The sequence below is a fragment of the Tauraco erythrolophus genome, chromosome 15, assembly GCF_009769465.1.
Source record: "Tauraco erythrolophus isolate bTauEry1 chromosome 15, bTauEry1.pri, whole genome shotgun sequence".
Classification (NCBI taxonomy): Eukaryota; Metazoa; Chordata; class Aves; order Musophagiformes; family Musophagidae; genus Tauraco; species Tauraco erythrolophus.
Genome location: NC_141479.1, coordinates 15,727,430 through 15,871,608, shown reverse-complemented (window position 1 = coordinate 15,871,608; position 144,179 = coordinate 15,727,430). Strand labels below are relative to the sequence as shown.

The following is a 144,179-nucleotide window of genomic DNA, read 5'->3' as shown; positions in this document are numbered from 1 at the left end:
AATAGTTTTGTCCATGGTCCATTCCTCTAAAAATGTTCCTGCAATCATCTTTCATCTACCCTCTTGTTTCAGCCCAGTGTCCCTCTCATCTGTCGCACTCATCACAGGCTATGGGTCCCGACGGCTCTTTCCAGACTGTTACCCCTCTATTTCTGAAGGTCCACCAGTGATGCGACAGCGGTGCCCATCTTGTGTATACCTTCACACACTCCTTTTTTAGGTATTTGTTAAACTTTGAACACCTTTTTGCTGTCCCTTGGGCTTCTTCTTCCCCATTACAAAACTTCCAATGGCAGGTTGGAAGCAGAGAAATTCATAATCTCCTAATAATATGGAGTCTACCTTATTACCTCACTGATACTGCTGTAGAGTGACCAGTGCAGACAGCGTCTTCTGTAGTAGGTGGTTCTATACCTCCTATGCTAAACTACTGTCTGGTTCATATGTTGTCACTCTATGAAGGTCAGGAGCTAGAAGGATGTTAAGGCCTGCTGTGGTTATGCCTTGCAACCTCCCAGTAAACCCTGTGAGTTAAGCTAGCAAGTATTTCAGCACACTTGATCAAAAAGAAATGCAATTCTTGAACTTTCTCTCTTCTGCCTGACCATCCTTGTTCATGATTTGGGCTAGAAGTACTGGTTGATGGCAAACTGTTTGGACCATACAGCCATGTTTTCTTTCTCCAGCTCAGGTAGAACAGTCTGAAACCACCTGAATTCAGTGGCACGGAAGCCGTAGCAAACTTGTGGCTTGCACGGGAGTCTAATGGCTGCTTACAGAAACGGAGGGTGCCTCCAAGATCTGTACAGTTTCAGATCAGAACTGCTTATTAGTAAGTAAGTACTGGGTTACCAGGCAAAAAAAGGTGATTCACTTGCATGGTGGGGAGAACTACAGCTCTTCTGTAATGAATTCATTATTAACACAGTGAGAGACAGAACCAAGCAGTTTCAAATTCACAAATCATCTGTCTTTTTACTAATATCTGTGTTTTTTGGCACCCCAAGAGCAGGCCCCGTTCCCCTGGAGAGAGTCTCTCATAATGCTCAATAATGCATCTGTTATTATGAGAAGGATGTTGAGAGTTTTGAACACAGCAGCTCAGCTGAAGCAGCTGTTGCTTCAGAAACAGCAAAAGCAGAAAAAAAGGACATTTAAAATTTTTAAATATATGTTCCCATGTGGTCTATTTCTCAGCCCAAAAAGGGGCCTTTGCACTGCAGCTGCCACCTGTTTACAATGGGGGAAGCTTTATAAAGGGTTTTCCTGGAGCTGCACTTGGCTGCCTGTTTCAGGCCACAGCCAAAGCCAACTGTTAAAAACCATTGTAAAGAGTGAGTTCAGCTATTCCTCCCTGCTTCGATTTCTCATGACCCTGATCTTCCACAGGGGCTGGCAGTTGGAGTGAGTGACATGGTAAATCGTGGCCAATGAAAAGCCTAGCAATCTCCAGAAACAAACATAATTACCTGGCTGATGATAGGTATTTGATTCAAAGTGCTGCAGGAAACAGCAATTACGATTTCACAGAAAAATGAAGTGTTGGTAACCGCAGCAGAGGTCTGTATATCAGCCCAGTAATGATCCTCTCCCTGCAATGGCAACTGTTGTCGGCATCCATCAGGTTCTCACACAGTGAGAGGATCCACCTGACTGAATGTGATAGCAACACTGAGGCTAATGAAGAACTTGCTGCAAAGGATGTCAGGAGACAATCCTATGGATAAGCTGTGTATGTATTTCAAAGACTGTACTTTATTGTAAGCAGCCCGTCATACACTACGGCAAATACCGCTGCTTTTTCCGAGTGCCAGACGTGCTCGAGCTTAGATTCTGCCTCCCCCTTCAACGCACTTTCTCACATGAAGTAACACTCCGTAGTGAACACAGCCAACTCAGCTGTCACTTTAGGAGCGGTGAAAATCGGTTCTATAGGAAGTCTTGTTTTTAAAGCTGTTTCATATAAGAGTTTATATCTAACTTCTTTAAGTATGGAGTGGAAAAACTGAACCATAATTTATGCAGTAGTTCCCTTTCTCTGTGTTTTGAGAGTGTAAATCAAAGGTGAGATTTATACAAATAAAAAGCAGCAAGCACCCGTTAACACAGAGAGTGTTGGAATTCTGGATTTGCCACACTGATGTGCAGAGACCAATGGGAGTCATATATATTTTAATGCATTTCTGGTCATTTCTAGAATTCAAGAACAAGTATCCTGTCCCTATTGCATATTATTCTGTTTATCTTCCTTGACTTCTCCAATTAACACACATGGCCATGCTTGAAGTTATGGCTTTTACAGACCCATGTGGCTTTATACTGACACAAATTGCAACTCAAAAAAAAAGTAAAGGAAAGGAAAATTTATAGTTCAACCCAATTCTGTATGCCAAAATCTAAAAATGGTTTAAGGCAGCTTCTTAAATAGTCATACTTCAAACAGCATGCTCAAGTACTTAGGCCAGAAATGTTAGGCTTTTCTGTGCTTCCCCAAACTCTGTGGAAATAAATTAGTGTAGTTTTTTTTTTTAATATCAAACAACTATTGCAGGAAATGCTGGACAATTTTCATCCAGTCTCAGAGCTGCCAATTCTCACGATATTGTGATTTTTAAAAATAATTCCAGCTCCTGGACCATGAATTAAAATAGATTCCTAGTTCTACTTTATTTTTTAAAGGTAACTTCCTTGTCCTTCTAACTGTGGAAAGAAAAATGTAAATGTGAACACCTAAGGCTAAAAAAGTTGAAAGCAAATTTCATAGGACTATTCTAAAACTATGATGCTTAAATATAAATCCATCATTTTGGGGACCTAACTCATGATGCTACAGCTGTGTCAATACTGCTGTTTAATTTCAGAGGATCAATATTGCTAAATAGAATACTGTAATATTCATGTTATATACAGAGGTAGTGCCCAAACTGAAGTGTTTTTATTGCAGATCCTAGTGACATATAGGAGAAGAAAATTGAGCCCATAATAGCTCTTTATGAATAACATTTAATTTCTTGTGATTGCCCTCAAAATAATATTTTTCAAAATCCTCTAAAAGGGTCAGATAATTACTGTTCCAGAAGATATTACAAGGGAAAAAAAATCTATGATGGTTTAAGATCTAGTGCCCACTGGAAGAATGTGGGTTAGATTTCTGGTCAAACATCCTGTCAGTACAGACAAGTTGTCTAGTGTTAAAGTACATGGTATTTTTGTATCTGAAATGAGATACAGTCGCATAATAATTTTAGCAGTAGAAATCATATAGAGATCTAGTGTAGATTATTTTACTACCATCACTAGTTTAGATTAGGTAAGACAATTCTGAGCATTATTTGCTGCAGAAGAAATGTATTAGCTGTGAAAGAAATGTATATTTGGAATTTTTCAGGAGTCAGTAGAGTTGCACAGGCTGCATTCCAGGCAGATCGGTAATATGTAGTTTCCAGAACAAATTGATGTCTGAAGGATGATGTAGATAGCTGACGCCAGGTGTATCATTTGGTTTTATCCATGCTTAGGTGTGTCATAACCACACTGACGTTGCAGAAAAGTGTTTGAGGAGCTTATTTTAATGCTCTGGAGAAAAATAATCCAAGATTTGGGACCAGTTCTTGAGCACTGGTGGTAGGATTGCTCTTTGTGTGTTCTGTCTCTAGCACAGAGTGAAGCGGTGTCTTAGTCTGCACAGCCCCTTGCTCCTACTGCAGACTGTCTGCCTGCTCATCTGTGGACACCGGGGAAGCCAGCTGGGGCGGTGCGAGCTGTCTGAAAGATAATCTCATTTTTTCCTGAACAAAATGCTAGGGGCCAGGTGGAAGTGTACACTTGTCTGTGACTGACTTGTGAAACAGCTGGAATTGCTACACTATTTTCTTTTTACTGACGTACTATGTATTAACTATCTCATTTTGTCAGGAAGTAGGCTGTACTTGTGATACTACAGAGACATGAAGAAATATTAAGCATGAAGTATAAATCTGTGCATAGGAGAATTAGATTATTCTGCAAAAATGAAATACTGATTGATAGTGCCTGATGGCAATGTTTGTACACGAATTTCTGAACTTACACAGTCGTTGACATGGAGGAGATACTGGAGATAAGTAAGATCCCATAATTCCTGGGGAAGTATTCCGATTTTCAGCTATTTATGCTTCTTTATTAGTCTCAACTCTTTCATGATAATCCACTGGTTTTTTCCTCCTAATCTCTTCCAATATTTATCTATGTTAATACCATGTATTTATGTATTTGAAACATGGATTCTAGGGTGTTATGTAGCTCTGGCTCTCCACTTACTGTGCTTCTTATGATATTTATTTTTACATGTGTATATGTATGTATATATACATATATATATAAATATTTAAGAATACATAAAAATGTAAGTGTTTATATATATATGTACAAATATGTATGTATGCATTTAATTTCTGTGTGGATATTCAAAAGTGCACAGATATGTACCTAGGTAGTTTTTGCCTTTTGTGTACACATCTTTCCTTAAAAAGGGCATATGTCAAGAGTTATGTTTGTGTACACACAAACACTAAGAATTGTGCAAAATGAGGTAGCATCATTTTAAAAATAAACTGTAGAAAAGTCGGGCTGGTGTCCTAAATGTTTTTATGTAACACATATATACATTAGTGCAAAAAATTATTTCTCCATTACTGTAGAGATTTATGCACAGGCTTAAGGCAATAAACTGTGGATAATCTCATTATGATCAGTGGATTTCTACCAGGATTTAGTTAAATATGAACCTAAGTCTTTCTAGAATTAGGAATATATAGTATTTAAATTATAAAGAACAGACATTTATTTTGATGGATGCACATCATACTGAGAACATTTGATCACACTGTAGCAAACTTTGATCCTTTTTCTAGGTGGCATTTAAATCAATTGGAAAATGGCCTTAGAGGTGAAACCCTGATGTAACTCTAATGTATTGTATAATTGTTCATTTTAGTTAAAACTGAGGGTTGGAAGGGTTGTTTTGTTTTGCTTTTTGCCTTAAGGATTGTCTAGGTCTTAATCAGACTTGCTGCTTTATTTCCATATCAAAGTTAAGTAGTAAATATTTTATTAACAGATGTCTGCACCAAAAACTTCCATTTGGATACCAGCCCTCAATACAAAGTCTGATTACAGAATAAGAACAGCTCCTGTACTGCAATTATAATCTTCATTGTTCTCAGACAGGAACCCACCGTGCCTCACTTACGAATGTTCTTACATATTTCCTCCAAGGAATAATTGCAAAACAATCAGAGCACATCTAGATGGAGCTCAGAGTTGAAAACTTATAAATCACTCTTGTCAACATTTTCCATCAGTGCTTGATTTATGATATGACCTAGTGCTATAATGACACAGGGATCCTAATTTGTAATCATACATATAGTAGAAGTGAGACTCAACGTATGGAGAAGCAAAAAAGCACTTTCAGATGAGTTGATTAAATGTGCTGAGGAGATTATGCCATAGACAAGCCTTCAATAGTGCAGAATGGGGTTTTACAAGCCAACATGTGGAAAAGCTGTTTGTGTTCAAGTAAAAACTGAAGATGAGGTAAAAATTCAATTACAAATTAGTAATAGTTTTGAGTTTATAGTGGTCATTTTGGTAAGGAGTACAGGATCAAGCAGAACCGTGATACTCTGGGATAGTATATTTTACTCATTTTACAGCATTACTACACCATTGCACGTACTATACACTGGAGCACAGCGGTGTTTCGAATAAACACCTTCTAGAATAATTCCTTTTTGGAAGTGTTTTTCCTCTCTGAAAACAAACATATAGAGTGAAGCAACATCACCTGAAAAGAAGCAAAACCATGAAGTCACCTAGATAGAGACTACGATGGCCAGTTAAGTAGTTTATTTCTTGCTCCTGAATAGAATCTGATTTCATTCTCTGTGAATGGAGATTGATTCAATATAATTATCCTCTCTAGAGCTTTAAACAAACCAGTTTTAAGTGTTTTAAGTGATGTGGCTTTTATCACTTCCTTTGGACAATATTTTCATTGTCTAATAGATCTCACTCTGAATTTTTTTCTGATATCCTGCCTAAATTACTTAACCACATATCATTATCTCTTATTCTACTTAGTTACAATTCCTTATAACAAGCCCTGTCAATTACTGTTGCCGGGAGCTGCTGCTTCAAATGTTTCAGTAGAGATCATATAGCTAAAATCTTTCATCAAAGAAGTCATTCTCATAGGTATTAAAGCATTTGGCATTACATATATATATATTTCACATATCATCTCAGTTTCTAGCCTATAAAATCATCCTTAATTCAATTATAAGGACCCTATCATTTATAGTTAATGCAAAATTGAGGATTGATCTAATGGTAAGGAAGACATGCTCCTCTCGTAGCACTGTGGATTGGGATGCCCAGTGGGAAAACCACCTGCTGGATATTAAAACATTTGTCACCAAGTGCCATGACTGGTCTACAAGCACTGTTCATCTCCTGCAGCTTTGGGCAGAAACAGGTCTCTTTCTGTTCTGGCAGTCATTAAACTCATGATTGCTCTGTCTGATGGTCATGAAATGTTAGAAAAGCAATCCTGCTTTCTTGATGAAAAGGGTAAATGAGCCAGGAAGCCTGACTGATGGAGAAGGGAGGGAGCTAGGCAGCTGCAGGGTTGAATCCAGGCAGTTTCCAAGCAGAAGGCAGATGGTTCTTGAGTGTATTGGCCAGGTTAAGACTTGGGAATATCAGATACGAGTGCAAAGAAGAAAAGGCTGATGACAGCTCATTGAAGAAGGTTACTCTAGCTGTTACACTGGAGTAATCATGTTCAGGTTTGCTGGTTAACTTATGGCTGTTGGCTCTCATTAGCTAGACCACAGTCTGAATCCCTTCAACTTAAACAACCATATAGTCTGCAATTTTGTCAAGTTCAGTTTACAGTAAATGTTAGAATTTCCTCACTCTCTTGAATTTTTACCTAGTGCATCTCACCATCCTGTAAGGGAGTTGACCTAATATTTTGCTTCTGTTCTCAGCACGGAAGATATTGTGTAGCCCCGATGTGGGTGCCAGTCTGAAAGTTGTGCAAGACAGAGTAAGCAGGTGTGGCTCACTTGCGTTAGACCTTCAAGTTTACTTATCTGTGAATCCTTATTGCCACGTGGCTTACAGCGTTATTCCATTGTTCCTATTGAAGTGTTTGCTTTGCTGAAATGCTACAAAGGAAAGCCATGTGTTCGCATGTACAGATGCAGTGAATGCAGTAAATGTTGGGCAATGTAGCAGGACTTTTTTAGTGCTATAAGCTTGGCAGAACTAATGACTGTAGCATACGGGCAGATCCTCAAGTTAGATCTGCTCCCAGCTAAACTAATCTTCTTTATCTCATGCTTCAGCAGTTGTGGGTTGACTGTGAGAGATGCATTTAGAAGCTTGTCCCATAATCATATGGGATGGTAAAAGAATTCCTGACATACTTTCCTTCCCATGGGATGGCAACATCTGCAGTAGAAAATGTTTTCAAGTGGGTTTCAGTCTTACTTTCTACAAATTCTTCTTTTAAGGCTTCCTGAAAAGAAAAAGATAAAAAAATGTCCAAAATGCAAAATGATTTTTATTTCTGTCCTCTCTCAAACTAGTAGGATATTTGCAAAGGAGAGATGTACATTATCTGAGATAAACACCAGTTTTAAGACAAAGTCTTGCCAGGTGTTGTCCTGCCAAGTGCTGCAGTGATGAAAAGTGGACACAGCAGCACCATGAGTGTGATCTGTGAAAAGAATCTAATTTGATACATTCTCTATAGGTACGAAATATGCTGAACTAAATCGCTCAGCTGCACATTTATAAGCAGAGTTGCATTTATTCTTTTCTTTCATTCTGCTCTGACAACTGCTGCCATGCCTTACTATTGAATGCTTCCGTATGAATACTTTACTGTTAAACTAAATCAGTTGCACATCCTGTTCAAGAGATCACCTCGAGGGCATGTGGCTAAAATGGTTATAATTCTCACTGTAAGAAACATCTGATTTTCCAAGGGTCCAACAGTTACATAGTGTCGTAGGACAGGAGACATATGGCTGATGAGATTATGTGAGGAAATACACCTTAGTGCAATGTTGAAGGAGCCAAGACAGTGAGGCAGCCCATTTATTTCTGGGCAGTTTCATCAACTCATCAATAAGAATGAGTTCAGGTCCATCCTTCTTCAATCCATTAAACATAATAGATATAAGAATGTAAATAGCCCCAAATAACACAAAATAATAGTATTTTGAAGATATGTGCTAGCTGGTGGGAAAATAAGAGAGCACACTAATAGTTTAAGAAGTATTTTTTGCTGCTACTACATACAGAACTTTTCACATCCCAGCATTACACTCCCATTGATAAAATGAGCTTTCTCTTTTTATAGTCCGTACCACTGCTGCAAGTCATATGATTTCTTGTCTTGTGTCCCTTGAAACTCAAGTTCCTTCAGTTTTAAAGCTTCACATCTATTTCCAAGTCTTACATTATCTGAACTAAACCACTGAATTAGTGTTTGTCTTGGAAAAAGCTTTTGTAATAGTGTGAATGAAGAGTCTTCAATCAGTGTTAAAAGAAAAACAGAGAGTGTAGCAGATTGTATTTCTACTTTCCGTAGCAGTCAAAACTGTGAAGTTCAAAAGTCAGAGGACAGAGTGAGCTCCATGTATCATCCATTATCTTGGGTTTGGCTCATGGTGACTTTAACAGCTGGGGTTGGCAGAGGCATGAGCATGGGGACTGCATACCTTACACTACCAGCGCTTTGTTATGTCTTTTCACTGGGAGGTGCTAGTATAATAGTATTATTTTAACCATAGCAGCTACACATGGAAGGTTGGCTGGTGCTGGAGTACTGTGAAGTGTAAAAATGGGTCAAAGTACTTTTTTTCCATTATATATTCCCAGGGCATTACATATTCCCAGGGTGGAGGCGAGAAGGAGAGCATAAACAAATGAACGCTTGTGCTCAGCAATGTAGAGTTAGCGTAGTCTCAGGGAAGACAATGAGAGGCAGAGCAGGAGTCTGACCACACGCTGTGCTGCTGTCCTAACTGACAGTCAAGTCTACTGGGGCAGGGAATACACAAAGCCTCTTTCTTAAGTTGTCCGAGATCTTTTTCATTGTAATACACCCCAACAAGCTGTCCGAACCTTGTGCCATTATCCAACAGAACAGACTAGCTCTATATTAGCTCTTCAAACCAGATAACCAGAGTAAGCACTTCAGAGTAGAAAAAAGACTGCTAAAAGAAACGTCGAATGATACAGTCCTCATGCAAAACATGCTGACTTTGTGGGCCAAGATTAAGATCCTCTGACAATAAATACAACAAACAACAGAATTGTAAATAACTGACCGAAAGGACAAAGCTGACTACAAATAAATCACAACAATAAAAGGGAGACTACTATAATTCTTCCTCCTGGCTTTTTTTCCACCTACTCTGCCACATGGAAGGAGAATTAATGTGCGCACACCCTCCGCGTTGCTCCAGCATTGCACTGCCATACACAAAGCAGCTGAAATGCAGATCGTATATATTTTGCTTCTGCTGGCAGCTCCTAACACCTCATCAAAGGCTAATAAGGTATCTTGGATGCTTCATCTGGTTTGTTATCTTCCTGATGGCATTATCATTCCAGTGAGAAAGGCACTGAATTCAGCCACCTCAGAGATCACCCATCGCTTACAGCCATGCAAGCAGGGAAGGCACATCCAGAATTATGGTCCCCCTGCAAGTTCTTCCTCCTCTTGCTGTCACCACAGACATGTACACCTTTAGAGACTATATGTACCATTTTCTTATTGAAAGAACTAATTTAAAATTGACAGGGCAGCTATTTTTCTTTCCCAGTCCTTGCAGTAAGGGTGGCCTTAGTACACTGGGAAGGGAAGTGCTCACCCTGTTATTTTACGTGCTGTGCACAGTCTGTGTTAAGTAGGCTTCAGCTGACAGCATGAAAACACTTGGATTTACACATCACTAATGCTCCACTACAGTATATGGGCCTCTTCCTCAAGTAGCTTCTGCAGAACAGTGCCCTGAAGAGCATAATATGACCACTCACAGACTAAAGCTGCCCACTGGAGATTTGCCATGCCAAGATTCAGGCTGTTCTTTTTCAGCACTGGCATCCAGCCTAACTGCCCAGCAGGCTTTAAAATAAGGTGGAAATTGGTACCAGTCTTTCTAAGATGCCATACCCATGCGATTATTTATTAAAAGATTTATATCTTGTTAATGATCTCAGAACCACCCACAGGTTGTTTTGCTTTAGAATCTGTACTTGTAAATTGATGATTAGGAAGTAACACGAGATTTATTCCAGTGAAGCACTATTTTCTCTTTAATTAATACAGGAATTTCAGGGAAAGACACTCTTATCTCTGTCTCCTTAAGGGGAGAGTGAATCTTCATCTCAACATCGGTAAACTTTAAAAAACAAGCACCGTTTGGTCAGTATATATTAATTTTATAAGTGTAGGTAGTCCAGATAGTTTGTTACTGGGATTCTTTGCTCCTTGTCTTCAAAGGTTGCAGTGAGCTTCACAGATTTGGATAAAATAGAGCTCAAGGGCAAAAAAAAGTGTCTGAGCGAAAAAAAAAGGTTTGAGAGGGTGAGAGTGTCTAGCGGCTCAGCTAGGTGTCATGCTGTCTTTACGTGGTACACTCACTGTGGTTAATTGTGTCTCGAGGTTGATTAGAGAAGAACAGGAGGAGATCACTGTTCTGTGGATCTTGCTGCAAGATAGCAACATGACCGACAGGCAGCCTTCACAGCCTAAAACAGCGAGGAGGAGTATGGCAAGTAGGCAAATTCAGGTCGAAGAAGTCAACAATGCAAGCAAAGTCCTAGATCAATGGAGATCTGGTGAACTAAAGGGAACTCCTGTGCATTTTGCATGGTAGGTGTTTATGAGAAATTAATCTCCTTGGGTGCTGCAGTGAATTTGATTACTGAAGCTGTAGTAGGCTCTGCCACAGGTGTGTGACACAGCATGCTCCATGGCCATGTTTTTCCAAACTCTTCGGGTTAGAAACCTGGCAGGATCACACAGGGACTCCCTTTGCAGCCCTTGGCAAGGTAATAGACGTGTGCCAGATTCTCCCAGATAGAAATCTAGTGAGACTGTGCCTACCTTCAGGTGCTTGGTTTATATAGAATAAAATAAGCTTTTAGCCCTGAAAAGAAGCTGGTGAATAACTGGCAACTCAAAGAGATCGCTGAGGAGACGTCATGGCTACAGTAAAAGGGGCAGAGGATTCAAGTATTAAGACAAATCAGTGCTTGTGTAGTGAAATATATGTCTGGTAAACTGTATGTTTGGCAAACACTTCTATGTAGTTTGTAAAAGTAAGTGAGGTGGTTTTGAAGGTGGTGATGTTATGTTCCTCGTTTTCTGGGGATCCAATTCGAGACATCTAAGCTAATGTTTCTGGTGTGCAGATGTGGCAAGCTCTCTATTGCATTGACATCTGTTCCAAGTGGAAATGTGCTATACATAGTAATTGCTTTAAAAATTCAAGCCTTATGCTGCTTAAACCAGGCAACCAAAACAAGATAGCACATTTGGCAGTTATGGAAGACTCGTGAGTCTGAGGAAGTGCAGCAGGGAGTGCAGGAGGTATGCAGTGAAGGAAGGGAACAAAATAAACTACTCAATAGTGGCAGTGAGCACTGCCTGTTCCTGTCCAAGGCATATGGCTCTATAACGAGAGTCTGTACCATAGTACATATATGCACGCATGCCAAATAAAGACTGCCTGGCAATTGCAGAGGAAACCTTTATTCTGGTACCACCTGATTGTTGAATCCTTACTTCACAAACTTAATGTCCTTTTGTATATAGGTTTTGGGAGACTTGACACCGTTAATTTGCATTGCAGAACTCCTTGAAAGTAGGAGCTTGTTACATTAGGCACTGTGCAAACCTGTAAAAAAGGATGGTCCAGGCCAAAGAATCTGTAATTTAAATATAACAAAGTACTTGATGGGTGAATATAGAAAGCATATGTGAGGCGCTGAAAGAAAAATGTCTCTCAGATATATTATAGTGATCTCTCCTGTCCCATATCAAAGCTAAAATACAGCAATTAATTAATAGTGGTAGAAAATGGTCATACATTGTTCAGCCTCAGTTTTGTACTGACACTGAACAGGTTAAAGATCCTTTAATCATCACGAGACAGCATCCCTTTCTACAGTCATACTTTCTTTAATAAAAACTATTTGTATCATATTTAAAAACAAATCACCTCCTACTAGTTCATTGGAAGCAGACAGTAATGTACCATGGGGTGCCTACTACAGGAGGGCTCTGAGCCTGGAGCCACCCAAAAATTCAATAGAACTGTCCTACGAATAGCTTTGAAACCAAAGATTCTTGAGGCCTTCTTAAGTTTCCCTATGAAATCCTTTTGTGCTTTTCCTGACCAACCAAAACAACGAAGTACAAGTCCGTGCAAGTCAAAGAGCTGCAGGAAAACCTGGTGCAAGTCAAAAAACAAAAATTCCAATGTTGGTGGGCTCCAGAGCTGGACTGTTGTGAACTCTGTGAAAATCTAACAAAGCAACCCCCTAATGTTCACATAGGACATGTAAACAGAGAGCCACGTCTGCAGCAATCGGACTGGGCTTCTTCCGTGGGGCTGTTACTGCTTTAGCCAGACCACATGCACGACAAAGTAAAACATATCTTTGTCTTTCATCGGCCTTACTTCTTTCAGAATTAAGTGCAACATGAAGCTTAGATTTGAGGAGGTGATGGACAGAACTACATGCAGGCTGCTTTCTCGTGTATAGTTACCTTTTTTAGCAACAGAAGAAGTAAAAAATTAATAAAGATTGTTATTATTCCTTTTCCCCTAATCCTTCTCACCCCAGCTTTTTGTCTCTTCAGCAAAAGGTCAGTCTTTTGAAGCATGATTTAAACTGTGCACCCATAAAAAGAGAAAAGCAAAACCACACAGATGCTGGATGTTAAAAATACGCTCACCTGTAAACCATGCACTCCTCTTGTGTCAAATACGTACTCCCTTGCTGAGGTCTGGTTATCTTGCACTATTTTGTGAGATATCTTTGCATGAAAAGAGCTGATATAAATGACACCTCAGAGGAGCAAATGAAGGAACTAAGATCCTGATCATGTTCCTCTACAAGACAACTAGTGAGATGGAGCCTCAACGAAGATCCTTAAAAAGAGAGCCAAACTTAAAGATTATGGCTTGGGAGGTGTCAGGCTGAATATCTCTAAATTCCCATGGTTCTGCTAGAGGAGATCCACATGCTTTGCTGCTGCTTCTCTGATGGCACAGAGTAACGGAGACCTCATGCAATGTTCTCCTGCTAATCTCAAAACTCCACTTCTAAGCAGCCCCCTAGTCTGGCACCAGCCTGAAAAAGAAGCCCTATTAGGCCATAGTAGCATCTCGTGATGACCCATGAAAGCTCAAGCCTGCAGTAGACTTGCCACAAAGCACAAATTAAACAATTTGTACACTGTGAACATCAAGTAATAACAAAACTGAGTGCATGTAAAATGCAGGAATTCCACTCCTCACAGAAGGGAGCATTGCTTGAGGCTTGGTAGTGCCAAACCCCTGGATGTGGATATGGTGACTAATGGATTCAATGCTCAGCAGTTCACCTCTGGAACAGCTTGGAAATGGAGGTACGATAAGGAAGGGTGTTACAATGCTTGCTTTCACCATCTTCCTCTGTGGGAACATTCCCTTATCCTGAGAGCCCTGAGTGATCTGCAAGATAAAACAGCTGGCGTATGTGTGGAAAAGTAACACACTGCTACTGAAGCTTCTGCAAACACTGGAGATGTGGGAAAAACCTCCCCCTGCACCTCTGTCTGGTGTAGGCAGAAGATCAGTAAAGACAAAGTTGTTGCTTGCAGGCGAGCTGTGTTGCAGTGAACCAATCTGTATGCTTTGTACTAAGATGCATTAGGTTTACTGGCAGTGTGTAATATTCTTAGTGTGGCAGTAAAACACTTCAGTTTTCCAACTTTTCATCCACTGAGGCTTTTAAAAATCCTGTGAATTTATCTCTAGTCATTTGCAAGGACATTTTAATGGAGAAAGAGACATCATTATAGATTTCTTTACCTCAAACAACAGGGAAGCAGGGTACCCACTGGCAAAAACAAAGCCAGAAACAAGAGAAAAATTCTCTAGGGGACCAGGAAAATACAGTTCTGCCTAGAGATAGTATTTTTTATTTAAAGCTTTCATTGTCTAATTTTCCGACTGAGGCTTCTGCTGTGTGAGAATGGGCTGTGTATTGTGTATGTTTTGTTTTTTGTGGTTGTTTTCTCAGGGATGTTTGGTGTCCTAAAGGAATATACAAACTACAGATGGTGCCCAAAGCAAAGAAATGTGGAATGTAGCTTGGAGTGCGACACAAATGGAGTGCCTGAAAGCCTCCATGTCTGCTCGTGTGGGCCAGGGGAGCAATGCAGAATAGAAAGACTCTGCTCCTATTACGTTATATCAAACTGTTTGCTGAAAGACTGTTCGTTTCCCTTTTCTTTCTCTCCATTGCCCAAAAAATTGAAACATTTAAAAGCTCAGTTTGAATAGCAGAATGTGTAGTACATTCTTGTCTGGCCTGATGGAACTATGTCTGTGCTGTGGGGGATTGTTGAGGTAATTCTTTATTGACCCTGAGTAATTCTGGGAGCTTATTGTATAAAATTCCAATGAACTGTATTGTTTCAAAACTATGTTTAATTTAATATCTATTTTAATTAACTTATATATTCCCTATGCTGGAGAATGATAACGTGGAAAGACACCTCTCAGATTATAGCCAATGGATTTCATGGGTTACTTTCCAGTGACTTAAGCTATTTTAAAATTATTATTTTGGATTTAGATTTAAGAGTCTTTATGTACAATTAAAGCTCATTTTTAAGCAGTAAAAGCGATTTTTTTTTTTAAAGGCGGTTTCTCATATTGTTAAAGAAAATTAAGAGTTACTGTATCATCTTTGGGATTTATTCATTTTTTACTTTTGCTTTCATTTGTCAAAAAAATGTATTGTCTAAATGAAGACATCATAATTCTAGTAAATAAAGGGGAACTAGTTCCTGCCATTTGCAGTCTCATACTGAGGCATCTACCAGCTCTTCTGTGCTAAGTTCATTTACATTGTGGCTGCAACAAAACAAGCAAACAAACAACTGATTGGAACATAAATGTTTTATCTTGCAAAAAACGTTGAGATTGTGTAGAAGAGAAACACTTTGGATCAAGATGGAAACATAGGCTGTTAATTATTTTGAAGAAACTAAATTCTGAAAAATACGTTGAGTTTTCTCCAAAAGTTTAAATAAAATACAATCTTTCTAAAGTGAAGCATATCCAAATGGATAATTCAGGCACTCTCAAACTCAATTGTTTCTATTTCATTAAAGAATTTTTTGGAATGGACAAAATAGTCACCTAGGTATCGTCACGAACCCTCTTTCAGAACCCTTAATTGTAAAATCCTTTAGCCTATACCATTACACAAGATGCCAACTTATTTTTTCTTCATCAGCTGCAAGGGCAGTGGGACCTGGCTAAAAAAGGTCAAAAAGGACATGTGATGTGATCCAAGCACAAATATTTTTTAAAATTCAGCTTTAGAAAATGTCGAAGCTGTATAATACTGCTTGTATATGATTTAACACCTATGAGATAGCAATGCAAACAAAGAGCAACTGAGTGATTTAAGTGCAGTCAGAACATGAGGTTGCTGATGTAGCAAACACAGTCACATATCTTGAAGATGTACAACTTCTGGAATACAAGTAATCACATTTGCTAGATAATTTAATTCAGATGTTTTGTGGTTACTGGAAAACAAACAAAGACCACAAACCGAGAGAGAGGCCTAAATATCCTCTAATGATTTATTAGGAAAACTTTCAGCCTACGTAAGTGGTCTGATAAAATTGAATTAATAACTAAGATATGGAACACCGTAAAACAGACATTTTTGCCTTACAGTTCAGTGTAACCGTATCCTACAGCAACATTCTGAAAACTCAAGCAGATGTTCTTTAAATAAATTGTTTCATGAAACATGCTGCTCTTTTCTTTTGAGAGGAAATGTCCCTTTGGTTAGGCTGTAATGGAGATATTTACTGACTTCAATGGATGGCAGAAAGGAAACTATAACCATATTGATTAAAGCAGACATTTTGAGCTCAAAAGCAATAATAATAATAGTAATAGATCTGAAGACCTTAGTGAGATGAAAATTTATTCTTTGGTACAGCTCCGTAGCTGTAACTGCAAGAACAGTAAAATGTTTGTTCTTTCTTAGGGCCGATGTGGAGCACTGATCCCAAACCACAGTCCCATGCCATGACACCCAACTGCAAGGTGAGTCGGAGAAACATCAGGGCGCGTATTCCGAGTGTTCCATTGCCAACACAGTGAGGGTTCTCTGATAGAGAGTTCAATAGGCTCGTCTTGGTACCATGGAGGGAAAGTGGGAAACTTGATTCTCTGGATGTTATCAGGGTTCCATGCTCCAGTGAGGGAATATGTGTGATCCTAATCTAACCAGTGCATGAGTGAATGGAGAAGACCCCTACTGGTTTTGGTGGCTGCTGGCAATTTGCTAAGGGATCAACGGTGTTCAAACTGAGTAAAAGCAGCAGAAGACTATAGCCTGGGTGAAGGGAATGGTGTAATATTGGCAGCAGTTCACGTAGTCAGAGAGCTTTTCTTTCCATGCTGGTTAAGGACAAATCTATTTCAGTATGCTTGTAGGTTGCAACAAAATATCCATTCCTTGCTTCCAGTGTTTTTTGAAAATCCTTTGTGGACAGGTTTCAAGCTGTGTCAGCCAACTGGGTAGGAAGTCAATTTTCAAAAGTCTTTTTTTACTAAAAAGTGAAAGTTTCAAAATCTTATATGCAAAACCTAAAGCTGCAATGTAGCCTGGGCAAAGCTCTTATTGTTTAATTGCAATTTTGATTTAAGAAATAATCAGTTCTCCAGATCCTTAAAGATTGTAGCGTGCTGAGATGAATGACTAATTATTTAAGCAATCAAATCTCTCTCAACTGATTTGTTTGCTATCCTAATGTTCAACTCTCTTGAGGAAGACTCTTCTGTGACATGTCCTTTGGGAATGGACTGTCTTCTAAGTCCTGCAGAATGCACATGGCAGTATTGTGATCATACAGGGGAACAGATGGTAATGTTAGTATTAGGAAAGGATCCTCCAGTAGGCTGGAAATATGGGGAATACTCAATTTAGTCGTCGAAAGATGACATTCACAATTATTAGCAGGCCATAAATATGAATAATTCGGTGTCAGATTCTCTGTAAAACAGGGGTGATATTTATCACGAAGAAAACTCATTGTGTTAATGTATATAAGAAAGCCACAGATATGAGCTATGTTATCAGCAATGTATTTTCCCTGTACAATCACAATAACTTAATTAGTACTCCAAACAAACATATTTCATGTTTTTTGAAATATGGCTGCTGTTTATAATAGCTGCTGTTTATAACAGCTATCTGCACATGCCCGCACATACACCTCTACATCCTCTTCATCTATTCGTCCTTTAAAGTGACTGTCAGTTCTTGCTGAAAATTTCTTTTAACATTGAGACTGTGTTTTATCTGTAAGTGTGCAAATTTCCATTTGATTTTGGTTATTAAAAAAGAAGGTAGATGGCTTAGAGCTCTGACCTGTTTTATATAGAGACTGAAATAAAAAAAAAAGCAATAGAAAAACATTTTGCACTGTTCTCTGATTGAAACAGAGAGCCTACAGTTACAGAGCAGCAGCCACAGCATGTTGAAATTATTTTCTCTGATGTTTGGCAGTACCAGTTTTCAAAGTAGGTGAAGTCCACTCTGGTGCAGAAGGCAACAAACTCCCGTTTCTCTGCATCAACTAGTTCTGTGTGGAAAGCACCAGTTTAACAGCCCTACAAGAGGGTCAGCACATTATTTTGCCATGGCAGAGAAAGGGTATTCATGGCACCAGCAATCAGCAATGTGGCTGGATGGGAGAGAACACACGTAGGGTGTGTGAACACACAGATGAACTGGCCTTAAAATATTGTGTGTGGGGCACAAAGAGGCTGTGGTTAAAATTCCCAGTGTGTTGGTTCCCATAATGTCTGTGAGTGGGAACATGTGGCTGTAGTGTTCCAGAAGTTTTCTCTGCACATTGTTTTTATTATTCTGATGTACAATCTCCAGTTTGCTTGTGCTTTTGTGATTTCCCTCTATATCTCTGGTTGGAGCGAATAAGCTAAAACCTTTTGCCATTTGGCGAAATAACAGTGATTTATGTTCTCTTCGTTATTTATTGACATTTATTTCTGCCTTAGGGATACTTTCTGTTTGGTAATTGATTGATTTAGTTTTCAGCTCTAGGAAACCTGTTCAGTGATGACTGAGCCACACGTCTGTGATGTAGGAGCATAAACATGGCATGAATATAAAACCAGAGAATTTCACTGGAAACAACTGTATTTGTAGGCATAAAATGATTAAGTAAATTGCCATCAGGCACTAAGGCTGCCTTTGGCAAGCTGCTGGAAATATGGCAAGAAACAAGCATCTATCAAACTCTGAATTCTTATCATGAAGGAACTTCATGAAAGTGTTGGTATTTGCTTTTTACTTGAGAGATGAATAGAAATTACTTGCTTGAGTTCATCAGGAATGCATGTTGTAAATGATGTAACAAACACCTGCATCTGTGCTCATTTTTGTAGTCATATATATTTCAGTGGAGGTATTCATAAATGGGGCCTTTTCTGGTGGAAAAAAATTTCACAGAGCTTTTTATTTTTTTAAAGTTGATGCAGAAATTCAAGGGAAGAGAATTTCAAAGACATCCCCAATTCTTGTACGTAATATGATTGATAAATGGTAAATTTGTATTTGATCTTTTGAAAACAACTTATGAGAAAAAGTTCAGAAAGCTCGAAAGCCCCTAAAATTCTTTCCCCTAGAAACAATTCAGACTGTTTGAGGGAGTTGTTTGTTTAATCATCAGCATCAGACATCTCTTTTATGTGTTTGGCAAATTGTTACTTTTTTTTTTTTCATTTTGATTTGATTAATTAGACCACAATGAAGACATTGGAATATAATGGACTGGTTACTTCTTCCTTTGTTTGAAAAATAAACATTTGGTTTGAGATCACATTTTTCCACTTGAGTGCATGAGAATATACTTTCATGGGACTTGATTTTTGAAGATTTATTTGCAAAATGTCACACATGTTTCTGTTTAGCTTGCTTTATTTGCAGTTATGATTTCTTTTATATTAATCTGTATTATTTGAACCATGTTCATATTCATTGGAATATACTATTTAGCAACTTTCAACTGCTGAGCCCTCTGATACTAGGACGATGAGAAATCTGTCAAATTCATGAGGAAAAAATAAAGAAAAAAATACCAATTTTTTTCAGCAATTTTGAATCTTCCATCTCATGGCACACAATTTTTACAATCATTAAAGAGTTCTGTGGCATAACCATGTGAAATTATGAAAATATATGCGGTGAGAGTATTACGGAGTGATGACAGCTGATTCCTAATTTTGTCATTTGTTATATTTCTTGTCTTTATGAACAGCTTGAGATAAGCTGATTTTTGTGGTTGGTATATTCATAGTTAACATGTTGCTATATTTCTTGAGACACGTGTACTCTGCAAAATATTTTAACCAGTGGAAGCGCCTGTCTGAACTAAATAAAATAAGGATAATTTAGGACATACTGAACCCATACAAAAATCCCCCTTCCCCCTCTTCTGCATCTGCATAAGGAATGAGCCATGAGTCAAACCAGGAAAACAAGTTTGACTGCTCCGTTTGCAGACCCACTGAATACAATGGAGAAAGATGGAGTGAAATAAGGAAAAGATTCAGCTACAAACAAAAGTTTAGATTGTTTACCTCTTTTGTCTGGTCTGTGAGTCAGGCTAATTTAACATTGTAATTTAAAGAGCCAGAAAGGAAAAAAAAGAAAAGCCTCACCAGCGTGCTTTGACATGACATTTACACTCCACATTAAAGTAACAACTTTAGTATTTGTTGGTAATCAAAATAAGGGGTAGTTCTCCAAAGCCTCATTTCAAAATGTTCCCTGCTTGCTAGATTATACCTTATTATTGAATAATAACCTGTGATCAAATACTGAAATGACAGTTGAGAATGGGCCTGAAAGTTCCCCATCATTAGCATGTTCTTCTATTTTAATTTTTTGTGTGTGTGTTTTTTACGGTATGTAGCAAGTATTTCCACATTAACATTTAAATATTTCACTTTCTATCTGTAGTTTGACCTTATTCTTATATCTTTCAGCCTTTCATGACATTACAGTTGTCTGGTAAATCCACAGTTCTCTGTTTCCTTTGAAGTAGTGAATTATTATACAGTATGAACTAGATTATCCATAAATTATCTTCCATGAAAAACAAATTGTGAGATTCTTGAGAGCCTGGGCACACACTCTAGATCAAGCTGCAAGGTCTGGTTTAGTACTTGCTCTAAGATTATGGAAGTGAATTTTCCTTGGCTGGTTTTAAGAAGTATCTCCAGACACAGGCACCTCAAGTCAGCATATGAGCAACAATCTTCACAACAAGCAGCATTTAATTTGTTTTCTCTGAAGAGTGATTTCATCATCTGAAAGCAAAAATTGTCCCTGCTCTAAGAATAGTCAGTCAGTACTAAAAGGAAGTTCCAAAGTCCAAAATTTTGCTTTTTAGCTCCAAGACTTGATGCCTTAGTGATGGTAGTAAGGAGGAGATAATGTCCCAGGTTCCTTGAAATCGTATGGTCATTTAGGGATATTACCTTTCATCTAAAAAGAGATGTTTCCATCTTGTAGTTGTAAAAGAAAGGCTAAAGTCTATGAAAAACCAAAGCAAATAACCTGTGCACAACTGACTTCTGTTGCATAAACCCTTATGCAAACATGAGTACATAATGATTTAACGACTTGTACATTCCTCATGATTTTTAATACAGCTCTCATACGGCTGATTTGATGTGAAATGCTGGAGTTTGGACTGGAGTGGTGCCTTGGCCTTCTCTGCATTCTGGTAACATGGATATCTGGATTGCGAGACGTGGTCTGAATCTGTTAATAAGTAGCCCCAGGATTACATACAAGTGAAGCATCCTTGCATCTATACTCAAGACTACAAAATCAAAACAGTGTGAAAATTAATGTTTCCTATATCATCTCAAAACCAAACATTCTAAAATAAAGGAACAAACAAACAAAAAAAGTTGGATATTTTACCAGCCAGAAGTCTAAATGAAGAAGAGTGTTGTCTGAAGATTTATGAACCCTGTAATTCTGCATGTGGCTCCTGTTACTTGTTTCCTCATAGGACATCACCAAACTCTGTTATATCACAGGGCTTGCAATGAAAACAGCTTTGAAGCAAACAGCAACATCTCCACTGCACTCTTCAGTCTCCTGTTTGGGGAAAATACACTGTCCGCTTTGTGCGTGATCGTTCAGCTTTCCTTAACGGATACCTCCAGTGGACTGATCTTTTGTTCTTGTACTGGGCAAGTGTTTAGAAGCTTATGGTCCATGGTTCCTAATAACTTTTTCCACTCCACAGAGATTCGGATGGTGCCCTTAGGAAATGTGTGATTCAGTCATTCCAATTCTCTTTTAATTATTAATTTCTACTCTTCGTTTATATTTCATTGAACTGCAGAAAATCTCCAGTCATCACAGTGCCACTTCCATCTCTTAACAGCCTGAAATATTTATTAAACTCATTAAGCTCCAGTCTCAGTAGCTAATTACAACAAACGTATGTTTATGGAAACAAATCTAGCCATGAAGATTAAATTTAAATGAGTGCTAAAAACTACTTGCCTTCGGAGATTTTTGTTTTTCCTCTTTTTAATTTGTCATGCTGATTTGTAAAGCTTCCTAGTTATTCTGGTTGCATTAGCACTGTTGATAATAACAGACACTGTTTGTCTTGGAGAAGTGCCAGTATTCTAAGTACATATCTAATTTGTCCAGACAGTTTTAAAGTCTCTTGAATTTAAATTATAAGTTTAACCTGAAGAGATGGAACAGCTAATTACAGATTAAATTTGGAATGAGAATTTTTTAAACAAAATGAACTAGCAGAAGTCTTTGAAGTTAAGGGCACTGAACAAATTCTACCCCTTTCGTATAACGAATGTCACCAACCCATGTATTCGAGCAGGGCTCTCAGAGGATGGAGTGTGTGGATCAGATGCTATTTAAAAGTTTCAACAGACCTTGTGTAGCTTATTTTGAGGCCACTGCTAATGCTAAACCTATGTGTGTATATTTACTGGGATAGAAAACCACTTCACCATTGCTGGAGGCTCTTCTGGAACGCTGTCCAAGTCAGGCTGCCTCTGAAAGCATCCTCTAGAGGACCATCTTCCTCTCCAGGAACTATAGATAGGCTGCTGGGATGAGCTCTTTAGGCTGTGATAGGTGGCATTCTAGAGCAGTCTTCAATCTTGCACTGTCTTCCACAACAAAATCCTCAGTAATGTTTCAGCAAAATCTTCCATTGAAGACAGAAAAGTGTTTAGACTGCCGTAGTGAAAGTGTTAGCTACTTGAATACTAACTCTTACTTGCTAAGGGTAATTGCTTTCAATTCTACCTATCAGCCTTTCTGGAAGCTGTTCCCAAAAGTATCGATGTACCTGCACAGTGACTCTCCAAGAACCATTGGAATAATTCTGTGTATGTAGGCTGTACAAAACTTTCTCTCCTCTCTCCTTCAACAGAAAAGGAGCAAGCTCTTTCCCTCAAGAAATTCTGGCTGTAGGATTTACTGGGTATTACAGTTTGTTTATGGGTACAGACAATAAGAGACATCCAGATTGAATTAAAAAGCCTCTTGGATTGCTTTATATTCCCTAGAGAAAATTTGCTACTGGAGCACATTGCTCCAGTTCTGTTGATTTGTTACACTCTGAGCTGGCCTGAAATTCTGCCTAGCAATAAGCTTCCACAAAACATGACTTCAGTCGAGCTATACCGGTTCACACCAGCAGAGACTTTGGGGAGAATCTGGCCCCCTGTTCACAGCCAGGAGCCTGTGAAGTCTCACTGATGCTTTTTAATAAACTGATACCCTGTTTTACTACAAATACGTTGCTATGAAGTGGTGTGAAATTCAGAGCACTGTGTGAGAGTTGTCATTATGTAGATTAACAGAACATGAGTCAGGAAGATTCTCTTCTGAATGAGAAAGGTAGTGTAGGAATTTTATTGTCATTTACAGACTTTCATTTCAGTTTCAGTAGAGTGAAGGATCTGGAGCATGTACAAAACTGAGCCTATCGTGACTGGGCAATGATGGAACTATAATGCTACACTTCAGTGATATATCGCTGAATATTACAGAATTTCCACGTTTCAGAGTTATATAGCAGCATGAAAAATCCAAAAGCTTAGCTATAAAAGATAGCAGCAGGTCTAAGAAAACAAGGCATAAAGAAATAACAGTTATATGCTGAAACAGAAGTTTTAAATAACATCGTTCAGCTTGAGAGTCAAAAGGTGGAAGCCAGAGATTCTTAAAAAGACAAAAGGCCTTCCACATAATCATCCTCGCAATGCAAATATTCATTGATTTTTTTTACTATAGATGTTTACTTCTTGATTTATATGTCCATGACTCTGTTTTCTACTTTTTGTATGAATTGAGTTCAGCAAATGCCCTGGAAGATGCTACGGAAGAGAATGGAAGCTGAAGGTGAGTGTGCAGGCTCATTACTGGCATCTGCTGGGTGGAATTTCAGGATTACTGGCCAAGGGAATTTGCCTTGACTTGCTTCTTGGCTGCAGTGAAGGCAGGATATAAAATGTTATGGTGTGTAGAACAGAAGAATTCCTTTATGTACATACTAGATTTAGCATATCCTTCGGATGTGTGTAGCAAGTTCCACCATTTCCACACTGACTGCTTTTCAGGCTAGAGCATGCAGAGGGGCTGTTTGCAAAAGTCACCAGATAAGTGCTTCTGAGTTTGTGATTGCCTGAATCCTGCCCTTTGAATTTAGAAAAATTGCTTAGCATCATTTTCAGAGTGTTTTAAAAATATTTGTGGGTATGCTTTGAGTTAGGTTATTTAGACAGATAAGCTTGGAGTTGAACATGGGGTGTCCCTCTGGCATTGTATGCTGTAATGGGACAGATTATAGGAAAAAGTAGCCTTTTTTTTTTTTTTTTTCAATCCCAAGAAATAGGAGTCAGATAAGATATCGTAGCTCGATAGCCATCAGTGTGCATTGCCAAATAAAATCAGATTTTATCTGAAAGTGTTTCTGTGCCAGTCAATAACTATGTGCAGATCTTGGGTCATGGTACAATGGCATTAGACAGGGCTCAGAGAAGTAGGCATACAGACAGCGTAGCTTTTTGGCATGCGGTCGTTCAGCTACACTAGAGTAGCATGTTGCACTAACCATTCCAAATCCAGTTATTTCCTCTAGTATACTAAAATATTAATGGTACATTGCTGAGAGTAGAATTACTTCATCATTGGACTGCCCAGTTTTATAGTCCAAGGCGGGGAATGCGTGGGTGCACAGTAAGTGTACATCCTGGAGTTCCATGCTTTTTGGTCACTCTGAATATGAAGGACTGTCTTTCCCCATCTGAGGACTGCAGAGACTGTTCAAACTACAAATACATTGAAGTGCGTTTCCAAAAGTGCTTAAAATCCTTAAAATCTATAGTTAAGGTCAAGATTTTTAGTGTATATGAATCAAACACATCTATTAGCCTGGAAAGAAGATGGTTTATTGGATTTTTAATATTTCAAGGAGTATCTCTCCCTCACAAACACCAGCACTTCTGTCCCTCTTTAGACAACAGTAGACAATGACATACTTTTCTAATCTCTTTCCTGTGAGCACTCAGGGCAATAATATTAAGTTCTCCATTTCAAGTATCTATGGATTCAGTTCCCTTTTTTTTTTCAGACCTGATACAAACGTTATCTTCAGATGTTTTTATAATAATACCATTATGCATATCAAATGAAATTTCTGCTTACACAGTTTACCTAGAACTGCATCTGACTTTTTCTAGGTATGTCCTCTTTTTCTACCCAGATATTTTCTCCAGGAAAATTGAGGTGATGTGATGCCTGTTCAGGACTCTGATGAGCTGATCAAGGCCATTTGCAGACATATCTATTGCATATGGTCAGATCTATTCTACAGTAGATGAACAATGGATCCCATGCATTTGGGATACATGGGATCTAATGTGTATGCACTGAATAGGTGATCCATGTGAGCACAGTAAATCGAATTCACTCTGAACTTACTGTATGTGTATAAATCAAGGACGCATCCCAGACACATTAGTCTGACTGCATTTCATTTTGTCTGGGAAAACCTGGACAGAAATATGGTAGTCCTAAGCTTCCCACATTCCACACTCCATAGACACACATAATAGGTTCATGTCTTGGACCCTTAGTCTCTCTTGGGCTTTCCATTATTGTTGATACAACACATAAATCTCAGGTTGTGTTTTCCTGACTTTGCAGTTATTTGCAATTTTCCTATAGGCCCAACAGTCTTTAAATCCTTCTGAATCACTTATTAGATTTTTAGGTGGGAAATAACAGACTGCCCTTGATTTAGCTCTGAGGATGATTCAGTAGAAATCTCTTCTTCTCTAGGTAATGCCCTGGTATCTGACAAACCACTCCAAGTGGTTTTTGCAGACAGGGACACTATTCTCTTTGTTTAATATTCTCTGTTGTTTTCTTAGCCAAGTTGCTTTGGTATTTATTAATTGAGAGTTGTAGGTCAGTCAGTTAATCTAACACTTGATCAGCAATTTCAAATCAACATTTGAGAGGGAACATGCCCTAAGGCAGTTGTTATATATTCTGGTCAGGTAATTCCTTTCTGGGCTGTTTAAACAGCAACATGTTTTCTGTAACAGTGGGGTTACCCAACTTAGGAAAGGAGTTTGCAGAAGTCTGCCTTTCTGTTTCTTTAAAAGTTTAGCTCAGTAGACTGCTTAGTGTGATAAGCATAATCGAGTGTTAAGATGGGCAGATAGCAGCGTAATTAAGAATATGCAGCACTGCAATAGAAAGTCCAGGCATCTGGTAAGGATTAGATTTGCTGGTTTTATGAAATCATGAAGATACAAACCATTTTGACAGATCTGATAGGGAGTAGAAAGATGAATACATTACTATTTAAGCTGCCCTTGTAGCACTGAGAAATCCTGTAGTGTTTTCTGCTTAAAATATTTCAACATCAAAAGCTAAACATTTGGCTCTTGGGGAAAAGTTCTCATATTTACATGTATCACCTATTGCTAAATTCTCTCTTAAGTATTTTAAGTATTTTATTTTTCTGTGGAGAAAATATCTACTATACTGCTCACATTTAGATTTCAGGAGATTTCTTTTCTTCATTCAAAGTTTTCTGTATGACTAAGTCTGACTTAGTATTCCAAAAAAGTCCAACAGTCAAGAAGCTCCATAGCAGAATTGCTTCTGGGCAGCTCATAAGGAAGAATTTAAAATAATCTTACTGAAATACGAAAGACTGAGCTATAATAAGAGCACTCTGGTAATTCAGGGGCTAGCATATACAAGCCACATTTGTAGTTAATAAACAACGAAGCTTTAATCACTGCAAGTAGATTGCTCTCTTTACACCTATAAAAAAGTGCTTTCAAAGTTAAGCAACATAGGCATTTAGTGAGAACTCTGACTTCACAAAAGTTACACCTTGTCATGTTTATCAACAAGGTAGAGCCATAACATAAGCCTCCATTCTCCCTTTCCTTCCTCCTCCCAAGAACAACAACCTTCACACTACCAAAGCATTCAGCTCTATTTAGTGAATTGTTAGAGCAGGTTTCTCCTGGACCTAATAAGGCAAGTGTCTGCAGCTCCAGAATAAAGTGGGAAACTGAAGAAAGCTTTGAATTTCAAACATCTTTCAGTGAGGAATTAGTTTTAAAAGACATACAACAATAAGCCATGAAATAAGTCCAGACACCATAATTCAGGGATAGAGTATGCTATGAAACTGGCAGCCATCCAGGCCAGAGCCAGGTGCCTGTTTTGGATTAGGTTCAAGTGGCCTTAGGCCACCTACAGAGCTTTCAGGTAGAATCTGGAAGCCGCTCACCTCAATATGCCCTACCTTACTTCTATTTCAGGTACTCGGGAAGGATTCCCAGATGGCTGGCTCTCGTCCAAAACAATATGCATTCAGATCACGTTGTCTCCATACTGTGATGAGGCAGGTTTCAGAAAAAATGTATCTGAAAAACAGAGACTTAATAAACTGCCCATTTTCCTCAGTTTGCAATGAGAAAATTCTACTCATAAGAACAGCATTTATGTCTTGCTGCTCTTGACATCCTTAGTATGTAACTGCAAATGAGCAAGACAAGAGTGTATATATATAATTAAAGGGACAGAAAAGGTAGACCCTGAAAAAAAAATTATCTTGCATCTCAGACTATTATGGGTCATAAAAAATAAAAGTACTTTGTCAATCTAATTCATATTTTAGCTGTCACTTTTTTTGTTCACTTTTAATTCCATTTTATTCTGGCTCATGAAAGTAGGCCAAGGTAACTCAAGTTGTAGACTTTAGTGTGTAGACTTCTGACTGCAGATAATTTTTGCTTGACTGTGGCTAAATCCTAGACATGCAATGCCTTGCGTAGTCCTCTGAAAGATCTGTGAATATCCCAGTACACATCATGCAGTGTGCGACTCCAGTTTCATACTGTGAGGGCAGCAGGCAGTGCTCACTGGCCTGGCAGAGCTGGAGTCAGCGCATTTCTTCTTCCTAGATGCAACTCTGTAAAATTATCCTGTGAGCATGGGTAAAAAATAATCAGGTTACTCTCACATAGACTAATCAGTTTCAGTTTCTGGTTATGAAGCTCTAGCACAATGTTGCAGTGTCTGCATTGCCAAGAAGGTTTAAATCTCATTTAAAGTCAAGCTAAAAAACCCTGCTCTCATTAAAAGTAAAATGATTGAAAAGACCATGAAATCACTTTTATTAATGTTACACTGTTAAAGAGTTCATCCGTGGAGCAAAACAACAGCACTTTCACAGTATTTGGTATTTCTCAAAGGAGAGGAAAGGAAGAATTTTGATTATAAGGCACGTCCCAGCAAACATGAACATACCTGGCATTAGACTCATGCATAAGGGTTTGCTGAGTAAAGCTTCAACCTGCATGACTCTGGTTTTCATGAATATTCTATTCTACGTTTCTCTTATTGTAATGTGCCTAAAAATCACTTCTTTAACTCTCCCAGCTACCTTTACATTCTTGCTCCACTAGAGCGCTTGTCTTAATATGCAAGTTCACAATTACCACCATAAATGTCCAACTCTACCCTATTGAATTCAGCTGAAGGGGGGCTGTTAATTTTGATGTTACAGGCGTACAGCCTAAAATGATTTCATTCCTCTTTCTTCTCAACATCCAGCTTTATTGAAGATAGACAAAATTCAAACACTTTCAGCTCAGTACACACACAGAGTAAGATATTATTAAATGTTGTCACAGCAACTGGTGCAACACTGAGTTTGTAAAACAACTGTTTGACTCCTCAACATGCTGAAATCACTTGGGAAATGAACACCACAGTCAGGGAATAGTTTTGTTTGCAAATTAGGAATGCAAAGGCGGCTGTGGTTATTTAAAAACTGTAAGCTGAGCTCTTGGGATAGAGACCAATTTTGTGTTCTGCATGTGTTCAGCACCTAGCTCAAGGGGTCCTGTACAACTACTGCTACCATATTCTTCATCTGTTATCGTCATCTTTTGGCAAGAAAAATAGTGATAAAAATATCCTTTTTTTCAGAAAATAAAAGGTACGTCATGAAGGCCTTGTTTTCCTGGTGAAAAAGTATAAAGCAAGTTAAATATTCAGAGTTAATACCCCTATACAAAGCTGTGAAGTGATTGCTCACTGCCATTGTGGTGCAAAATAGCCTACAAGGAATGAGAATCTTGTCCTCGGAAAAGACAGCTTTCCAGCCTCTAACACAAGCCCCACTCTTGTTATGGTACAGGAGTTTGAAGTGTTTCAGTACAGAGCAAATAGAATATCTATGCAGATTTATCAGACAACGCCTTCTTTGTATAGCATTGCATGGTGCTGTAAGCCCTTTCTTATGGAAGCAAATATGGAACAGCTCCATAATTCTGTGGGAGACATTCTCCTGTTTGATTGCCAAGCTGTAGTTAAAATTCACACTGAGAGATCGATTTTGATTAGGAAAGAGATGAAGGTGGTGGGTCTGGGCAGACAACTACAAAGGGAAGATGAACACACACTGAACCAGAAGTAAAAGCATCTATTTTTCATAGGAAGTGGGTTGATACTTAATTGAAAATGGTAAAATAAAGTATTTGTGGGTACACTGCAACTGTTACACAGAAGGGACTGAAAAGGCTCCTGAACTTCTTTGCAATCTATGTTCCCAGCAAGAAGGCTAAAGTAACAAAGGCTCCTTGATGTGAAAAGGGGGGAAGTTTTTAATAGAGGAATCCCAGGAGCCAGCCAAAGAAGCATTATCTTGTATTAAAAAAATCTGCAAATAATGAAATTCAGAAAAGAGAGAAGCCAATTTTCTTCTTTGCTTGGCCTATGAAATTGATAGCAAATAAAAGAAGAAACACATGTAAAAAGGACTGGAGACTAAATCTTCCCAGCAACATTCTTCTCGGGGTAAGTTGTTCAAAAGAGTACAGGGGTTCATGTTCAGTAATGCTGAGTAGGCTCCATTCCTCTTGATCTCAACTGAAGCTGTGAATTCTTGGTACTTTGGAAAATTAAGTCCTCAGAGTGTACTTGAAATTTGCATCCCTGACCTCAGACTCCCACCTGAAAGTAACTGAATACAAGCAGGAAAATTGTCATCAGAGATCTTATCTTACAAAGCAAGGCAAACTGATGCTTGCGCTAGTGAGAACAAGTCACATCAGCAGAAGTTACCTTTCCAGTCTAGAAATAAAACAAAAAAGCAAGATAATGTGTCAGGCTTGGATGAGATGAAGCAGCACTGCTAGGAGGAGGGGAGAAAAGAACAAACTTTTAGCCTCTATTGGATGAAACAAGTATGTTCTGTTTACAGAGATGAAAAGAAGAATCAGTAAGAAATGAATGAGATGCCATTTCATCCCAATGCCATTTATTTTGGGGGTGGAGTAACCTCATACATTCCTATCATGGAAGACAGAGGTTGAAGCTTCCATATGGATTTTCATTCTTGGCCTGGTTTATCCTTTTCTGGGGTGCAGATGCTGGCTGACTGTAACAGAGACTGGGCTTTCCTTCCTGCACGTGATGCCAAAGTATGTCTGAAACCAATACTAGTGTCTTAGAAGTAATTTGCAGGGGTTTTAAATATGTCTTTGTGACTCCGTAGGCTACACAGCCTTCCGGGTATATTGCAAATCAGTATTTATAAAAAGCATTTTCAAAGTAGATCTTTGAACCTGCTGGACTGCACGGTTTCTCCTGTGCCATTTTTGATCCATTGTATAAATACAAATTTTGGCATGTGCACAACCGTATAAACTGCATAATTGTTTTTATTAGAGTTCTGTGAGTTTGGAGGTACCTGTGCTTTAATTACACTTGGCAAGTTTCCAGGAAAACTTTTCTAAAATGTAGTGCTTGCAAAGCCTTAGTCGGGCCACCCACAATGACAGCTTTTATTTTTCTTCTATTGGTGATGGACATTTTCATTTAATTTTGGTCTGGGTGTGGGGCAGAGCCCCCATGTACTGAGCTGCAGCTTCCCCCTGTTCACTTTTCAGCCACAGAGTGTGTCGGGACACTGCGGCAGCAACTTGTGACATTTGGCTCCAAGCCAAGTGGATGCTATTGGCAGAGATTTTAGGTTATCTTCCTTGCTTCCTCGGTCTCCCCTCCGCCTTTGAAAAACTGCTGGTGACACTAGAAATGCAAGTCAGTTAATCTCTTCCAAAATCTGAGCGTTAGCCTACAGCACTGACTGCAAGAGAAACGCAGAACGTTGCTCTGTGAGGTTTCTGTGTGTCAGCCGTAAGCACCCCGCACCGAGGTGGTTTTAGTTCCGCTCCCGAGCCCAAATCTCTTGTGTAGCAGGATAGAGCAAGTACAATGGTAACAAGTCAGCAGGATAGCTGGAACTTCATACTCCATGCCAGAAAGTAGGATGTCCAGCTAGCACAAATAAATGTGTAGAACTAATCAAATTAGGATGGACATGCTGTGCAATACAGAGAAATGCATGTAAGCAGAAAATTGTGTTTAATATTTGTAATCAAAAGCATTTATTTGGGACTGTAACGGCCCAGTGCTACATGCAAATTGGGTGAAGAAAAAATGTAAACATTGTTTCTTTGATTTTGTTGGGAGTTAGGGTACAGCAAGAACACTGAATGAAGCGCCCTTTTTCAGTGGCTGTGATTAAAAAGCTATGTGAAATGAATTTAGGGGCTTATTGACAGAAAATATTACTGTAAATGGTGGTGAAAACCTATTCTACAGAGATTACTCTTTATTGCATGAAGTTTGCCAGAATTTATACGATGCAAACTGAACTGTGGGTTTAGAGACCATTTGAGGAAATAACTTCAGTCCTAACACCACGTTTTGAGGCTTCTGCAGAAAGCAGAATTTAATACATAAACTGGTGAGACAGTGGAATTTTATTCTGTGAACTTTCGGGCCCTTAAGGAACAGGAATTAATGTAGGAACCACACTAAGTCAACCAGTAGATGTTTTTGTTACTTACACATTTTCCATGTCAGCTGAAATATCGTTACCCATAAACAGAATAACCAGTGACGTGGTATGGCCCATGCCATGTGTCACTGAAGAATGCAATTAGCCATCATGCAAAAGCAACTTTATTACAGTGGCTCATATTATAAGCTGAACACTGGTTCGAAATGCAGAAATATGCTTTTGGGAACACGCTGGTCTAGCTTTTCCGTTCCTGAGCATACTGTAGTCAGCTTCAGATTTCACGGAAGTAAACAAAGAAGTCCTCATTGTTTCTTTTTATGAAAGCAGCCTTTTAAAATTTGGGGAGGGGGGAAAGGGTAGGGTGTAGGAGTGGATCTGCTATTAGCAGGCTTTACAGTACTGTCTAGTACTTTATAAACCTACTCTGTGGAAGTAAGAGCAAGTGCTAATGCCATTCCAGCTGGAGGGGAAGCTGACTAGTGTCCCCAGACCATCAGTCCATTAGGATGTGTCATGTTCCAGCTGTGCCCCCATATCATACGTGAGGTGCTCTCTATGGAAGGGAGGCAGGCCATGAGCTCTCTTTGTTTACAACCTGATTTCTGCACAAGGGATCTTTCTGGCAGGAAGGATACAGTAGACTATCTTCTTAGGTTCTGTAACTCATCCAGGTAGAGGAGTTATGATCATGTATGCCAGCTGAAAGGATTTGGCCTCTTCCTAAACTACATGGTATCGAGTGGGTTTAGATAACGTATGAATAGCTGTGCAGATGTAATTTGATACAAGATGACCACATCCCTGCAACTATGCTTAATCTTTATGAACTCTTCCACAAGCTCTTTTTCGAGCTGCTTATATTTTGTTCAACTAGAGGGTTTGTCCTGCTACAACTGAGTGACAGTTGCTGAACTCTTTAGACAAATTATGTAAATTCACAAAATGCCTTGAGATTATTGAATGAATAATATACTGGAAAGAAAAGCCTCCTTAGCAGTTGCTGTGTGTATGGAGCATAACCAACTTTGGAGCATAACTTTGCTTTGGAGCCTCTTGGGACAAAGATGAACTTGACGGGTTTTGAAAACTACCAGCTCATTCTAAAGAGGGTCATTTTCATTTGTAAAAGGGCTTCCGTGAAGACTTCTCTGCAAGGAGTTTCACCCAGCATGTGGTTAATCACCACTCACTATAAATGAAGGCAAAGGGCTTCTGTGCTTCACAAGAGTGAAACATCTTGGTGAGGATAAACACAAAAAGAACATAAAGATTGAGCTGGAAGAATCCTATGGAGTGCTTACATGTATCCTAAATAACCCAACAAGTATTTAGTTCGGTAGGAAATAGTCACAGAAATGGTCAAGTAGGAATCGACAGCTGCAGAAACGGAATGCTGAGTTAGCAAAATCCTTATCTGCTCCTATTCTACTATGTGTATTCACTCAACACTATGTGACTATGATTAAAACAAGCCCTCACTGCACCATTTTCCCATTGGAAGTACTCTGCTTCCAGTCATCCAATCATAGATGATTTAAATATGGTATAAATTACCCAAATTAATTTCTAGTCCAAACCTATCCAGACAAATAATCTAGGTTGACAGAGGAAGAGGTGACAGCTATCAGACAACAGACTTCTGTGAATCATTCACTCATCTCAGTGGTCATGAATGTCTCACATGGTGAAGAATTTGCTCTAACAAAGACGGCAAAACAAACATGATGGCATTTTAATTCGGGGCTTAATTCTTCTGCATGCCTGTCAGTCATGTTACCGATCATGTGAGTTCTGTGTGGGGCTAAACTCTATCATGATGGCCATGACAGCATAGTTCTTGGGGAAAAAATTCTATAGAAATTCACGAGAAAAGAGGAATTCAGAATTAGAAAGAATAGAGTTATTAAAAGCAATAATCCGTTTTCTCTGATAAGCTAGCAAGTGGAAACAAGAACATCCAACATCTTTGCATCTAGACATCAAGATCATGGACACTTTGCATACACGTGTGATCTGTCTAGATCAGGTAGACAAGAAGCCCTGGTGAAACGGGCTGTGCTCTTGTGAGCCTCAGTGCGGTGATGAAAGTGAAGCAGTAACTCAGTGTTGGTAGAGAGTAGCAAACCCCCTACTTTCCCTTGCAGATACAAGAGAAATTGTGACTTCCTGAGTCATGGAACACAGATGATCTCTTTACGCTAGAGATCCCTCCCCATGAAGGATATTATTGTCTGTAGTGCAATGCTGCCTAAGGGTGACAAGCTTCCACTGTGTCTCCACACTTTCTTGTATTCACTGATAATGGAGGAGTTTCTCTTGTAGGTGGAACACAACTACAACAGGTGGATAGAAACAAGTAGGGGAGGAAGAAGACCTGCTGAAAACATGACAAAACTGATCAGTGTAAAAAAGTGATAGCAGCATCCAATCTGACAGTTTAGGGAGAGGAGAGTCCAGTAATAGGCTGTAGTATGGTGATGATTATCTCTGAAGGAATATAAGCTTGTTGGTCACCTGAGGTGGGAATTGCTAGGGAGTGGGGGCAGGAAAAAACCCCTCTGACTGCATTGTTTACTACACCGCTGACTGTGGAGCTTTATTTCTCTGAAGTTTTGCATGGTAACTCTGTTTGCACATGGTAACGAGCTGCCTGCAGGATTCTCTGATGTTTATGACCATCGCTGCTGGGATCTTGATTGACTCAGGGAGCAAAGTATGATGTTGTCTGAACATGTTAACTGGTCCATGTTGCTGCCTACAGGCCAAGAAAGGCTGGGGTCCCCTGCCTAATGCCAACTCAAATTTGGACGCATGTCATTTATAGTCATGGAAAAGCAGTGTCACATTTTTTTCTTCTTCTTTGATCATACTCAGAAACCATAAATCCCCAGGGTGAAATCTTAACTGCACAGTAATCAAGAGGAAAACTCCCTTCACTGGTGCTAGGTTTAGGGTGAAAGTTGTCTTTTTCTTTCTTAAACAATTCTTGTAATTGCTAGACAACTTTATTTATTTCCCTCCCCATGCAGGAAATAAAATGTCGGTCTCCACAGTCAGGTAGTCTACTGGAAACAGTCAAGTCTGTCTGTTCAGGGTATGGAGGGCCAATAATAAAATTACAATAATTTTCTATTTTTCTCCCATAATCTGCAAGGCACAGCATGTTTTATGTGTTCTGCTCCACGGGGACCATCATAAACCTGTAGCCAGCTATTTTGTTTGAATATACTCAGCGGGAGGTGACAGGTGCACTACTACAAAAAGATCTTGGAACTTTATCATCGTATGTTCAGCAAGGTGATAATGTAAAACCCACTGGGAAGCAGAGAGAGGTGAAGGAGAAATTCCACACCTGGGAACTTATTTAATGTTTAAAGACAGGAAATGCTTTAGAAGGGAAAACATCTCTGATCTGTCTAATCCACTGCCCCAAACTAGTTACCACAAACCCCCTGGTGATGGGGGTAGATAGAGGAGATGACCTCCAGCTCACCTCAGCTTCCATTGTGCTCTCCAGCTTGTGTGTCAACTGGAGCAGTGAGACACCTTAAATTGACACAGCCACCATTTATTTTCATGGTGTGACCCTGGGACAAGAGAGATATTGAGTGAGATTGGACTGAGACACATACTGGAAAACTCTTTAGCACAAAAGGGAGATCGTGAGGTGAGGGACACTTCTCCAAGTGCAGCCAAAACCATCAGAAACAAGCTCTGTATTGATTTCCAGCCTGGACTGGCCCCATTCACTTCAATACTTCAGTTTCCTTTCAGATTACTTACATCTTTGATCCCTTACTGGAGTTTTCTGTGGAAGGGAAAGTGTAACCTAATAGCATGGACGAGACCCGTCGAGGCCAGAACCTGGTGCTGCGTTTGGCTCAACACGTGGAAGCCCCTGTGTGACAGTCAGCTCCTTTACAGACACCCGTGTCCATTATTCCGTAACCCACCATGCCTGTCGCAGCTGCATCCTCTTCCCAGGCAACCTAACCTTCCTTTGGTTTTTTGTTTGGCTGGTTGTTTCCCCATGAAGCTGCCTTTAAAAATAACAGAAAATAGTGGCACATTATCTCCAAGTGACCGGTGCTTTGGAAGCTGGATGGCCGATACTGGAACCTACTCCTTCTCCCAGCATCATCACGAAAACTCTGGTCCTTTTGATTAAGCCCCGTGGCTCGGCCTCCCATTTTGCACCCGACTGACGGTGCCCCCGGTCTCTGCAGACCTCCACAGGTGTGCCGGCGCCGCCGCTGCCCGTGCTCGGTCCCGCCGCCGCCTCCCTCCGCCGAGGTCGGGGCGGGGGCGGGGGGCGGCACCTCCCCCCCCCCTTTCCCAGGTGCCGCCCCGCCTGCGCCCGCCAGCCCCGGCCCCGGCCCGGCCCCGCCGCCTCCCCATTGGTCCCGCCCGCCCGCTCCGCTCCGCGCCGCGGCGCCCCCCGGGCGGCGGCCGCGCCGAGACGCGGCGCCGGAGGCAGCGCTGCCCCGCGGCGGCGGCGGCGGCGGCGGCGGCTTAAAGCGTGCGCGCCGGCGGCGGGGACGCGCTCACCTGGGCGCTGCTCCATGGGCTCCGCCGCCGCGCAGGGCGGGGGCGCGGCGCTGCGAGCTGGCCGCCCGAGCCGCGGCGGGGCAGAGCCCAGGTGACCATGCGGGGGATGCGGGCTCGCCCGCCGCACGCTTCGGGGAGCAGGTAGCACGCCAGGTGCGCGGCGGAACATGGACTGTCTCCTGCTTGTCGTCTGGACTGTACCTGTTGCGATTCTCAGCGGCAGCTCCATGCAATTCCCGACCCTCCCGTGGCTTGGAAGCACTGTAAAGGCAGGTCGAGAGCACTTTCTTTTGCAGTCGCCTAGTGTACTTTCATACCAGGTTACTGCAGTTTCTGGTGCCTTGTCTTTCTGCCTTCCCTTGTCAAGTAAATCTCGCCCAATACTCCTTTTCTCTCTCTCTCTCTCTTTTTTTTTTTTTTCTCTTGCAGACCCTTCAGCTGTGCTGCCTCTGTTGCATGTCTCATGCAGCAACTTTAACCAGTGACAGCATCAGTGAATTGAATCATGGTTTGTATAGCTCTTTCTGTGTCTGTGTGTATGAACATTTGCATGGAGGCTTTTTTTTTTTTTTAGTGGACTGAGTGTTTAAGGGAAGAAGCCACAGTGTTCAGGGAGCACAAAGTGAAGGCAAATGGGCTGCTGTAAAATAGCTAACCGTGTGTGGAGGCTAACTTGTTAAGCCCTGCGTGCAAAGGCTAAAAGGAAGGATGTAACAGCAAAGCAAATGAATGAGATGGTAAATACATCCACGTTTACATGTGTGATTGGAAAGATGAATGTGTGTGTAGCCACAACAACAAAACCTCATGTGTCTGTTATGGAAGCAATGAGCCAAAAGTAATGAAAAGGTTTGAGTGGGAGTGTGGAAGAAGCTGTGCAATGCGGGCTACGGGGAAACAAACCTGGAGAGAAAGGACTCGTGTGAGTGAGAGCTCGGGAGCTGTTTGTTCCCAGAGAGAGACTAACACGTAGATGCTGATGACTTTGGGAAGTTGGAAGTGCAGTATTTGCTTTTTATTGGGTGTGAGTGGAAACAAAGTGCATCCACACCAGGGTGCAGAAAGGAAAACTCCCCTTGCACCCTATCGCCTGCTCACTGGGGGATTCCCTCTCTCCAGCAGCTGCTTGCATTTTTTGGCCACCAGCCTGCTTAGCGTCCTCAACTTCTGCCGTTGATTAACACCACTCGAGGAAAGTGAAAGCTCTTGATGTATTGTCTCCACTGTCTAAGGAAAAACAACCTATCACTGGTTGTGTTTTCAGCTTAATGTGTGTCCAATAAAGTCTATTCAGGCAAAGAGATTGATAGTTTTTGCAACATCTGTTACAACACAAGAAGGAAAGGGGGGGGGGGGTGGGTGTCTTTTTTTAATGGTGTTATTTCAATTTAAAAAGAGTAATGATTTGTTTTACTGCTAAATGCATGGACATCCTCAAGTATTTGCAGAGAAATACAGCTCAAAAATGAAATGGATTGAGAAGCAGTTTATTCAGCATAATTGCTCATATAACCAGAAATAGGTGCAACAGTCCTAGTTCAGCAAACAGCTAAAATTCAGACCGAGCTTCCAGGATGCCAGTAATCCCTGTATGGCTAGAGCAACGGCAATGGTAATGTACTTCAAGCCAGGCACTTGCTTGTACAGTTAGTTGAATCATGGCCTCTATTTCTTCCTTTCTTAGGTGGCTGTGAACAGGTCTTAGTCTTCTCCTCCCAAACAGTTTTGTAATTTTTCACATATTTTATCTAAACCAATAAACTCTTTTGACATGCAATTAGCAATGGCTGACTAAAGGTTATTAGGCAGGATGTAATCTCTTTCTGCTGAAGGTCAGTTACAATTTGAAACCCAGTCTAATCAAGTCACTACAAAGAGATGAGGTCTCACTCAGTTAAGGTATTAATAAATTAATCCTTTAATCCATTTGAATAAGTGGTACAGTTCTACAAAGTCTCTGTCATGGTTATCCCTGCAGTTATACAATATTTGCTGCATTCTTAGGGAAGGAAAAAGACTCTCAAACCAGAGCATCCTTCACATTTGACAGCAATTAATACAGGGGGAGGGGAAAATATACAGATCTGCTGGTGATGACAAACGTCTTCAGAAGAGTGATTGTGGGAATGTTCACAGCTATCCTAGTTAGTCTGTACCTCTCAGTGGGGCAGAAAGGAAACAAACACTGTTTGAGAGCCTGTGTGACTTACAGGGGGCAGTTTATGCAGCCAAGACTATGCACACGCAGCCTGCAGAGCTTTCAGGCGGTTCGCTGACTGAGGGAATGCGTCATGACACAGTGAAAGCCTGATGCTTACTGTGTTAGAATGACGCTTACCTTGGTTGTTGGATACAAAAGCTGATGGCTAACTTCTTATTGTTGCAGATTATGTATTTGTGACACCTGTCAAAGTGGATTCCAGTGGATCGTACATTTCACATGATGTTTTGCACAGTACTAGGAGAAAGAGATCAACTCAGAGTTCGAAGAGTTCCTTGCACTACAAATTTTCAGCATTTGGACAGGAACTTCACTTAGAACTTAAACCTTCGACCATTTTAAGCAATAGTTTTATTGTCCAGGTGCTCGGGAAAGATGGAGTCTCAAATTCTCAGGAACATGATATTGACCAGTGTTTCTACCAGGGATTTATAAGGAATGATAGCACCTCTTCAGTAGCAATATCTACATGTGTAGGCTTGGTAAGTGTTTATTTAAAACAAATCACCATTAAAAGTGTTTTCATATGTGGAATAATAGCTGAAGGTATGTAATTCATGTAATATTCAGGATACCATACACCATCTGGTGATTTTCCTAATACCGCTACTTGCTATTGCATTTAACAGAAGAGATTTAGTTATAGTCAATGAACTGCATTGCACCCTTTGTATTTTTTGATCACAGTCTTTTATGGAAAAAAAAAAAAAAAAAAACAGAAGACTGACTGGTAGTCTTAGTAATTATCCCATAGCAATTTTCATTTATTATCATTTTTGATAGTTTATACCTTTTTGCTTGCTCTTCAGTAAATGCTCTTCCTGCCTTTGTGACCTACTATGAATAGAGAAAAAGAAAATTAAGCCATAAGCTTGTGAGAAAAAAATATTATACCTAGGTTTGTCAACTGCTTTAAAGAAGGGTGAATATCCTAGCTCAGCAGCAGTTATGAACCAATTTTCCTTTGTTTCCTTTGACGATTCCAGCCTTATTTGCATTTATAAGTTTTTATGAATATGTTAAATATTGTCATTGCACATTTTCCATTTATGGCTGTCATCCAAGTTCATGAGAAATTATTACTCACAAACGATTTTTTCAAAATACATTTGACAGTGGTCATTGCCTGCGGAGAAGTCTTCACTGATGTAATTCAGAAGAATCATCCACAGCATTAATAGTTATTGATTTTTTTTTTTTTAGGCTTAAGCCCTTGTACTTGCAAAGCACTCTTCTGTCGATGCAGATAAAAGCAGTGAAGTTTAAGTGTTAGGTATATGAAGCTATCTAGGCTCTGTGGTTGACTAAGGTCCAGAGGATATGTTGGGTCACCCTCTAGAAATCTGTTTTGCAAAGGTACTTGTCCATAAGGGCTATTAAACTGTGTGACGGAAACAAAAAAGGAGCACTTGAGACACCCAGTGTTTCCTTTGAAATAGTAATCAGTGACTTGAGAAGAGGGTGGCTCATTAGGAAGAGCTATTGAACACTGATAACTGGTTGAAGTAGTCTGGATTGTATTTTGAATGCTCTACTTTTTCCTCAGCAGATTAGAGGAATTAGTATTTTACAGTTCATTTGAACAGTTGCAAACGAGACTTTGGAGCAGGTGGCAGGAACTGGAATGAAGCTTTCTTTTGTTTTTTTAAATCGTGTTTGTAGTGCTGAACTGTTAATATTGGATGTGCTTAGTTGTTTCTGTGGAAGTTTCATTTTCACAACCGCTAGCTTTCACCATATTTATTCAGAAAAAAACTGTTTTCACTTATTGCAGTGTTTGTTTTTTCTCTAAGAGAAGTGCTCTACCTACACATAACAGTTACAGTTGGGGTCATCTCCCCTGTTTGGTCACGTTTTGTATTTTAACATGCTTTATGAGCTAAGTGAAGCTGGGCTTGTCAAGTCTTGTCTGGAGAAGCAAGGTTCAAGCCTGCCTCAGGTCACAGAGAAACAAAATGTGATCTTAACTGAGACTGAAATGGATCTTTTACCACTGTCTCGACGTAGAGATTGTTATGACTGTTAAGCTTCACTTAGAAAAGATCCAGAAACTGATCAAAAGAGAATAAATATTGTGGCATGAACAAATTTATTATGGCAGAATCTTTTTCAGTACCTAGGTTATCACCAATTAGAATCTCTTTCTTTCTTTGATCAGTTCCAAGGTTCAATAGATTTCACCTTCAATTGTTATTTTAAACTGGTAAATGAAGTAAACTTTTATTTATAATAATATCCCTCAGAGTAGGTATCACAAGTAAAGTATAATTGTTCCTTTCTCCCTATCCATTTATTAATTTCAGTGCACCAGATGAATCCCAAGCAAATTATCAGTTGTATTCTTAGTCTTTCAGTTTGCAAGGCTGCCTTCTTAAAAATGTGTCGTCAGCTGTCTGTAATGACAACCACGTCATTTTTTACTGTGATCCAAATCCAGTAATCATATGTTAAGTCTGGACGCTGTGCTCTGATCAAGAGAACCTTGTGAATAGCTTCTATATCCTCTTTGCACCAACTCCTTTTGTCACTTGGTTGCCCTTCTTTCCTATTTGCTTTGTTCACTGCAATTAAACCGAAAGTGGTGTTTCTTCTATATGGTTGGTAGCACTAATCTTTCCATTGTTCCTTTCATTAGCAATAGCTTCTCTACAATAAAACTGCAGTGACCCATTCTTTCAAGCCTGGAACACCACAATGTGATTTGGAAGCAATTGCATTTCAATAGACTACAGGGACTCTTTGATCTAATTTTTTGGATGACCTAGAGTATTCAGTCATTCAGCTGTCTGTTATCTGCCATTGCCTGCAGAGTAGACTTTTGAGAGAGTCTATATGAAATGGTTTGTTAGGCAGGATGACCTTAACTTAACACTGGAAAGGAGCAAGAATTTGTTGCTATGGTATAGATCTATTAGGAGATGTGTGTATCTTACATTTTAATAGCTTAGTTGACAGTAAGGCCTCATGTTTTTATGCTGATTTGTTGATTTGAGACCAAATGTTTCCATCAGTCAACACAATTTTTGTGATATGTCAGAAGGCAAAACTGGATGTATGCTCTTTATCTGAATAAGTACTCTAATATGTTGAGTTAGCATTTTAGAAGAACGTGTACAAGTTTACTATGAGTACTGTCTCTTCCCTTTTTATCATCAAAGTGTTTAGGTGCTTTGATTTTCAACAGGAAACTTGCTTTCTTCTGTCTTCTGCCCTTTCCTGCTTCAGTCAGCATCCTTTACTTACTGGAGCATCTATTATGCAGCAAGAAAGCCGTGATTTATTTGTTTTTAAAAGTGAAATTATCATATGTAAGAAATCTTGTTTAGTTCTTCTGAGGTGTCAGTTTCACTATCAGACATTAGGCAGCATCATACTTACTTAGTGATAAAGAGTATGACATTTATTAAAATTCAGGATTATGTTGTACATCACACAGATTTGCCCGGTCGATTTATCAAAAATGTTCAAAAGATGGATGTACTTTGTAGACCTTCAGAAAAATGTGTTCTGGACTATCTGTGGAGAATACGATACATTCCCTCCAAAGAAGTTGTGATATTTTTTTTCATTTTCATACATTTTGTTAATATATTCTCACTCTCAGGGGTGCATTTTTTTTTTTAACTTTTACAACTTTGGGTCAATGAATTCTTTTATGTTGGTAAACATAAAACTGTTTTCTCTCTTGGCATCCTCTTAATGTGGCTCAAATAGAAACGAATGCAAAATTTTCAACTCCTTTCTTCACTGGTGTTCATTATTACTTTTAATGAAACTCTTCTGTTACTTCAGCATGAGCTCTTGGAGTTTTCTTCAATCCCTTGTGCTCTCCCAGTTGATATATCCAGGCCACTGGTTCACTTGCCGCTTCATCCTCTGCTTACATTCTCCAATTCAAGCTGTTCATTCTCCCCAAACTCAAATTATTTTTCCAAACTCCTGACTTGAGCTAATTCTTACTTATTGTATGGTTTTTTTACTATTATTGTTTAGTAATATGTTATTACTTATAATTCCCTTTAGCTATCTAATTGAGAGGCAGACTATGCCAAATCCACAGAATGCAGAGGTTTTTCAGTTTTTCTGAAGGAGATGGTGCTGGCCACTGATAGAATAAGAAATTGGTTTTAGGACTTACTCAGTGTGGCCTTATTTGTATTCCTACCTCGTTGCCCCCCCTTGCCCCTTCTTACCCACATGTTGTGCTATCATCTCATCTACATTAAAAACAGATATCCATTGTAGGTTCACTATCTTTAACTCCACTTTCATGATGACATTGTCTCTAAAAGCCTTACTACTGTCTTCCTAGTCTGTGTGTAAACTGTGTGTTGTTTGTCTCTCTTTATATGCTAGCTTTTGTCTCCTTTCTGTCTCCTTATGTAAGGTCTATGTATATGTAATCTTTTGTGTAAATTGAGTTGTTTGCAGTCGCACAGTAACTCAGGGCAGACTACAAGAGAACCCCGGAGCTGTCAGTAGTCCCGTTGTGTTCTAGAGACATTCTTAAAAGTAATTTCTAACTGTGCATTTAGGAGCAGAAGTCACATTCACCTTGTGGACAAGAACTCTTTCTTATGCAGTCAGACGAGTTTACACTATAGCCCAATACACAACGTAGAAAATAGTGAACATAATGAAAGAGTAGTTTATTGTATAGCGTTTGTGGGGATGCTGCTGGTGGAGGAGAGTGGTGAGAGTATATAGCAAGTACAAAATGCACGCCCGGAGGAAAGAAACACGTACAACGTGGAGGAACTCTCCTGCTGTTACGTCACAGAGGACACGCGTGTTTATTTTGGGTCAGAGAGAAAATCAGTACAGAACAGTAGAACAGTTCAGGGCCTTTAAAACTGTATGATACACAGTTTTATTGTTCAGGCCAAATTCAGCCCTGAGCAAACGCACTGGCGTGGAGGCCTGAGAGGCTGCACCTGCTTACACTGGAGGTGAATGTGTGCCGTTCTCCCCCTTTTATTTACGTGCCTCAATTACAAGAGCGGAGTCAGCTTCATGCACTAGCTAGTGCCCTCTTTGTTTTTGGTAAGATGTGATTGAATCTTTCATTATAAGGGGCCTCTTTCTCTTGTCTCAAGTTCTGTTATGTTTGTTGGTGTCTAGTCAAGGGAAGAGAAAGAGGAGGGAAGGATGAATCATGTTACACTCGCTGAGCTGTCAGAGGAGTCTGCGACTGGAGAAAGGGTTAGATGTAGCACTGAGAGATAAACAAGAGATGTATTAATTCAATGGAAGTTGTGTGTGCATGTCTGAGGGCAGGACTTTGCTCAGAGTATCAAAGAAGCCACAAAATTAAAGCTTCTTAATGCAGTCTGGCCACCTAAGAGGCAGGCAGGCAAGGCAACTCATGTACCCATTCTTTGTAGTCGTTTAATTGCACTCCGTATTAGCATTATTTAAGTTCATGCTAACAACAGCCTCTTATTCCTAGAGCTCACACTTTAAGTCCAATTAAATATGTTGAGACAAATCCCAAGGTTCTTATGCAGACAAACTCCTATCAAAATCAGTGAGCCAGACTGCTGGTAAAAGTAGAAAATAATTGCTGTTCGCAATGAGGTTCCTTTAGAAACCTACAGCTGTAAAAATAGGACAAAATTTGACCCAGTGGGACCTTGAAGAGAAACCAAGTACAGAACTGGTGATTTGACTCATTCTCAAAACTATTTTTAGTCCATCCACAAGCCAATATACGAATCCTACACTTTCTGCCATTATACCAGTATGTGAACAGCATCTGGCGTATGAGTTCTTTGACTTTATGTTCACACACCATTACATCTCCATCCTTTATAAAACACAAACTATATTTTACAGGATCATCACTTTGTCCACTGTTTTGATGGACATTTTGCCATCATTCCCTCCATAATATGGTAAAGATGGAAATAAGAAAAATCTTTACAGGAAAATGAGGTGACAATGGAGAAAAAGCCATACTCTTAAATATAGTTTAAATTATACTAGACAAATACAAGACACTGTTTCTGGTCTCAGCATTGAATTGACTGCTGTTGGGGAATGAATTCTGTGATTAGATTATTGATTGCCCTTCTCCATCTCTGTCTGATAAGCCAGAGTTAACCAGGAAGCTTTAGCTCTGCAAGACAAAGACAGTTTTATTCCAGGCATTTTGACCCTACTGATTCCTGATGGGTAAGAAATGGAATTAAAAAGAATTAATGATGGGGAAATAATCTGCTTCTGCTGGACAGGAAAAATAATAAGTTTTATATTAAAAAAAACTGGAAACCTGAAGCATACAGAGTAAATACTGTGTCACTGAGAGCACTCTGGCTCCATCACCCTGAACACAGTGGGCTGTGGATGCAAACCAGCTCACAAGAGTGCCCACAGGAGCTGGTCCTCTCAGTCATTTTTAACTGCTCCGTTGTTGCTCAGCTGGCAGTAAGAGCATGGAAATTGCTTCGGACCAAACTTCAGGCTGTTGCAAGCACAGCTACTTGCACCCTTAAAGCAGTTGCAGAAACAGGGAGCCATCCGTTTGTACATAGATGGGCAGTTCATCCTGGCCTTTATTGTTAAGTAGCGATCATCATAGTTTCTGAAGGAATTAGTAGACTCTATCTGTACTTGAAACATCAGCATTTTTCTTGCTGTAGCAAAGTCTTTCCACAAAGCTTAGTTCCCACACTTTCCCTCATGTGTTAGAAGCTTATAGTCAAATGCCCTCAGACTGGTCAGGAGAGGATGACCTGTCTGTACAGACGTGACCTCTTCATAACAGGATGTCTTTGATGTAAATGAGGATTTTTATTTTAAGCGCCACTATTTTCATTTGGACCATACCATCTATGCTGCTGAGATGCAACATGTTCTCTTCTGCACAGCTGCAAACTGCTGAGCATCTAAAATATTTCTGTTTTTAGAGGCAAATTCTAATAACAGCTTTCAGTCACTAATAATTAACCTAAACAAGTTTTTATTTCTGCATTTTTGCCTTCCTTTTTCCACTTCAGAAGTGTTTGAGGAAGATACCACGTTTGCAGACCTGGAGTGTAAAGGCTTTTGTTTACCCAAAACACAATGACAGCCTGTGAAACTGTAGCTCAAGTCCGACTCAAGCAGCCCGCTCTAGAGCTCTGTGCCAGACACACAGTAGTAGAGTGGAAAGCAGAGTAGTATATTGGTTGTACCCTGGCCCTGCCACAGAGTCCACTTAATTTGAGCAAACAGCGGGTGGAATCAAAACTGCAAAACCAGCACCCCAATTATCATGACAGCTTTACTCAGCTGAGAACTTCACTTTGATTCAACGTAGGCTGCCCAGTCATAACTGCTCTGGATGGTCACTGGGAGTTTGTTACCAGCTCCATAAGTCCCTCACTCATTTTGGCACCTGCAGTTTTTGTTTGTCATGGTTAAAGTCTTCAAGATATCTAAGGTAATATTTTCTGATTTGCAAGTTTCTAGGGAAGAATTTGTGTTTCTGATGCACTGCGTGTCCCACACTCTCGAAAGAGATGGTGGATTGATCACTGAGCCTGCTGTCCAGTATTGCAAACAGTGAGAGATGTTTTGAAATTTGCAGTCCATGGATGGGGGCAAGATAAAAGCTGAGGCCATGCTACATAAAGGCTTTCAGAGCTATGATGCCAATAATATATTGGCCAGTTCTTTAAGACAATTTCAGAGGTATTTGCATCTGATTTCATTCTTTCCTGACCATGAGTAATGTTGGGCTTACAGATTTATAGCTCTCTAGGAATTTTCTAGAAAATACCTGCTTTCTTTTTTTGGAAGTGACAGTATCTGGTGATAACCTGACAGCAGCTCCACTAAAGTCAGCAGTGTTTTTAGTCATCAGAAGTGTTCCCTCTGACTTAACTCCTGACCACATACAGAAGCTGTTAGCTCTGTGTGCCTCATTTTGTAATGATCTTCTCTCCGTAAGCTGGCAGGAGAGGGGTTAAACTTCATTACCTCTGCAGTGAGAGCTAGCAGTGGACCTACAGAGAGTTATATCAGCTGAAAGTTGGAGTTCAGTATCTTTTTTTCTAAAAACTACTTGTTTTGTGTTAAGAAGGCTCTGGCTAGCCCTTAAATGGTATCTGCATTGAACTTTAGTGGATAATTACATTACAAACAAGGTTTTCCTCTGTCTTTTTGATCATGTCACTGAGAGCAGAAATGTTGGTTCTTTCTTGCCTTTTCTTATCCCATTTTAATCCCAATTCTGTTGCTGCAGGTCTACCATAAATTACAGTATGCTAAAGGAATTTCCTATTGATTTGCTCTGACAGTGATTTGACCAGCTATGTGAATAGCTGATGGAAGCAGAACTTATCTTTGGTTCAGACACTAGAGCATTGACAGAAGCTTGGAGGTAAACATTTACAGAAGAAACCTGAAATCATAATGCCTTGCAGCTCAGCACAATTTACAAACATGTATTAATTAAGCTTCAATACTGGCTTTACTGGGTGCTAGATGAGAACAGCATCCTGGCTCGTAATAGGTTGACATCAGTAACCTTTTATTGTTATCCTGCTCGGAAGTCACTCAGAATGAGGGTGAAGAAATGTCAAGTAATCAGGTCATATGCAAGTGAATGAGTCTTGATGGTTGAAGCTCAGTACCGTGGGAACCATTATTGTCCAGAGTAATTTCTGGAACATGCAAGTTAATTTCGTTTTTACAATGTTAATTCACAAGCTAGGGAAATCTACAAACAAATTGTACAGTCAGATGAAAATCCTTTTTCTGAATCTCCTATGTGGCTGCCCAGCTAGTTCCTGCCAAAAAACAGCAAAAGAAAAAAGTTTGATGGCAAAGGTAACAGGTCTTGAAGTTATTCTTATTGGAATAACAAGGCCCAGCACAAACCTGCTTAATAGAAGAGGAAGCTGAGGCAATAAAGTGATATTTACTTGCCCAGACAATAGGGCGTTGCCTTTTCACTCTTCCGTGGCATTAGCATTTCGAGCTGCCCCTCTGTGTACACAGCACACTCGGGGCTTTATTCTTCCAGGACTGGATTCTTGCTGTTCACAGTGGGATCACTTGAATGCTTGTGCCTGCCTGCCTAATATATGTTAATTGAAGGACTTTTGTGTCTCAACATCTTTATTAATATTAATGGAATGAGATTTTTAATGGACCTATACAAAATATGCTTGACCTAGCTTGAGCCCTCGCTTTTGTTTTTATACTCTGCAGCACAGTGTGGCTTCCAACTAATTTAAGAACGTAATATTATATTCTGTGGCAGTATAGACAAACTAATGAAACATGGATTAATCTTCAGATATGCAGTTTCTTTGCCACGATATATAAAATTTATATAACACCAGAATATAATTAGTTTTATTTAAATCATGAAATTAAAAACAGATTTGCCTTTTCTTCATTGCACAAATTATTGCACTTCAGTGAAAAGAGTGAGCGTTTATAAATAATTCTATCTTGAGCAAGCTTGTCTTGTGCCACATACTCACTCTTTTGATGACTTCTTCCTAAAAAAAGAATAAGTCTTAAAAGTAGGCTAGACTAAACCTCAAGAAATTTTTCAAATTAATATTGTAATTAAAGTATAACCTGGTCATGGTAAGGGATAGGTATAAATGCTGTAACACAGTGTCGAGAAGAAAGTTTGAGCTTTTCTAAAAATGTGGCTACCCAGTTTTGCTTCTTGTTAACACTTGACAGACAGTTGTGCTGTTTGTTTTGTTATATGCGGGTATAAATTAAAGATTAAAATACCGATCCTGGGCTAGGGCTGGGACGATTTTTTTTGCAACCCACTGTGGATGATTACTGTACAGACAAGAAAAATGCTTCTGTCAGTTTTGCACTTTTTTGCTACTTCTTCTGACAAAGGATCATTCCTTACAGTCCACTCTATGTTACATTGCTTGCAATAGATACAGAGACCAGTCTACCGCAATGGTATCTCCAGCTTCCATTCTTTTTCTTTGTTTGCTGGCTTCTCTTCATGCTAGAAGCCATGCTGAAGGCCATATGGATATTTTTTGCACTCCCAACATCACGTACTAATGATCAGATTGTTATCCTGCCTCTACCAGCAAAAGCTTGAGCAAAGGGGCAGAAAAAAGACAATTTCCAGACTGAGACACAAGTGAGCAGCTGATGTCTACTGATTTCTGCAGCATGATATCTTCCACTCTCATTGACAGATATTTGCTGGTTTATGGACTTCATCTCAAGCTTGTAGTGAGTAAAAAGTTTTATGCTGACTGCTTTGGATCAGAACTTGGCCTCAGGAGAGTTCTCTGTTTTTCCTCTCTACAGCATCTTGATCCTGGAGTGAAGGTGCACACCATGTCTTTGGGAAACATTGCTACAATTGCTATTTGATTTAGAAAGACATTTTGCAAATGGAAAGTACCACTGACTCATCAAGAAAGTGAAAACATGTCTGTTTCTACTGGCAGACCCCAAAACACATCTTGTAAATAATCCAAAGTGGTGCTGTATAATCAGATTTCCCTGAATCCTAAGAGAGGTGGAGGAAAATGGCCTACCTGAAGGGCACAGAAATGCATCTTCAGACTGACCCTACGCTGTCCTCATGGACCACTTGGACTAGTAATAGTCAGGAGTTTGGGCAGTTTTCCAGAGAACCAGCTGCTGCTACTGCTGCTAGAAAATGCACTGGAGTGCTTGGCATCTGGTGCCTGCAGCTGCCACAAATGTTTCAGTGTACTAGTGCCAGCTGTGCTGCCAGAGTATTATGGCAATGAAAAAGTAAAGGAAGCAAAATGGCCATCAAAAAATATGACGCCAAGAGTAAATGTAAAGAAGTTACTTGGCCTAATCCTGATCAAGTCCTGATAAAGTCAAGTCTGGCATTGGGAGTAAAAGAGGAAAGTAGTTTTTGAGGCTTTTTTCCTTTGTTAGTCAGGAGATGGACTTAATGGGTTTTGATTTAAAAAACGTGCAAGGATATTATTGCTTGTTGTCTTGGGAACACCTGTAGGAGGCAAGACCTCATTCCTCTGCTCTTGGTAGGAGAGCCAAACAATTGCAGAGAGGAGAACAGGTAGTCTGTTACAGAAATAGTTGATTCCTCTGAGTGCTGTGATTCCTGTGTGAGTCCTGTGGGTCTCAATGAAGACCACGCATGAACCCAAATACAGGGTGGGAGCCATTGATGCTATGTGTCATTGAATATCAGGCTAAGGGTATGGTGACAAAGGCTTGCTTTCTCCCATCAGCCTGTGTGATAGATGGAAGTACCAATGAAAGGACAGTTTGGACCAGAAGCTAAATCAGAAAGAGAGGCTGATAGATTACCATAGATAGTTGAAGCTGGGAACAAAAATGTTTCAGACTTTTGTCTTGGCCTATGAGTATTGCACCAATTCTATTTACAGGTTCTCGGCCTTTGGACTATGGTGCCATCAGAAGTTAATTTTTGTCGTAATTTTCCAAGCATTTCTTGAAAACTGGCTTTCTAGTGTGCACAATAGCACCACAACACTAAATTAGTTGAAAATAGCTAGAGGGCTTGAGGGAATAGTATCTATATTTTTTTTTTTTATTGTGGCTGTTCACATGATTTATTTAATAATTTTAAAGATTACAGTTTGTGAAAGTCAGGAACATGCTCTAATGTGAGAAACAAACCAGAAAGAAATGTTATTCACCCAGAACGAAGGTTTGTCTTCTGCAAACTAGCATTTGTGTGCAGCAAAGGTCACTCTACCTCCACAGCTCTACTTCTGTGTTAGGTTTAACAGAAGATGATGTAGAGCATTTCCCCATGGGACTATTTTTCCTGCTCACCATGAGCCTGCTCAGAATGGTGCCCATGTGCTCCAAAATAAGAAGGAAGAGAAATTTGTATATACATACATACTTACCTACACCAGTGCACTGAGTTCATGCCAATCCTTTGATCTTGATTTTACAAAGGAGAATGCAATTCAGTGTCCGTTGTCTGTGGAATATATTTGTGTTTCCATAAAGTTGCACAGAGCAATTCTTTTTACAGCTCTTGTCTCTTCTGCCATTCAATAACTATATTACGTGTCAGCAAAATAGTAATTATCATTTAAATCAACACCTTCCTGTTTCTTCCAGGAAAGGACTTAAATTTTAAAGAGAAGGTTGATGTGATTTGTCTCTGATTTTTGTAGCAAGTTGATGGTTGTAGGGTTATTGCAAAAAATGATAATGGAGATATTTGTCAGTCTTGGATGACTTCTATCATTCCATGTTCATGTATGTTAAAGGAATGAGTCACTATAGGTCTGTAAATTATCCTACAAAATTTATTTACGCTTGAAAAAAAGTTATTTCAGATGGGTGAAATTTGTGAGAATTGGTGATAGTATAAATAATCTGAAAAGATATGAAAGTTCAGTGTCCTGTTCTAGTTCTTTTGAGGAGTTCAGTGGAGTTGTATAAAGAGAAACCCTGGACAGGGGTGATCAGATGTGGAATCTTGGGCTGAAACTATTCCAACAGGATGGGGAGTGTAGTTTAAACCCTCTCTTATCTTACCAGCATTCTTATGCATGCTGGCTCTCCACAGCAAGATGTTTGAGTGATTCATAGCAACTGATGGGCAGTTTAAAATTACAAAGCTTTCATTTTCCTTGTTCCTGACAGATAAAGTGGGTGGACATTTCCTGATTATATGGTATACATTCAAAATATCTAAGTTCCCTATGGTGCTATTTGTGACTAATTTACTTCCATAGCCCATTAAGACTGCTGGGTTTAGGCTGTGGGAGGAGTGTGTAGTGTATCATGCTGTGAAGAGAGGAAATGTTTCACAAGATGATGTCCTGGCTTTTCCTCTGTTTACCTTACCACCTGGAAAGAAGAAAAGGTGGAGTAAATGGCTGATGATCCAAATAGATTGTATGTACAGTCACATCTTTAGTCGTGACACATTAAGCTGGGCAAAGTCACACGAGAAGTGACAGGATTGCACTTTAACTCCTGGAAGAACATAAGATCTTATATAGCAAAATGTGTAGGTGTAAATAGGGCTTGACTAACTTCATGCCAGTAGTCTTTTGGCAGGCAGTGCCCCTTTAGTGGCCACTGAGCAGCCAGATTATTTTGGGGAAAGTCAGGGATACACTGACATGAGGGACAGGGGCTTGAGGACAGGCTGTAGCAGAGAATTTAGAATCTGAGAATGATAAATCAGTGGCTGTGCAAGTGACACGGAGCTTCAGAGAGACTCAGAATGGGAGGACCTCATTTTTCACTTTTCAGGTTTGCTTTTCTAATTCTTGCCTATGAAAGTAGACAAATTTTCTCTTTTTACTGGGAGTTGATGTGCTTTGACGCACTACTTATTTGACCCACGCGGCACTTTTCAACACACTAAGTGTATCCTGGTTTCTAAATAAGGGCTCAAGATACAAGAGCAGCTAAGCTGTGCAGCACTTCTCTCAAGTTTTGCCTGAAATTTGGAGGGAGCAGCTGCTGGCTGCGGTGTGGTGTGGTCCAAACTCAAATCTTGTGTTCTGTGGAGTCAGGATGGAGCAGAGAACACACTCAGGCCCTGGGACAAGGAACTACAAAGAGATTGAAGTGTCTGTAACTCTCACACACTTACTTCCCCGATGTCCCAGAGCCTCTGTGACCCTGACAGCACATTCCTCTTCTTGGAGCTTTTTGCTTAACCTATGCTTAACCTGACCTTTGCTTAACCTACTGTTCAGTAGATTCATTGCAGAAGGAAGGTCAGACTGTTTAGGAAGTTTTGCCTCCTAAATCTTCTGCTGATTTTTTTTTTTTTTTACTGTTCTTTTATAACTTTGCAGCATGCTGAGCTGTCAACAAATTCCATATGATTATATCTCCCTTGACTTCAAGGCATTTTTATTTCAATAAGAAGGCCTATAGTGTTTAACATCACGACAATATCTGTGGCAATAGATTTCTAGATTTCTTGGACCAATTTAATATAAAGAATATCTCATAGAAGAAGAAGTTGCTTTCAAGCACAACCTTCCCTTTGTCACTTTATCTTTCCTATTTCCTGAGATCCCAGAGATCATCTCAGGGATACTTAGGTCTTTGGTGCTCCACAGACGACATTTTGAGAGTGTAGTAAGATGTGCGTTGAAACTGTACAGTACCAGTGCTTTCATGAAGAAATGCTAGTCACTTGCTTGAAAATCATAGCAAATGGTGCTTGCTGGCACAGGAATCAAAGGCCTCCCTTCTTGGATCAGTTTCTGTGGGACTCTGTAGAAATGGGAACCTTTATGTCTTCTCCTCAGCTGCTTCTTTGTCCTCTGTTCTCATTCTGATTCTCAGAGGTGCATGATAGAACTGATTTCTTCAATGAAAAGATATAAGTAAATGCTCCTACACCATCTTTCATACTTTTCTGAAGACTCGTCCCTGCTAAACAGTCACATAATTCACAGGCTTATACTAAAGTCTGTTTATGGCAAAATCAGTGTAACCTTTCATGACCAGTTCAGTTCTGCAGGCCTACTCATAGTAAGTATAAGTCAAACACAGATCCGGTTATCTGGAAGCTCTTGTGTTAACACTCCAAATACTGGTTTAGACTTGTATGTTGTACTCTGACCCTGTCAGTAGACAGGATGTCAGGAGATGTAAACTGATGTGTTGGGTTAATGAATGGATTTACCTCGCTTTATGCTGAAATCTCGATCAACATTAAGGTAGCATTACTGTTTCCATTTTAAGAAGACAGTTATGGCATGAAGTTTTATTTTGTACCAAACCAGGACCTCTTTGTGGCAGTTTTTGCACGTGATCACAGCTATTTCTGTAGTTAGAAATGGTACTGAAAATTATTTCTCATAAAACTTTCATTTATAATAGTATTTAAAAACTTTCTAGTCTGCAACAAATCCACCCAGGTTTCCTGCTTTTAATTTCAGTACAGTTACACCAGCAGAGCAGTTATAGCATGCTTACCTTGGCGCATCGCTCCCTTGAGATAGAAACAGGCTAATTTGTGGGAGAGAGGAGTATGAACGAGTGTGCACAGTTTTGGAGCAGGACAGGAATTAGTGCAGTATGTCTGAACAGTGCTGGTTGGTAGCTTTTGGCTACAAGTAGGAAAACAATGAATCTTTGGACCCGTGGTATATAATATTGTGAAAGCAGGTGTTATGGCTGTAAATGGTGCCTACAAATACAAGACTTTTTCATGACTTGGGATATAGCTATAGGTTACTACTTTTATCTTAGCAAATAATTTACTTCTTATTCAAGTGCCCATTGTAAATTCAGATGTGGATGCTAAGGATATTTGTGTGCTTTGTATGGTTCTCTAAATGTTACATGGAGTTGCCGTTGTACACATTTCTTAATGTTATGAAAAAACGAGAAAATTGTGAGGTCTTATTTTAAATCAGTGGATCTTTGGGATGATGCTGTCCTGTGTTTCAGGTTCATTAGTGTGAATTGCACTCAAGGTTTTACTGATTTTCCATTTCTTGGAAAAAAAAAAATGATTCAGACACACCTAGGCTGCTGTCCTGTTACAAAGAGGTGATTACAGTGAAAGAAGAGAAGATGAAATTTATTCTTTCCTACTCCTCCTTTCACAGTGATGCTAAGTAATCACATTTTCTCTATAGGCATGTGTAAAGTAGAAAGCATCACAGCAAGGGAATTCCTAGTTATGAGCAAAGTATCAACCTTCTCAGACTCTAGTGAATGTGACTGCATATTTCTGAGACACTTACCGTGTAGCATTGTTGTTCCTGTGAGTGGCGTCGCATGGCAGAAGCCCATCCAGTGATGTGATGAGGGACAGTTGAGATGGGCAGAGCCACGTTTGAGGAATGTGTCTTTGAAGAGGGCGTTTGCCAGCATGGAGCCAAGCTAGGTGGCACATACCTAGCTGTGCTGTGACCTTCTGTGCTTACTGCAACAGATCACTGGATCACAGCTCAAGCTATCGAGTGACATCCTGAAGGCTGGGGCTGCAGCTTATGATGAGGAAGATGGAGGCATTTTAATAGAACCCAACTGAGGTCAAATGTGAGCCTTCACAAGTCTCTTCGAGCATTTGCTGGGTTGATTACAAAAGCCTACCTATAAAACTGAGAAGTAAGGAACAGAGAAGCTGAATTGCTGAAGAACTGGGCAATTCAGTTAATCCAGGTAACTCAGGCTCCAGCCTGACAATCTCACTCTTGGGCCATCTTTGCTGCTTGTTTTCCATTCCCTTAATGGCCTAAGCTCTTTTCTTCCCCTCTCTTTCTCCTTCCTGCATAGATATTTCAACATATGTATATGTCTGTGTGTGAGGAATATCAGCAAAGCCGATACTTTGCTCCCTACAGAGTTCCTTGTGACCACTCTCTCATGTAACTAATCCATCGCAATGTATACTCCAACAAGGAAAATTAAAAGGTTGGGAACCACTGACCTAACTTCTTAGTAAGCAATGCAGCTGGCAATCAGATGTAACCCGAGCTCCTCGTTATTGGAGCTGCCTGAGCTATTCATAGCAAAGTAAAATTGCTATGGGAATTGAGCTGGATTTATTTTGTTTGAATGCAAATTATTCCAGGTCAGACAGGCTCAGATCTTCTGCCCCCTTAAATTCATTTGCATCAGCTCTTCCAGGCTGTGGCTTTTATCTGGAGGATCTTTGCTGGAGAAAAGCGGGTAGGGGTAGCGAACTGCCACTGTCTAGAGCATTTGCTCTGGGGCTTTGATGCAGTCAGTGTAAGTCACTCTGAAGCCAAGACCTCTGAACAGTGAAGGGTCTACTGTCAGCCAGCCCTATGTGGTGTCCACGCGCATTGGGCAAGTGTCTTTTCTCTATTGACTGGAACTTCTTGTAAGGGAGAGGGAGCCTTTCAGGCTTGTCTGCCACTCTCACTCATGATATGAAATGTTATTCTGAAAGATCCAGCTGCCAAAGTCCTATCATCACAGGAAAAATTGTATTTTCACTAAAAACCCCAAGTTTTATTCTAGTACACATGATCAAAAAGGGTAAAAAAACCCCTCTTAACTCTGTTGAAAATGGTTCAAGAAATCAGAAAGAGAATAAAACACCAAGCCCTTTGGCATTTAAAAAAAATCTCATAATTTATAATGTTGTTTCCAGCAAGCCCTGATTCATGACTTCTAATGTTTAGAGTTGCATATCTGATAGGGAGGAATGTTCCTGATCGGAAACACTCAAGCAAGCAACTGTTAATGCTAAGTACCTATGGAAAAGAATTTCCAAGTACTGATTTTAGTTATCTATCATCAGTTCTTTTTTTTTTTTTTTAAGCTGTTCATTTTCTGTGTCACTGTGCCCTAATCTTATTGTTTTTGCCTTTATTACAACTGTAGAAGCAGAATATTCATTAAGAAGGCATGCAGTTTCCCTAGAATATTAGTACATCTGAATTCCATCCACATAAAATCAATTAGCAGTGCACAAAGAAGGCGCAGAATCTTGCCAGAACATTTTCATTGCACCTAATCCTTTGAGCAGCATGAATAACTCATAGCAAACCATCCTCATGGTGAAATTCTGCCCCGTTCAAAGGTCTGTTAAATATCTAGACATCTTAAAGTCGTATGTCGGAGATCTAAGAGGAACACAAATGCTGCTTTTATTTTGTCCTGTTACACAGAATGAGAGGACACAGAGGGCTACATTTTTTAGACTTCAAAATTTCCAAAATGTAGACCTCCTCTCACACTTTAAGGATTCCCTTAAGCTGTGCACTGAGTTACATGGAATGCCAGATTAGGGGACTAACTAAACTCCCTTCTGAAGGCAGTTGTTCTGTTATTCTTGATGTACTGTAAGTAACTAATCAACTGTTAGGCAGCACATGACAAATACTGGGCAGCCTCTTTTTAGGAAAATTGAAGCATAAATGCATTCATAAAACAATCCTGCTGTTTCCTGCTTGTGTTGTGACGGATTTCAGAACTGTCATAACGAATAAAATATCTAGATTGTATCTTACAGTTGCAGGGATTTGCTTAAACAGGCTGTATCCAAGCGCTTGTGCAGCTACCAAGCCTACATTCGAGAGGCTGGTTCTAGCAAATTGCTTTCCAGAGCTATTATAGCAAGCCAAAGAGCCATGCTGATGGAATCATTAATGAAGTGATCCTGAGTGCAACTTGGTAAACCTTTGGCATTTAACCTAAGTATTATTAGTGTATAGTTAGTGTCATAATGCTGTACTTTACATTAGTATTTTTATTCTGTTCATTTATCATGCTGACTTCTGTTTTAAAAAAAGCAACCAAAAACATGAGAAATGAGGGAGCTCACATACTGACAAGCAAGTATTTAATGTGTGGCAAAGCAATCAAATTTGTGTTAGTTCCAGCATATCTCATTTACCCTACAATAAATACCGATTTAATACATTTAAATACCAATGTGACTGGTTCAATTACCTGAAGTGAAGGAACAAATAAGAATATTTCCTTATTTGCCATATGTTGACAGAGGATTACATAAAGATGTTTTAAACAAGTTCAATCAGCTGCAGAAATACAAAAGCACTATTCAGAGATAACACTGTATTTGTTCATATAGGAATAATTAAAGACATGCAATTTTGTTACCTTGTTTTAATAATTGCTGAATGTTTCATGACTAACTCAGACTGGCAATTTAAACATCGTACTCTCCTTCTGTCAGATCCTCAGATAATAAAATGCTTTATTTTTAAGAACTCTTAACATTTTACATTTATAAGAAGTCTATATTATGTTAGAAAACAGAATAAATTGAGTTATTTTTGTGAGTCACTTAGAATCTAAAGAAAAATGTGATCTGCACAATTCTCAAGTCAGAATAGGCAACCAGTGATTCTAATGTTTCTTTCATGAAGAAAATATTTTAGTGTGTATAAAGGCCATTAACTTAACCTAAACATTTGCTGTGGTACAGAGCCAGATATTCCAATATGGTGAAAATCAGTAAAGGTCTGCTGAGGTTATTCTCATCAGCCAAGGATCTTGTCCAATAAAACATTGCATTTGTACTTCCCTGACCCTGGGGTCGTCATCAGTAACTGCCCATGTACAGAGTTGATACTTTTCTGAAGGATGGGTGAATTTGTTTGGCAAACATGAAAGCTAGGGAGAAGTTTTGTTAACTTAAATTCTCTCTTTCCTTTAGTGTGTTCACATGCCTTTGTGCTGCCTGGTTTGGGATAGGATCAAAAATGAACATGCTCTGAGTTTTACTCGTGGGATTTCTGACTTCAATAATACATGTGTATTATTGGAAACCTCATGAGAGTCCATTCTCTCGAGTTTCCCAGAGCATTTTCTTTCCCAAATTGGTATAAACACACTCTGAAAGTGCTTGCAGAGACAATGTTCAGCTCAATCGGAGCTCCTGAGTGTTTAGCACTCTTTAAAAGTCAGTCATTTATTTAACAACCTGTGTATGGATTTAGGGTCCAGACCTTTCGGTTTTTGTTGGAGAATCATGGATCTTGTCCCTGTCACTGTGTCGCAGGAGCTTGTTTAATTTACCCAGTGCTTCAGTGACTTGGGTGCATCTGTGTGAAGTGCCCTTCTGAGGGGAACAGAAACAGCATGCTGGCTGCAGTTGCCCCCTTTGCAGTTACCACCCAGAAAAGGGGCTGTAGGTCATAGCAGAGAGGGAATGAGCTGCTTTAATTACCGTGATTTACTGCCTTTGGTTTCGCTGTTTGCTCATGATGCTTCCCGAGGGCAAAGACATCTTTCACCTCAGCAGCACTTTCTGCAGTTCGACTCGTTCTTTCTGCTTTGCCAGATATGTTGCTTGTCATTTTTTCTACCTAATTTCACATCTTAATTTGCTCATTTTGATTATATTTTCCAGACCATTGACATTTTGACCCTAACTCGAGTGGTGCTCAATAACCCATCTCTCAAAAAGTCAGTTAGTGATATCAGGTATCTACAATTCCAGGTCAGGCTGTACTATACTGCTGGCTATAATTCTTGGAAGTACTTCTGCTTATGACTGTGGTAAGATTATGGTCTCGCATATTTTTCAGACTACCAACTTAACCCATCCCACGAGACGAGTCTACTTCATTACACATTCTCTAAAGATACAATAATTTATTTAGACTGCTTACATGATGCAGGATTGCTTTGAACAGCCTTGTACCAGTACTGGTTGAATATCCTTGCTTTGGAGGAAAGAGGAATCCATAAGATGAACGTTGGCAAACTTAACAGGACTTTATTCTTCCCAGAATTCCTTGGCATGTGTGAGAAAACTATATCTTTACCCAATTTTCAAGGTTTGACTCAAAAGTAATTCTAAACAGCTGGCACTTTTCCTGCTGTCTTGACAGGACTTTGTATCAGGCTGTTGGTATATACACGGGACTGCCATCTCCACGTGGGTTTCTCTGAGCATGCATTTGAAATGGATCTGAAAAGACCATTGCTGTTCTCCAAGCCGCTGGCTGTGAACTTGATCTGTTACAAAATACCATGTAGAGACATAAATGTTATGCAGGGCTTGAGCTAATAACCTGGTCTCTTAGCAGCTACATTGCTTCTAGTTTGAGCTGGCTTGCCACCAGCTGCCTTGGAGCATGTGCAGATTCAATAGAGGGCTGATTGCAAATGTGAAGATCATTTCAATACTTTGTAAAGGAACTACCACGATCTGCTTATAAAACCTGAGGGAAGGGCCTCGTAGCTCCATCAGTCTGTGGTGGAATCTGGACAAAGGTATGGGAGTTATGGAGAGACCTCTCCCTTCTTCTAGCACACGGTGCAATATGTTAATATATGAAAATTGACATCTGCCCAATTCTAGAAGCCAATCTGGGCCTAAAGGCAACTTCTGACTGTTGTCAGGTGGCTCCAAGTTGTGTGAATAGCTTCATGTTCTCTGGATCTCCATCATACCCTCTTTCCGTTTCTAAGATACTCATTATTCCAGTATGGGAAATGTTCTGTCAGGCAAAACCCACAGATGAGACATCTGAGCTAGGGGAGTCTCTCCTCCAACAAGGGAATTCTTTGGTGACAGAGGTAGGTCTTTTATGTTTCCTTTGTGATGCCAAAGTGCCAGGGACTTAGCAGAGCATCAGAGAAGAAAATAAGTGTTTGATCATTTAATGAGTTTTCACTGCAAAGTAAATGAGAAAAGACTCCAATATGCTGTGACATGAGATGTTCCCAAAAATATTGTGATGTGAATACTAGATATATAGGCATTTTTGACCTCAGATATTTTTAAATAACCAGCAACCATAGTTCTTAGGTCATTTGTTCTTCTTGTTCTTTATATTTCATGGAAGTTCTTAATTTACATCTTTATTTGTTTCAAGTAGAATTAAAAACTGTACTTTATGTTTCTGTACTTTACGTGCTCTAAGTCTCGTTAAGATCTGTTTGAATCAATGACTTGTGTTTTTTAGGAGCTGGACAGTTGGGATATAACATAACAGAAGTCTTGGATCAATGTCCACTGAAGTCTTTGGAAAGCTTCATGCCAATTTCAGTTGGCATTTGGTCAAGTCTTTTAAAACTTTGCATGAGTATTTGGAACTATTTTAATGGGTGTGAAACTACATTTAACTCTTCCTTTTGAGAGATTTTTCATCTTGAGTAGATGCATACCCATCTTATGGTACAGACTTCAGTGATTTCTTTGGCCATTGTTTTAGCTGTTCTTCGTAGTTTTTTAACACTTAATTTTATGTAATACTCATAACACTGAATAAAGCATTCTGGATATAAGAGTATTCCTTAGAGAGTACATGCAAACTTTTTAGCATTTTATTTAGTCGAGATACTCCTGTCTTTGTGCAAACTGTAATTTAATTTTGTGTCAGTCAGTATTAAGTAGTTATGTTCAGCAGAGACAATGCACTTCATTTATTCATATGTTTTAATTCTCTGTTTCATTTTGATATGCTTATTACCTCATTATTTGCATCTGGTTTGTGAAACTCCTGTAACTTTAATATGCATGTGGCCAAGCTGTTGCCTTTAATTTAATTAGCATGTAATGAAAATGCCTTGTATGCAAACAGAGGACCCACAGCTGTGAGGCTCTTCTAGTTTAGAGCAAGGGTTTATCTACTATCTCAGAACTTAGCTTTGTTAAAATATAGGCAAGAAATATAAGTTCTGAAAATCCTTCACTCACTGTCACTGCTATGTTTCTTACAGAGAGTCTGTTTTTGGAGATGCTGAAACCTCAAAATGAATTGGGTTTACGGGCTGGTAAGATGCCAAAGTCTTCACTCAGAGTCTGAAAACACAGGGAGAGACAAATGGGAACAGCCTTTGTGCTGTTCCAGTAAGAGGCCAAGGAGACCTGTTAGAAATAGATATATTAAAGTGTGACTCTCAAAACCACTCCATGTGGGTCTAAAATCAGTGGAAGATTTACCTGGTTTTGTGTAGCTAAGATGAACTTTCAGTGGTTTAAAAAATTTGCCTTATTTTTCATTTTGTCATCTGACTTCAATTAAAAAAAAAATCTTGACGCAGATATTTATTATCATTTCCCTTGTCCAAATTTCATTTGGAGATTCTTCCTCCTTTTGAAACACATCAGGAAAACAGAACAAGTGCCTTACCTTAGTGATAACACCCTGATACTGAGGAATTTCACAAAGACGTATTGGATCTGAAAATTCCTTTAGCCCAGAGCTAAGCAAACATTTCATAACAAATAACAAGTGGGAGGAATGTTGCCTTCTTGTCTTTTCTCAACTTTTCTGCAAACAAACTGCAAGTTCCTCTAATTTATTGATTCAGAATTCTTTGCTGACCACACAGATCAATGTATGTTTTTCCGTTTACTTTCCAATGGCATGGACTACCCCTAACAGAAGGATAGCAAGTATGTGTTGTGAGAGAAGAACAAGAGAATTGCAAATTCCAATTGATCAATCTCTTGGGTTTTCCTTCCCACCATATTCTCACAATTACTGCTATTATTAGCGATAGCCACAGTGGGACAGAGAGGGAATAGACAGGAGTCCCGGGTCTTTTTCATGCTGTGTTGTCTAGACTTAGTAAAAATGTTAGATTTTGTCATCCTGCTTCCTCTCGTGGTGTTATAATTGCAGAGAATCTGAAATAAAAAATGGGGTTTTGACCTATTTGTCCCTCTCCTTGTTGGGTCCCAAACCCATCAAAGTTAAAGGAAAGGTATCAGTGAGTTCTAATTCAAGGAAAATCACATGTATACTTACAGCTATGCTGGCAGTAGGAAAACCTAATGCATAAATTTCCATGACGATTTTGACAGTATTTGTTCATCTACTGAAATATTTGAGCTGGATAAACATATTGCATCTAACTCACGATCACAGAGATGTTTCATGTATTTGTAGAAAAATTCCCAGAAACACTTTTTTTTTTTTTACACTTTCACTGCCCAGGAGTAGAGACTAGTCAAAATCTGGCCTTCAACAAACCGGAATTTCTTGGCAGTGTAGAATTAGAAAAGATGATTCTGTGCTAGTATCCTGTCTCTGTGCTCTGGCATTTCTCAGGTGACATATTTTCATAGCCATAGGCTGCTTTTCTTTACCTAAGGCTAATACTCAAGAACCTGCAAGAAAAGTATCTGGCAGTTGTTGCCCGATTTCCCCCTTTGCAGCAGTCCAGAGGACTTCTGTCAGAAGCCAGGTCAGCATTCTCAGCATTACTTTGGAATTACCAAAGAAATTAATTTAATATGAATTCTTGAAACTATCCCGTACCTGGAAGAAATAGAAAAAGGTCTGTGATTGATTTAATGTTCAGACTGCTGTGTGGCACTGTCCCTTTCTTCTTGACAATTTTATACAACTAGATGTTATCAAAAAAAAGGTATCTTTCATTCATACATTTTTCAATTTGGAAGACATGTCTGCTGTAAAACCTAAAGGAAAGAAGTCTTATTGGAGATTTAGGGTAATTTCTGCTGGAAAATGATGTGAATACATTTGTAAGGCACTCAGTCAGCTACAGCCTTTGTAAAGGTGCAGCAATATTCATGCAGTACAGGACCCAGAATTCAGTTCGCCCTTTCTCCTGCACCAGAATTCTCAATTCACCCTTGTAATGTTAAATATAGAAATCACATTTGGGGCTGAAACTTGGTGTACATCAGGGACAGTTCTTTCAGGAAAATGTAGAAACTCCTTTGTTCCATATGGTTTGAATCATTTACAAAATGAATCCTACAGGAATAATTTCAGATGTGGAAACCTTTAAAACAGGGAAATAAAAACCAGATTCACTACAGTTGTGTTTTCCAGCTGAAAAAAAATATCATTTAGGAGTGCCCAGCTATCAGTGCACTCTAGTAGATAAAGATTGCCTTTCAGAACCACTTTTAAATTGTGTGATGACATGCATCATAAGGATTAAAATATTAGTCTTCTTCCCCACAGGAAAGTACTCTGTCATGACCAAATGCGATCTGACATTTGAAATATGCCAACTTATTGCCTATAGTGAGGAGGCAAGTTAAATTCTTGTCAATTATTTAAAGCCTGTCGCTTATCGACAGAGGCAATTTTAACCTTCATGTAGAATGATAAGTAGATGTAGGCTGAAATATGTAGTTATTAATTCATGTTGAAGAAAGGAAAGGGGACAAATTGTTAATCAGAATATCATCTATGTTTGTTTTCATATTATTTCTCAGGAAGCAATTGGGCCCTCCCAGTTCATAACATGGAATCTCTTCTATTGTCAAAATTAAGATCACTGTATGATTTTATGAGTGCTATTATTAGCTCCCCGAAAAAGATGCTTATATTGAGGAGTGCTGCAAAGACACCTTTGATTTGGAAAGACAGAAGTGAATTTCCATGAAAAGGACATAGCGTATGACTATAGACTGTTGAGGACCTGTATATCTCTGATAAGTATTTTCAACTGGAATAGACTTAAAGTCAATTTTAGCATTAGCTTAGTAAACAGGTAAAGCTGTGAAGATTTCATATGTAACTTTATGTTTTTCATTTTCTGTTGAGTTTTCCTCATGGGAAACAGTACTGAAAGTGCAGAAAATTCCACAAATCCTTAAGAAATACAATGCTTATATTAGGGATTCAAACTACTCTCCTTCTGATACCCTTGGCATTCTGGTCCTAGGAGGTTAGGCTAAATAAAAGCATCCATTTCAGAAGGGAAGAGGTGATACATGTCTAATATGTGCATTTTCAAAGAATACTTTTTGAGGAAGGAGGTGGAATCATGATCTGGGAGGACTTAAGATGTCGGGCGAGATGGTTAGCAATTGACATTTGTTTGTCTGCACATATTTTTCTGAAGCATAAGAGATATGTAGTCCTCGTGGGATGTCAATTTTGGCAGAAGGGTGTTGGCACATGGTAGAGCCTCACTGATCCAAACCGAAAATCTGTATCTAGTGTTACGTATATAATGTAATAGAATTACCTGATGAAACAACTTCTTGATTTTCAACTTGGTAAAAAAGAGTGTTTATTACAACATGTTCTACAAACCCAAGAAATGAAATAAAATCATAACTGATTAATGAGCTGCATGGAAATACTTCCTCAGTGCCACCCACGTTTCCCTGGCCCTGATCCTGGAAACACTTCATCACATGTGCAGTTTCATGCATGGATACTATGTGAAAAATACAGAGTAGTTTTCTCATACTTCTGTCTTTCAGGGATCCAAGGAGGAAAACAATCAGATACTTCCTTTCACTGATCAGTCTTCTCTTGTAGGAGGGCATAAATTTTAATCTGCCTTTTTGACGATTAAATTGCAGGGAGTTGATTACTGAATGATGGTACTAAAATGTTCAGATGCTTCAACTTTGTGCTGCTGTACTATAATGTGCTTACATTTCTTCTTAAGGTGACCTTAAGTCCAGGATTCCCATCTGGTAATACCTTGTTCCGAAAAAAACTGAATCTTCATTCACATATTATTTCTTTTTTACTGATGTATGCATTTATTAGAAGATGCATTTTCCAAAAGCGTTTTTTTTATGTGAGAGTGTATATCCTGTGCACAAATACACATAAAGCCAGATCTCTACTGTGAAGAATGGATTGATATTGCATATGACATTATTCATGGTACTGTGTGAGGGTGCTATGCTGCCAGTCCCACAACATTCTTGTCCTGCGTGTTACCAAATATGAAACCTGGTCATCGCCGAAGTGAAGCAATGCAGAATTTAGTTGGGCAGACTATGTAGGTTACATCTTGAATAAATCTAGTTTAGAAGAGCACATTTCAGTCTGTCTAGGCTTTGAAGGGAGGTCACTGTAAGACCTAGCATGTTGCAGCTGTGAACCTTGACAGTCTTTCCTCTAATTTGTGGTGGTGTTTTTTTTTAGTCAGGTTTGATAAGGACACAGAAGATCGAGTTCCTTATATCTCCATTACCTCAGCAGCTAGCACAGGAGCACAACTACACATCACCTGCTGGACACCATCCTCACGTATTATATAAACGAACTGCAGAAGAGAAGGTGCACCGGTACACAGTAGAGTCCAATCCCAAATACTTCTCTTTTGGTCATCACAGAATTCACACTTCCCACAAGTATCATGCTCAAGCGAATGGTTACCACCATGGAAGGTTTCAAAAGCAACATTTTTGTGGACGTCGCAAGAAATGTATGTAAGGAAACTTTCTCTCCTTGTTTGAGATAGTGGCTTTTAGAGACTGTATGGTGATTCTGAGGTGTGGTTCATAGTCATCTTTGTGGTGGAGACATAATAATTTTAAATAATACAGTTACAAAGTGAAAGATATGAGAAACTTGATTATTCCTTAAAATTGGTGTCATCATCCGTATTATTAAGCCATCAGAATCACTGTTTCGTTTTCTTATTCTCTACCTAGATTAAAAGATCCCTTGCCTGATTTTTTTGACATTGACATAATTTTCAGTAAGTAGTTCTTTCTCAGATTGCTGCTTTTGAATAGTGATTGATGCCAAGTCCATGAACTGCTCTCTGTTAAGTTTGTGGATATATAACTAATTAGGCTTGAAGATGAAGAAAAAGTCTTCCAAATCATTAATTTCTGAGAGGACAGAGAATGTCTTTCAGAAGTCACCTTTTGATAATGAAATTTTCAGCAACAGGTCTTCAAAAAGAACCTCCCATGAAAATTGTTTAAATAAGATTTTGGAGTCACCTCTTAAAAAACATATTGGAATATATTATGCTGCCAAGGTCTATCCTGAGTCCTTCATTAGGCCCTCAAATTGCAGAACGTTTTAGAGCCCCCTTGGACCTTATATCCATACTTACAGCATTCAGTTGATTCCGTTTGAAAGCTGATCTACTTCTGACCTGAGTTTCTTAATGAGGGTCTCCAGGGCTGCACACAGTATTGAAAACATTGTCCCAGTCCTGTTATATTTTTCCAACATCCTCCCTGAGTTCTGAGAAAATAGGTAGGTTCCTTTTCCAAAAGACACATAAAGAAGACAGAGAAAAACAAATAGAAGGGATGGAATGAGAAAGGAGGTAGTGGAAAAGGAGGAGCTGAGGCTGAGGGCTCTTTGAGGCCTGAAAACTGCTTATTAAAAATTGTCTGCTTCTTCAGAAATCCTTCTCCCTGGATTTGAAAGCTAAACCTCGAACGCCAGATGCACAAGCCTGTGACTGAACCTATAAACACTTGCATTCTGATGCAGTTCAAAGCTACCTCCTTACATACTCCCTTTCTCTCTCGTCTGGTTTTCCTGCTGCCTGCTTCAGAGCAGAGGGTAATGGTGCTAAGTTAGCTCATCTGCTCAACAGTGTTTTATTTTATTTGCATTGTCCACTGTGGTCTTGTGCCTTATTTACTGTGCCCCCTGTGACTGCTTGTCCAAATTCAGAATTATTCATGGCCTCTTGAGCTTTTACACAGAGCTTTTCCCTGTAATAAATGAGTGCATTTTGAACAGTGTATTTTCATAACCTCCTGGGATGTGAGAAGACAATATCATTATTCCTGTCTTATAAGTGGGACTCACAGACACAGGAGAGGTCAAAAATAACCATTGCTTCTGGGTACCAAATCGATAAATTGAGTTTTTCTTTAAAATACTTATCAGAATATATGCTCATGTAGTTGTATCTGTGTATCTCTATATTCAATTATTTCAGTTACAACTATGAGTTCTTAACTTCATATTCAAGCTGGGTTTATGCTAAATGAAAAACATGCAATTAGCATCCAACTGTGATGAGTTTAGTATAAGTGATTTGCCCATCATTGCTTAAGAACTTGGTGTCAGACGCATTGTTAGAGTCCAATTAAACAAGATTGCATTTAATTAGCTTAATCATGAAACTCTTTCTTTTCACATCCTGTAGTCTTTCACTTCATGCAGTACATACCTTTAACCTTCTGAGAGAAAGGAAGGAGAAATTCTAAAAAATAACACCTATTTCCATACCCAGCCTTGGTTAATCTATAGAACAAGTCTATCTCATGTTCACTAAACAGATGCAGTCCTACAAATAAAATTATGTGTGATTGTTTAATTGAGTAGAGGCCAATATAGGACATTGGAGGAAAATGTATCACTTGAGTAAAGAAAAACATATCACACCCCTTCTATAAGTACTTGGGGATCTCTTCTCTTCTCTTCTCTTCTCTTCTCTTCTCTTCTCTTCTCTTCTCTTCTCTTCTCTTCTCTTCTCTTCTCTTCTCTTCTCTTCTCTTCTCTTCTCTTCTCTTCTCTTCTCTTCTCTTCTCTTCTCTTCTCTTCTCTTCTCTTCTCTTCTCTTCTCTTCTCTTCTCTTCTCTTCTCTTCTCTTCTCTTCTCTTCTCTTCTCTTCTCCTTTCTTTGCCTTTCTTTTCTGTTTGTTTGTTTTTGTTTGTTTGTTTATTTTTTACATTGCTTTCCTGGTCTTGTTCTGAGATCTGGAGTCCTATCAGTTTGAAATTTTCAGCAAAATCCAGTCTGGTCACCTGGAATAGAAAATTTCAGCTTGAATGAGCATAGGCATTGAGAATGCAGTCTTACAGAAGGCAGTCATTTGCTATTAACTCTGCCTAGTCAAGGTTAATTTATCCTAATCTAAGAATGAATCCAAGCTTGCTGAGCAGTAAGAGGGAAGAGCACGCTGCCACTTTCAGTGTCACAGAAGTAGCTTGTCCCGCTTGCCATCTTTTAAGTTTCATATGCTGGCAATTTGTAAGCATTAGAGAAGCCAGTTAATCATCTTTCAAACTCTTCTTCACAGTCTAAATGTTTTTAGATTGTGAAAATTGACTGGACTGTAATTAGTAAATCATGCTTGAAATGCTGCTGCTTAGGTTTTATTAGTAGCTATGAAGTTAATTCAGGAGCAAAACTCCACAGCTCATGGATTTATGAGTCAAATGTCTTGAAGTTGTATTGCCTTCAAAATAGTGCATGGAAACTGACGTACTGTGAACTGAACGCTTCACTCTTGGGTGAGACGTGTCTTCTTGTCTTGATGTGCTTCCAGAAGAGAAAAGTTCTTCGAGCTTGTAAAGGACTTGTTTATAACGAGTGATAACGTTTTAAAATCTTACTAGCACAGTCACTTGCAATGTTAAATATAGTTCAGAGTGTCTTAGTTCTTGAAAGCAGACCACTGTTGTGCATTCTTTGGTGTTCTTGATTTCCCAGTTTGGCCTGGAAGAAAGTAGCATCTGTTTTAGCTCTGTTTTTGGAATAACTTTCTGATGAGGCACAGGCAGGATTTTTTTAACTACCTGAGGCTTCTACACTTGTGTCATGTTACATCCTGTGTCAAAAAAAATATTATTATTATACTAATAGTACATTAAAGTGGCCTTCAAGTTAATTCTTGCTGCAAAGGCAGCATAGGTGTATGCAAAAGAAACTACGAATAACAGGAACATTATATGATGTAGATTTCTTTCCCCATTTTCTGGCTCTCTGAAAGAATGAAGTAGAGACCATTCTCTAACCGTGCCGTTGATCATGCTACACGAGCACAGAGGGAAAAAATGCACCCTGGCATTGGGTGTGTGGGCTGGATGCGCAAATCCTGTTGTCAAGCCCTCCTTGCTGTTGCCTGATGTTTCCCTATGCTAAATATATATGTTCCCAGCAGGAATAATCTCAGTGGCAAATTCACATTGAAGGCTAATGTCAATCGCAATGGCAGGCTGGCAGGAATCTTACTTGTGGTGTGTGTCTGCTTTCTGTACTGATGGTGGACATCTGTTGTGGAAAGGACTTTTTTACCAAGTACTATGTAAGTAGCACATGCCAGACACCTCAGGAAGTTAACAAAAGGATGGGAAAAATGTAGATATTTTGTTAAAAATTCTGTGTTTATGTTTTTTGCCACAGATGCTACCATTTGATTAGATTAATTCCTTGTTTTAAACTGCTTATTGCATACGAATGTGGTTCTCCCATTTCCTTCTCTCCCTGTAGCTGTCCTTCCCTAAGGAATGAATCAGGTCTTTTTTAATAAATATACAAGAATTTAGCCATAAGTATTAAATCACATACCATAAAAATAATCTAAGGCTGTAAACCTGTGATCCTTCATTTTCTGATGAAACTGTTCATGGTGATCTGAACCCTTTCCAAAACTGAGTTTTATTTCCTTTTAGATGCACCTCAGCCACCTACAGAAGAGACATACATTCGCTCAGATGAATATGGGACTTCTGCAAGGTTCAAAAGATCATCTGCTAAAATTCAGAAGAACGGAAGTCTAAATGTTGAAACCCTTGTTGTGGCAGATAAAAAAATGTTGGAGAAACATGGCAAGGAAAATGTAACAACTTACATCTTAACAGTTATGAATATGGTAAGATGTGGTATAACTGTAGATGTTAAATTTTAAAATACTTCTTGTGTAGTACAAAAAAGGCAGATACTCTGAAGTTGAAACTTTCATTTCATTTACTATCATGAAGCTTAGTCTGTTCTATCTGATGTCTCTCCTTGAAACAAAAATTTGTTCGAGAAAGCACAAATTTATTTTGAGAAAAATAATATAATTTAACTAGAAATATGTTTTCCTTTGTGGCTTTGCTCTTTACTTTTGTACTACTAAACTTGAACTTCATTACACTTGATCCAGGAGACCAAGACCCATTAAATCAAGAGAGTTTTCAAATTTTTTGAATAAGTGTAGTGGTTTGGGGCATAATTCTTCTGGGTTAAGCTCTTTTGTATTAATCCTACAAGGTATATAACTGTATTAATTTGTAATGAAAATTGAAGCCCAATGCTTCAATTACTCAATACATATGTTTAGTCTATTAACAAAAATATACATGTAGACAATATTTCCTCTTCAATAATCATTGCAGGTGTCTAGTCTGTTTAAAGATGGAACAATTGGAAGTGATATAAACATTATCGTTGTGAGTCTTCTTCTTTTGGAACAAGAGCCTGTAAGTTCTGTCGGAATTTTTATGCAGTGTACTTCATTTGCTACTGTTCACAGGGAGCTTTGGATGTTCCCACGTTATGTACACAAACTTTCATTAGAGATTTCTTAAGACATAAAGAATGAGAAAAAGATAAAAATCTCAAAAACTCCCAAAATCACACTTTCTGCATTTCACTGCTTCTCAGTTTTTGATACTAAAATCTTCTTTTCACATGAATGTTCTTTAGAAACATTGAAATGCTTCCAGTAAGATAAAACTTAACAATTTCTAGCATTTTCTTGAAGAGAAAGGGCTGGAATGAGAAGTCTACTTAAGAAGTATTTAAATAAATAAAAAGATTTTGAACTGGGATTTACGGCTATGATGATCAGAGGGGGAAAGGAGTCAAAGTCCCAAACTGAAGATAACATGTAACAAAAGGTGGGAGTGGAGCCTATTCTTTTGCCAAGGATACTGAGACAAAAGATGACAAAGTCTCTCTCGATGAAAATAAGTTTGTGATGGGTTGATCTACTTGGGGAATACTTTTCTTCCACAGAAATCTCCAAACATTTTGATCACAAGATTGAAAATGGTTTAGTGTTCAGCTTTATCAGGAATCAAATATATTTGTACACGGTAATTCCAGCCACTGACTTTGAAAATGTCTGTGCCTGGAGAGAGTTCCAGTTTTATTTTACAATTGTAATGCATTCACTCATCAACTGAGTCAGTCATCACACACAGTTAACGTGAGAATGAATAAGTTTATGTAGAACAAATATGAAAAAGCAATTCCCTTTTTTCCTAACCAACTCTTATTCTTTCCATCACCTTTCTCAAGTACTAATAAAAGCACCTTATTTCTATGTCTGTGAAATATCTACAGGGTGGATTACTGATTAACCACCATGCAGACCAGTCACTGAACAGCTTTTGTCAATGGCAATCTGCTCTGGTTGGGAAGAACGGAAAGCGCCATGACCATGCCATCTTGCTCACGGGTTTTGATATCTGCTCTTGGAAAAACGAGCCCTGCGATACTTTAGGTATGATATGAAAGCACATGCTGAGAAACTCGTGAATGTCAACAGCAGCATCTTGATTCATAGAGACAGAAATGTTTTCATAATGTTAGCCTTCTTGAAGAGGAAAGAACAGTATTATTTTTACATATTTCTCTTTAAGGTTCCTAGAAGCAAAAGACTACTACTGGTATCATTGTCCCAGAAAAACGTCACAACATAAGCTATCTGAAGACATCCTTTTGGATTGTTACCTCTTCAAGGAACAATTTTGATTTTCAGCATATTTCTGAGACACTCTAATTTATTTTTCTTTTTGTGATTATTTGCCCTTTTTGCATGGGATTCCTCCCTAACTTAGAAACAGTAAAGGCATGACAGTGAGGAAAGAATAATCTTTATAAGTAGAGTGTATTTTAGGAGATTAGTTTTGATTTATATTTGTTATACTGGAGTCCCTTTATTGTCAAATAAGAGTCTGCTGTAATTCTTCCATGATAAACCTGGTGAAGTAGACAGCCATCTTCATGCACCACAATAGACTCACTTATTAGGACTAATGCAGATGATATATGTATTTGGAACTCTGTAGAGGAACAAGCTATTCTACTGCTTCCTTCCTTCAGGGTTTGCACCTATCAGTGGCATGTGCAGCAAATACCGTAGTTGCACCATTAATGAAGATACAGGCCTTGGACTGGCTTTTACCATTGCTCATGAATCTGGACACAAGTAAGTTATTTTTCTTACGTGCTCCTTCTATAAATAAATATGTAAGTGACAGAGTCAAGACTCTTCACTCAGAGGTGTGTCCTTTAGCATGAAATGATGAGTCAGGTGCCCAGAGTGCATTCCTTTTATTTTTATTTTCATTTTTGATATTTTATATAATCCAGGTGATAACCAGAACAGTAAAAGCTGACAATAATAATCAACAAGCTTCTCACACTGCTACCATGCTCTGGTAGACAAATTGCTTCTAATATCAGTGTGGTTGCTCCAAAAAGAGAAGGAACAGTGAAGCTTACAGTATGGAGAAGTGATCTCTCTGAGTCTCTTAGAGGTCCCTTTCCGAGAAGAAGGATCCTTTCATAGGATTTAGGAGCCATTCATTCCATTCAACCTGTACTTCTTTGTTCTTTCTAACTATTTAAGGAGTGATTTGGCTAAAACCAACCTTTGTGGAGGTTTCTACCTTTCTGTATCTATGTCCATTGGATTTCCATTTGATTTCTATGGTAATAAGACTGTTATTTTGCTAAGAACCTGCTCTCTCTCAAGCAAAATCACTATTAATCTTCCATGGAGCTTCAGCTATTCTCTGAACTGTTGAATTAAAACTAAAGAAGATGATGAGGTTTTGCTCTCCTGTTTGTTTGGGTTTTTTTTTGACTAAATAATTTCGAGTTACTTTTTCACAACTTTTTGCATGGTTTTGATTTTCAGTTTTAACATAGCTCCAGCGAGAGTCTGTCTAACCACTGACAGTATAGAAGCATAGTTTCTCTATGTGGTACAAGCCCGAAATCGAGGGTCAGATAAAACATGGGCATTACTGCACAGAATATCTTTGAAAAAGCAGTGGTACTGTATTCTGCTGTTTGGTCAAGGCACGAATCCTTCCAATTCTGCATGACTGAATCAGGACTATTTAGTTTTCATTGTACAAATATGCTCTACAGTATATACTATGACCTAATGTCTACATGAGTGACCCTTTCACAGGTTTCTGTACATCTGAAGGGAAACAAGGAATTAAAGAATAATCCAGCTACTAGTGAAGCCTGTGGGAATTGTGCCAATGCTTTCAATGGGACTAAATATGTAAAATATATATTGTTTGATCCTCCTGTCACACTAATGCAATTTCACTGACCTCAGTACATTTTTAATACCCTTTGATCAGTAGTAAGAGAGAATCAGGCCCATAGCTTATTTTTCAAGAATTATCCCCTTTAGTCTCTTAATGTCCTTCCTTCCTGTTTATTTTCTTATTTGCTTTGAGAGATTATGCTTGGAAATTTATTTTTTTTTTTTTTTCGTTTTTCACCACTGTCTTTGATTCTCATTATTCAGCCTTTCTTTGGTATAGCTCCATACTCCTGTCTAGTAAAATGCGTCTTATCTCCCAGAAAAAATCTGCCCCAGATAAAAAATGTCTTTATAATAATTTGTTCATGTTGATGTTCCTGAGACTACCTAGCATGTGATGTAAGACAACAGAACTTGGCCTCTCTGATACAGAGATTCCTGGAAGGAAAAAAACCTGACAGCTATGGAGGTGCTGATGTCCACTGTGAATATATTAACCTAAGGATTTCATAATAGGAAAATACAGTATACTGTATAGATCGCACTCTGTGATCCACTGAGTAGCTTCAGTTATTACACATTCTTAGGGTTTTCTTTAAGTAGTTTGTGTTTTTACCTGAAAGCTTAACACTTCCTTCGGGAGTTCAGAGCCCGTTGTGTCAGTGGGTATCTAAACTGTGGATTCCTTGGCTGCAATGCATGTGAACAAAGTTAGTCTTTTATAAAGGATTCTAAAATACTAGCTCAGTTGGGGCTTTTTTGTCCATTTATAGAAGGAGCCATATATTTTAGCAAGTTTGGAGCCTCAGCTGGTGGCAACATATGCAGTAACTCTGATGAGCCTGCCATGATTTATAACAGTAGAGGATCGAGTCCAGTGAATTAGATATTCCCTGCACGTGCACAGGTTACGTTGGTAAAGTCGCCAATGTACTACCATGCTGAAGTAACAGATTATGAACTTTATGTTCAAAACACATTGAAATTCACAGATGTCCTGTACAGTGAGTAAGTATAAAACAGTGAAAGGACTCAGACTGCATGCATGTTTAAGATGTTTTAAGATGATAGATTTATAGGCAAGTACAAGTGTGACGGACTTGTAGACCCGCTGCTTCTGTCCATCTCACCACAAAACATTTCTCTTTCAGGAAAGAGAAGTGGTTAAATGGTAAGACTTCTGACCCAGTGTGCAGCTCTGGTATTTATGTGCCAATGGCTTGTCATTAGCTCATCTGCAGAGCTCCTGAGCATCACCGATATGGGTCTTTCTTGAAACTTGACTAGCATTTTCTCATCAGACAAGTGTATGATGACAATAAATTTGAATGCTATTCATTGAAACTTGTTTCATGCTTATAGTCATTTGTATGGTGCATATGTTTTCATATGCATATTAACTAGCTGTTACACAGAAAATGTTTCTTCTGCCCCAAACTGTGTCTTGCTTCTGTTTAATCTAGATTTTCACTCTCACACGTGGTTCTCTTTTCAGCTTTGGTATGATTCATGATGGAGAAGGAAATCCTTGCAGAAAAGCTGAGGGTAATATTATGTCTCCCACACTCACAGGAAACAATGGAGTGTTTTCTTGGTCTGTATGCAGCAGGCAGTATCTCAACAAATTTCTCAGGTAGGTCAGATGTAAATCTGGGCCAGTGCCAGGGAATGTATCTTTAGTAACTGGGCTTGAACTCTTGAACAGACATAAAAATTAGTTAAGTGTGAAATTCACCTCTTTTAAAATGTGCTCAAACCAATGTACTATTTGAGCCCACACACTTGGACTTATGAAGCGTATAGGTGGTATGGCATATAAGTGTTTTTGTCCTGCCTCGTTTCAAAAGAATGAATTTCACCCTCCATGAATATCCTGCAGTAATGACTGGCATATCGTTCTTTCCCAGGCATTCCTGTCAGCAGCTTGGTTTATTAGAGAATTAGTAGGAAGTGAACACAAAAAAGGGCAGACACAGTGGTACCAAAGTCATTACAAAATGTAAATTAACATTAGTGGCCTTTCTCACTGGAGTTTCTCTCTTGATATAGCTCATGTCATGAGAAAGGACATTTTACATTTTTCATATACTGTTTCTGGGGGAAAAAAAAGTAAAAAGAGAAAGGTGCCAGCATGTTGGAATTACTCAGTGGTGCTTTTAAAGAAACTGTTTTTCAGTCTATGTTTAACATCAGAATTGCAATCCTTTCCTGTACAACTTTTCTTTTATTTTATTTGTCATTAATGGGTAGACTATACATGATTACTGAAAAATGTCTAAGTGGTACTAAGATCCAGATCCAATATAGGCAATTTAAATGTTAATTCCTTATAGAGAGAATAAAACAGATAGTTCTGTGGATCTGATCCTTGGATTCCAAGTTAGGATCTTAGAGCAGTGGCCAGGAAACATGACAGAGTTTCGGTGATTTTTTTTTTTTACCGTGTTCTGAGTACACAGGCAAATTGCAAACTAGAAAGTCACATAAGCCCTCCAACATGCAATATGATCCAAGAGACTTATGCTTGGAAGATAAATCCAGCGTAAAGTGACCTTCTGTATACACGGGTTCTTAAGCATATGCAAAGGAAAGAAAGTAGACCATAGGGTGATACCTTTAGTCTTAAACTGGACACAGCCACCCCAAAGCACACAAGCTGCAGCAAAGCGAATGCTGAAATGAGACAGTGTGCCTGTTGATTCCGTTGATTCCTGATTTTGGGAATCCATTTAAGGGAAAGAAGCCGACTAGATGACTTGGCTTTTGGTTACACAGGAATAAAGGGAGGAAAAGAATTTGACATTCATTCTTGTTGTAACAACAGTTCCAAAGCCTGGAAATTCCTGCTTCCTTAAAACTTTGCAGGTCAGGCTACCAACAAGATGTCAAGATCTTTTGGCTCCTGCAAGCAGATATTCTCATTTCAATGCAAACCTCTAAAGCTCGTTGAAGGTACTATATACCATAGTATGTGTTCTTGCTGGTCTGTAGCAAATTAAAATATTTTGATATAAAGATCATAGTCATGATTAATATACATTCTCATTATAGTACAGCTCAAGCTGCCTGCCTGATTGATGAACCTAAGCAAACAGGACAGTATAAATACCCTGACAAACTGCCAGGGCAGATCTACGATGCTGATACACAGTGCAAATGGCAATTTGGAATGAAAGCAAAACTGTGCAACCTCAGCTTTGTAAAGGTACCTATTGATACACTTTTGAAAAGTTGAAATTACATGAGAGAACTGCGGTACGCTCAAGAAGTACAAGTCATAGTGTTCTTCAGAGGCCTGGGCTATTTCTCTACCTTATCTTGCTTGGCAATTTGCTTTGAAGGTACTGGCCTCTTTTGAGGAATATCACGATCCCAGGGGAGTTTGAGAAGGAAATCTGTTCTTTCCAGAAGTCATAACGAGTGCAGTTGAATACAGAAGACCCATGAGCCCTTGCCTACTATGCTAAGGGAAATTAGCAGGCAGTAGAGTTTTGATTAAAATTTGCATGGAATGTGGGGTGTGGGGTAAGAAGGACAAAGTTTCTTGTGTTTTGTTTTACTCATGCATTGACAGCAAAGTCTGGAAAAGATCTATAGAGTTATTTTAGAACAATAAAAATGTAACATACCCTTGACTTCGTGATGAAGGATTAATTTAGATTAACCCATTCCTTTAGTGACTGCTATACTCCTTGCTGATCTCTTCTGAGAAAACATTTTATTAAATAATCTGGAGTGCTCATTCTGAAAAGAAGTATTATCATTTCTTTTACCCTTATTATTATCCTGCAGTATTTTGATTTATATTATACTAACCACATTTATCACATGATGGTAGCTGTGTTTCTTCTACAGCTAATAAACAAAGAGAGTGAACAGATAACCCCTGTGTTTTAGAAAAGCTCATCTCTTCACAATATTATAGTCACTGTAGACTTGATGAAATTTTGGTCTTGAACTTTTTAATACAGTTTTTGTTCTATTATAGTCTCACACTCAAAATAGTTTTAAAAAACGTGAAATGATACATAAACAACAAGGCAATATACAGGATATGGCTGTGCTATGATTCTTAAAACCTGGATTTTCTAAATTCAGAAAAAGTTTTATTTATATGGCTTTTAAGGTAGCAAAGGCATGTATCATTTGTTAGTCTTTCTAAACACCAGGAAATAATGGGAATTATGAGTACTATAGTGAGTACTTTTTTATTTTCAGGATATATGCAAATCTCTCTGGTGTCACAAAGTGGGTCATAGGTGTGAGACAAAGTTCATGCCAGCAGCAGAAGGAACAGCTTGTGGTACAAGTATGGTAAGTTGTTTTATAAATAGGACAATGTCATTCTAACTTGTTTTAGACTGTATTGGGTCAAATACAAGCTCCTGTCAAAACGTGTTTTACCCAGATCTCTCCACGTTTGCTGTCTTGAACTTCCAGATTGCTCTGTAAAAGATTGCACTGTGATACATAGTCAGGACTGGTCCTCACAGTGATGGTAGGGAGTGATGACTCTCCCATTGAGCTATGAAATAATATATATCTGGCAAATCTAAATCAGTAAGAAAATCCATTAATTATAACAGAAGTTAGACAAAGGCTTCCAATTCCACTCTGATATGAACATTACTTAAGCCATAATATTTGCTATACAGACTAAGGCCATCATGTGCGTTATCGTCTGTGATCACCACTAGAAGAGCATGGTTATTTGTTTTAATTGAACCTTTTACACTTGTCTATAGTTACCCCAAATGTTTTCTTTTGCTATAATGTTTCTTCCAGTAAAATATCATTTTGAATTTCAAGTTACTGACAAATATTCTATTTTGTTTTTTCTCTTTGTGCAGTATTTCATAATTGAATGATAAAAGGGAGAAATTTTAGCAGAATTTTAGCAGGCTATTTTTAAATTACATGGAAGTTTTGGGGTTCTGACAGCACAGGACCATAAATTAACATGGACTTTTTTGGGGAAGAGTAAACCAAAAAGATGCTCTCCAAGAGAACGATTTTGAAAATTTATACCTCAGAGATCTTCAACTCAGATCTTGGACAAATTTTGGGACATTACTTATCTCTACCATTATGTGGGTCAGTCTCCTACTCCAGAGTCCTTGTCGTACTGTGAACTATCTCATTGAGTTCAATGTGTGACCTCATGTTTATTAGGGTTAAGCACTGGAGCTTGTATATGTGGATTTTTTCCTTTTCTGCGTCTGCTAGGTACCGCTAACTCTGATGGGATATTTTTTGGCATTCTTTTGGCAGTGGTGTCGAAGAGGACAGTGTGTCAAATACGGTGATCATGGACCCAAGCCTGTAAATGGCCAATGGTCTGCTTGGTCTGAGTGGTCAGAGTGTACTCGCACTTGTGGAGGTGGGGTCACATATCAAGAAAGACACTGCAATAATCCAAAGTAAGACATAGATAAGAAAAGGTATTATTTTTATACTAACTATTTAAGTTTTTAGAAAAAAAGCAACCAGAGTCCATTTCCGTAGGGAAATAGTAAGTGTGAAAATGTTTCTAAGACCTTCCTGTCATGTCCAATATGACTAGTCAGTAGCTGAAAGACAGAAATATGTCCACTGGAAAGTAGGGGCTGCTGAAGTACTAGAACATCTATAGCCCAACTTTCTCAATTTATTTTCTGACACTGCGGTTTATCAAATAACTGCAGAAGTAACAAAATGCCACACAGATGTATTCGCATCTAATAATTTAAGAGCAAGGGAAAAAGGTCTTAAAAGCTATTAAGTCTTCTGATGAGATCATCCAGGATAATAAACCAAAAATGTTTACAGTCGATATCAAAATGGTTGTAGACAGATGTCTTTGTATGTCTGTCATGTTCTTTGCATTATGTTTAACAGGTCAGAATAAAGTTGCTGAATTCTAGAATTGTATGCTAACTCATGAAACATTTCTGGTATTTGCCTCTAGTGAATGTCTTAGCGCTGTCAATACTACTACTATTCCGTGCAATACTATTTCAAGTAGAGGTAAAGTGTTATCTGACCAGCATCCTTCCAAGTACTCAATTCACTTCAACTTATGAGAAAAAAGGATTTCGCTGGTTTATTTCATACACAACTTCAGCAGGCATAGACACATGTATTCTTCATTGCACGCCATAAAAAGTGCATTTCAACTGCAGTAATAAAAAACAGACAAAATATGACACAGTTTATATGAGGCTATAAAGAAGCCTCACACCTACTATACAGTGCTGCAGTAATAATATCCACGCTTCATATACTATGTTATAGGAAAATGTGAGTTAGTTAAAATAGTCTTTATTACCCTCACTCAGTCCAGCCAATTTTTGCACATCTGTAACAGAGCATTTTCTCAAGCTTTTCTGTTGTTTCTCAGTGTATTTTGATAAATAAAATTACTTGGATATTAAACTATTTAGCAAGAGAATTCAGAGTCTCAATTTCACCTCACAAATGTATTTTGGACTTTCTACTTTGGTCCCTGTTCTGCCTGCCACATTCGTATGTACGACAGTGTTCCTTGCGTTTATTCATAAGCCTTCCTTGCTCTCCCTGTGTGACAGAAGAATGTCCAGTAGTTGAAATGTTTCCGTTTAGTGCACTGTTATAACTGATAATGATTTCCAATGGTCTTCAAACAGCAGCTCTTTAACGTGAACGGTGTCTGTTAGTGTAGCATCATGTATTTAAAACTTGCATTCAGAGGGATCTGTCTGTCCTAATTAAAGTAAGACTTGATGCAAGACTTGATGCAACCAAGTAAGACTCGATACCAGAACTGGATCGTGCTTATACTAAATTTAACTTTATTATATTAGTGATAATTCAGTTAGAGCAAAGAGGTTAGACTCTGTCTGAGTTAGACTGATGAAATGACAGGACTATAAATAAGCACAGAAGTGTATGAATATCCAGGTAGCTGTATTTCCCATCACAGCACTTTTGTATAAATGTGGAATAATCAGAAAAATTATATTATCCATTTTCAGTGTTGCACCACATGGAACAATTTATAACCTAGTCACTGTTCATTGTTCACCTCTATAACTACACATAAACAAAGAATAATGATTCCTTTCTTTTTGAACTTCTGAAATACATTTCAGATGTTTATACATTTCAGTACATGTATGTATATTATTTCATATGTAATATATTTATTTCACTTTTTGTAATCCAGGTTTGTGTAGGAGCTAATGTTTATTTTGTTGAAAAGCTTGAGAGATGATTTTGGATAGAAAAATTTTGAGAATGACAAAGAATAGAATGTATTTCTGTGAGAGATTACGACAAGGGATGTGCATCGCTGAAGAACTGACTGGACTCTAAAATGAGGTTTTTAAATAAGTAGTCAATTTTTCAAAGCAACTGACTTCTTAGGAACATTGAGGGAGATTTCTAGGTTTCCTGTAATTTTAAACATGACACATCTTATTGGGAGCTTAAGGATAGGGGAAGAACACAAATTCAGGCTGCTGCTTACAAAAACCTCGTTACCTGTGTTTGGATGTGAAATTCTCCTCTTGCAAATAATATCCAACCAATTCAACTCCCTTTTTCTTGAAAATTTTAAGATAGATCTTGTGACCATCTGAGTTATGTGCAAATTTATACCAACAAACACTTAAAGAGGTCATCTGTAGAACATAGAACTATGCAGATTTGCTAAAATCATTATGTTTCTGTAAATTGTCACAGTGTAGTTTCATGGATCTGGTTTTCATACATAACAACATTTTAAAATTGAGGTACTTTTCCAAGGTAGAAATAGATTATATAAATTAATAGTTTAGCTGGGAAAGAATCTGAAAAGTGCCCGAGAGATGTAAATTAATACCTAAATCATATCTGTGGGACTGCATCCCACCCACTTCACTATAGTGCATTGTTCAGTAAGAGTAGTATGGAGTTTTAGGCATGTATGCAATCAAAAATCTAAATAAAAATTGCTTCAACACATCTTTTTAATCTTTTGTATACAATATCTGTAACAGTGATTGCTGGCAATGCAGATATAATGATGCCATCTAAAATACTAATTAATGAAAACTGTGGAAGACCTTGTAGACCTTTCAAATTTATGAAGAATAAAATAGTCTAGCTTTGTGATACTATTATAATATGATCATAATATGAGCAGAAATGTTCTCATGTGAATTTAAACAATTACAAAACATGAAAAAAATAGGAGTCCAGAATTTCAGAGTCTAATTCTCTTTGTCATGCGTAAAATACTTTCCTTGATCAGATTATTTTCAGGATTTCTCATTCTCTGTGTTACATTGCAGTGAATATCTATTTTATTTTCCTTGTTCATGAAGTTTATTCTTAAAAGGTTACTGCAGAATTAATTTAAGCTACTCTTGTAGCATTTTGATATTTGAGTCTTGTATGAAGTGTTTACATCTTCGCCGATATACTCCTTTTGCAAATCATTCTTTGCAGACTGTTTTTTTCTGACCTTTCTCACCAAATTTCTCCTTTCCAGTTATCCTCAGCAAGGATCTAACAGTATCTATTGCTGCAGGTATCTTTACCTACACATGCCAACGCTGGGCAGGTACACGGATGAAAAGTTTAGGCTATGCTTGTATTAAGAGCACTGTATCACTGTAGGAGTATTGGAATGCCTTCTGTGCAAAGTGTTCCCTTGTAAGCACAGTTATTCTAACAGAGCTTCTGTAGGCAGGCAAACCAAAATCTACGGGTGGTATAGATGTCATCAATAAAGGCATGATTTTATCAGTGTAGATAATAGTCTTTTCTCAGAAATTTGGTTTTGTAGATCTACATCTAGTTCCCTGTGAATTACTTAACTCTTCTTGGTAAAAACAGAGGTGGGGAAGTTTCCATAATTCTCTGGCCAACAGTTTCAGTAATGGAAGTGTACTGTAATATTAAAATGCTGTAAGAGAGCTGGGAAATAGAATGCCTCTTTCAGTGCTCCCTTAGTTTGGTGGAATTTTATACCATCCTCAAATGCAAGACTGTGGCTAGAAATCATGACCTAGCCATAAATAATTCTATTATATGACTTGTTTAGTGGCATTTACTTGGAAGGAGGTTTCTTCTTTTCCTTACACTAAAGCAGATTTGTTCCGTGGGACTGAAGGCAGTCAAAAATCATACATGTGCTGAAGCTGTAAAGGAAGTCTGTAGAGAATTGAGTAAGGACCCAATAGTTTGGCTGCCTTAACTCAAAGCTCTCACCAATTGCACAAAGTCAACATAAATACTCCCTGACTTCGCTGGTGTTACATACCCTCCCTGCCCTTCACAGACTGAATTGCCACCAACTAGGGGAGAAAATTTGGCTTCATTTTAAGGCCTTTGCCGTTATACCCAGTGTCAAGGTAGCTAGTAGGTGACCTCAAGAAAAGTCACTGCAAGTTCTTTATTCCACAACGCATTTTGCTGGTGCTTTAACCCAATTTTAAATAGACTAGCAGGTGGGTTTCCACCTCTTCCTTTGTAAGACTGTTCTGTAGCCCAGAATTCTGAAAAAGCCAGATATTGTGTACATTCAAAGCTGGTTGAAAACATATAAACTGAGCCCAAGCTTGGTTAAAGGCTTAGACATATGAGGGTTAAAATTTATAATAAAGCAAACAGAAAAAGCACTGAGATTTTCTCATCTGTGTTGCACCAAGCTGTCTACAAAATTACTCCAGTCAGATGCATTTCAAGAGAAGTTGCATGGGATACTTGCTAGGGAGAATAGTTATAACAATGTTTAGGAATTTAAACAAACAACTCAAGTTATACTTGTTGCAACTGTATCTTTTATACTGTTATTATTATTATTGTTAGTTAATATATTATTAATATTCCATATCTCTTATATTATTCTAATTTTTTTCCTTAATGTGTGTGTAACATGGGCAAGCTGTCCACTGAAAGATCATGGCTTGTCTTCCAACTATGTATGTTCCCTAATTTTTAAAAATTATTATATAAATGTATGCAATTGCATCATTGTTACATTTCCCTTCACTTGACACAAGAAATTGGATAATAAGACAAACAATTCTTAGAATTTGGTGTTTTGAAGATTTGGTTCAGTGCTTGCAGATGTATATCTGAGCGTTGTGAAACTGCAAAAATAACATTAGTGAATTCCTGTGTAGATCCATAAGGAACACAGAAGTGAGTGAATACATTTCTCAGCAGCTTGTGAGACCCCTCAGACACTTTAAAAATTGCTGGTCTTACATTGTGCATTGTTGTACAGTTGTGTGCATAGATGAAATAGTGAGAAAATATTATTCTGGTAATACAAGATACTAGCAAAGTAATAGGATATGCTCTTCTTATTCCAGACAAAAATAAGGGAAATGCCCAGGTAAGGTTTGCAGAAGTGGATGTGACATGTTTAAAGTTCTCTGTGAATTCCAACATTTTCCTAAAGCAGGACAGCTGCGCATGGTCCTTGTTTCCTTTGACCATTTAAAAGCAAGTTTTTTTCGAAATGATTTACAAAACAAATGAAAAACCAAATGTAATTATTCATTCTGTTTATGTTTGATCAGTGTTATGTTATCCTTTATTAACTCTTGTTGTGATAGGTAATTCTTTTCATATGTTCATTCCTGGGTTATAGCAGAGTTAAAATAGCTATATAAGAAGATTGAAAGCAGCCAATACAAAATAGCCCTATAAATTTAAATTAGTGAAAACATGACTCACCTCTGAATGGTTGCGTCTTTGCTGAGTTTGCAGTGATCCAAGTAGATAATTCATGGCAACTGCTTTGCTTGATTTTAGCAACCATGAAAATTCACGGGCCATGTAAGAAATACTGATCTAAGACAAAACGTCCTCTCATTTTCTCTTTTAATACACATGTATCGTGCCAATCACACAAAAAGTAGGTTTTGCAAAAGAACTTTTTTGTTGCTTTATTTTTAGGCCACAGTATGGCGGCAAATTCTGCCAAGGTTCCAGTCGTATTTATCAACTTTGTAATAATCAGCCATGTCCCGCAAACAGCGTGGACTTCCGTGCCCAGCAGTGTGCGGAATACAACAGCAAACCTTTCCGGGGGTGGTACTACAAGTGGAAGCCTTATACTAAAGTGGAAGGTAATTATGCCACAGCTCTGATGGACAAAGGCAATCGTGGGAAGTGAGCTATAAGCCATAATTCATCCATATTCTTTGGGCAAATGTCACCCTGATGTAAGCAAATGGAGATTCCGTTGCCTTATTTGAGATGTGTTTGCTCTCTAGCATAGTTGAGTCCGGCGTCCTGTGCGATACTGCCTGTATGAACATGCAGAATGGATTTGAGTTGTGAATTTAAATCTTTGTCCTTAGCATGACTCCCTGGCTGTTGCTAAGCCTCTCTTTCATTTTATATTACATATCTGTTAGTGTAAAACCAAAACAATTTCCATGGATTTTTCAGCATGGGAAATGTGAGCTCCCACAATAACACTACCGGAACCTTCCTTCCTTTGGAATGTTCTCAGATTTCGAAATGTAACAATAAATCAACCTTTTGACTTTTCTGCTGGTATAGTCCGATGAGAATTGGAAAAACAAACAATGTACTGGCATAGATGTTTTGAAGTCATCTTTTACTAAGAGATCTGTATGAAGTTCAGGTCTCAATAACTATTTCTTATCTTTTGTACAAGCAAAGTTCATTTTTTACTTTATGCATCTTAATTTTGTGAATGTTTTGAATCAGTATTCATTTTTATCAGACAACAAATATTTTCTGCAGTTTGAAAGCACAGTTTGTAGCTGCAATTGCTACTGCTTGGATAAAAGTGGCTAAACTATGTCACATTGTGGCTGCTTTGTTTAGCACCTGTACAAATTTGCTTTTGGTGATAATGAATGTATAATTATATATATATATGTACACACAGATACACATACATTGAACTTTCATTCATAGCCTGATTGTATTTTCTTCAAAAGACTTTGCAGACATTTTCATGGGTATTTAGCAACCTGTGTCCTAACAGACGTTGTGAACAGAGGAAAGAGGAAATATAGTTTCACAGCATGTAACAATGGGTGTTGTATAATAGGGGGAATAATGCATCTCGTTTAATAGAAACTAAGGTAGTCTACATTGGTTTTAAAGATAGAGGTTGTGTTTAATAAAAGAAATAGGAGCTTAAAATTACGGACAAAGGGAATAATTTTCAAAAGCAAGACATCCCCAAGTGACTCTGAAATTGAAAATGCCTATCCTTGCTCTCTTAGCTGCTTTTCAAAATCTTCCTGAAGATCTACATTTATAGTCCTGAAAACATAATGTGTTTTTCAAAATTGAAATAGATGCCTTGCCTCTGTAGAAAGTGCTATTGAAAATCCAGCTGCTTATTTAAGAATAAAATGATACTATTTTGAATCCAGTTTCATGTTCTTCAAAATTTTGTTATGCTGCTTTATTTGTTGCACTTAGTATTTGATTTAAAATTGTGTATTTCAGCAACTGTAGACAATATTTACAATTGCATGACTGTTTTTGTCTTTGTAGAAACAATCAGCCCTTTATAAGCATAACGTACCATCAACATATAAGAAGAAATTTGATTGTTTAGAGGAAAAGCACTTTTATTAGGGGAAAATCTTGTAGCTTGTCGTCTAGGATGCAGGAAGAAACAATAGCAGGGTGCTTTTTTTAAAAAAAAAAACTGTGCTGTAGGTCTGCTAATACTTTCTTGTCTTGGTGGTGTTTTTTTTTCCCCCCAGAGGAAGATAGATGTAAATTGTACTGCACAGCTGAAGACTTTGACTTTTTCTTTGCCATGTCCAGCAAAGTGAAGGATGGAACCCTGTGTTCTCCAAATAAATATGATGTTTGCATTGATGGAATATGTGAAGTAAGATAAAATTAAGTTTCTTACAGTCCTAATGTCTGGTTTTTTAAAGTGGGCAATTGACTCCTTTATGGAAAATGCAGCTGTTTCTTCAAATTCCCTTGTGTCTGAGTCCTTCACTTGTGCCTTTTGGTTGCAGCAAGTAGGGTGTGATCATGGACTTGGTTCCAAAGCTGTACTGGATGCTTGTGGAATTTGTAAAGGAGATAATTCAACGTGCAAGTTCTTTAAAGGCCAATACTTGATCCAGCACAAAGCTAATGGTAAGGAAAGCTGTTCCACATGATCATCAACTTATTGCTCTGCTGTATCCCCATGTAATGTGTATGATTTCTTGCTCATTAGGGCAGTGGCTAGAAGTCCAGATGTGAACTGAAAATCACAGGGAGAGTGAGAGGAGAGTTCACATTTCTCCTGTTTCTTGGTAACAAGAAAGCTATGAGCATAAGTCTTGGTTAGTTAATTTGAAAGCATTCGTCTTGTTTCTTAAGCCACATTTTCCCTTTACGTGTGAATTTCCTCTTAAAAGAGATTTTAGTATTCAGGCAAGTGAAAAAATAGCTGTCAACAGCTCTGACTGGAATGAGACTGTAGAAGATGTAAAAAGCGATACACAGCATAATGCCAAACATGACAGTATTTCCATGTCCGTTTTCAAATTAAGTTGACTGGAAGCTGTCCAGCTGATTCAATGGATGATCCAGTCACTGGGAGGTGGACTTTTCTTTAGTGGACTGTCACAAGCTAATTGTGAAATAATCTCACTATGCCTCAGTTTCTCAGGCATAAAGATGCAGATAGTATTTCTTTACCCACAGGGCTATTTTGAGGATCCATTTACTGTTGATCATAAGACATGTCAATACTACAGCCATCTAGGTCAGGGAATTGTTTAGGATACAGTAATACAGAGATACAATGCTAGAAAAATCATCTGAACTGAATGCTCTGTGGAATTAGCTGAGTGCAGTGCACGTTGGAGATTGTTGGTGCCTCATCTGACTGTAGAATGAGTGAGATTTCTACATGCTGACAGCAGGAGATCCAGTGGTATACAGGGATCTGCACCGCAGTGCATCTCACCTCAAAAACCTTGCCCATGGTGGAAGTAGTGCCTTCCAACTACTGTAGGAAACTACAGGGAAAACGATTACAGTGAAACCACCATTCGACTGTTCTGCATTTTTCTAAGGTGAACTTGATTTTTCTTGCCTTTAATCACAAAGAAAAATTCAAGGAATTGAAATACCTCTGTGTTACTCTGATTACAGGCTGCGTAGAGGGGTTAAAATCAGAACTGGTTTCTCCTTGTGAAAACAGAGTAACTTTGGTGGATCAGAACAGCTGTCTTCAATATATTTTAAACTGCAAAATTTTCAAATTGGCTCAAAAATTATAAGCCATCCTTATCTGTATGACAATTGCAAACATGTTGCTTACTTCTTGCATTTCAGACTACTATGCTGTGGTCACTATTCCAGCAGGAGCACGCAGTATACAGCTCCAAGAAATGCAAATCTCCACCAGCTACCTTGCAGTGCGCAACCTCAGTAAAAAGTATTATCTGACAGGAGACTGGACGATTGACTGGCCGGGAAAGTTCTCTTTTGCTGGAACAGTTTTTGATTATCAACGCTCTTTTAACCATCCAGAGAGTCTATATGCAGCAGGACCAACTAATGAGACGCTGGTCTTTGAAGTAAGCTTTCTTCTGTTTATGCTTCCCTTGATGTCTATTACAGAATTAGTAACGACAGCTTTAGCTCTGCACTGTAGCTCTCAGTGAGATTAAAGAATAGCGTTGAGTCATGATAGTATTCAGACTTAATTGTGTGGTTATGCTGGATTGAAAGGCCTTTCACCAGTTCATCAAAGTCTGAAGTTTAGTAAACTGTCACAAATTCATTGAAAAGGAAGCTGCATAAAACACACCATATAGCATTATTTCTCAGTTGCTGCACGATGGTAATAGATTATAAATGAATCACATAAATGGTATATAATAGAATCAAGTGATGTAAAAATTAAGTCTAACATTACAGCAAGGCTTAATGGTAACAGTTTCAACTACTGCTTCTGAAACTGCAAGTGCATTTTTACATCTACCTTGGGACAGAGATGGTCAAAGTAATTTCCATTGATTCAGTTTGACTGGTGATAGTACATTTGGTTTGTTCCAGTGTTACAATTTTGAAATTGGCCAATAATAGGGCTATTCTAAGAAAAATCTCTTTCTGCAGTAGGTTACTTTACTTGATTTTCTTTTAAAACACATGAGAAATCTGAGGGTCAATTTCTGGCTGAATCGCCAAAGTCTTTACTCCCTGTTAGCTACGTTAGTTTGCCTGCTTTGTTAGAAAACTCTAGCAAATCCTTGGCTTTGTAACATCTGTTATGTCTGTTTTGTTGAATCCTTCCCTGTGAGAAGGAAGGAGCCCTCCCCAGGAGGGATTCAATTCTTTCCCACACCTTCCAGCAATTCTCTGGTCAGCTCAGTACCAAACGCACAGCTTTCTCTGGTGTGCACTTGGGGAGCATGACAGTGAGTGCTGTACCCGGTCTCCAAAGCAGCAACCTGCGGTTCCTCGCCCCACCATGTAGCACTATAACTGAAAACTGCTCTCTGCAGAAGTTTAGCAGTTAGCAGAGGGTGCATCCTGGTCTGTTAAACTAAGGAACACAGTGAGCACAGACTCTGACATGAAACATATTCTTTGATGATTATTTAAACTTTCGGAACTATTCACTAAAGTTTTTATCTGGAACACTGAAAAGCCTTACTGCTATTCATACTGATTGAGAAATGTACTTACACATATCTTTAGAAACCACTGAAGTTCATGGACCATGAACACATGTTAAAGTACTTTAGGATGAACACACGTTCTAGACCGATCAGTTTGACATGGGCTAAGGGCGTGTATTTTCACAAATTACTATCAAAATTTGCAATGCCTTTTTTGTCAGATGAAGAATTTTCATTTTGGGTATGTATTTTAATAGGGGTGCTTTAGTCCAAGGAAGAGTTTGGTATACAAGTTACGGATATGCTTCCCTGTCTGCAAATCATCTCCCAAATAGCCTTGCACCAAAGAAATAAGCATGCTTATAAATACTATGAGATGTTAAGCTGAACTCTCAGGAATCTTATTAGTCATAATACAAAGTAGGTTGAACTGTATTATTATAGAGCTAAAGTATGAATAATAAATTGCCTGCAAGATGACTTACTTGGCTGCATATCATGCACATACTTTGCAAAATAAAGATTAAAGAAAAAAATTTTAATGCCAAATAGCAGTTCTATTTTCATCCTATCAAATTATGCTAAACAGTTTTATTAAGATTTAACATTTAACTGGAGGCTATTGCTCCTATGAGAGCTTATTTAAACTTCCCGTGTATTTTTATTGAAATACCTACACCACTGGCATTGGTAACTCGGGATTCTAACGACTGAAAATGTTACAGTTACGTATTTCCCAATTATGTATATCTATGAGCTGTAGTTAAGACTTTTTTCCTTTCAATAATTTAAGCAACATTCAACAAACCGAATTCTGAAAAAAATGCATAATTTTATGTTTTCAGAGATCTGCATTATTTATAATTTACCAATAACTCTAAGCAGCAAAAATGCCAATGAAAACTAAAGAAATATGCTTTTATGAGCAAACACACACATTGCTGAAGATCTCTTTAGAGCACTAATAATGAAATAAATCCTACTTCAACTATAAATACCAGAAACTGATAGAAGGCTGAAAAAAGGAATGTTTAAGCATACTACATTGTAGCTTTGTTTTTATTTTTCTCTCATCTGTAATTTTCAAAGAAGTATATAAAAGCAGTCCTGATAGCAATTTTTTATCCAATTGAGTTGGTTTTCTGTAAGATAAGGAGACTTTCCAGGGTTCAGACCTCAACTTCTTCCTCTAATGTTTAGAATTTTTTTCTTCATTTTTTAATTAAATTGTATTCAAAATAAATGTAATATTTTCTAGATTAGGATTTTTTTTTCCAGAATAATTCAGTGCAAGCCCTGGTAAAAATGCACACTGCAGGTATTCAGAAATTGAATAAATTGCACATGTAAATACAGGAACTTTTATTATTCAGGTGGGCAGAAAATACAAGATTTTGTAGGTGTATTTATTGCCGTTCCACTATGATCTGAAAGACAGATTAACACAGCTCATGCTTGTTTAGTTTTGTAGTTACAGTTTTGCTAGACGTTTGTGTGGTGACTCAAACAGTCCAGGTTTTTGACTGTTTCTGAGTGCAAGTCAGCCTGCATGTATCCAGAAAGTTCAGGTTACACAGGTCCTCTGAGCAACATTCACAGGAGAGGATGGGACCAGTGCTCTCCAGGTCCAGACAGGTCTGGCAAGTCTGTGCTCAAGGCAATCACTTCCTTTGAAATGCAGTCAATCTCCAAAACATTTTATTGAAAGAGACATCTGAAGCATGTATTAAGAGAGAAGGATGAAACCCAAATAAGAAAAAAAATCTTAAAATTCCTTATTGTCTTGCATATCACAAGTTCAGCCTTGCAGTGCTATGAACTGTTTTGTTCTATGAAATGTCTTATTGTACAGTATGTTCCTGTGCATCTATTTTTCTGTCAAGTTCAGCTAAGCATGTATCGTTTAGTAAGACTTTGCAGTCCTAAACACTCTTCAAAAATGAATAAGAGACAAGAAGACGACTGATAAAGTGCTTTTCGTATTTACTCTGGAATTTCAGAAAAAAATAAACACATATTTACATATATTGTATGTATATATTTATGGGAACAAGTCATACCAAAGAAGACAAAGGGCAGTGAATCTGTAATTTAACCAGGTCATGGGAGAAAAAATACAAACTACGGTGGCCAAATATTTTCTGAGAAGAACATTGTGAGAAGAATGTGGAATTAAATGTGTAGGACTAGTATTTCCTGAGCATAACTACTAGAAGTGTAAATGCATGATGAGATTTTTATAATTCATCAGAACCCTTTCTGGATTGTTCAAGAATTAATTTCACAGATGGAGGGAAGGCAAGGGAGATAACCCAGTAAGCCAATGCCCTTCAGAATTTGTGTAACCTTCTGCAGTTGCAGTTACTATTATTGATACTTTGGTGATCGCGGATTTGTAGAAATGGATGAAAGCTGAAGTGAAAAATATTCATGGATTCAGAAGGCAGTTCCTGAAATGGTCAGATTCAGGCTAGATGAAATAACAGACAAAGGTCAAAGTGGTAAAAATATGATAGTTAAATGATAATCTAGGATCAAAAATTAATACTAGGGTTTAAAACATGGTTTGTGTAGCGTAAGTGTCTCATCTTAAATGGAAACATGTTGGATTTTTTTTAACGTAATATATTCAGCTCATTTATCTGTCATTTAGTTACAGGGAACATAAAGTCAGCACTTTCAATTTAAAGACCTTGTCAGTGTTTTTCCATTAACTGAAAAACATTTAACTCGAGGAGAAACAAACAGTAAATTCATCATTCATTTATCTAGCTTTGGAAACAAGGGCTGCCAGTGGGCACCACTAACTGCTGAAAATACTTTCCAGAAGCGGCCAGCAGAGCAGAAGGGAGATTGCCATCCCAGGGCTCTGTTGATACAGAGCTCATATGAGGGTCACTCGTGACATCCGTTTGTTGAAATATTCAGTCACCCTCCATGACTGACTCAAATTACGGGAAGGATTCTGAAAGGGCAAAAGAAGCTGAACTGTTGTGGGGGCATGAAAACCATTGCGTGACCAGAGATTGATAGACTAACTTAACACCATGAGAGTTTAATAATTTGGTTTTCCATTCTATCAATAAAAAGAGGAAGAACTGCCTGATTTAAGAACTCAAAGCCAATTTGAGAAAGCAGTGTAAAGTTTATCAGGACAAGGGAGGATCAGTATTCTCACTGAATTTTACCTCAAACTTGATGAAATATTGAATCAAGGAATTGTGAAATCTTTGAGAAAAAAGAGTTTATTTTGACAGCAATAAGTAACAGATGGAAAGGATGCTTTGCAAAGAGGCAGACATTCATGGGAAGAGATGAATGGAGCTTCAAAGCAGGAATATGTCTGATTAAAACCAGTAAATCACTTCCTCTTTATCAATAGGGCGAAAAAAGAGAAAGGAGGCCAGGTGGAATGACTTTACTGATGATCTAGCTGCCAGTGGGAGAAGGCCAAGTTGCAGTTATAAAGCATTACATTTATTATTAGCTACTAGATGATAAATTTGTACCAATTTCCCCTAAAGAGAAAGTAAGCTGAAGAGAGCTAAGATGTGCTTATAAGATGCAGATGTTGATTCAATACAACGGATAAAAGGGTTCTCCTTCAGTGAGGAGAGATTAGGGGGACAGTATCCCTGAAGGTTGTACATTTAGCATGTGAATAGTAAAAAAATGGAGACACAGTAACAACGGAAGATAAATTTGAAACAGCTGAAGTAGAAATGAGATCATACAGGACTTTTCAAGGATGCTTTTTTTTTTCTTTTAATGACCTTAGTGGCCTTTCTTGAAAAACAATAGTTTGTCATAAGCTTTTAGTTAAGATTGTGTTTAAAGTGACTTTAGAAATATTGGAGGGATAAACCCGCTTTTGTTTTAAGGTTTGGCTTAAGAAGTAACCAATGGGTAATCCTTCCTTTACTGGTGCTTTCCAAACAGGTGTTCTCTCACTTTCCTTTGAAGCTCCTGGTGTTAGCCACTGTCAAGGATCTCATCCAATAACTGCCCTTTCAAGACAGCGGTCCCATTTTAAAACTAGTTTTAGCAGTTTTCCACCACTATCATGTGCTGTATGCTTAGATTTATCCTACTGAAACCGGAGTAAATTCATACAAGTCAATGGAATTTATCTTGATTGAATAGAGAAATCAGAACCTAGCTTTGACTGTTGGATGTTACGATATTTATTAAACAGCATGTAGATTCACAGTGGATGAAAACTGCAGGTCTCGCAAGCGTCACGCAGCCAGGCACTGGTCTTCCACACAGACAGACTTCTCCGTCTGCCCTTCCTGGTGTAATTGATGGCTCACTACAGATAGCTTAACTCTGTTACATCCACCTAAAGAAATTATCAAAGGCTTACAAAGCACGGGAGTGACCCAGGAAATGTAGATGCAATCTGAAGACTCAGATCAAAGCTACCATGTATGCTGGGATTCAAAGTCTGGGCTCATGCCCATTTTGTAAATTATGCACGTGTAGAATGAGTAAAGATGAAAATACATGACGCACATGCGAGTAAACAGTAGCTATTCCTTTGCCTGGCCTTTCCTCTATACTCAACTTCACTCTGGAAGTGATTTGTAAGTGGCTATTAGTCCTTCACAGAGATAATGAGTCATTTTTTCAGCTTGTAACATGCCAGGCATTAGTATGCTTTTCCATTAGTATGCTGTTGGACAGAATATTATAGAAGAAAGAGGAGTTTATCTTGTGTCAATTAATCTCTTTTAATTCAGTGTGTTGCAAGTAACTTCACATAAACATCTTACAGTAAAAAACTCTTGAAAAGCACAGAGTCAATCATAACAAAGCAATGTTGATAGAGTCTTTAAAATTTACCCTGCAAAATGGAGTGTTGTATTGGAAACTTAGGATAGCCGTGGAAAAGAAAAAAAAAAAGATATCAAACAAAGGTGCAGATGCACAGCTAGTGTAGAAAGTTTATTGGTTTAGCTTTGAAATCAAAATTAGCAGCCAAAGGAAAAGGTTCCTTACTCAGGAGAATTCAATTTATCCATTGTTTTAACATTTTGTGCCCTAAGCGAAAGCCACAGTTCTTTTTCTTCAGAACAGATCTGGCAGATTCCAGCCATGGAGTCTGTGGGTTTCGAACTCAAGAAGCTGTAAATTTTATAACTCTGCGCCCTGCGGTCAGAGCTGCTGAGTGTTGTGTCTGAAGTCAGGTGGTTGGTGTGTTAAAGGTAGACATTAAACAGTTCTACTGAGGAACTGGAAATGTTTTAAGGAGGTTGTTTGCCAGCTGTAAATTTGGGAGCAAATGCCAGTTGGCTGAAAAGATGCTGGAATGCCTCCAGTTAAGTAGACTAGCACTGGAGGTCTTTCCAAATTTGTAGGTCTGATAACTTGGCTGTATATGCAGACTTCAGTTATTGGGTTGTTAAGGATGGGCTTTATAATGAATGTTTGAAAATACGATAGAACACTTTTTATATGCTCATTACTTTGGCAAAATTGCAAGTTTGCAATAATATTGCATTCCTGATGAAAACTTGGTTGAACATTATACATTGTGTACTATTTTTCAACTGAGTGCAGGGGACTTTAAAGTATATGGGTTTGTGCCCTGCAGTATTTTCTCTCCGATACTTCTCCAGAGTTTGATTTTGCCCTTTTCTACATAGCTGGGATGACACAGGAGGAAAGAAATCTGACTGTGAATGCAGCTCCTGCTTTGCAAACATTCCCTCTTGTAGTCTGCTGGGTGGGAAGGGGCGCTAGCTTTGGCTGCTGGCCAAGGAATGGAGAGGAAGCTCATTTCATCTGTCTGTTAGAATTGTGTCTACTTTCCAATGTGCAAGAAGAGGGTGTAGCCCAAGGTCTTAAAATGTGTATGGCCCAGCTTGCCTGGGGTGCAGGATTCGCCCCACCGGCACTCACTCAGCTCGGGGTTGCGAGTTTCTTGCATCATTGTGTGGTTGTTCTCTGAAGTGATAGATACTAACATGTCTTGTTCCAACTCGTCTGAGATCATTTCCTCTTTATTCCCTTCACTCTGTTGAATAGCCAGGAGAATATCGCTCTAACAGGAGTAAAACTGGTTGCTACTTTCATCTTCTCATCCTCTCTCTCTTGTGTTCTGAATTCTGCTGTTCAGGATGCTTTCGTTCTGTCTCTTGCCTCTACTATCACAAAGTGAAGTGCACTTTCAGAAGACAAGTGTTCAGTTTAATACTTCAAGATATTTTTATTAGAAAAGTTTTAAGCGTCCCGTTTTTTTTTGGCCACTGACATAGCTCAGTTTTATGACACTTGTCAGAATCAAATGAGACAAGGGCTAACCTTTACACAAGCTCTTGAGGTATGGACAAGACCTCCTCCTCTTTTGACACGACTTACTAAAAGGTCAGACAGAATTTCAGCCTTTGCACTTGAGGGAACACAGAGCATCTACTGAAATGGGAGACAGTGCATCCTTATGGGACCATGAAGGAGGAAATCTGACTTTAACTGTTCATACATTGGCCAGATCTTTTCTAACACAAGAAGAAAGTAAAGCTACTCTCTGAAATTGTTTCTAGCAGCCTAAGATGCTGAGACCTTTGCTAATACTTTGGACTCGTAGGACCTTCCAATGAGTAAAAGCAAATTAAAGCAGTTTGAGGTCTGGTCTGTAAGAAGAACCAGGAAAGGAATTGTTTCAATTAAAGAATAGTTTTCCAGGGCTCAATTCTAGTCAGGGTTAACACACCCTATTTTTTTCTGAAGCACGTGTTCTGAAACTTTACACATTAGATATTTGTCTCAATTTGTCCCTAAGAGAAGGACAGTAGAGTGAACACGTTTTATTGCAACCTGTTTTTTCTAGAAACTCTAATGTCTGTGGACTTGAGGTTCAAGATTCAGAATGACTGTGGAACAGCTGTTTTCACAAAATTGGACTTTTTGCTATCAGCTGTGGGACAGCTTTCTACAAGCAAAACTAGATAGTGATCAATAGCCAAGGAAAAAAGAAAGGTCCTGAAAAAAGTTACGCTGGTAACACTTTGAATAGACCATAGCAAATAGGGCATGGAATCACACATGGATGGATGAGCATAAGGTAAAATATGGGAACTTTGTAATACGCTCATTGGTGAGCACCCTGTGCTGTGAGCACTGGCCAGAGGCTTTCTGGCAAGACAGTGTGAGATGCAGAGATGCAGAGTGCCTCTGGGCAGGGAGCACGAGCTGCACAGCGGTCTCAATTCCAATGTTTCCTGATTTCAGAGAGTTTGATTTTAATCCTGTTCTTGTAAACTGTTTGTGCTATGTACGTACATACACGACTCACCTCTAAAGCAGATACAGTCTTATTATTTCTATCAGGAGTATTCAGTAAAAATAGCGCGCTCAGTAATGGCTCTCAGATCTATTTCTTCCATAATCTCACAGCTCTTCTAAGGTGCCCATGAGTTAAGCTGCGGTGGGTGAGACGAGAAGTCTCACATGACATAGTTTAATTTACCTGTGCTTGAAGGATCCTCTAATCTGAATCTTCCAAGGAGAAGGAGTGTACTCTCCAATTCTTTCAGAAGTATTTTGCCTTTTACAGTCCTGATTGCTGTCTTCTCAGTTTGAATCATTATTAAGGTTCACTGACTGAAGTAAAAGCTTTGGTTACTAAGAATGCAAAATATAGCATCCATTTTTCTTTCTTCCAGAAAATAAACAGTATGCAGTCCAGGTCCTTCATGTGTTCAACATGATTGAGCTGGAGGTCATGTAAATTTGGTCTGAATTTTCACTGTCATAGGTAATTTCTGTTTTCCAATAGGTATGTTTTGAGAATACTGTAAAACCCTTGGCTACATTTCAAAATGTTATTTTATTTCTTGGTCTTAAACGACATAAATGCAAGTTTGTTGCTATTTTATGAAACCAATCTATGCAGAGATCAGTTCTATCTACATGGATTGCTTAAGCACTCGGGTTAGACCTCATGTGGACTTAATTTTATTAATATTTTGAATGGTAATAATTAGCATAGACTGAAATTGTACTCGAAAGGATTGTACTTCTCAAAAAGTATATTTAGGAACTGAGGTTAACTGCACCTACTCTTTATATTACTATGACCAGATCTATATTGGTAAAGAATTAAAACATAGTAGAGCTTTGTAACTGTAAACTCTTGCACTTTTTCTATTAAGTATGAATATAAACACACTTTGCTGCTGAAAAGTTTCTAAAATAGATGCTGTTAAATAGAAATTTCTCCCCAAATTTAGGTATATGTCAGATGTCCATGCATCTTGCATCGATTATAATTCAGACTTGAAATAAATACAGGGAATTTTAGAAAGCTACCTACATGAAAACTGCAATATAATTCACCACTAAAATAGTACAACCCTGAGAGCTAGGCTCCTCGAGTTAAATGGCAAAGATTGTTATTATAGTCAGTAATCACACCTTCTATAGATCTTCTAACACATTACGCTAAAATAATGAATAAAAGATTGTTCCAATCCATTTTTCCTTGTAGGCACCCAGGGATGGGCCTTCTCCTGCACTGAAGCTTTATCAGCTTCAATCATTGTGAGAAAAATATCAGCTGAGTGTCTTCTAAACAAAATTTATCACCTGTTCACATAGAAAAACGTTTTTTCCAAGAAAAAGAAAAAGATATATTTTGTACCCTCAGTTTCAAGAACTGAGGAAGCCATCTCTAACCACCTCTATTCCCGGTCCCCAGACAGCTATACTACTGCTTTGCTCAAGCTTCTTTCAGTAAAGCATTTGAGTCCTGCTTACTTAATGGGCAGAGGCTTCTTCATTCATAGAAGGCATTGTAGAAGGATCAGCTACCCTGGACTTTGCTCACTAAAAGAGAGGAAATTTCTCCCACCCCAAATCCTTAACCCATCCACCGCACTGCCTCAGGCAAACTCCTGCACCTGCAGGGAGCCCCGGTGAACGCAGGGACCCACTTGTTAAGGGCCAGTTGCAGGAGCAGAGCACAGCGAGCTGGAGCAGGGGCAGTGACTAATACTGCATTGCCAAAAGTCTTTGGGTGATATTTCACATCTACCGAAGGCATTTCTGCCTCACCAACCCAGTCAAATGCCTTCTGATTTAAAGGAGCGTTGTGCTGCACAGTGTATTTCTGCACTCTTCTGTTACATGCTCTGCAGGTGTTAGTCCAAGAAAACGCTTTACTGTTTAGAAAAGACTTTGATGGTTTTTAGTTTATCGAAAAACTAGGTCTCCTGAAAATTCCTTTGCAAACATGCTGTGTATAAATATATTATGTGTGTATCATGTTTAGTTCATCTTCCTGCAGAATGACAGAATCCTTTTCTTTTTTTTTTACCTCCTCCCCTTTTTTTCTTAAACAAACCCCAAATACCCCTCTATAGATCCTGTTACAAGGCAAAAATCCTGGGATTGCTTGGGAATATACGTTTTCCAAAACCAACAATGAAAACAAGACATCTGTCAAAAAACGTAGCTACTCCTGGGTGACGGTGCAGTCAGAGTGCTCAGCTACATGTGGTGGTGGTAGGTAACTTTCCACTTGCCAATACTCTTTCATATTTTTAAAATAAGTAAAATTTATGTAATCTGTAATTGAAGACTAAAATACTATCAAGATCTTTACTGTCAATTGCACCCTGATCTTCTCACTGTTTAATTACAAATATTTGAGTTCTGCCAGGTCAGAGTCTGAAATTCTATATAAGCTAAGAATTCTTATTACCATATTCCTCTAGGTATTTGCTTTGCACAGACCATCTATTTGTTTTTCTAAATCCTGTATGTTCTGTCAGTGAAAGTAATTCTGGGATGCAATGAAAGCAGAAAACTGGCGTGTGGGAAGTCCTGCAAAAAGAATTGAGAATTAAAATTTTAGTGGCCTTTAAATTGGAACTGGGTCATATAAATAAGAATATATGATGCAGTTGTCTTTAATACCAAAAAACAGGCCTGAGTGACCAAGGAAATGCCATGTTATGCTCTTGTTTGGCAAAAAAGTCCAGGTGAAATTCAGGAACATCTTGCTAGTGTGTTGTTAGATGTTACAGCGTCTCCAGAGACTGTTCATGGAAGAAAGACCCACCAGGAGCGCTGCAGACATAAAATATGACAACTGTATTTTTCTTACTTTCCTTTAAAACAAATAAATGCTGCAGCATGGATAGAAAGATGATGGAAACAACGGTGTTTCCAAATTTGACTTGCTGTGCCAAATGAATCATGTGTGAGGTGAATGATACATCTCAATTAAAGGATGAATCTAAAATCCCTGAACATTTTAAGGCATTTATAGTCTTCTCTGTAATCTGTCCTCATTTTGACATTAGATAGTGTCAACTATAAATTTACGGGAGCCTGCAGAACTCTGAAGTCTGTAAAGATATACCATAAAAAGTTGCAAAATGTTTTGTTGCAGTTTGCAAGTGCATGAGGAGGGCTCTAAGCAAGCACTGTTAGTTTCTGCAGGGAATTAGGATTTGAAGAATTACTAACTTTTGCTGGGGGAAGATCGCAAATATGCTGTTTATAACTACAATGTTTCATCTGACTTCAGTAGTACCTGTCTTACAGAGAAGAAAATTAATGTAAAAAACATGTTGCCAAATTTCTATTTTAGTTATTTCAAGTCAGTGGAATAGTACCAAGGATGAGCTTAGACTTGTTTAGTTAAAATTCTTCCCTACTGCTTTTTCTATTATTTTTTTGAGTAATCATTTGTTTTACTGTATTTTTTCTAATACTTCCATAGGACACATTACAGCAAAATCAATTTGTTTAGAAGATCATCGTACACAAGTTAATTCCTCCTTTTGTGGCCCAAGCACGAAGCCTTTAACTGAAACAAAGCTGTGCAATGCTAATCCCTGCCCAGCGTAGTAAGTTCTCTTTATTTTTGTACCTTTTTGCTGTGCCTTATGACTGAGTTTGCCACGAAAGAAGTCCTCTCTGATAGGCACGCAGAATTGCATAGCCTGCTAGATGAACCCACTTTTATTCTGTAACATAAAACAGTAATTGTTTAAAAATGTTGGTTGTGTCGGCTTCTGCCCAATGATAATAACAGAGGCGGTATTTCTAATGTTGCGAAGCAAGACCTCCTGAGGATTGCTTGCAGCTCTGTCACCATGCTGGGGTTAGCTATGTGACACTGAGTAAATCTAAGTTACTTAGAGGCCTGCTCTGCCACCTTTACTCACCTTGAATCAATAAGACCATTTCCTGAGTAAAGTGCTACTCCCCATGTGGAAGCTTGGCCCCGTGACTCAGATTCCAGATATTAGATTAGGTTAAAAGAATCTTGTGAAGTGTAATTAGTGATTTTTGGACAAAATGTCCCACAGAGTATTATGATACCAAGAAGAGGACTATCTAAACCAAATAAATCATCAGCAATGCTCCTGGTGCCCACAAAAATAAATATGTAGACATTGCCTATGTGAACAGTCTTATTTTCTACAAGACATAAGAAAGGTGAGATGCAAAGGAAGACGTTGACGTACAGATAAGCATTTAGAATCCAGCTGGTCTAAATCAATAGAGGTCCTTTAAAAACAAGGGAGTTACACTGATTTATAGTAGCTGTGGTAGGAGTCCTATAGAAAAAAATGTTATGTGCTTATATAATTAAACACAGTATTATGATGTGCCTTAGGATATGAATAGGTAGATTTAAGGACACATTGGCCATCTTTCTTCTGCTATTTTTTTCACTTTTGGATTCCTGACTTTGCAACTTTAACAGTATTTTAATTTTATACTAAAGATCAGAAAAGCTGTACTGTGTTGGCCAAAATATTTTGACTTGCAGAACGGGAGATCTTCTAAAGCGCTATGTTGAAAAACTTAAGAACGTTTCAGTGGGAAATAAAGACAGTTGAAGATGCATTGACATGCACAGGTTGCAGAAGGCAGAGGAAATAGAGGAAAGCTCTAGACCTGGTGTCATCTGCTGGTTTTACTCTGTGGTGATTAAAGCAATGGGCAGTAAAAGTAATCAGCTAAGCCTGCTCCCATACTTCATAAAATAACACATTTAATGAAGTTTAATAGGACACGTGCCCCATCTCCCCCAATCCAAAAGAGGTGATGGGGCAAAGCAAAAAGATGTCTATGTTCTGCAGTGGCTTTGCCTTTACTTAAAAAGCCATAGTTTGCAATATATTGAACATACTGAAAAATTATCCAGTAATAGTTTGGAATTTCCTGCAAAATTTAAAGATTACAGCAGAGTACACAAAATCCAAATGGCAAATTATACACTATGACCACAAAACAACAGAGATAAGGTTTAAATAAGGGTAACATGTCACATGAGAGCCCCATGTTCCTGCTTCAGCAGTTTCTTTAGATTGCGTTTAGCCACATGATTTTCTCAATACCAGTTTTAAATAACCTTTGTAGCCAAACACAATCTTTTCATGTGCGACTTATCTTCTGCCAGAACTATTTTTATCCAATGAACTCAGTATCATGTACACAGAAATGTATTGTCTATGATGTTCCCAGGAGTCTTTTTCAGCTGTTTGTGCTTACCTTCATTTTGATGTGACATTATTATACTATAAAGCTTCACCAAAATCATATTCATTTCTGTTGACCACGCACAAAATTCCCATTTCCATTAACCAGAGATCCCAATGTATTTTGAACAATCACTGATATACCCATCACTGAAAATGCTGAATATCCATTTTGACATGCAGTGCAATGTTTTCATGCTGAAATTGCTCTGATGCTCTTACATTTACTACTTTAAAACACAATTAATGACTTGAACCCTAAAAAGGATACAAAAAGAACTGTAGGAGCCTCAAGCCACCTTGAGGGAAAAACAATTCAACTCACCAATTAATTATTTTTAAAATCCTTAGGATATATTAATGTATGGAGGATCTACATGTAGGACCATGTCTCAAATTAACAAATTGCCTTTCAGCTGAGTGAATCTATGCCAGAATATCTCTGCTGAGGAATCTGCCCAGAAAGTCACAGCATGTAATATTTCCCATAAAACTGAGACTGCCAACATCAAATAATGTAGTATTAATAAATACCATGGAGGAAACAAAGAATGCTTAATAGCCAGCAAATAAAGCAAAAACAAATATGGTAGACATAATAGGCAAGGGAAGGAGGTGAATAATAGATGAGACACAAGCGTGTCAGTTTTGTAACATAAAAGAGGCTCCAGGCTTATGAAGGTCAGTGAGGAATAATTACTGCATAAGAACAAAGACTTATTAGTCTGAGTAGGAACAAACTACTGTCCCAACAGTAAGAACACAGAAAGGCATCAGTACTGCACACTGTTGTTGTTGGATTTCAGAGCTGCCAAATCTGGTCATAATTATTTAGTTATTTGAGCTAATGAAAGATACTCTTGGATCAAAGCCCGGATAATCTTGGAAAATGGTGGTTTACTAGAGGACATTAAAGTAGGTTTATTGACCTCTCCTGTGTGAAGAGAGGAACTCTCTGGGCAGTTATGGTGAATAAACTTTTAAAGAGAACACTTTTGGTTGCTCTACCAATCACTGTTGTCAGAAACATCAAGGCAAACTAATTAAAAGTTGTAGAATGGATTAAAACTATAACTTTTTTCCAGAAGTTGGTGTTGTAGTAGTCCAAATATTTATAAATCAGACAAAAAGGAAACTTCTGAAGTGTTCTGGAATTACATAACTACTGACTTTTCGCATTAATATTTCTTTGTCCTTAAATTAGTGTTTTTTATATTTCCTACTACTTTTGGCAGTTACTGAAGTTACTAGACAGAGAGTTGGGATTTCTTCTATTCCCAAAGGAATTTTTCAAAAATTTTTTTTTTATACGTTTTTTAAAAATTAAAATTAGCTTTGTTTTCAGGCAGATGTGAATAGACAGGCAAATGGGATGCTGTTCATCTTTCACACAATAAGAAAATTAAAAAAAACCTGCTTTCTTGTCATTATAACTTTGTGTAAGCAGCTATTCCAGTGATCACAGGGCTGATGCTATGAGAAACTGTGGAAGTAGGATAGGCCAAGGAGTCAGATTTGAGATGAGAACCTTTTCTGTGGCATAAATTACTAAAAATATATACAACTACTGTTTTAAAATCTTTAGTTTAATTTCAGTGCTGGGTCTTTGAGTAACAGTTATCAATCTGAGTGATCATTTAGTCACTCATAATTTCCTCTGTTTCTCCACTTCTTTTTTCCTATCTAGTTGTTGTTTGTGGTCTTATATTGTAAGCCTTCATGGCAAAGATGCTTGGTATGTTTGCAAAAGTGTTCCACAGAGGCTGGGGACCCCCCTCAGTGCTTCAGTAACAGAAATACTGAGAGCTAGTGACATTTCAAAACTGAGCTTATCCTAAGCAATCGGCAATAATTCTTCAGACTTTGTGTAACGTCAGTGACACAATGCATAACTGAAGTGTGCCTGTGACTGGGGTATAGTTTTGCCCAACAGCTTTTGCTGGTTAAATTTCCTTTGTTTTATTTAGATTCCACATCATCTGTCTGCCAAATTTATTAGTCTGAGGACATTTAAATCTCCAAGACACTAATGACAGGACTACTGATTTTAGCAAGCAAGTTGGTTTTTGTGAATAGAGGCCAGTAAGGTTTGACATAAGTAACACTGGACAGCACCATGCCAACATTTGTCACCCTGTGTATCTATGCACAGATACATTGGGAGGTACATGCTCAGCTAAACTGGCCCCATTCTTTCCCTGCCATGCCAGCTTTTTCCTTATATCAGCTTAGGTGAATCTTCCTCCTCTGCCCTATCTTCTGAGAGAGATGTAAAAGCATAGATGTGGTTAAAAAGGAATGGTGATTTGTTAGCCAGACCCTGAGATCTCCTAAATACTCCACCAGCCTCAATGGCAGCGTCTCAGTCCCCGTGGAATTCCAAATTCCGGGTCAGAGTCATAGGCAGACTGGTTCTGGTAGATGAGAACTGTAAATAAGTAATACTAGTTTTTCTAGTTGTGTGACTTATATTTCATCCCTAGCAAAATATTCCATGCTTTGAAGACAGATTATGTAACTACGTTGTTTTGATTGCTTGGACAGATAGCAGTACATCAGGAGAGGAGGCTCAGCAGAAGCTCTGAATAATTAACGTTTGATAGATGGCTCATATGTATTTTATAAAGCTAATTGGACTCCTGTGATCCTAACACACATTTTCTCCTTTAAGCTGGTCAACAGGCGAATGGAGCGCATGCAGCAAATCCTGTGGAGGAGGGCAACAAAGTCGTCTCATTCAGTGTGTCCAGAAAAGGGCTTTCCAAAAGGAGGAGGCAGTGGCCCATTCCCTGTGCCCTGTCAGCACCCCTACACAGCTGCAGATGTGCAATAGTCAGGACTGCCCACCTGAATGGAGCCCTGGCCTCTGGTCTCAGGTAATTTGGAGAAAAACCTACATTTTTGTCTGCTGGCATAATGAAAACATTGCCAAAAACTCTGCTGAAAAAGAAGAATAGTGCAAACTTTGTGAAGATCAGTATTTTACAAGTGCTCTATTCATGAACATAATATGCAAACTACGCGTATACTTTAACCGGCTTTCCTAAGTGCTCAGACAGGAGGGCTTGCCAGAAGTGGACACATGGTGTCCTTTTTGGTACATACAAACAGGTGGATAATTTTTTCTGGTTTCATAACGTAAGACTCTATTGATTCCTCAAAGCCATTAACCACTCTCTGAGATTACTTCCCACAGCAGTATTAACTTTTCTCAGATATGGCAGGGAGTCAAGGGGTGAAGAAATATTTGGAGGTTAGAGTTGCATATTAACACACACACGTATATGAATTGTGGGGTGATAAATTTGTGATTTGCACGTTCACTAATCACTTCTATGCTTTTGCCTTTGTTAGAGCTAACCATTCTACTGCCAGTAGAGTACTGCTGCAGTCACTAGCGGTGAGGGGCTCAAGGCCTCTGGGCAGATTCCAGTGTGAACATGCCCTGCCAACTGCCTGGCAGTGAACCAGCCTGAGTTCAAAAACACACGCACACTTACACAAAACTCATCTCTGCTCTTTCTTTCACTACTATTGCTGCTGGTATGACCTGTTAATGTAAGGATAAAGGAAGTACTGGGAAACCTGGGATTTAAGAGAGCTGACAGTACACTTACATCAAAAGGAGCTACATTATTTTTATTCTTTCATCTTCATTTAGTGAGATTCAGGGTGGATTTAAATTTAGTGAAAAATCTATTACTTCTATGTACACTTCTTGGTACTCTTACTCTTCAGGTGTTCAAGAATATCTTGACCTAAGCATTGCCAGCTGAGAAGCACAGGCTGCCTCTCCAGGGAAGCAGCCTTAATGTAATGTACTATGACAGATGAGTAACTACTCAATAGTCCCTCGTAACAGATTTTTAGCACTCAAAAAAACCCTTTTTCTTCCAGTGTATGTGACGGAAACCTTAGTGTGGCAGGAGATTATAAAAACCAGGAATGATGATTAGACACTTAAAAAGGAAGAACAAACACAGCCACACTTTCAAACTTTCCTTCCTCTAAAATAAAAAAAATCCCACAAATTAAAAAAAAAAAAATTTCTTCCTCTTAAGGAGGTGTACAATTCAAGTTGAGATTTTCAAATAAACCTATGAAAATTAAGTCCACAATTCCTGCAGGAATGTAGTGAACAAGCCAATTGAAAAAGTTAGTGAAGGTTTTAAGATCCAGCTGAAAGCCGTTATAGCACAGGCTCAAAGGAATTAAAAGGAAAAAAATGCAAAATACCCAGCCTCTCTACACAAATCGAAGTAATTTTAAATTAGTTTTTTGCTTGTTTGAGGGAAAGATTAAACCCACAGGTTTTCTGCATGCAGATATTTCTGTTGCATCCTCAGTACAATTCTGATTTCATTAAATCTTATAAAAACATTTGTGATGTAATACCAATAATGATAGTGCAGGATTCTGCTTGGAATGTCCCCTTAACTATCAGTTAAAAGAAGAACAATTAGAAGAGGATGCAACAAGGTAGAGAGCTGGCAGCATTATTTCAGGGCCGTTTATGTCTTCTTTTCATCAGAAATGGCTCATTTGTGCATTCTGTTGTGTGCTAAGACACTGAAAACTATAGTGTGGTTTCAGCTGGACCACAGTTCAGCAATGCGCGTTTATCCGCTGGTGATTTGTCCTAAGCTTCAGCTATAATCTTGGCAATTGAAATATCTTTGGTCAAACCTCTTAACCATTGTCTGTATCAGATTCTGTCTAGTGAGATTCATGTGGTGAAGGAGTTATGTGTAGATTCCCTGGGCAGTTTTCTCTGCCAGTCTCTCATCCCTCTAGGCCAAGGTGAGGACAGAATAACAAATAGCTGAGAACATCTTGCCATGGGAGATGTTGCGATGGGAGGTTGGGACCAGCTTTCAACTATGCTGTCCAGGGAAAAAAGCGTTTTGCTCACCAGTCCAACTTTCCTCATCTACGGAAGAGAGAGATATTACTTATCTGTCCTACACGGGGGCTGTAAGAGTTCATGGTTTACATTAAGAAAACACTTAGAACAATGTTTTAGAAGTGACATACAGATGTTACTGTTACTTATTTACCAATAGAATTTTAAGTTTACTTCTATTATAGTGGCAGCTATGCAGCACATTAGCCACGGTTTCTATGCTCTGCTGTAAAATACAAATAATGTTAATTTTCATTTCTTCTAGTTCAAATGAATATTTCTTTCCATCACAGTGCTCCAAGACTTGTGGGAGAGGTGTTAAGAAACGGGATGTCTACTGCAAAAGTACCAGTTCTCCCAAGGTCGAAATCTTGCCTGAAAGCATGTGCAGCAGAGACCATAAACCTGAATCCCAGCAGACCTGTGTGCTAGGACGCTGCCCCAAAAATGATCGGCTCCAGTGGGTGATTTCTTCCTGGAGTGAGGTAAAGTGGTGCAGTTACATGGCTCACGGCCTTCCTTTGCTGCTCTTGGAAACGTTGACTTAGGGGGACACACAAACCATGTGGGGGAAGAAAGCTGAGCTGTCATTTGAAAATCAGGTGTTGTAGGCAAGCCACTATAAAACCACAGTTCTTTACATCCAGCTGTAGGTAGATGTACCCTGATGTCTTTGTTTTTCAGGACTTCCACTGATTTGGATTTATATTACAGTTTACACATTACGGAACATGGTCTTTGTGGTTTTAGTTACATAATGCTTCTGCAGATTCACATAATTTGGCATCTCTTGCATGTAGCACATTCTCCATTATCTGAATGGGTTTCTATAGATTTAGAAGTTGTACTTTGCCTTTGCAGTGCTCAGCTTCTTGTGGCCCAGGCGTACAAAAGCGAGAACTAAAATGTGGCGAGAAAAGCATCCATGGGAAATTGCTCACCTTTCCTCAGAGAAGATGTAGAAACATCAAGAAACCGAACACCAACCTGGAAGAAGCTTGTTACAAGGGAGCCTGTCCATCGCAAACGTTGTATAACATGGTGTCTGGCTGGTATTCCTCACCCTGGCAGCAGGTAGGAATGGGAAACTTTCTCGCCTCTCTCCCTGTCCCAGCTAGCACTCTTTCTCCAGCACTATTTCATGTCTTGGCTTTTATGGAGTTTGCAAAATGAGCAAGTTTCTCTACACAGTAGCTAGAGTAGCATCCTCTAGTGCTTTTCACTACACAGCGTTAAAAATAAAACTGCGATGTGACTGCTGACTCTGGGACAGTGTATCCGCTGTAATTAGAAGGTGAGGTTGCAGGGCTGGGCTCAGAGAGCACCAAACTTGGAAAAGCCACGATATCATATGCCACAGAATGGACGCCAGCGGGAGTGGCACAAACACCTGGCTGGCGTAAAATGCTGAAGACCATGCCACTGTGACTTCAGGGCGATGTGGGTCCTGGGTACCTAGATTAAAGCTAGTTCCAGTCTTACAGTGTGCTGTAGTCAAATGTCTGATTGTATGGAGGAGATATCTCCAGTGCTAACAGTCCACCGGTGTCTCCTGCACGTAGCCATTCCCTAAAGGTCACACCACTCAGCCACTGAAACGTGATGCAGCTGGTCCACATCCATCGTGTCCTTTAGTGCAGCTCATTTCTTTGTCCTGAAACTGAAGAATGTCACCTAAAATTGTTATTCGTGCTTGAAAGGCACTACATTCCACACTCATTTTCCATTGCGTTCTTCTCAGTCTTCTTGAACTGCACTGTGGGTGAACTATTACATATCTGTATGCACAATGTATTTGAGCATCTGCACAGATTGCCTGGTATTCCCTAAATACTATGATTAATTACGGGATCAGTCTGTATTTGTTTCTACATTCTTGCAAACAAGCTTCTGTATTTCTGGAACTTATCTACTTTATGAGTCACATATCAATGAGGCACACACTCAGTTAATAACATTTACATGAAACAATGTATGCCTGACAATTGTAATCAGATGAAAATGGTCACATTTATCTTAAAGACAACTTTTCATGAAACACATACAAGTAAAAGGCTTATTCATTTAAAAATACTTCATAGATCTTCCTGCAAACGCATAGTGGTTTTCCCCAGATACTGCCATAATTATGGTTCCAATGGGAGCTTTATCTCTGTTCAAACAGCAGCATTGGGCTCAGAGGCTCAGAGTTCAAAAGAAATCAGTGCAGACAATCAGGAACAGGTTTTCTAAAATGTTCAATTTCTGTCTCGATGCCTCAGCAAGGAACCAAATTTTCAGCCGAGTCCTTAAATAACCAAACTTTCAGAAGGGAGAACAGATGCACACATCTTTGAAGAGCTGGTCCTGATGAGGATTGCTGAACAGCAAAACATCCCATCCTGACCCCTCTCTCTTTGAAAGTCTCACCCGAAGCCCTTGAAAGCTCCTCCTTTGGATTTCATGGGCTCCCACAGAGTCTCTATCATGAAAGATGGCTTTCACTTTTTTCCTCTCTACAGTGTACAGTAACATGTGGAGGGGGAGTACAAACCCGGAGCGTGCAGTGCCTGCGCCAAGGAAGACCAGCTTCTGGATGCTTGCCCCATCAGAAACCAGCAGTCCTGAGAGCCTGCAATACTAACTTCTGCCCAGTCCCTGTGAAAAGAGGTAAAACTCAGCTCTACATGCTGCAGCAGTGTTGGCTGCTTAGAACTCTGTATCCAGTGAAAAATCACCTTTTCCAGTTACACCCACTGAAGACTAATATTTGGCATGTTCCTTCATAAATGATATTTTCCCAGACTTTCCACTTTACAGTTATTCTCTGACACTACAGCATCTCTCTTCTCAAAGTGAACCCTCTTAAAGCAGACTTGAGAGTATAACTGACGCAGGAGATCTTAAAAATAGGGATATGTTAAAAAAAAAGTACGTCAAAAAGTTGTGCCGTTTGGTTCTGAGCTGCATCTTTATACTATCTTGTTGAATAACATAGAAGCGTCCTATGCTGGTACTGGTTTATGATTTAAAATAGCAACTTTTGAACTAAGCAATAAGAATTTGCCATTTTTTTTTAGTCTTTTGAAGTCTGCCCAAGCTTCAGATTGCGCCCATATCCTGGGAGTCCAAGAATGCTTTGTCTAGAATGTACTTCTCTTCTTACTGCTGATCAGTGTATGACAAGCAATCAGGGAACATGAAATTAAGCTCTGTCCCCACTTGTATGTCCACTGTATCCGTCTCCACCTCTTCAATGTGCTTTGAAATTCTAGAGGACCAGGAGATTTTGTGTCACTCTGAATGATGGAAGGGGAATTCTTTCGGAACCACCACAGAAAGAGAGTGGTACATTAGCCCCATCCCATATATTTGCTTACAGGCTGGTTAGTTTGTGACTCCTTCTTAACTGTGGGAAAAAGCTCATGGAGGTCCAGGTTTGTTCCATATAATGCTAGTTATCTAGGTATGCTAAAGCACTTTAAACATTAACTTTCAAAATACCATACATTAACTGTCTTGTTACCATTTTAAAACCTGGAGCTGAGAGTAACTTGTATAAAACCCAGGCCGGATTGCAAGAGGAAGGTGGAAGTAGAGTTGGGAGCAAAGGTCAAGCTCTGGCCCTGCATCTTGTGAATTGACATTGGCCAACCACCCCTCATCTGTACCGATTCCTTGCATTCACTGTGCACAGAAACCCTGTCAAACCCCGTGATATCTTAACATACCACTCTGCTGCTTCAACTCAAGACATGCAGAGTATCAAACTGATGTATCAGGGGACCTGAATCCAAACAAGGATATATAGATGAAATGGTCCTAAATGGGATAAGTAAACAGTTCTGTTGTTTTTACAAGTAAATGTTCTTAACACTTCAAATTAACCTTCCTAAAAAGTTCTGCTGTACTTTGGAGTTTCTGTATTACATCCTTTTCTGTCACGATATAGCAAGCACTTTTCTTTCACCCCTGCCTTCCTCTGCCATATTTCACGTCTGGAGTAATGCCTGTTATTAATTTTGGCCTTGGCCTGTTTCTCTCTCTCCTGCCTCTCCTCACATCTGCAAGAGCCCTTTCCCCTTTATTATAACGTGGTCGTCAGGCTCTAGAGATCAATTATCTCTTCACTGCTCTCTAACTTTCTGTCTAAACCAGCAAAAAGAGAGGGAACCAGCTGTGCTGGAATCACATTGAAGTAAATCAGTCTCTATTATCAGCCATGCAGCTCCAGCTCAGTGATCACAGTCAAGAAATTAATGTTTCAGGGAGAGTTTACACACTTTCCTGGACAAACTGGGTCATTTCCATCCTTCTGTTAGATGCAGTTACGGTCACCGTAACTCCTAGTACACCCAACTGCTTAAAATGAATGAAAATTTAAACAACATATAAATACTTGAGGAAGTGGCAGCCTGATCCACGTCCATTGAAGTTTGTGGGACTCTTTGTGTTCATTCCAATGGTCTTTGGATTAGGTCCCAAGAGTAAAGTTTTTGGCCATACCGCTGTAATGTTAGAATGACACTCTGATCTTCAAAAGGGACATAAAGATTTATTAGCATTGCTTCATCAGTGCTTATAATTTTTTTTTAAACAGTAATTTGTAATTTTTGAAAATTTACCCTTCCATGGCAGGAGACCTTCTTCCTGACTGAATCAGAACAGCTTTCCTCGCTTTGTGTTGTGCATGTTTTTCATCTGTTGTCTGCTTTGGGTCCTCCTAGTGGCAAATTCTGTCTGGTGGACAGTAGGTGAAGTAACGTGAAAGCTGGTGCTGAACTCCTAGTTGCATCTCTACTGACGCTCAATTAAGACTAGAAAGGCAATGCTGTGGAGAGGAAAGGCTGCAGTTCAGTACTGAGCTTCCTAGTTCCTGGACAACTGTTTGCACAAGGAAAGTATTTTCTTCATATAACATTAGCGTTTACAGACAGAAGGCTTATGTTTTTAAAAACTGAGGAATAAAATGGCATCCTTTTTTTAAAAAAAAAAAATCATTAAATTATTATCTTATTCATTCAAATAAAGTTGAGGGTAATAAAGGTATACAAAATCACCTTTGCCATCATATAAAAGGGAATCAAAAAAAGCAAAGTGGTGACTAATCAAAAAAGGTTCCTATAGCGAGACGGAGATGACTGCTGGCCCGCAGGATAGGAAGAAGTTGTCTGTGCTGTGTGAGGGAGCATTTATCTTCTGTGACTCAGCTTAGCTGAGCTGAGAACACAGACAACGGTGGCTAGATTTTTCTTCACTGTCTCCTTGTAAATTCCTTTTATTGACCATGTAAACAGTAGTTCTGAGAGTCAAATGGAATCTTTTCCCATGCTCACAGGAGATTTCAGTTTAGCTATAAATTTTGCTAAACCTCATTTAAATGTCTTACTACTCTCTCAGACATGGTAAATTTGTTTATAAATCATCCATATGAATCATCACTCTGCTCTTTTAAACAAACATAAAGCATCCACTACAAAACTGTAGAAAGGAGCAGCTATTAAATGTTTTTAAAGCAACTGGGCTGTGTGTAGAAATGATCTGTACATAAATTTAAGTGAAAAAAAATCTTAATTTAAAAAAGTGGTTTATTTGCATTTGTAATTAAAAGCTGGGCTTTTCAGAGCTAAACATTGTCAGCCTATCTCTCTTCTCATTGCAGTTCATTAAGACATCACCAACATGGCATAGTCCAAGTCCTAAAAGCTCGATTCATGCCACCTTACTAAAGCGTGTAAGAAGAGAGGATCCTTAGGCTCCCTGAGCGGTTGACAAACAGCGAGAAATAAGTCCCTCTGGAAAGTGTTGGAATGCACACACAGCAGAGCACTTTGTCACACACGTGCACAGAGCAGGGTCCATGCATTCAGATCTCCATGCGTTTTGTGTGGACGCGCACATACGCTCTGAGCTGACCCTACTTTGAGGGGCAAGTAAACTCCACATGATGTTGATGGCGACAAGCAATCAACATCAAGCATGGAGCAGGCTCACTTGTACAAGTACATGGCTTTAGAACAACATTTGTACTCAGAGACGGATATCTGACTTTTTTATCCTCCACAGTGGAACTTCTTCCTGTTTTCCTGAACTTCAAAGCGTGCTCTAAATTTTTAAATTCCTTTAGCCTCTGGCCCTCCTTTTATATTAGCTCTATCTTTATCAGATTAACAGATTTCACCTCTTAACAAATTAAACATCTCCTAACAAACTTAAAAAACATCAAGTATTTTTGAGATTATTCTCATGGTTCCTCTTCTTTGAATTGAGTCACCCATCATGTTTTTAATATTACCAAACGCATACAAGTGTGAGGAGCTATTGCCTGACTTATAGACTTGCCAAAACACAGTCTTACCATATCGCTTGGATTTCTCTCTTTCAGATGATCCTTCTTGTGTGGATTTCTTCACTTGGTGTCATCTGGTACCACAGCATGGTGTCTGTAACCACAAATTTTACGGCAAGCAGTGTTGTAAATCATGCACGAAGAAGAACTGATAGCAGCGTGTTATCTGAACCCTTCAATGACAGGATTCTCTTCTTCAATTTATGTTGGAATTAACTTTGCTTTGAGGCAAGACATGGTGCCACATAAACCACTGATGGAAGAGACTTTTTTTCTAAGGGAATGTCTGAGGTACAGTAATTGTTGGATATATGTTGAAAAAGGAATGTTTCTTGGTTTTATTTGCTGACCTCACTAAAGTACAGGGTACTACAGATCACTTGAACACTGAGACTTGAGGGGCAGTTCTTCTTTCTTTAAAAGTGTCATTTTGCACTGTCATATGTTATGAGGAAGAAATTAAGGCAAGGAGGCCTTTTCTGGCTAATTTACCAGAATGCAAAGCAAAGGAGGTTGGGAACGCAAGGAGGAAGGTTACAGCGTGGCAGCATGACAGATCGTACTATCATCAAAAGTGTTTCTTTTCATATTTTTTTATGATGCTATCATCCCAGGGTAAGGAAGCTGTTTACTGTCACTTTCACAGAGAGACATCCAAATGGCTGTTGTCTGGAGAGCGCAGCGTCACACGTGTGACCACGAGAAGTAAATAGTGCACTACAAAGATATATGGTGCTTCTCTATTAGACTTGCTGCTGGAAAAGCAAGTTTTGCATCATGCTAATGTTTTTATTGTTTTGAAGAATTAATTTTCTGCTTTGTGTAGAAACTCAGAGGTGGTTAACTAGTAACTTGAAATGTATTCCTAGAAATATTCAGCATTAGAATATTTGGACTTTTAATATTGCTGTGTTACAAGTAAAATAGAATTTCATGTTCCAACTAACTCAAGAAACTCAGATTTGTTGAGCTCAATGATATTGTCAACTTTCTAAACTCATTAGATATGTAATTTTAAAATTTAAACATGATATTTTAAAGTAGTTTTTTTCAGAAGCTAGGTTGTTTGAATGCCAGGATACTAAAGAATGTCTTCCTTTTAATCTCAAATCTCTGCAAATTTTGATTCATCCATTACTCAAAGGAAATAACAAGAATATTACAGTCCATTAATTCATGCTAAACTTCTCTACATAGTTATTTATTCACACAGGTTATATGAAAAAAAATGAAAAAGTGGATTATTTACTCTAACCAAATAAAAGTCAATTCTATTTTTGTACATTCTCCTAATACTTTTCTTTAGTTCAGAATCCACCAGCAAACAAAAGAAATGTAAACATAATGATATTTGTAATCATTTGATATTGAGATGTTCAGTGACACTATATATCAAATAGTACAATTTAAAAAGTTTCTGCGTTGCAAAAATACCCAGCCTATTTGCCAAACCCGCTCTGAGACAGAGCTGTGTTCTACTGTAATTTTCTGGGGAGTGCCTATGAGGGACATATTTATCTAATTCCACCCAATCCCACAACTTCGTTTGATGAATGTAGTTCAGTTTTACTGTTTTTTTAAAGTATCGTTTCGGCATAAGATTAGCTAGCTCAGCACTAATGCCAGACAGTGGTCACTGAAAATTAGCAGCTCCTTCTGCAACAGTTTAAATTAAAAACATGTATTCTATGATACTTTAAGAAATGATGATTGAAAACATATCTCAGCCTACACCACTTTATCTTGATGTTGAACATTGTGTAATTATAACCTTTTTTCTAGGAAAACTACAAGGGTTTTTTGTTTTGTTTTTATAATTGTGTCCTTTTTATTATTTGATGTAAAATAATTAATTTATTAATGCATAGCTTTTCCTTTATATTTCTTTGCTCACTTCCTTAAGTGACAACTGAGGAAAGAAAATGGTAGTGTCACAAAGTATGAATTATGGTGTAAAAAAGGCAAAAAATATAAGTGTAATATTTAATTATTTTATAAGCTTTGTAATAAAGTACTCTAACTGTTTCATTATATTTGGAATTGTAAAATTCATGAATAAAATATGGGGCTTATACGTAAATATTGTGTAATGTAAGTGGTGTATGTGTTCATTTGCTTGTGTGTTGATTGTCCCATAGTATCTTTAAGCAAAATATTATCCCGTGTTCTTCTGCTACATAATTGGCTAATGTCTGTGACTCTCAGCCTACGCCAGTTCTGTGGAGGGGCAGCGACAAAAGCTGCCCACAAGAAAAGCCTGTTCTTTGGGCAGTGGAAATTTAGCCACAGTAGCTAAGTGTGACCTCTGCCTAACCATGCCCCGTACCATTCAGGTCTCGTAGGGGTTAATATTGGCAGGGAACCCTCAAAACAGTGGAGTTGAGTGTTAACAAGCCGTTATGATGAATGGGATGGAGGTCACTCCTTTCAGGCACTCAAAGTCAGGCGTGTGTGCTAAGGTCATGTGAAACTTCTCTGATTTTGAAGGTCCCATTATGCTGGCAAGTGAGGAATGCACGACTGGTTATTCAACAGAGTGAATATATTGTAGTTGCCTTTTAGGAGCAGAAGATGTTTCTCATCTGAATGACTACCGTACCATTGAAGCAGCTGGCTTGGATTGTGCCCGTTTCAGGCACAAAAATGCAAAATGGACTCAACTGCGTGGTTTTATTTTCATAACACCACAAAAGCTGAAATACACAAAAATACAGTTGCCCCCACTATGCACAAGACAAAACTGACCAATCGCTTCTCTCACTAAAGACAGGGGAAACTTGTGTATCACAGAACCAGCGTGATTCTTCCCTGCGTGTATTCATCTGCAAGGTGGTTTGCAAGCTAAGAAGCCGCATTCAACGTAGTGTTAGGTTTTACAGCCTCTCCCATCTACCTGGGGCTTCTTTATTTTTCTAAAAATGACCCAGCGAAGAAGTTTCCAAGCCAATCCCTAGCAGGAACTACATCAATTCACTGGATCGTTTCATATAAATATTCTCTAACATATATTTGCCGCTTTTCCCTTCATTCACCATCACTCAGTTCTTTGACAACTGCCAGCTGTGTAGAGCATTGTTAATAGGAAATACTGAGCATGCTTCTGACTTACAGTATAATCTAGTAGGTGATCATAAGCAACAGATCAGTCTTCTCCTGAAGGATTCCCAGCAAGCACTCTTTTGAACATGATTTGGACTAGTGATTTAAGTAATTAATATGCCCACACAAGAACTCAGACTCTAAATTGCTTTGTGTTCTGGGCTAGAATTTTGGAATTAAAATGAACTGACGGTTGTGAGTGAATTACAGTGTTGGCGATGGATGTTGAAAGAGGAAATATTGTGTAAAGATGTGCTATTGTGTGGTTGGATCAAGCCCAAGTCCACAACTGTTTTATTACCGAGCCCTTACAACGATATTTGGTACACAAAGTGTGGCAGTTTTCTAGAAGTGTATTGCTGCAAGGCTCACTTTATAAAGCAAAATGAGCTCTTTTCACAAAGGAATAGCTCCGTTTCCTGTAGTCAGATTTCATCACTCAGGTGAAGGATGCATCCGCCTAAGACTCAAACAGATATTTAATGAATGACTTGATTGTGTAAGTCAAACTCAGCTATCTTAGATGCCCAGAAGACATGAAATGTTGGAGACAGATGAACGTTTCGCTGCATGTGGTTTTTATGGTAACATGATCCATATCCTATATTTCCTTTAATTTTTCAGCAAATCCTATTTAAAAGCATCAATAAAATAAATTAACGTTATTATTTCCATTGTACTGGAAGTCCAACCCTACTTAGTCACTGGGATCTCATTGTGTACAACACTGTATACACATGTCATGAAAGACTTACAGTTCCGAGTGCACAAGAAACAATAGGAAAGGAACATGTTAACAGTGAGCTCATCGTGATTGAAAGTGATGCTCATGGCTCACTGTCTGTCTGGACACTGCAGAACATTTCAAAGCCAGCTCCATGTAGATATGCTCTGAAAGAACAATATTGAGGAACTTTACCTTGATTCTGTTTCAAAAGCAAATGCTGGGCATTGCTGAGGTCTGAGGGGAAAGGCAGTAGGGAAGCTGGGATACAGTGGAACGAATCAAAAATGACATGTGTTCAATGCTGAGTCCTAAACAAGACAGTGACTATCACGAGAGGAAAGCAATACCTATGGATCATTCAAACTGTTAGCCTGACAGTTATCAGGACCTACAGAGATGCGAGTTTTTGGCAAAGCAGTAAGACTTCCTTCCATCAAAATAAAGTTTTGAAACACGGAGGTGCAGCTGCTAGAATATGCCTTAAATTCCACCCCAGCCAATGCTGTATGAACATCAGCTAAATCAAGCTGACCTTCCTGTTCACTTCTCGCACACTGTGCACCGCTGTCATAGATAGTTTTCATCTCCTGCTTTTGAGTTTGAACAAATCTCCTGCTTTTGAGTTTGAACAAATCCAGGTCCAAACTAGGCTTGGAATGTGTCCTTCAATGTATATCACATTCTGAAGTGCCTCACCTTGCAGCTTACAAACAAGACTCGCTTCCCACAAGAACAGGCGGTCACAGACCGGTAGCGGGTCCGTACTGACTCTCAGACTTGCACTGCGGGTGGTGCAGATGTAGGTTGCTATTTACAGCACGTTATTGCATTGCCCAGGGGAAGCCATGGGCAGAGGCGATCAGAAGCACCCTGGCACAAAGAGCTTGCCTTCTCACAGGCAATACACACCAGGAAGGGCTAAGGGAAGTACTGTACTCGTATTCCATGAGATACTAAGGCAGAAACTGTATGTCCCAGCTGGGCTGAACCTGACAAAACCTGACATTCTCAATTCACAGTACAACGTAGTAAAGTCAAAACCAGTCTTTCTCATGCCTCCTGAAGAAAAGCATCTATTATGGGGTATCTGCTTCAAACTACTGAATATTTTATGTACTTCTGCTTCAATAATAAGTAGTATTCAATTATGAACAGAATCTGTTTTAATTTCTGGATTCAGCCAGCGGAGGCAGGAACCTTCAGCCAAGCCCTAACGTCCAGGTTTACTTTCTAAGCATTAAATCAAGCTATTGTCACCGTACATTTCAGCCTTAACACTCTTGTGTTACCTACTGCAACTTAAGATAGACCTTAGGTGACCTGGGCTGCCAAACATTAATTCATTATGTTCCGTTGTGATAATGTTCGCTAATCCTTTCATAATAACATAGGAGAGCTGACACACAAAAGCTCTTTCAAAAAGAATATGAAAGGGTTTGTAATGGAAATGTTTACTCGTGAAGTTCTTATCTATGGGAAGCAAACATTTCAGAGAAAAGCATACACAAGAACTTCCTTTTTGGGATCTTCACCTTCTCATATCAGCATAATATCTGATTTAGGTCTGTCTAATAGGAGAAACTGAAGGCATTCTCCCCAAAGTGGGAATCCCCTGCCAATACCCCTGTGCTTCTGTGGAAATAACGCCCCTCTACTAGCTCTATTTAGCTTATAGTTGAAGAGATTTAGGGTATCTGCAGAATTCAAGAGTTGTTCTTGTACAAAATACTCAATCCTATCTATAACACAGTTTCTGACCAACTGTTGCAGTGCTTTTAGCATGGTAATGTATTGTAGCCATACTGATTCCTCACCTCAGGCACTGCAGGACACTGCAATGATACCCAGGAGTCCTGCAGGTCTCAAGCAGAGGGGGGAACCCAAACAGAGAGGTGGCTACATTTTCCTCCTGTAAGATAAGACGAGACAAATGCCATTAATGTTTTCCCTGGATGCAGTTATGACTCGTCTCACAGGAAAAGCCGTTCTGGTGCAATGTGTTCCCCAGAGTACTGGAATTCGCATTTCCACACTGTATATTCGACATACTGTTGAGCAAGTACAAAGTAATTGAGGCCTCTATATCCTCAAAATGCACCACCAAAAAAATGATTTTTATAAGCTACTAAACAAAATATTTTGTGGTTTTCATTTTAGGGGCTTTTGATAGCTGAAGTATAACTTCTGATTGAAAAAGACAGACTAAGCTTTCTAGGTATATTTTTAATATCCAAACAGATCATCTCAATATTTTTTTCCCCAAATGATACAAATAAATAAACCCTGCAGAAAGTGCTCATAGATAATTCATTGTAGTAACGATATGTCACTGTTTATCCACAGGAGATGAACAAGATTCAATATACAAATCATTATTTCACCCTGCACGAAAAGATACTCTACTTTCAAGCCCGTTAAAGGAATTTTAACTTCCAAAGAATTTACTTTAACTGTACAGCACCCTCCATTGATAGACAATATTTTTAGTGAATCAGAACATTTAATATCTAGCCAGAGATATTGCCTGTCAGCAGAATGCTCATCAGCTCAGACTTTGTAAATATACACCACAAATGCCAAGTTGCCCAGAACTGCCATGACTTACTCATTCTTGTCTTTGGTGGTGTGTGGGGAAAAGTCAACCAGCACAGACAATAACAGACTGTAAACACAATTCTCTCCAATTAAATATAGTATATACTTCTTCAAACTGTATCATTTACCACAATTTAATTTTGAGGGTTTTGGTGTCCACTTCCAAAATACTAGTTGCAAAACCAAAATTATGTATAAACAAACTGGAATATCTAATTTGAAAAGCATTCAGCTATTGAGGGAGACCGTCAGATGGTATATAGGTTAGTATGATGTACATCTACCACATCATGTGTTCTGAACTTGGTGTCGTGTCTTGTGGCCAGTTAGCATCTAATGGTGATTTTTTTTTTTATTTCTCAGTTACAGTGGAACTTATCATGAAAATCATGAAGTTGTTTAAGCTTCAGATAAGCAGACAGCTTGCTCAAGTGTCAGAAACAAGTCTACTAATCTCTAGCTAGGCTAAACCTGTGTTACATTAGCCACGTTGATTCAAGAGGGTACCAGTGCAACTCTTAAAACACTTAGCTCACTAACACACATTTAGCATCTGGCACACTCATCAGCTATTTCATCTATTCCTTAGCACAGTGGTTCTACCCTAGAGCTTACACACTTTTGAGAATCCTGCTCAATTTCACCAGTCATTGCTGTTTGTAAGGCAGAGCGAAAGCCTCCATGCCTCCCTGCCACGGCGCAGTGTTGCAGGTTGGTTGTGAGCACTGGTGAAAAAACTTCATCTGGGTTAAGTAGCTGAGAAGTCAGAAGTTCACAGAAGTGCTTATATAACAGGTGAGGGTTGATGCCAGGGCTATAAATCAAAGTTTGAGATTACAGGGCTTCTGAGCTTTGACCTGTTGTGATCAACAACTGTGAGGTTGAAGGGAGGCCAGACTGTGTTCTCTGCACAGTATTTGCATTGCATTGAATTTGACCCACTCTTCAGAGTTTCTGGTGGTCTTCAGCAGGGGCCAAGAATGGGGTTTTCATTTGAAGAGTAACTTGGAAACTCAAAATAGAAGGAAATTTATCTTCTGACTGACAAAAAGCAGAGATGAGATACTGTACAGGATTTGCCAATACTCTCTTGTTCTTGGTTGACTGATTTCCTCACTCTTTTTTCACACTCAATGCTAAATCTATGGTCAAGAAGGAGGATTTTTTCTCACCCAGTTAAGATCATCTGATATTTTCAAATACATTCCTAGTATTATTGCACACATTTTAACTTCTTCTACAATCATCTATGAATTACCAGGTTTGAGTCTTTGACCTTCTGTATCAAGTCTGCTGTAAGTAGTAGATAGTGTTTTTGCAGCTTCTTATACTTGCACTGGAGAAGGAAGAGGGGAAGGGCAACAGAGGAGCAGACACTCTTTTGGTTCATTCTGGGCTCTACATCTATAACACAGCAGCCTGTTATGGTCAGACTGGATTTGATAAAACAAGTGATCGCTTTCAGCCCTTTAACCATCTCTCTCTAGCTCACTATATCCATCATCACCTCTTTGATTAAATTGGTTAAATGGTTAATTTCACTTAGTGCAGGCACAGCTCACACCTCATGTCTGCATGAAGGAAAGCACAATGGGGCCCTGGTGTTGACTGGTACTGACAACAGCACTGATCTGAGAGATCATGTCTTAAAGGGAGATTAAAGATCTTATTCTTCTTTAGGTCAGAGTAGAGATTCCTCTAACAAGGTCAATTTTAGAATCTGTCATCCAAACTCTTTTCATCCATATCTATAAAATATATACTGTGTAGTTCTTCCAGGCTGTTAATCTAGCTCTTTTTTTAATACAAGGATCTTAAATAAGGTGTAAAAACCCCCAAACTATTTAATACATGTTATGTCGTCTTACTCAGGAAACAACCAGCAAAAAAAAAAGTTCCCTGGCTTCCTAGATTACACAATCTCACTTTGCCCAGGAACAGAGTACTTCAAGAATTGGGTTATTCTTAGTGCTGGCTTTTGTAAATGCTCTTCCCTGAACTTCTCATTAACCTTCTGAACCTCATGCCTACTGGATGGATCCCAGCCAGCATCCTTCAACTACCAAAGGACTCTTTGAAAGGAGAGTTTACACCTCACTTTCCAAATTGTGTTACTGTGGCATACTAGCTATACAGAAGAGGAAGGCAAGCCGTGGATTTGCCTTTTTAAAAACAGCGGTCGATTAAAAACCAAAGTACCAATAATGTGAGAATCATACAGTCCTGAAACCTTCAGACATTTTGGCACAAAGCTCTGTCTCTCTCGGACAATTGCATCCCTTTTTCACTGCTTCTCTCCTCCTGTTCCAAAGCTCCCCCCCAAAGCCATCGGGGGGTGGGGAGCAGAGTGGGTTGTGAAGTGTCTTGGGGTAATCCACTTTGACAGGGAACTACACTGATTAAAAGTTATGGCTTTGGAACAGCAAAGCTCCCACTGCTGTTTGTGTACAAGTTGCTGCTTTCTATTTAAGCCTTAACAGTCACATCTAATCAAAAGAAAATAGGGACGTTTTTATGAATTCCATGAGAAAAATTCCCCTCAGGTGTAGGTTGCACGATTTGATCAGCTCCAGTATCATGTTTTAGCGTTTCATATTAATCCCACGGATTCTGAGCCAAGAATGTTAGCTTTCATACTCGCCTGACGGCCAGGCAAAAACACTTTGGCAATTTGTTATTATTTTGGCTAAACTTGCAGTATGCAAATTAAGATTTATGGCAAATGAAGGCTTAAAACTATGCCTTTATCTTTGCGTGGAAAAGGTATCATGCAGTTGCAAGGTGCCAAAAAATACCAGAGCTGGGCAGAGAGCAAGCGAATTACAACTCCCAGAAGGCACTGGAGAGTTGTACATCAGCATTTTGTGTCCTGATGACAGGAAACAAACTATTTCACAGTCTGAGATTTTCTGGAAGATAGGAGTTGACCCAGCCCTCAGACTAAGTATCTAGTTTCAGTGTTTCCAACTGAAAACTGTTAAAGTGTCAGGTAAATCTAGGTTTTTCAACAAGGCTAAACGAAAAGAAAAATTACTGGTTTATGGAATGTAAGTATCCTGTTGAAAATAGTGATGGGAAAAAACTGATTAAGTACAGATAACATTTGTATTCCTTACTATTCTCCCATCCTCCCCCTTGTCTCTCCATGCATAAACAGTTAAGATCATTCCCAGCCATGTGCCGATTCAGCTTTGCTGCAATCACGTTAAGGCAAGCAGACAAGACACTGTCTTTCCCTGCCTCATTTTCTGGGGTAGTACACAGTAACACAAACCATGTAAGTAAGACTCAGAGGTGCTCTAGAGAGAGACGTTCCTGTGTGGTCTTATTCCCTGCTTTATATTCTGCAGTGCTGAAGACAATAGGATGACACATGGACTGGAGATAGATCCATGCATATTTTCCTTCATAAGTCAGGGTTTCCAATGAAAAGCCTTGGAAAACTAAGATACATGCCCAAAGTTCAGCTCAGCCTGAGCCTTGGGGTCCAATTTTCCTCTCAATCAGAAATAATTTCCCTGAAGTTAAAGGATTCATAACCGTACAAAATGAGTGCATACAAGCCAAACTCCAGCCACATCTGGTAATAAGGGCTTTAACAACAAGAAGGATATTAAGTGAAGAGCACACTTTTTTTTTTCTCAGTCTATCCCCTCACATAAAAAACACAATTTCCGGATTCTGGAAGCTGTTTTGCCTCACTCCTTTAGCTTACTGGAAGAACAAATTAGCCTTAGTTATGCACAGTCTACGTTGTTCCCTCTTTTTACCTAACTCCTATGAATACTGCTTGGAATTTGAAAAACTGGTGTTGCGAGGAAGTCATTCAAGAGAGGCTCTGACTTAGTCGATACAAATACTTAATTCTGTCTTGGAGAACAAAAGGGATCTGGTGTCCAGTACGTGTGGGGCTGGGTTCCCTCTGCGCAGACCTCGCAGGTACCTGCTGTGGCTGATGAGATGGTGCTCTCCAGTGTGAGATCAGAGAACGGCACAACAGCGCAAGAGCTGCCTTTCAGCAAGTAAAAGAGTATGTGTGTTCTTAGACAGCCACCTAGTGAATTTAGTGAAGAATCAAGAGCTGGAAGAAAATCCAGTGAACTCTTACAGAGACTGGAGTTACACTACAAATACAGTGCTAAAATTAGCAATGCGTGTCATAGGTTTTTTGTGTCATAGTCAATGCAGTAGCGGAGCAGAAGGGCTCTTGAATTATGTAACAGTTGTGAGACAGGATTCCTCATCACTGTTCAATTCTAGAAATGAATGTTCAGGTGAGAGTGCAAGTATTAAAAAAAATGTCTGAGGGTTTTGTTTAGGAATAAGTATACATGTATGTTTTTATATATATATATATATATATATTCACTTCCCTTTTTTCTTACTTACCCATTTCTAAATCGAAACATTACCATTGACTGAAAACCTTGCAATATAAAAAAAGAGGTAAAGTCCAGACAGAGAGATCCTTAGAATTGCCCCTGGGAATTTGCACACAGAGCCTGCTTCACTGGTGTGTTTGCATTCTACCATTTCTGCTAACCTAAATTTGAATGTGGTTGTGAGAATAACATGAAGTCTTTTGAGTATGACAAGAGAACCTATAGCCCAGTTCATAACAGGAACAGCACTTGCATGTTCTAGTTATGTGTGCTAAATTCTAGCTCTATGAAAGAAAACAAAAGGAAAAAAAGCCCTTAACCATAAGGGTCCTCAGAAAAACATTCCGGTATGATTTCTGAGCTTGCCTTGGCAAAGTTATTGCAGGGAGACCTCTGACAAAGTTACACACTTGTGGTCTCATATCTGTGTTAGTGCTCTGGATGCTCACAGAGCCACAACACGCAACTTTATCCTCCTGTTAGAAAGACACAGAATGTGTGGAAGTGGAATTATATTGAAGCAGCCAGAGTTGGCACCTCATCGGTCCAGCAGTTACCTATTAAGCACTGCTTGGTAAACTAATTTTTGCTACAAAGACCACTTGTGAGAAGGAAAGTCCCAACGCAAAGCAATACCTCTGCAGTTAGACCTACTTGCTCACCATTCTTAAGCACATCCTATGCAGGATGGTTAGCATGGTCGCATGGACAAACCTTCGTCTCTTCAACATGATCAAGAAGACATGTGACTGGTATCGTAGGAACACGATTAGGAGTATTAAACAGCATGGGCGCTAAAATTTTAGCAAACAAAATAAGCTCAGCAACAAGTAATTTACACAAATCAGAATATCCATTACAATCTTCTCCATTGGCATTGGGTACTAACCAATGGCTCTTATCTGATATATTACTCCAATGGGAAAGAATTAATGAAAAGGACCACCAACTAATTGTGAACGTACCAGGTGCAGCCCAAATCAATGATTCTCTTGCTCTTAGCTGTATTCAAGCACAACGGTGGTTACAATCTACTGTGGCAGCAATCATAAGAGAAGGTGAAGAGGGTACCTTAGCCCCTAAGAATCAAAAGGTAATCTGGGATACTGCGACTGAATTTGAAAAGGAATTCCAATCCTGGTGGTGTCTAGTCAATTTTATCTATGATCCCACTAACAGTAAAGCCACAGCTTTTGTTTTGACAGTATGCAATGCTTTGGTATACACCATATACCCAATGATTGCACTGGGATTAAATCGCAATGGAACTGTACGCTATCCATTAGAACACAGTATGGGCCCAACGAAATGGAAATAAACAGCAAAATATTGATGCTGATGTGTGTGTTGCATGAGAAGAACAGGGATTTACTTGTGAAAGTAATGTAATTAAGCCCCAAGATGTTTGCCGTGACATTGAACAAAATGTTTGTCATTTTGAAACACATCCTGATGAAAGCCCTGAAACTGTACTTGTGTATGTTGGAAACAGAGGTGTTTGTACAAGAACTTTTTATGATTTTATATTTATAAACACTACTGTAGAGACATCTTATCACTCAAAAATCTGTATTTGTAGTTTTACTGAAATTATGGGATGCAACTTTAACTATTCAGCTCCTGTCACAACTCACCACTTGCTATAATCTAATTATACATTGTGTCAAGATTTATTGCCTATCCCTGTTGGAATGAATCTCACAGTGGTAAGAAAACTGTTGCAACATGATGACCTGAGTCATTTGCTGAACTGAATTCAGAACAACAGACAAAGAACCCTGATTACTGTCCATCATGATTCCGAGAAGGTATATCATGTCCTAGAAAGATTGAAGAAAGATGGAAAGTATCACTGGTTGGAAACTCTTTTTGGATGGTCACCAACAGCAGCAGGAACTTTGAATCTACTGCTTCATCCAATTTTGGTTTTATTATCTCTAGCCTTATTATGTTTGTTGCTTATAATCATTCTGTATATTAAAGTTTGGCAAAAAAGAAACAAATTATGTCAATCTAGCATAGAAAGCATACACAATCAACTAATCCTGTATGTGAAATGCTATATAACTAACTTTAATTATGACTCTTACACTAACCAGCTTATCAAATAATTGGAGTCCTACCACTGAACTGCAACGTGCTACATATGTATGACATGGAGGCAAGAGGTAACCGTACTACTGATCTATGAGTTGATAAAGTAGATTGGACTGTAGTCATGGGGTGGAGTGTGACAAGTGTGCTCTACTCCTTGACCAGACTGGTGGTGGTTTGGTGCAGGCTCCAGAAGAGGTAAAGGCCTGAGCTGTAGCTGGGCCAAGAACTCCGTTAGTTTCAATCTGTTCTCTGAAAACTCTCAAAGGAGCAGAGTGGCACTCTGACTACTGATGCATATGAGCTTGGAACACTGATCATGCAACTAATGTGTGAATAGCGGGTGGCTTTTCCAAGACTCATTCATCAAGGAACAAAGGAAGTTGTGGGTACAAGGAGTCTCATGCACACCTTTCCATCACATGTAATTTGACTATGAACCAACCACTTTATCCCATAAATATGACAGCCTAAGTGAGCCTTCTTTGAGCTCTCTCTGCTAGGCAGCATGGCTGCATGGTGATGATCACCTCTCGAGCTGGGAAACCTCTGTAAGGAAAGAGACCTTCTACCATTGGCAGATCTTTGATAAGATATTGCGCCTGTCCTAAAGTATGGTAACTTTAATTTTGCCTTGGAAACTTTGATTGCTTGCTGAATTGATGCTAATGAAAGGATTATAAAGCTTGCATATATAATCCTTTAGACATAGATCATTGACCAAGTCTGGGACAAAGTCTGCATCCAGCCACACCTAAACTCCTCTCTGAGAAAGAGTTTAGAAAGCAAGGGGGTCCAGTCTGAACCCTGTGACTTAGTGAGAGGTTCTTCCTTACTCTTCGTGTCTTCAGTCTCTCTGTGAATCATTCTAACTCGAGTGTCAATCAATTTTCCTTTGTATGTTTCTTCCCTGCAGTAACTAATAGTGTGATCCTTGCCATTGAACTCTGCTCAAAGTCGCACTTTTACAACATCATATTAAAATCGCTTTAAAACTGTAATCGCTTTAATCGCTTTCTTTAAGTGATCTAAATCATTCCCATTCAGTGACAAATGATAAACAAGAGATAACTGTGATCATTGAAAAGGAAATGAAAAAAAAATCAGCTGAAATAAAAAATTAAGACACTAGTAGAAAACCTTATCAAAACCATAGATCTCCAAAGTTTCATCTAATATTAATATGCCACAGAACAGCTGCAGGGGGGGTGAGTAGGTCGAAGAAGAAACAAGCCCTGCTGATGATACTCTGTTTGGGATGCTGCAGGATTTCTGTTCAGTTAACTGCCACCTTCCAAAAATCAGATAGGGAGAACTGCCATAGCTGCAGAGCGTGCCAATCCTAAACCACTGTTGCAGCCTTGGGCATACAGTTTCTTTGTTCTTATAGCCTTGCAGTGTTTGTAATCCCTAAGTCCAACAATATAATAATATACTAAAAATAGCTATAAGTGCACTTTGAATTCCTCTCAGAAACATCAGCTCTACATGCCTAATTAAGTATCCTCAACACACAAAAAATAATTGCAAGGAAAAAGAAATCTCCCTCATGAGGGCCAGATGATTTTAATTAGGTATCACTCAAAACCTTCCTAACCTCACATAGCTCGACTCACTATGAAATGCTCAGTCACACTGAGAATGCACGCTGTGCTCCAGGCCTCTCCTTTCCCTTTCATGCTGGTTGCTGCTCTTCTGTCTTAATTTCTCCCTGTTCCTTAAGAATTTACTGTCATCCAGCCCTCAGAGCTCCAGTTTAAAACTCCCCAGACATGTGGGGCTGGTACTGTTTGCTGATTTCTTATTTTTTTATACGTCAGGAAGAGCTAGCCTGCACATACAGTGTGCTTCTGTGTAGAAGCTGAACATATGCACAAAGGCTCCACACAAAGTCTGTAGAGAAGGAGAAATAGTATGTATTTATTCCAAATAGGAGTTACGGTCCCTTTATCCTCCCACAGACACAAGCAGATCTCCTATCAGCCCAGCAACTGGAATGCAAACTCAGATCTCACTGCCTTCCTTACAGGGCAAGAGTGGTTAAATCCTGATGGTAGCTCACCAGAGGGCGTGTGGGTACCACCAACAACAGAAGAGATCCCAGCAAATTCACACGTCTGTCATCTCCCTCCACAAACCTCAGTTTTCATCTCTTTTGTAGCCAGGGAGGAAATTGTGCCACGATGCTGTGGTGTTCTGTGACTGTGTCAAGACATGTGAGATAAGCACTTTTCAGTGTTCCAGTTCCAACTCAGATATTTAAAGCTTTGACATTAAAGAACTTGGGCATTTCTAAAGCACAGTCTTCCACCTCCCCCTTTCCCAGCCATACTTATTTATAGTGAGTACTAAAGTTTTTACTCCATAAGAATTGGAATGAGATTAATATCAAGTTTGCTCTAAGTAAATATTTACAAATACTAGAATTATTTCTTCCACTTCAGTATAACAGGTATTGGTTGTCAGAGTTAACAAAGTCTCACAATTCATACTTGTATGATTTCTCCTTTCCTGGTCCTGAATACTTTCAAGGACAGGCTTTTGGTTTGAATTTTTTCTGTATGTGTACTATGGGTTCAAACATACCCAGTATTAAGTGCCAACAAGCCTCATCCTGGCTCTGAATGATTTTAGTTTACTACAATGTTTTATCTGTCATCTCAAGGTTTAATTCCAGATCTTGCAAAGACTTGTGAATGCTTTTTGTTTGTTTATTTGTTTTTAAATGCCAGATTGGGGAATCTGGCCAATTCTAATTTACAAAATTAAATTCTAGCTGTTGGAAAGACTTACAACATAGAACATAGACTTTTGGAAACATCTCCAGTACAGTGTCACACTTCTCCTGCACTTGGGGTCACCTACAAGCGTTCTCCAAATGGCCACCGGTTCCCAGTGCTCCCCTGTTGCTGGAATTCAGCACTTGCGGGTGCTGTGTCTGACATTTTAGTCTGAACTTCTGACAGCCACTTCCGCAGCCAAGGTTTCCAGCTCTGCTGTTAGAAGTTCTGTTCCTCCATGCTGTGTTTTTTGTTTTTAATCTTACTTCTAGTACTGCAACTTGTCCAGGAATTTTATCAAGAAATCTGCTTCCATTTATCATTTAGTTACACACCCCAGTCTCTTTAAAGGGACAGAATCCACAGCCTCCATGATTCCTCTGCATGCTTCTCCAGTTTAGTACAGATATCCACACAGATCTTACTAGCAAAATTTAGAAGCCTTTCTATTAAATTATTAAAAGTTAAAGCCACAAAATTAGACTGAGTCACATTTAATTTGGTCAAAGAGAGAAAGCTGCTTAGTGCTGTTGTATTAAGGTACTATTATACTAGTGGTTACAGTTATAAAAGTGTTCTAACCCGAAGCAGTTTCTTTTGCTGTGAAGCCATGACTATATTGAGCTATATATATTGACTATGTTATACATGTAGAATTTTTGCTTTCATGCAGCACGCCTGCAACACGAGTAAAATTCATCTATACCAGACTATGCAGCAGGTATTGCTTCTTAAGAGTTGGGAACATATAAAATATATTTCCTTTATGTTAGGTATGTAAAAGTTATACTATATCTTTTTCTTTTAGGCAATACCTGTATGGCACTAATTTCTATGTTATGTGGTTAAAGTCTTTTCAGTGACAATCCTTAAAAGTCATCCTTCAGAATTCCTGAGTTCTGCCTGTGTGTTCTCACCATATGTCTACAAGTTCCTTTCTGAGAGTATTTGACCTCTGATTTGATCCACTGCAAAGTGGATGAGTATTTCATGTTTATAGACATCTGCTGTGGAGAAACATCTCTCTTGTGAAGCCTGATTCAGGTTGTTTTTTTTTTCTTCCACCCATGACCTTTTGTTCTGACACAGCCTTGTAACCAGAATCATCTGATAAGGTACTGATCAATAGCTATAAGACATGGCTGAATTTAAGCTTGTAGAAGCACTAATGTGAACAACTTCTGAACCTACAGATAGGTTCAGGCATGGCCTGCAATTTTGTTCTACGACTTCTGTTCATTCATTTGACAATTTGCTCAATATCATTGCTCTGCTGTATTAAGCGAAAAGTCTAGACAGGAACCAAAAGGACTGAAGGAATTGAAAGCAGACCAACTTTCTGTGGCCTCTGGAAAAACATCCAACTTCTCTTATGAATGACCATTAAACTTCATCCATCTTTCTGTGGTTCAAAAATAAGCACAGGACTTGACTGAATATCTTTGTGATCATAGGTTTAACCTTTAATGATTCAGGGTAAAAATATCTCTCCAGGGTCTTCTAATTTAGAAAGAAATGCTACCATTCCCTCTGGTGAACTACCCTTGTAAATCGAGATTTGGTATCCTCCAAAGCCTTTGGAATACACTCTAAGTAGACTGGCAAAATTAGAACCATGAATTTTCTTGCAGAGGACAGTTTGGTGGATTTTTATTGCTTCCCAGATCTTTAACTTAAGAAACATTCTTTTCAAAACTTTGTAGACCTTTCATAAAACAGTTGGGATTATTTTATTGTTTCTACCCCTGATTTAATAACTGAAGGTTTTCTTTTTAAGTTTTGAAGGTAGGCAAGAACATGAAATTACAGCTGAAGCTGGTGATAACTTGAAGTATGGAACTACTAAAAATTCACCTCCGATGTCAGAGTAAAGCCATTTTATAGGAGTAACATTGTACATTGACATAACACTCTCAACGTAACACTCAAGCACATGAAATTAAACATGTACTGGAAATTATTTTACTATGCTTTTATTTTTTCAAATCTAACATGCTGACATAGAATATGGTACAGTAACCCACAGTACTAGGAAAGCATGTTTAGATCTCCAGTGTATTTTAGGTAAAAGTTTGTGTTATCCTGTGAACATGAGATACACAAGAGCACAACCTTAACTATTAATATTTGCTCAAGTGTTTTGACCAGTTCAACTGAGCTGCAATCAACCAAACTAATGCGGTGTTTGCTTGCAAAGGTGCTCTGCAGACATGACATGCCTGAGACTCTTTGCAGGTAGCAAAATTTCAAAGTCATATCAAGAATACGAGAAAAAAACCACCTATATTTGCTGGATGACTTGCTTGCGAAAACTGATTTGTTCCATTTTAGTGAAAACAACCTCAGAGACACAAAGTTGTCACACTTCTTGCAAAACGTGAGAAACGTTGATGCATCTGAGAAACTAAGATATAGCTACTGGTTTAATACTATTACATGGATTAACAGTAGGCTTGCATTGACAATGCTACAGGGCTCAGATGACAGAGACAATAGAAATATGTTACTGAGCTTGGAGATAGCTTCTCTCTCTTGTCAGTGTTGCTCAATGCTGAGTCTATTAGTTGTAGAGAAAGTCTCATATTTCGGATCTTAAAGAAACAAAAAAAATCCCTCTCTGCTTTCGCAGATTTAGAGATTTAAATTTAGGCAGACTGTGAAACTTCATAGGAGCAAAAACTTCCCACAGCTCATCTAGAACTTGAAAGAGGTGTTTGCTCATTTTGTTTGATGTTTTACACTCTTCATGTGAGACAATTACCTCCACTGATCTCCCCTAGTGGTCTTAATTTCAGAACAGAAGTGTTGTATCATAGAAGAAGACTGCATGGTGAGATGGTAGAATAAGTTGTAGGGAAACACTTAGGTCATATGGGAAAACTTTGAAAGCAAGTTACAGATGTTTAGAGCATTACAAAATGAATGATAAATCCTCCTTTATACACTTTTGGACATTATTAGAAGAAATGCTGTAACAACCATCCCCAGAAGTGGGTTATTCTTGCTGTTCAGTATGAGTAAGACCTGAAAACTTTTTAACTTTTTTCCCCTTTTTCCTGTATCTACACATTGAGAGGGCTGTGGAACAAAACTGCAAACAGGCTGTCACTAACAGACTCCGAAAACATGGGAAGAGCTTGCAGAGGTCCCCCAGCTATGGCTCATCATTATGTAAGCATAAGAAGAATTAATCAAAGGTCAGTGCAAAATTTGGAAAAATACATCATGCAAAATGAGAAAGGTGTGGAAAAACATGATAACTGTTGAGGTAGATCTGACTAGCTTGACCTGCTTGCCAGATTAAAATGTGTCCAGGTTAAACCTCAACAGTGTAAAGTCTGTGTTATGCTGCTCAGAGCACACTAGAAGGGTTGGCTCTTTGAAGCTACAGTTACAGATCTGGAGAGGAGATGGCCTGCTTGGGCATGGCCATAGAATGGTTAAGATTGGAAAGGAATCTCAAAGATCATCTAGTTCCAACCCCTCTGCCACGGTCAGGGACACCCTCCACTAGACCAGGTTGCCCAGAGCCTCATCCAACCTGGTCTTGAACACTTCCAGGCATAGGGCATCCACAACTTCTCTGGACAATCTGTTCCAGTGCCTCACTACCCTCAAAGTGAAGAATTTCTTCCTCAGATCTAATCGAAATCTACCCTCTTTCAGTTTAAAGCCATCGCCCCTTGTCCTGTCACTACATGCCCTTGGAAAAAGTACCTTTCCAGCTTTCCTGTAGGCCCCCTTTAAGTACTGGCAGGCTGCTAGAAGGTCTCCCCGGAGCCTTCTCTTCTCCAGGCTGAACAGTCCCAACTTTCTCAGCCTGTCTTCCTAGGAGAGGGGCTCCAGCCCTCGGATCATCTCTGTGGCCCTCCTCTGGACTCGCTCCAGCAGCTCCATGTCCTTCTTGTGTTTGGGACTCCAGAGCTAAACACAGTATTCTAGGTGGGTTCTCATAAGAGCAGAGTAGAGGGGCAGAATCATCTCCCTCAATCTGCTGGCCACGTTTCTTTTGATACAGCCCAGGACATGGTTGGCTTTCTGGGCTGCCAGCGCACATTGCTGGCTCATGTTGAGCTTCTCATCCACCAGCACTCCCAAGTCCTTTTCCTCAGGGCTGCTCTCAATCCATTCTCTGCCCAGCCTGTACTTGTGCTTGGGATTGCCCCGACCCACATGCAGGACCTTGCACTTGGCCTTGTTGAACTTCATGAGGTTCTCACAGGCCCACCTCTCAAGCTTGTCAAGGTCCCTCTGGATGGCATCCCTTCCCTCCAGTGTGTCCACAACACTACACAACTTGGTGTCATCTGCAAACTTGCTGAGGTTGCACTCGATCCCACTGTCCATGTCACCAACAAAGATGGTGAACAAATAGCACTGGCCCCAGTACTGACCCTTGAGGAACACCAGTCGTCAATGGCCTCCACTTGGACATTGAACCGTTGACCACAACTCTTTGAGTGTGACCATCCAGCCAATTCCTTATCCACCGAGTAGTCCATTTGTCAAATCCATGTCTCTCCAGTTTAGAGACAAGGATGTCATGCAAGACAGTATCAAATGCTTTGCACAAGTCCAGGTAGATGATGTCAGTTGCTCTTCCCTTATCCATCAGTGCTGTAACCTCATCATAGAAGGTGTTGTGGTCACCAAATTAGTCAGGCAGGATTTGCCCTTAGTGAAGCCATGTTGGCTGTCACCAATCACCTCCTTATTTTCCACATGCCTTAGCATAGTCGCCAGGAGGATCTGCTCCATGATCTTGCTGGACACAGATGTGAGACCTACAGATCCGTCAGATTGACTGATCTGGTCAGACAGATCTGGTGAGTCTTTGCTTAAGGACATTGCCACTTTCAAAGGACAGACCAGAAGTAGTTTTGGCTTAATTCAGATCATGGTAAAATCATCAAGATAGTACATAGGAGAAACCTTGCTTGAAGAATGGCACAATTCTGAACGTAATGGCAGTAGTCATGACTTTTTCTTTCTATGATTTCCCTATAACTCTTCTCTCTAGTCTTCTAAAAGCACTGTGTAGAAGCACATGGCAAAACAGCTGCACTGCTCCAAGAAGCAGGATCTTTGCTTCCTTCCATGAGGAAAGTCTATACATAAATATAGTTCAAATGTTTCCAGCAAGTGACAAAACTCTACAAGGAACCTCTTAACGCTAGTCTTTCATGTTATATCCATCTATTTCTGAGCTACCTTTGCCAGCAGCATCCTCTCTGAGTTGATAAAAATTGAAGCAAGTGTATTAATGTTACACCTGTTCCTTTAATATACACTTCCAAAAAGATTTTTAGTGAGAGTGCCTTTCATAGCGTGTAACCAAGCCCTCTAACTCCCACTTCACAAGCTTACTTCATTGAACCAGGCACTAAACACAATATATAAATGAGCAATTGCAATCATATTGTTTGCCTGAAGGTTTTGCACGTATGTGGATCTACTCATATGCTTCAAGAAAAAATGCTCCTGCAAGTAAAAACATGAATGTGTCCTTAAAATTGCCCTTCCGAAAATAGCTCAGCTTATTTGTAAGAATTCCTGCAACTTAGCACATGCTTCATCTTTAGCTCAGAAAGTTAGCCAAATAATAATCAGCACTCAGCAAGAATTAGAAAGCCAGTTTGTCACAGTGAGGTCATGGGGAAGATTATTCCTGCTTTATGTCTCCATTTATAATAAATATTCCATTGCCTGTCAGGGAAAGGATGTAGAATATATTTATACTTCCAACCTCCCTTTTCACATACAATTAATCAACTTCTTCTGGTAAATTCAATAGGAACCTATTCCCTTTTTTGTTTTTTTTTTAGTTTTTTACATGCCTCCGGGCTCAGAAGAAGCAATAATCTACCTTAGAGTGCAATGGAGATATTGTGTATTTTTTAAACTTAATGAAATACAGATCTAGAGTAGCAAAGGTGTTTAGGTATGTCTTTTTAAGGTAGAACATAACTATAAATCTTCTTAGAGTGAAGTCAAAGATACAATGCACTCACTTCATATTTAGGCTGCTTATGACCATCTGTTGAGATATCATGATTCAATTTCACAACTTCATCTTACTCTTATCCAAGTATTTATTGCCAGATAAGTGTGGGGTTGGAAAAACAGCCTACATGACAGTGTAAGAGCTATCTCTTTCATAAACACTTAAGAAGAATCTTGTGCATTTCTCAAAACAGAAACATTCTCTTCTCTGAAAAGGTAGCAGGAAATGTGAGCAGCGTCTCACTACGTGACAATGAGCTATTGGAATAACTTGTGGTAGTCATTAAGAAATTAGCCCTACCCTAAGGGTTCTCGTAAGAACATCCCAGATAACGCAGTTACCTCTGCATCTGCACGTAGAGGTGCCAAGAAAAATGGTGAAGTTCGTTATTGCACAGTTCAATGGGAGTACTATATGAAAACATTTTCTGCAGATGAGATTGACTATGTTGGGGAAATCAGTAACCCAATTACAGTGTTTTAATAGACAGGGAAGCCAGAGTAACTAGTCTAATCTATAATGGATGCCTTCCAACATGACATCTCCTATATCCAGACGGTCAGAGTGCAGCAGACATTAGACACAATTTTCCTACGTCCCTAGATTCTCTAAGGGAATATGGCAAAGAAGCTGGTTGTAATATTTATACACAGACTGGAGACTTCACACCAGGAAGTTCCTTTGAGAATATCTGGAGAAGAGCACATGCCAACATCAATCTGCAACTTGGTGTTGCCAAGTTTGCAAAACAGGTTGAAGAAAAACTCTAGGTTCTTTCCCTTTTCACTCTGAACATCTTAGTAGCACTGTGGTGACCATGCAACTTTAAAAATGAAATAACCAAATAAATCAGACTAAAGAATGTATTATAATTCAGGTTCCAAACCACTGAAATGTCATAAAAAGGCAGGAAACAAAACATGTGAGCTAAGATTTCAATAGGATGGTATCTCAGAAAGGCGTATAGCATGAAATTGTCCAGCAAACAGAAAAAGCATTTATTTACAAGACATGAAGATACACATTGCATCTGTGTCCACTATAAATATAAAACAAATAATATATATTGTTGAAACAAATTAAGTAGAGAGATATTTCTTTTTAGAAAACATATGAGAATGATCATGATGGAAGTAAGTTTTTCAGAAATTGAGGCATGAAGTTTTGGGGAACTTCCAGTTGTACTCCAATAAAACAACTGCTTAGAGAGAAAACAACGTTTTTTTCCATGAAAAAAAATTTCTAATTCTACATTTCTTAATCCTATAATTCTTACCCAGATGACTTTCGCTAGAAGTCTACTGCACAAAGAAGTATTCTCTAGTGATTGAAAAATAATAATGAAAAAACTAGTAACACATTTAAGCTTCACAAAGAAACAGATGTTTGTCTTGACACAGTAAATGCAATGTTTTTCTTGAGACGAACTTGAGAAATAACTTGCATATGAAGGTTTTTTTTCACAACAGTGTAGTAATTGCTGATAGGTTTGTGTGGCATATCATAGGTGAGCTGACTCTGCATTTATATTCAGTGCCTAGCAGCATTTAACTATTTCACAAATTGAGCTAACAGAGGAAATGAGTGCACCTATCCTTAAGAGGAAAGAGGACAAGGCTTCTCGAAACAGGAAAAAGGATTTTCTTTTCTCCCTCTAAGGATGAGAATCTGTTAAAACCTTGTGTAGCTTTGTGGAGTTTTTCAGCCAATTCACACAATTGTTATTTCAGGATAAGAAACTAGAGAAAGGATGAATGAATGAAGGAACAGTTAAAAAGAAACACACTGAGAACAAAGCAGTAACCACATCGAGGTGTTGAAAGATGTCAGAGTTTATATTTTAAGTCTTTAAAATTATCATCTTGGTTTGATGACCTTAAGATAAGTATCTTTACCTTCATCTCCTGATCTTTTCTTCAAAACATACACTCCCTCTCAGTTGCAGATCTGACCCAGGTCATTTCCCATAGCCTCTCCCTAAAAGCTCCTGACATCAGCACTTGGTCATTAGCTCTGGCTGTCTAACTTTACAGCAGACATATCTCGATTTCCATATCCAGGAATTGTCAGCATCGCATCATTCAGTTCACTGGATATTTCCATTATTATTCTAAGCAGGATTATATGATATTTTAGAGGTTTTGTTTTGGGCCATTTCATATCCTAAAGCTGCTGGTGATCCAAACAACAGGCTTTGCATTCTGATATATTTACATACAGAGGTTTTCACATTACATGGAAAATACTGGTGTTCATCTGAACAAAACGTCAAGTGAGTTTAAAAACACCAGTTTTTGTGAGTCTTTCTGAGACTGCAGCACTTTAAAACTATCAGCATAGTGTATAAAACAGTCAACAGTTCATATTCTTTAACTATCCTTTTCAACCAGCCATTTGCAGTTGAGAGAGTAGCATTAACATCTCCATGCTCCAGCTGGGGAGACAGAGGCAAGAAGTTTATGTCCCTTCTAAAGTAGCACCCACCATTAGGATCAGACCTGCTTAGAATTCGGGAAAGTCATCTTAAAACCTGTATACAATCCCACCTACTTTACTGAGTCCTTTCCTTTACCGTGCTAACAAAACCAAGAAGTATTTTGCTGACTAAATCTTAAAAAAATAATAAAGTATCAAGAGGCAAGCCAGCTGAAAAGGGAGAATAAGGATTAAAAACTTGCAAGACAAATAAAGATATGAGCACTGAAGAAAAAAACCCTGAAGCACGTGTCCTACATTGTAGGTAACATATCTTTGGTTAAGATGAGCTGCACAATAAACCTGTCATAAAAGCTTTCTGCAGACCCATGAACAACTATATTCTAAAAAACCTGTAACAAACGCTGAACACGAACCCAATTCAATATAACTAAACACTATTTCTTCTTGAAGTAAGCTAATGTAGCATGAGTGTGGCACTCAGTTAAATCTCTGGCACTTAACAGCACTTAGAGAAGTACACAATGCAATCTTGGAAGCCAGGCAAAGACAGATGGAAAGGAACAATGAATGAGCGGGTAGCTAGACAGACAGAAAATCTCACCCAACATTTTATCTTTCATCCGCTTTTCCTTGTAACCGTACCTTTATGTGATCAATTCAAGCCCCAGACTTCCCTTCCTGACACTGGAAATGGCATAAGGAGTGTTTATGATAGAGTGGAGTGCATTTAAACACAAAAAAAACAAACAACAAAATTAAAATCTGAAGGTAAGCATTTGAGAGCAGAGACTTTTGAGAAAGATTACTTTAAAATAAAACATTCTTGTTATTTCCTTTGTTTTTCCATATTGTTCTTTAATCTTCCTCCTAGAGGGGGGTCTGAAGAACAGCAAGAGATAAGCAGAGAAGAGATGAAAGAAGGAAAGATGCAGCTTGGAAAAAGTAAAATCTGTTTCTTTTTGTCTAGGTCTCTGGTTTCACCTGCGGCAATGTGGAAAAGCAGTAGGAAACGTGTAGAAAACGTGCTGGGGTGGGAGTTTTGCTGCAGGCTTGTGTAACAAACAGTACATTTTTGCATGACACGGAACACGGTCTTTTTCATCCTTCTCATCAGGTCTAATGATATTTGACACTTACAAGTTAATATATACCATGTTATTTCAAAACATTGTAAGTCACTTTTCACTTACATTTACATTACACTTGAGGGGCAGAAGGGAGGACAAAAACCGCAAGTGGTTAAAAGTTAGGTAGTTACCGAAAAAGTTCCCAGGCTCAATAAACTACAAGAGACACCAAAATTCTTTAATAGGTTTTATATAGGAGGATTGGCACCTGTGATGCTATGTACCCTATCACCACGGATACCTCAAAAATACATGTGGTTATTATTTTCTCCTGTCATCAAATATGCAGTGATAGTGTAAGACCAAAACTTTCTCTTCCTCTGCATGGGAAGAAATACTTTGCTTCCTAACAAAGCACATTTAGAGTGGAAGGCACATTCATAATGTAGCCCTAGGTTACTTCTTCAAACAAAACAAAACCACCCCAGCATGCTGGACTTTAGGATTTCTGACTCACTATCCATATCATACTGCAGCTACTAAAACTTACCACTTTTCATCTCCACTTACTAGCCTCAGAGAGTGTATGTTTTCAATAGGATTAGCAAATTTAGAATAAATGGGTTTTATTGATGCAAAGGACAGAGGGATTTGTGGTAGCAAAAGAAAACATACACCTTCACTTGAAGCTAATTTAGATTTCTTACTTAAAAGCTGCAATTTTGAATTGTCCCTGATGATCAGTTCCCAATGAGAATGGGGTTGGCATGGAGCACTAAATCAGTGCAACAAAGGATGCTATTTGCTGCCACTGATGTAGTGTGTTTTTATGGCAAAACCATACTTATTTCAGGACTACTCAGTAGTCAAGAATTTCATAGTGCTGCAAAGACTTTATAAGAGGTGCAGAACCAAATTTTATCAGTTGTGTCAGTTTGAGTTGTATTCTAGCTTCAGAGATGCCAGCTACATAGTAATATTTATTGCTTGTACCTTTGACAAAGACTGTATTATCTAGCTCTAGAAATGTACTTAGAGGGTTGTAAATAAAAAGCAAAGTTTTGCAGGACTAGTATTCCAGGTTGTGAATGGCAAGAGCGCGCATTCACAATAGAACACTGGTAGCATCTTCTGGCCCCAAGTTAAGTGTTATTGCCATTTTTGTAATTGAATGATCATGGAGGAAGCTACAGCAACTTTGCTTTGGGTCACAAGGGAGATTGGTATATAGGTTCAGAAAGAAACTCTGCGTTCCATCTCCTGGCACGTTACTTCTCTATTTTAGGGAACTCTCTTTGTTGAGTAACTATAAAATACAGTCTTTTGATTAAATATAAAAATTAAGTAGAGAAAAGACTAATTCTGCTGAGCAGAAACTTCAGATAATGCACATCATAGCACATGTACAGCACAGAGATGTCACTTCTGAAGATATGTACTAACCTGCATCCACTGCCTATCACTACCTTCTAGCCTATAGCTTATTTTGCAGAATTCCTTACATCCTCAGTATTGCAGATGACAATACCAACTCAGCTAATGGAGAGATCCTCCGAGACCGAGGGCTGCAGAGTTTGCATTTCTGTGTTGTGCTGAACCTGATCCAACATCCATTCCAGCTGAAGGAAAGACTCATGTTGACTTCAGCATGTCATATATTAGGCCCTTGGTGCAGTTAGTTGCAGTGACAGTGTTTGAACATTGAAGCTCCTGAACTCTTATGCTACATGCATATTTCACAACTTAAGGGACACATATAAGACATATAACTAGAAAAAGTTATTTTCCCTCCCTGTCAGTGCTTATTTTACAGTCTACCACAACCCGTTGTGCAACCTTCCTTGCTTTTACATACTTTTGTTATTGGAAAAAATATTAAACAGCTACTTCAGAGCAATAATTGTCTTATTTTTTCCAATATTTAGCAGTTCAGAAGTGGATTGCATTGAGAGTTGAAAAGAATCAGCTGTTTCATTTAGCAAATTACAAAATCCTAGTCAACACCTTCTTTCATTTCAAGCATGACCCTATATCATACAAGGCCTTCATCACGGACCAAGAGAGCAGTTCTCTCAAAAGACTCAGCTGAAAACTTCTCAAATATCACCTAATGCTAAATACTTTTAAAAATACTAAATGCTAAATATTTTAAAAACAGTTTCAAGTCTGATTTACCACCACCACCTGCTTCTAAAATCTGCATGATACATGTCGGAATGATTCCTTTCATAACTGTAGTCATCTGGTGTTTTGTCATACTATTAAAGTGATTAAATATATTAGCTCTCAACAGGAACTCTGATGAATCATAAGAAACTGAAAGTGCTTAGGAGTAAAGAGGCTGTATGCGTAAATAGGATTTTGCTTGTCTTCTGTATTTTTTCTATTCATAAGTGCCTCTGTAATGTGAGATGTCACAACTAACATGAGAAATTTAAGTTACTTAATGATCTTACACTGTATTATTTGTCCCTTCTAGCAGCCAACTTTTTCCCTTTATTGTTTAGCAGAACAACACCCACACTTAGTGACAGTGCTGTGACCAAGGCTTACCAAGTTACAAGACATTGAGATTTGAAATCAAGGTGAATTCTATTACTACAAGAACATATTTTGGTTTGTGTTTATTCGGGTTTTTTTGTGGGTTTTTTTTTTTTTTTTTAATTTAACATAAGATGGCATCACCAGGAGAATAACATATCTTAGAAGATTGTTTCAAGAGAATGAGGATTACAGGCTCTCTATGGAAACAATCTGCTTGAGGTATTTCCTAGAGAACCTGTCACTGTCATAGTAAAATTTCAATGTGTGAGCCAGACAAATACGGATGGCAACTGAGCTGCAAATTGACCTTGTAGGTTTGGGATAGATTTAGTCACTGCTGCCAAAAAAATTTTCAGGTACATCAGAGATTTGTGCCCAGGGGTCCTCTTCTTACCCAACTAACTTGTAATCACAACTGTCAGTTTCAGAACATTTATATGACCCTGTGGAGTGTAATGTGAGTCAACCATCTGAATGTGAAATTCGTTAGACAACTGCAGCATGCACAGTGGGAGCAGATTGTGAGACAACGGTGATGTATAAGAGAAGATGAAAGAACAGGTTAAAGGGCTCCTGCAGTGGTTTTGCAGGTTTGGGAATAGGTGTGCACATATTATGTACCAATGTGCCTTATCACACACCTCAAAAGGGATCATTTGGATGCTGTGAAAACTTCAGCAGTAACAGAACCTGACACCTATCTCTTCCAGTGTCAGGGTATAACAGTGATTGGTCTACGCTTTAATAAGTCTTGCCATTTCTTGTTTATCAAGGACATGAGACTTTGCTAGATTATAGTTTTGCTGTGAGAGATGTGAGCATCCATCCCCATACCACTCTACCCACTACCCATAGCACCTCTTAGCCTATGCCAATCACTCAGCTGTAAATCATTCTAATCATATAAAGGGGTTTTGAGCACTACTAACTTGTGTCTGGCACAAGCAGGGCTGATTTATTACTCCTCCCTGCTTAAACGTGTTTTGGCCTTCAGTAGTCCAAAAAGAATCTATTGATACAGTTAAGGGCTTTATGCAAAACTGAACTCGTAGGCAATGAGAGACTACTTGGCAGGCTCTCACTGAGTTATCAGTTACATATTTTTTTCATTTAAGTCTAATTTTATTTCCCACTTCTATTTTTCCCCATAATTTCTTATTGCTGAGGTGGGCACTTACAGAGAAAAGCAGTACTGCTATTAAAAGAATCAATACTTACATTGCACAATACTTACACTGCTTCATTCTGTTTGCATCCTGTGCCCTTCATATGTGAGGAATAGTGATCAATTACGAAGATCTGTCAGGTTCGTTATTACATGAGATCATTTATTCTGTTAAGAGGATAAAGCAAAGTCAGCAAGCCAAGAATATACCAAGTCAACTACAGTTTCAAAGCCTACAGTTACAGCCTGTTAGAAAGACAAGTATATTTCCTATATTCTACACTCAGAGCTGAAGAAAACAGGGACAATTCTCTTCAGCTTGACCACTGAAGAAATGTAATTGAGCATCACAACATACAGCTTGAATATATCTGAAAAACTTTTTCTAACAGTGTTTTACCTAAAGGCTTTCCCCTAAAGCCCTTCCCTCCATCACAAAACCAGTCAACCAGAACAGCCCTTCTCAGATCCTTTTTATACTGGACCAAGAGAATTACTTCATTTTCCACAGCTGGCCCAGTTCAGGTTCTCTGGGAATTACAAATAGGGCCTGCATCTGTGGTCTTCTCTTGCCTCTCTAAGACAATGTCAACTTGAATTTGCCAAAACTAGCAGATGCTCAAGTGCACTGTAACAGGTAAAAAGAAAAGTAGCAAGTATAAGCAGAATATGGCTTCCAGATCTCTAAGAGCTTGTTATTAGTGTGATTAAGCTCTAGTACTGTAATTGGATAGGTTGGGCACTGTATCGTTAAACTTGCAAGCACATTCGGTTGCTGATTAGTAAGGCTCTAGTTCCATACATGTGTATGCCCAATCCAGGCAAGAGTAAGGTCAAAGATGGGTTTTGTTTCTTAAGGTTTTATGGTTTTGCTTTTCTTGACAAGATAAAAGACAAAGACGAGCAGAATTTCTTATAGTGATTTTCAACTAATGCTTTGAAGGGGAATTTCTGAATATTTAAACTTTTCCTCACAGTGGGAATTCTGATATTTGTAGTCACTGCCAAGGAAGGATCTTTTACTACTAAACTGGTTGAAACAGAAAGTGTATATACTGCAGAGTCTGGGATAGATGCCAGAATTGCGAGTTCTCTGCGTAGCTACAGAACAGGTACAGTGCAAGTACAGTATGTTCAAGATACTATCTATCCTCAGCAAACATCTCATTCTGATTTGCAAAGGACTATGTTGAGGGCAAAAAGTTTTTCATTCTGCATTTTCATTCAGCAGTGATTTAAGGAACTAATTAGTGCCAACATTTGAGGTTCAGATCCTAAATAAGCTTAAGCATCTACTGTCTATTGCATCTCATGTCAGCTGAAAGCCATGTACCTCAGAGGATTTGAATCCAAACTCTACAATAAGACATACAGTGCTACATATTGAACCTTCTCTTGCTATCCAGTTAGATGAAACCCAGGCACATGGACACCAGTTCACACTTGTGCTCAGACCTTACAGGCAGGAAGAATAGATGACTCGGTACATGAAAAGGAGCTGGAATCCAGGTACCACAATCAGCAAGGTTTAAGCTACTTGGATCTTCAAAACCCTATATAAGCTATCATGTAACATTTAAAGTTTTGAATGTAATTGTTTCCATTAAAATGCATTAGGTGCTAAGTATCTACTTGGAAGCATACGTAATACCACCAACACCCTTAAGACATTAGCTCCCGAGCTAAAGAATGGCACTTAAAATAGGCTTTTCTCTCTCATTCCACTTTATGAAACTCAAGGCAGAAACTATGGTCTTAAACCACATAGACCTAATTCTACTTCTAGCTCAGCATGCTGCTGGCTAGGCCTACACAATGTAGTCTGCTATTTCTAGGGCCAGTTTTCTCCCCAGTACATATTTAAACTCTGCAGAACACAGTGGAGATTTTCCAGACATAGTGGTAGGAATGCATTTAAGTTGTACTTTTCATGTTTCTTGTTATTCTCCCATATATCTCATGTACAACTTTCTTTTAAAGTGTGAACAATCTTAAAATATGAATTTGCATATATGAAACCAGAGTTTGCATCCTACTCTCAATGTAGCCCAATGACATTTGTTATTGTGCCTGTCCTGAGTCTGCTGATACGTTACACAAGCAATGACAAGCTGCAGAGAAACAATTTAGAAGAAAAGAAATGCTATTCTAAATGTGTTATGCTTATCTACATTTGTAATTCCAGTCATGGATCCTATCTGTTTGTAAATTTCAAAGCAAAATATCTCTGAACTTGCTAAGTCAGTATGGATATGCTCATCTTTTTCTTGCTGCATAAAATTAGACACATACCAGGCAACTGTGAACTGATTAAAAGAGTCTCTCCAGCAAAATAAAAGAAGATAGGTCTTGTTATCAACTTGGTTGCTGACTCTTGACAGAGGTAAGAATGTAAGGTGCATTGAGATGCTTATGAGATTCCTACTGACTATTATGAGAACTTTAAGAAGTGGTTATATGCTGAAAAGTGACTCTGAATAAATAGCATTGTGAAGTTCCAAATTTATTTTCTCTCGAAGTCTTACAGAATAAATTTGCCTGCTTTACAGGTAAAGATATATTTTCTCTCACTGACAGCCCTGCAAACCCTGAAAGTCACAGCTGTGTTCTCCTTGACTTGTGCATTTCATTACTGCTCTTCTGAAGTGGAGTCTTAGTTAAAACTCTATTGTTAATGTAAGAGAGAAAAAAATATCCAAACTACTTCCCTACCGCTCCTTTGATTCTACAGGACTAACAAGAATAAAAAGACTCGAAATTGTTTGTGCCATATAAAAGGTAAAAGGCACGCAGGGAACAGAGCTAATGAGTATGAAGAAAACGCTATATGTGGCTCCATTTTTGACTAGAAGGAACGAAATAACACAGGGACAGGCAGGTGCAAGCAATGACCTGTAGGTTTTCTGAACTCAAAAGAATTCTCTTGCATTCTTCGGCCGCCTACATTCCAGTCTAAATTGCTTATGCAAAAATTAACGAATAAATCCCCCAAAGTTAAACAACCCTTGCATTCTGATCACAAAAGAATACCCTGTTAGTGTCCAGTTCAAATTAGAGGTAAAGGTGCCATCTTCCTTACATATACTACTCCTGTGACTGGCTCAATAGGAGATGTAGAGTGCAACAGCTTCAGTCATGGCCCAGAGGCAGCCGTGTCCCAGAGCCAGCAGATGAAGGCAGCTCATGCACATGGTCAGTTCCCTTGCTCAGAGATCGGAGCTGGCAGTTTCATTAGTACCAGCCAGCACAGCTGTGCTG

At 38.8% G+C, this 144,179-nt stretch overlaps 1 protein-coding gene across 2 annotated transcripts; it reads left to right on the top strand.

Annotated features, from left to right (window-relative positions):
* Positions 1–36,525: 36,525 nt before the first annotated feature.
* ADAMTS18 (ADAM metallopeptidase with thrombospondin type 1 motif 18) lies at positions 36,526–112,177 on the top strand. Of its 2 annotated transcripts, XM_086620846.1 has the most exons (25): positions 36,526–36,627; positions 36,788–36,866; positions 38,745–39,061; positions 64,865–65,147; positions 69,097–69,296; positions 69,805–69,888; positions 70,757–70,916; positions 71,519–71,624; positions 74,200–74,337; positions 75,756–75,909; positions 76,923–77,018; positions 77,976–78,124; positions 83,616–83,788; positions 85,418–85,548; positions 85,685–85,808; positions 87,000–87,244; positions 89,384–89,485; positions 96,009–96,014; positions 97,657–97,798; positions 99,024–99,150; positions 103,466–103,670; positions 105,991–106,182; positions 106,559–106,771; positions 108,199–108,346; positions 112,062–112,177. In XM_086620846.1, exons 1-25 carry the CDS (start codon positions 36,526–36,528, stop codon positions 112,175–112,177), a joined length of 3,792 nt encoding a protein of 1,263 aa, XP_086476972.1. The 2 variants fall into 2 exon arrangements, with proteins under 2 accessions (XP_086476972.1, XP_086476973.1); XM_086620847.1 differs by lacking the exons at positions 89,384–89,485; positions 96,009–96,014.
* Positions 112,178–144,179: the final 32,002 nt, after the last annotated feature.

What these genes read in the sequence shown, in the direction of transcription:
- ADAMTS18 (XM_086620846.1), top strand. Translation starts at nt 36,526, where the DNA reads ATGGACTGTCTCCTGCTTGTCGTCTGGACTGTACCTGTTGCGATTCTC. An exon ending in CGAGCCCTGCGATACTTTAG is followed by an intron (nt 70,917 to 71,518) that starts GTATGATATGAA and finishes TCCTTCCTTCAG; the next exon opens with GGTTTGCACCTATCAGTGGC. An exon ending in CCCAGTCCCTGTGAAAAGAG is followed by an intron (nt 108,347 to 112,061) that starts GTAAAACTCAGC and finishes TCTCTCTTTCAG; the next exon opens with ATGATCCTTCTTGTGTGGAT.